The sequence below is a fragment of the Mixophyes fleayi genome, chromosome 7 (genome assembly GCF_038048845.1).
Source record: "Mixophyes fleayi isolate aMixFle1 chromosome 7, aMixFle1.hap1, whole genome shotgun sequence".
In the NCBI taxonomy this organism is placed as follows: Eukaryota; Metazoa; Chordata; class Amphibia; order Anura; family Limnodynastidae; genus Mixophyes; species Mixophyes fleayi.
The window spans coordinates 22,356,386-22,477,823 of record NC_134408.1 but is presented as its reverse complement, the minus strand read 5'-3'; the positions used below and the strand labels follow the sequence as shown (position 1 = coordinate 22,477,823).

Below are 121,438 nucleotides of genomic sequence, written 5' to 3'. Positions count from 1 at the left end.
GGCCCCACCAGAATAATTAGTACTCGGGCCCCAGTTTCTGATGGCAGCCCTGATGACGACAATGTTAGCCCTGGTAGTAATTGAGTCAAAGTATGTCCCCTCTAGTACCTCATTGAAAAACTTTGTCAGGTGTGAGCCGAGAGAGGGTGAAGCCGTCTGGGCCGGAGGCAGATGAAGTCTTCAAGGATTTATTGGCCGCCAGGACTTCAGTGTGATGTCCAAGTTCAGTGCAGACAGTTGCTTTGGGATAATTTTAGGGAGGGGGTGGAGGTGAAGTAATCTCAAATTCCTTTTTTATGCCCCTATGGTGCTCTGAAATTCTAGTGTGGAGATTCCTAATGGTCCTCCCAACATACTGTTTTGACCAGGTAGATTACCCCCCTTCGTATCGCAGGAGTTTGCTTTGTATTCCGCCCCAGTGACATTAGATCTAAAGGCCTTAATTGGTTTTGTGCTTCTCTGTTGGCTGATTTTGCATGCATGCACCTGTTACAGTAGTAGAATCCATTGGTGTTCTCATTTAACCAAGTACTTTTAGAGTCTGTATTCACCATAGGAATGATCCTCTTCACTAGTTGATTTCTGAGGTGGTCGGCTTTTCTGTATAGAAACAAAACCCAACCCAAACCAACAAAACTTTACCCAACAAACCTGGGTTTGTTGGGTAAAGTCTCTTAATTCTTCATCAACCAATAGGATGGCCCAGTGTTTTCTGATGCTTTCAAATATTCTCGAGTTGTGACTGTTTCTGACAAAGGAAGGATCTCCTGTTTTGGTGTGCTTTTTCTTTTTCAATAAAAAGAGCCTTTCTCTCAAATTCCTTGACTTTAATAAAACGCGTAGAAGAGGCCTTCATCATAGTCCTTTTCCAGAAATATTTCTTTAAGTGTGGTCGCTTGTTCATGGAATTGTTCCAGACTGGAACAGTTTCACTTTAGTTATGTGAACTGGCACTTAGGGATGTTTTTAAGCCATTTTCTCTGATGGTTGCTTGATGACGGAATGTACACGTTCCAGTCCACTTTTTTGAGAGTTCTATTTTCATCCTTGTCTGTGATGTAGATTTCGAGGTCTAAGAACTCCACTCTTTCAGGGCTAGTGTTGGCTGTGAACTTGATGTTCAAATCACTTGAGTTAATGTATTTTATGAACAAATCCAACTCCTCCTTGGCACTGGTCCATATGCATAGCACGTCATCTATGTACCAATGCCATATAAGGATCTTGTCTGAAGAGGGGTTATGGTTTCATGTAGTCCTCCCAGTGGGATATAAAGTTTTGCATAAATGGGCACGAACTTTTTACCCATCGCGGTCCCGCGAATCTGCATATAGTACCTACCGTTAGACCAAGGTGAAGTCTACCTGCTCTGTAAGGAGATTGAATTTATTTGGTCTTAACATGTTCACATCCTGCTTTGTGGTCTACAATTGTGTATAAATGAGGTAACATTACATGTCATGAGAATGTAGCCTGTTTTCCAAGAGACAGTGCTAAGGATTTTTAATGCATGGCCAGTGTCAGATAGCTCCTCTGTTGTACCACAATTGGCTGCCGTAAGTGATCTATATAACTAGACAGATGATTCCTAAGAAAAGTTACTTTGGAGTCTATACGTCTGCCCGGTGGGTTGACAAGTGACTTGTGGATTTTGGGTAGCTGGTAAATGACAGGGAGTTTTGGGTTCTTTATAAGTAAATAGTGTTGTTCGATTTTGTCAATTATCTCTCGTTGTGAGGCTTTTAAGAGGAGTTTTTCTAATTTTTTTTTTGGTATAACCTTGTGGGATCTCTAGGGAGGAGTTCTTAGGTGGTGGTATCACCTAGCTGTCTTTCAAGTTCAGCAAGGTAGTTTTATCAAGAATGGTTGTCCCTCTCCCTTTGTCAGCGGGCTGTATGATTAAATCATGATTTTTTTTTTGTAGTTCCTTGATGACTCGCTTTTCTACATGTGTGATCAAATTCTTTGCACACTTTTCAATGGACAGCTTATCAAAATCTTCCTCAACATGTTTTTGGAAGGTGTGGATGAAGGGGCCCTTTTGATGGCTTGGGTAGAAGGTGGATTTGTTCTTAACATCCGTGTTTGAACTTCTTAGCTTGTTTCTCATTATTATTGTCGTTAGGTGGTGGTGTTGAGTTCTTTTAAACAAATTTCTTTATGGTCAATTGCCTAATAAACTTATGGAGGTTTATGTATGCCTTCGAATTTATTCAGACTTTTTATCTAGGGAAAATTAGTTTCTCTCGGTCTGTGTGCATGTTAGGGGATTTAGACTGTAAGCTCCAATGGGGCAGGGACTGATGTGAGTGAGTTCTCTGTACAGCGCTGCAGAATTAATGGTGCTAAATAAATGATGATGATGATGATGACATCGGCGCTATTTTTTGGGGAAAATTTATTCTTTGTACTAATTGCATTACAATACAATACGGTTTTGTGCAAATCACTAAGTTTATCATTTCCTTTTTGTCAAGACCAGTTTGCACTTCTACGACCACCTGGATAAGTCACTGGCGTTTTCTAGTCCTTCCATATCTACCCCAATACACTCCACTCACCTTACACCCTGCGCCTTAGGAAATACAGCTTCTATATAATACCCACTTTAGCCAGCCTGGATTCCTCCTGTCGCCTGCCTGCACATACAGAGAGACATGCCTCCAGAGGAATACTCCATCTGGGCCAACACCAGAGGTGCAGCTTCCATCCTGCAGTTGGGAGCCGCCTATCTGAAGTCATGGTCAGCCCCCTGTCTGCACAGGAGTGGATGCAGGGGCCAGTAAGAAGGTGAGGTGGCTGAGGACTCTGACCCCAAGTTTTCCTCATGTCTGGAGGATTGCAACAAGAAACGGTAAGTAGAGGGTTTAGTGTGTGCCATAGACGTTCAGGACAGTGAGGACATGTTCTGTGGTGTCTTCGTCTTAAACTGCAAACCTGTTTCTTTCCCCTCGGGTGGAAGACCTCTGCTGTGAAGCATGGACCAATCCGGAGTGTAGATTTCTGGGCATTCTCTTGTTGCAGTCCTTTTATCCTCTCTCCTAGCACAGATATGGTGAAATGGGAGTCTCCACTTAGGGTACATGTTCCCTTACCACTGCAACCTAAAGGAATAGGAAGATTAAAGCTGACCTTAAGTCCTTTGGCTACGGAAGCCAAGCGGTCCTCAGAGTGTAGTTGTGACTTAAATCTGGTAGGGTAACTTCTCATTTGATTCTGGTGAAGTATATCCATGAGGCCTCAAAATATTTGGGGGACAGCACCACTGAAATTCTAGCTCCAGTAAGCCCTGCATCAACTTCAGCAGCCTTGGCACAATGTGCTCTCTGGCTTAGGCTTGGAAGGACACAAAGTGTAAAGGGACTCTGTCCTGGCCGTTCTCTGGGGATTTTTTATTTGTATCTGAACTGGATAACATTATTCCCATGGCCATGGGGGTAAAGAGGTCTGGAGACCTACAGGTATAAAGGAATGAAGGGACCAAGATTTTACTCCTTTTGTTACCTCAGGGAGAGCGAGAGATTAGACCTTTCGAGTAGAAACCTCCACTTCTTAGGGTGGTCAGCAGTCAGGAAAGCTGGCTTGGGCAGCTAAGCATCCAGCTCCCAATCCTTTAGCCAAACAGTTTGGTCGCCCTTTATGGGAGCCAGTCCGCTTCTCTTCCGAAACCAGTGGTCTGATTCCACCTCTGACACACGGGCGAGAGAACGCTTAAGTCGAGGATGCATCATCGATCTCCTAAAGTCCTCGTTCAGACTGTTATATCCAGGAAGGTTGATGGTGAAAAACAAAGCATTTTACTCTACTGGAAGCCATTCAGTCCTTGATCTGCTCAGGGGTAATTGTTCCAGTCCTGGAAGAGCAGATTGGATTTTTACTCAAATATCATGGTCTACAAGCCAGATGGATCCTTTCGACCCAAGTTTATTTAACCTGAAAACTCTAAACATTCCAGCTGCAGGTGGACAAGTTTGAAATGGAGTCATTAAGGTCTGTTAACAACAGCCTCAATCATGAAAAAGTTATAGTGTCCAGGGACATAAAGGGTGTGAACTTGCATGTTCCAATCTAGAAAGGACACCAGCACTTTTTTAAGATTTTCTGTTCAGTCTCATTATATTCAATTTTGGCCACTACCTTTAGGCCTGGGACAGCGCCGAGGGTGTTCAATAAGATTGTGGCAGTGATATAGCTGCCCTTCTGATATCCAGGAGATGACCGTCACGGTGGGCTCCTTGGCCTTGCTGCAGTCTTGTTATGGATAAGGCTCAGGACTTGGAGTCTTACGGTTGGATCATTAACTACAAGAAGTTCTACCAACCCGACACCATCCCAAAGGATGATCTTCCTGGGGCTTCTATTCAACACCCATCAACAAAAGGTGTTCTTGGCAAAATACAATTCTATTTTCCTGATGTTTTTACTTGGTTCTCGGAGATTCTTGTTCAATTTCTAATGGTTCTGTCCTTGGGGCTTTATTAGAAATAAGAAATAATTACTGACGGTCCCAGCAAAGGCTATGGATGTATAGAAGGGTGTAATATATATATTGTCAACTTTCTGAGCCACATTTAAAGCTCCAGTGCAGGCTTTGAATCCACTGAGGGACACGGAGTGTTAAAACAAGATTTTTTATAGGCTAAACCCTCCTCTCTATACTCTAATATAAAGCTCTAAACAAGGTTACTTCTACGTCCGAGACGTGGTTTATTCCCAAACGGTTGCTTATTTTTTACCCCAAAAATATTTATTTATACTTTGGTTTAGTTTCAGATGAGGCTATTCTGGGCATTATGTTGTTTGAGCATGCTTTAATTTCCCATTAACATCACAATGTTTTAAATTGTTCAAATTCTAGACATGAGAAAAACGCACAATCATTAAAGGATGCAGCCATTTTTATTTTGTGACTTTGTCTTACAAGTTGCTTTCTAGAGCGTTTTACAAACATAAGGCAATAGTGATGAATTGCGCCTGGGCGATCAGACCTCCCCGCAGAGTATCCCGTCATCTACAAACAGCGAAGAGCCAATCGTGAGCCAATCCGTTTAGCAGGAGGTAGTGCGGTCATTAGGTTAGAGTGAAATGATAGGCTACAATCTCCTGTACATTGGTTCAGCGCACAATATGGCTGCCTCTACCGCACATAGGCAACAGAACACTTTCATTTCAACATTTCTGTACGACATACAGCTGAAACTGTTACAGAGAAGAGATTGTACCTCTCAGGCAATAAATAATCTATCACATGTAACTGACCATACAAATAAAAGCAAAGCATACAGTTTCGTCTCCTGCACCCAGCATGACACAGGAATGGGTAAGTGCAATATTGTACATTGAACAGCTAATGCAGCCACAATTCAATGGCTTTTGTCTTTTACACGGTCTTATTTACTGCAAATTCATAAAACAAAACAAAAAATCATATTTGTAAACTTGAATAACTTTCCATTCCGTGGTAAGTAGAATGGACAGAGTCTCTACAGGAACAGACTTTAGACTGTTTACAGTTAATAATTTGAAGTATAAGCATTAAATTGCTGGGGGGGGGGGGGGGTTGTGTTAATTCTGCAAATCAAATTTTATAAACTTGTATCATCAAGTAACAAACAGCAAAACAAAATATTTGATTTAATTCCGGCTAAAGGATGGGATTTCCGTGTCAGATTTCGTTTAGCTACACATCTCTCCTAAGGTTTCCTTATCAAAAAAGAAATGCTATTTTGGATGGATGAGTAAGCAACCCGTGGCTTTCCTCTAAACGTGGCTGCCTGCTGCAGAGGGGTGAAAATAACATAATGGACATCTTCACTAATGGGGGTTCTTCAGTATAATTAAATTCCCGTACCTTTTCAATAATAGTAATTTGGTTGACCCTGGAACCACCGCCCTCCTCCACTCTATGTATGTAGCTGTGTGTCTTAATTCCTGGTTATATGAGACTACTATGGAAGGACCCAACTCAAGTACTATTGAGAATTAGTACAGGGGTTGGATTGGAAGTCACCTCTAAAAATAAACTGGGGGACTTCACAACCTTTCTGCACAGGTTTTCTTTGTGCTCAAAAGATATGTACTGCTAAATGTAGATTTTTGTGCACCGAAAATTAGAGTTATAATTAGGAGTATAACTGTTCTGTTCACCATCTCTGCAGCAGGCTAAATACTGGCGCTGCATCCACCTTACAAAAGTGCATGTTCATGGAAATAGCTAAAACAAAATGAAAAAAAATAAATTGTATTCTAGATGTCACTAATGCACTGGCTTTATAAGGAACGTAGAATTACTCTGATGTTTCATTCTCTTGCAGAAATCATTTTATAGACTTGGGCCAGCCCTCCATCCAGTTACACGAGCCACATGAAGTATATATACTATATTACTGGTCAACTGGTACAAATGATCTGCACTGAAAGAATTCAAAAGTAACTAAATGAGGAACAGCAAAAAACAAAACAAAAATAATAATCAATATATAAAATATATTAAATAAGCAGCTCAGATATGTATATATTTTTTTTGCATTATTTGTTTAAGCTTCAGCTTCCTCCTGTTTCTTGACAATTTCATAAATCTGCTAAGAAAATCTCGAGTGTATTTTTGCGTCATACATAACACAATAAAACCTGACGGCGGAGTACTCGGAGGGGCAATCCTTTTCTTATACAACGCCTACCACGGAGGTTATTTAGAAATGTACTATCCTAGCTTTACATCTCCCAGTTCTAAGTTAGGACAAAAGTGTCAGATCATCTGTACACCAGAAAAGGGGAAGAAAAGTTTGACACAATAGCGAACTACACTTTAAACCTTTCTGTCAACCCTGCAAATCAGAGTCAGATGAGATTAATTAAAATGGATGTAAACCCCCCAAAAATATTTGCATATATTGTAAGTGAAGGTGAAATGCATCAAATAACCCGTTCTACAATGTTAGAATAGCCTCGGTCTATTATGAAAATTTTCCAGACGTTGTTCACTGGCACACTACCATATAGCCATGAAAAAAATTGACGTGGATCAATAAACTCTGGGTCAACCCCTTCTTAATATAGCCTGCCCTGTATGTATATCAAATAGGGTGGATGGGTGTCCGATTAAAAAGCAAAGCTATTATAAAAGCTACAAAACCTGAGAAAACCGAGGCAAATAGGAGGTTTAGTTCTCAATTGTGTAAGTTCCTGTGGTAGGTTTAAAAAGGAACCATCTCCTGCAGTCAGTGTTGGCAGCCATTTTGTGAGCACCACCAATATTCAGAGCCCGCCATTTCACTAGGAGCCGGTGACATCACTAAAGCATTATGTCACTAGTTCCTGTGAGCATTGATCCCACCTACAAAATGGCTGCCTCCACTTTCTCTAAACGTTAGGTCCACTATCACAACAAGACTGCAGATAAGTGTTGTCCATGAGACAGGAGGAGCCGGTCCGGCTAATGCAGTACTTTGCCAGGCTGTGCCTTTAAGCCACTATGCAGATCCCCTATTCAGATATAATACATAGAAATATATACAAGAGCACAAAATACATCATTTAAATACCTCTAGAGATAATAGTGCTCCGTACCTTTATCTACATGATTGCATCACTGGTTACAAACGCTATGAAAATATAGCAAATATTACAAAAATATACATTTTTTTTTAACCTGCGATGGAGTCTCACAGGCTGACATTTTAGCCGAGCGGTGTAAAAATGAAAACCGTCTCCCACTCTGTTGAGAATTTGGCATAAAACTGATTTTTCATTCTTTCGAGTGGAAGACAAAAGGACATTCTTTCCAGCGGGAGGGAGCGTAATGTAAAAAGGAATTTAGTTATACAATGTTATCCCAATCAAGGCCTGTAAATTAGTAGAGAACGTTCAGAGACACGCCCCAATTTTTTTTTTTTTTTATATATAAGTACATAAACAAAATGTATCTCTTAATTTGCAATTGACCTTACCAGCCTCCAGTCATTAAAAACCAAACCCCAATAAGCCCTGTGCCTATCCATCCTCTGCAAGAATAGAGAAGGATTTATTATTCAAAAATAAAATCAATTATCTTATTTTGTACCAGGCGCTACAACCTATAGAAAACTATTGGGGCTAAGTACAAGTCTTACAGCTTATTATGTATAAGTGCTTTATTGAGGTATGGCCACAAATGCGTAGTGCATTTCTTCTATGGGTTATATACATCTTCTAACCTCTGGGTACTCCAAAAATAGATGTTTTATGTGCATAGAGGAGTCAATCGCTGAACAAGCACCTGCCTTAAATCACCTAGGAATATGGCCGACGTCACTCAGCTTAAGCCAGGGTATTGGTGTTAGAAGTGGGAGATTTCGGCTAATAAAGTACCTTAGTAAAACACTACACCTGTTCCCATTGAACGATTTTAGCTATATGTGGAAATGTATTTGTTAAAGTGCGTGGCGCTCCATGCAAACTGCTGAACCAAAAATAAAAACTAAATATGTATATGTGATTAAAAAAGGTATACATTCAGAACTAGAAGGGACATAGAAACACAATCTGTGATCCTTAGAAGGATACTATAAGGCACTACATGAACATAACCTCCATATTATTGTATTATTCTATCCTTCCTAATGCAGATTAAACCTTCCACTTTGGGGAAAAAAGAACAGCACTGAAGAACTGTAGCCCAAAGATGGACTTACTCGCCTTTCGGTGGTACTTAACATAGGTTGCGTTAAATGTCAACTAACACCTACAAACTGTAGAGACATCAACTTTGTGGTCTGAAGTAATAGTCATGAAAATAGAGCCTTATCAATTCATTAGGTATGAGTGACACAAAGTGCCTCATTCTGAAATAATGGTACTAGTTCTTAGTGAGTTGATAAGGTTGTATCCTCAATAATATAGCTTCAGACTATCCTAAACTTATGATGCACTCAGACAACTGGAAGTAGAGTTCCTTTTGGGTACAGCCACCAACATGCTGTGTTTTTCCCCAAAATTCTATCAGAAAGTACAGAGTGTTCCCATCCATTTATACCAAGACGTAAACTCCACCGTGGAGGTCACTACGCGTTTCACTACAATACTTCTGCAGAAGGTGCAATAGTTATGTTGGCCTTTTATGTTGCAGATTGCCTATGAGAGGGTTTGAGTTCCATACTTCTTCATACTTAAGAGGTTGAAGAGACGTCATGTAAACTCCGAAGTAGTGTTAAAGAAAACCATAGTACGAAGCAGCCATTCGAGAACCTCCCCAAACATTACGAGTTCGTCTGCACATCTGCTTCGACCTCAAAAAGTTTTTGTTGTCTAAGTGCATAGTGAGGGTATTCCTTGCCTCACGTTCCAAGATCATGTTCTTTAATCCTAGCCAAGTAGATTTATGTTCCCTTTGTTCCTGGGCAACACACAGAGGGTATTACATCTCTACAGTGCTAAGAGGAGTTTGAAGCTCTTGCAGCACCCTGAATAAGCTAGAGACCAACGAGGACTGTTGTAATATTCCAGGACTTGACCAGCATGTCCTTCAAAACACTCTTTTGGTCCCTTTTAAAAGCACCATCAATTCTTTGCAAGAAGCATCTCCAGAAGATGGCTGGACACCAATATACTTCTTCGGCCTTTCCCATTACTTCATTGGTATCCTTTTAAACACTATGAGCAGCTCCTTGTAACTCAGTGTTTCCCAGCTCCGAAATCGTAGTGATCATCAATAGAACTGGTTCTGAGACAGCCGGCTGTCTACAAATCAAAGTATGAGCCCCCAGGGCTCATTAAACAGTGACATAACTAGAGCCACCGGGGCACTAGAACACAGAGTCAATATAAGCCACCAGGGCTTACAAGTGTAAAGCTTTCAAACCGCTAGTACCTACAGAGACATAGGCCTAAAACTTAAGGAGCCACCAGGGCTCCAAAGCTTTAGAGCCAAGACAGAGACCAGAATGGACTGTGCTTGTTGCCGTAGCTTGGAAACACTGACAAAAAAAGGATCCGTTTCACGGCACGACTGACCAATGACTGGCAGACACCAAGAGAGTCATTCACGAGCCTACAATGGATCTCGGTTGATGGAAACAACATCTGGAATTATATTTAGAAATTTATATTAATACTTCTCAAGAGGTGCAAAAAAGCCTCCGGGAGAGGCCACCAATCTATTGGAGACAGTAAAGTGAGGACCCACTCCGACGCTGATTGCTAACTAACGCTGGGGTGAATTCTGTTGTGGGCCCGCATTGACTTCCTCTTTTTATTCTGCGCAGAGTAAGTTACATGCATTGGGATGAGCGCAGGCTCTTCTGCCACTACCTTATCCACAGTGATGACCTTGCTTGCTGAGGAGCTCTCTACTAATACCTGAGAAACCGTGGATGGTCGTGGAGTGAGCGAGGAGTTCTTGTCCACCCGGTGGTGAGCCCCAGACTTAGAACCTCTACTTTGTGCTGCTGTGGAGCTCTGGTGGAGCCCTTGAGTCACTTGGGATAGGGGCCTCATAGATGGAGAATTCCCATGCCGTTGTCTTCTCTTGGCTACTCTTGTTTGTATGACTTCTAGGCCGCGCTCTATTTGATACACCTCTTCTGTGGCGTGATTAACTATATCAAACTGTGACAGCAGGGTCTCCAAAACCGGCAGCAATCTCTGGATGTTCGCTTCGACTTCTGCTCTCTCCCTGGTGCTCCCAGCACTCAAGGTGTCCAACTGGCTGGAGATAGTGGAGAAGGATGAGGAAGAAGAGGTGTCAGAAGCTGCACTAGGAGTGGAGCCTCGAAGTGACTTAGAGTCACTAGAGGAACGTGAAGGAAGCGGCTCCATACCTTCAAATCGCACCTTGTGTCGGAACTAGAAGAAAGAAAATTAAGGGTGAGGAGATACAGACTAATAATTTGTTTCTTCTTTCTCTGTTCGTTTTTTCTATACACTGATCAACATACAACACATTTAATAGATATTGTGATTCACACAGCTCTAGAATTTAGTCTACTTCACTTGTTGTGATTACCTCCTTCACTTTGCTGACGCCTATCCATATCCGTAGCCTCCTGAGAAAGAGCTCGACCATCTCATAATCCTGGGGTTCAAATGCCGGTCGGAACATATCCAGCCGCACCTGATGGTAACTCTTTATCAACATGGCCGCAAAGAATCGCATGAGGATCCAAACCTCCAGAACCAGGTAGCTCATGAAGTAGAGGTGGTGGATATAAGAGGAGTATGGGAAAGGGGCCTTCAGACTAATAGTGCCACGAGACACAAAGAACAGAGATAAGATGCTGGAGCCAAAGCTGTGGAATCTCTCCCAGGATGAGGAAAAAAGCTGGAAGAAAAAAAAACAAAATAAAAACAGATTTCAGACTACTGGAACACAATGCATCGTGCTGTAAACACTGACACTCTTTAATCCTCCACAATTATTCCTATACTGAACAGAGCGACGACGAAAAAATAACTACATACTAGTAAAAAAAGACAGAGAGTAAATCCGAAGACAGGAGATCACCACTGTTGTAAATGACGTCACTTACAGCTGCGACTTGCAAAGTTCCGAATTTAAAGCGGCAACGCACGGAACCAGGTATTAGGTCGACAGTACCAGTTAGGGGTAGGGGTTAGGACTTAGGGTTAAGACCCCTACACGGTAATGTCAACCTAATACTTACCTGGTTCCGTGCGTTGACGCTTTAAATTCGGAACTTTGCAAGTCGCAGCTGTAAGTGACGTCATTTACAACAGTGGTGATCTCCTGTCTTCGGATTTACTCTCTGTCTTTTTTTACAAGTATGTAGTTATTTTTTCGTCGTCGCTCTGTTCAGTAATTGTGGAGGATTACAGTGTCTGTGTTTACAGCACCGATCACTCGTACTAAACCCATTAAAGGAGCATTCACAGGACCAATGTATTGATATACGTAAAAAAAATTTTTGGGGGAAAACTTACCAAAAAGCCCAGCTGAGCATACACCACCAGCAGCCCTAGCACTGCTCCCGCAGCAGCACACAGGTCCATTACACACATATTCAGCGTCTTCCCAAATACGGACCACTCTCTGATGAACCGGAGCTGCTGTGCGGCCTGCAGGGGACAGAATGGGTTAATAGGAAACACATTCTCTCTACATCTCTGAACACTTGAAGATGGATGAAGTTCATAAGAGTGGCGTTAGGTTATTCTCCTGCTATGCTAAATTCAGAAAGAAGTGGCTTTAACATACATTTGCAAATGTGTGCAACTAAGACTTTTGCATTTTTATCTACAGTACAAATGGCAGCTCCTTTGCTGCTTATAGCAGTGTGCTGGGGGATCTCTCTGTGGGTTTGTTCCTTTTAGGATAACCCCACCACTTTCAAACACCAATCTACTGCCCCCTACATCTCCGACCTCCTCACCATTCACACTCCAGCCAGATCCTTGCGCTCTGCTACTGACCGTCGCCTCTCTTCCACTCTCATTACCACTTCCCACTCCAGAATCCAAGACTTCTCCCGAGCTGCCCCCCTACACTGGAATGACCTCCCTCGCTCCATCCGTCTCGCTCCCAATCTGTGCTCCTTCAAACGAGCACTTGAAACTCACCTGTTCCTTAAAGCCTACCAATCATCCACCTAACCCCTCACCTACTCTGCTCGCTCTTCCCTCTCTCCCCTACCGCTCCCTCTTGTGTCTGTTTCGTCCACCCTCCCTTAGGATGTAAGCTCGTTTGAGCAGGGCACTTCTTCCCTCGTGTCTCCACACCTGTTCTTCTGCTCCGTCCATACTCCAATTGTCTGTCCCAGAGTTTCTGAAGCATTGGTACTTTGTGTTTACTGTTCTGTACTGTTTAACCCTGTATGGTTTACTGTCTGTACTATGTACGGCACTGCGGACACATTGTGGCACCTAACAAATAAATGATAATAATAATAATAATATAAGCCTATAAATTGATTGAGCAACTTCCACTTCTGTAAATTCAGAAAGAATAATCAAACAATAAAATATCCACAGTTCTGTGTCAGACGCACAATATTTAAGTGTTCTTGTTTAATGGCATATTCACAAATTAAGATTTATTTATTTTTCTTTTCTTTTTTTTTTTTAAATGTCAAAAACAACTTTGCTTTCATGAACTCTTCCTAAAGTCACTGGGAGTAAAAATGAACAGGTTATTAAACAACGTGAACTGTTCATGTATTTCGTACGATGGTGAAACTGCGCATTGGCAGCTGAAAGGAATAAGATCAGGTTTGATATGTTCTGAGCTAGTTTTTGTCATTCTCTGACGAGGAATCCAGAGAAGTGTTCAGCTCTTCAGCTACTTAACTTATGAGAGACCAGCGCAGTGTAAACAGAAAACGTGGGTGGTTCAAATTAATCACAAGGAGGGAGGCAAAGTGTTAGTGTGGAAATTGAGTCTGCTTACCCCCAATATCTGGGAATAAATTTTATACATACATTTATGCAAACCTTACAAAAGTTATAAGTCAGATAATCGTGTTTAGATAAGATTTATTTTTATTTTTTTTAACCTTCAATATTTTTCGGTATGCAGGGCAAGGGTGACCCGATTCATATGTCCCCGTGTCTCTGCAGTAATAGATATTGTAAGAGTGATACTGGTAGACGACATACTGACATGCCAGCAATAGATCACCATTATCGGTTATCGTTCAATGAAGAGACAACTCAATCGACTCTCCCGCGTTCGGGCATCCACCAGACTGGTTAAAATCCTGATATCCGCGGCAACACCAATGCAGGAATACTGATTTACGCATTGGGAACATAGGTTCTATGTGTAAGTGCGCACATAATGTACCTCTGTTCAAAAGGAGACCTGACCACCGCCACCTAAGAGGTGCAGAGGTGTTTGGGAGCAGGGAGGAGAGAATGGAGGTACACAATATGTCAGAGTAACGATTAATCTCATACACGCACCCGTATGCTCTGACTCGCTTCCTCCTCTGCCCCATCCAGACGAGCAGCCCAGATGCAAACGTGGAGGAAATGCACCTCTCTCCCCTATTTGCCTTGATACATAAACTCCATACTGTACACAGAACAGTATGCATATAGCAACTGGGTGCTTGGCCCTGAATTTGGTCCCGCACTCGGCTCTAGAACCGGAACCTCTCAACATTCCGGCTATTGTAGAACAATAGTCCGCGAACTGATGCAGTTTTATTGTGCCTCTTATAAATGGCAGCACAGGCTTGTCATTTATACACAGTAAGAAGCATATAAAGAAGTCGGTCACTGTGTGCAAGGCTGCTGGTTAGGGTCAGTGAGAAGATTCCTAGAAGGAGCAGGGATTGGGATAGAGGCCCTGTAACATATAATCCCAGCTCGCTTACCTTCACAGTCAGGAGGAAGAGCAGGGATGCAGACAGACTGTGGAAAGTGTTGCCCAAAAAGGCCACGTGGTGCAGGTTGATGAAGGTGGCTCTGTCATTCAGGTATGTGCTCCACAGCTGGTCGGCCAGGCTGCCTCGGCTGAGGTACACGACCACAGTGCAGACTGTCAGCACAGTCAGCAACCACTGGACATAGTTCCAGAAGTGGGTGAAGTACAGTCGGCCCTCTTTCCTTATAGCCAGGCACTCCGAGAGCACAAAATACACCACAAACATCATGAGAAAGACCTGGAGAGAGAGAGACGGAACACAGAAACATCAGACATTGTGCACTAGAGATAGATTATTATATTGCAGTCTGGGATTTACAGCGGACAAAGGTGCTGTAACCCGTAGCAACATGATTAACATTCCAAGACGAAAGCACAAGGTTATTCGTGACACAGCCTAACCCACAGGAAGTCTACACTCAGCACTTACCATCATGATGAGAAGGAGTTGGTTACCACTGCTCAGACGCAGTAAGGGAAAGGCCCTGATCTCAGCAGATGGGAGCGTTCTACCAGCCAGGGGGAATTCCAGCAGCAGCATAACGGAGGAGTACAGGTCCACCCCAGGGCTGTACAGAGAGAATTCTACAAACAGCGCCCTCGTCCTGTGGGGCACAGACAGGCTGATTAATGTACACACAATCACTGAATAGCTCATCAGATTATCATTATTATGGGAATCATAAGCGGACACGTCTGAGGCATTTTACAGCAACATTAGGGACACGGCATAAGGACAATAATCCTGTGTTTGCGTGGGTTTCCTCAGGGTGCTCCGGTTTCCTCCCACACTCCAAAAACAAACTGGTAGGTTAATTGGCAGCTATCAAAATTGACCTTAGCCTGTCTCTCTCTGTCTATCTGTCTGTCTGTGTTAGGGAATTTAGACTGTAAGCTCCAATGGGGCAGGGACTGATGTGAGTGAGTTCTCTGTGCAGCGCTGCGGAATCAGAGGCGCTATATAAATAAATGGTGATGGTGATGACGATGAAGTGCATGCACAGGACCCAGCATCTGATTCTCAATTCGGCTGAAGGAATTTTGACCAAATCTGGGTTTAGCAGAACTTGTCCATACGAATCCTGATTCCCCTGTGGTGATAGTGCGCTACACAAAGTTATCATTTCCAAACCTGAAATATAATAACATACTATACTTTACTCCTGCTTAACTTCAATGTGCAAAATCAGGTTTGGATTTGGTTCTGAATCCAACAGGATCTATGGTAAAACTAGTTGGTCAAACCTAAAAATTTGGCACAATGAAAAAGAAGAAGAAGACTTACAGGTTGTCGATCCAGTGATCTTGTTGGAGGTTTCCCAAGATGGACTCATTCTCCTCCAAACTGCCTCCCAGCTGCTGAATGTAGCCAGAGCTGTCGTAGAAGGACAGGGAGCCCCAGTACCACGCCCTGGAAACAAGCCATGAAAAGGAGCTTGGTGAGGAGTGACAGAGAAGCGACAGAGGAGTTACAGCCAAGGCAGCTACAGGAGGCTCGGGAGCTGTTAATCCCTTTTTCAGGAACAGTATCAGCATCCCAAAATCTATAAGCGACAGAGAAACAAGTAGTGCTGCCTACCCTGAATTATTAGGTGGGGAATACAACCAAGCCTGGGATGAAGTGAAGGGGCTGTTTAACCAACCAACTCCAAAATCTGCATCATCAAAGACCACAGACTGCTCCGGACAGTTTCCACGGATGGACAGTGAAGAGACGCTGCACACTGCTGGGAGAGACAACACAGGAGAATCATGGTCATTATCAGTAATGCATTACAGGTAATTGGGGTCAAAGAACAAATTATCAGTATAAATCTACCCCCGTGATTTTACTTTAAAACATGCTTAACCAGGTATCCGCACCTCTCTTTACCCGAACTTGTCGTAAACGAGCAGATCCCAACAAGCTGTTGTAGCTATCTCGCTGGTTATTATTCAAATAGGGCAGCAAGACTTCGGATGCCCAGGCCCAAAACTCCTGAGACCTGCGAAGACATAATCGGTATATATCATCCGTGCTCAGGACACTGTCAATTCCTTGTCACTTTACATATCACTTTAAAGTGCACCGTTCACACACACACACACACGGCAGAGGCAGCCATTTTGTGGACTAGAACAATATCCACAAAATGGCAGCCAATCCGTCCACTTTTAAGCGGTGATTTCACTGAGGCCTAGGGCAAGGCAGCCATTTTGTGAGCTTTGTACCCCAGTGATGTGAGGGATTCATAATGAAATTACAGGCTACAAGTGACAAACGTTTACTTTATCTGTAAAACACAAAGTTCTTGATGAATAAAGAATTATGTTCTCAATTTTATTTGGTCTTATTGATGTGTTAATTAAATTCAAGAAATAGGTCTTTCATCGAAAGCCTTAATAGGTGAATAGACAAAGCTCATTAAAATTCTAGGGTTGATTAATTATGTCTGGGCAGTACCTCTTGATCTGCAGGAATCTCTGGCTCCCCAGCTCTTGTCTGACTGAGCGCTGCAGCAAGCAGGCACTGGAGTTCACCGATGCGTCGCCATAGTTTGTCAGGAGAACTACCAGAAAGAAGAGCATGTACACCACAAGATTCTGTAGGAATACACGCAAAGATCACGTCAGCCGAACCAAGAAGGCAGACAGGGATCCACCAAAATCTAGGAATCTCCAAAATGTCTTCTAATCAGTAAAAGACTGATATACGATGGTTACAGAAATAGGAGGCATTTACCTTAAGCATCCTGTGCAGCAGTTTCACTTTGCGCGCCTCCTCTCTGGCCTGGAAAAGAGCAAATCCCTGTGGGGGTCGTACTTTGGTGATCCGCTCAGACACCTGTTCCACCAGTGGACATTCCACCAGAGTGTCCTCTTCCTCTGGGTGTAGACGCTTCACCACCAAAGCGAAGTACACGGCTTCTGCCAGGACCTGGTACGGACACAGAACGTACAAGGCATGTGAGACCAGAACTCGGGGATACCAGCTTGGCTCCTCTTCACCACAAGCAGATGTATTCTGCTAGATAGATGCTAACAGCGGACTGCAACATACCAGACCAAACCCACATCTTCTCAGACACCTCCTGTTACTTCCAACATCAAACAAAACGAATAATAAAAAAACTCTTAACAGTCCGATTCCCTTTTGGTACCTGACCCAAGAACACCTGCTTCCCCAGATAACGTCACTGAATCCCGAGCACTGCTTACTCAGCCTTACCGCCATTTCCCTTAACAGCATCAGAAGAAAAAAAAAGATCTATTCCGTGATCAGACTGCATATTGCTAGTAAATATCTAGGGCCATGAAGGAGAACAAAGCAAAAAAAAAAGGAGTAACTTTGCACCTTGGCAAAACCATGTTGCATTGGAGGGGAGGTAAATTTAAAATGTGATGGCAGATTTATATTGTGTCTTAGACCAAGTTTAAATTTCAGTGTCAAAATAAAGCTATCAAATATTTGTGTGCTACATGAAAAACAGTCAGTGTTTATCTTATGTGCAAAATAATAAACTAATTTTCACCCCTTGCATTGTAACATGGTTTGTCCACGAGCAAATGTACTCCATTTTTTTTTTCCTTACTCTCCTTAATGACTCAGGCCCCTAGTGTACAACTAGAGGACGTGGCCCACACTTTCTGAAGCCACGAAATAATTAACCACAGGGGTCACAGCTAAAAATGGCCTAGAACACATTAGGAATAGGGATATTAGAGTCCCACTTTTTTCAAATAACAACGAGTACTACAGTGAAGGTCAATAAATAATAATAAAGAGCTCTCTCCTCTGTGTGTAAATAATGCTCGGAAAACTTATGATTCGGTCATCGATGGACTTCAGTCACCTTTAGGGGCTCCAGCAGAAAGAATGAGCAGAGGAAGCTGAATATGCCGGAGATCAGCCACATAAGACCCACGCTGGAGGTGAAGCCCACCCCGATCCATACAGACACCGCAAAACAGCAGAGGAGCAGGAAGCAGCTGAGCACGTGAGCCACTCGGGTGCACCAAGATGGCAGCATCTGTCTGCGTCTCTGGAAGGCGTCGGTGATGACTGTCCAATCAGAGGAAGGAGACAACAGCGGTAAGTCTATACATGCCGACTACCGGCTCAATGTTATTAACAGAGATCTTTGTTAAATTACAGGGTACTTAGCAGCAAGCAGCCTTTACTGTCCACAAATTAGTTATACCGAATTGTCAATAAACAAAGAAAGGGAAGTAGAATAAAATGAGAGGTTCCAGGAAATAACACTGAACGAGGGGCCATTTACGACACAAAGACATAAGCATTTATACTGTACATATATTTATTTTATATCATGCCTTATTATATTGGATTTTTGTGTAGTTTAGGTAATTGAATTTGAATATTTAAAACACTAAAAAACTAAATAATAATAAAATACAGGCACACAAAAAGGCAAACTAGATGGGCCTTGTGGGGTTTGTTTTTTGTCGTCAAATTCTATGATTCTACGTATCAGGAAATCCTGTGATGTCCCAGGGCTTTAGACCCTACTAGACGTGCGGGAGACCAGGCCACCAATGCAAGGCATTATTAATAGATCAATGCACAATGGATCTACGGGTGCTGAAAAAGGGGAGATTCCTGTTGGATTCCTCCAGGTAAGTGAAATAATTAAATAAATGGAAAATCACAACCTTGCCCCAGGCCCTAGTCTTATTTGTGATTTGGGAGGGGGGAGGGACGTGGGGGGGTTGGGCGGGTGTTCTACTACTTGGAAAAAATTCATGAGGTGTTTTCCTATGTAATGCCCACAAAATGTAAATATAGTTGAACCCATAATACTAACAAATGAAATCCTCATCTCTTCTGGAAAAAAACAACAATATTACCTTTGCTTACACGAGACTTAAAAATAAAACAGTTATTCCAGGCAAAGCCAACACAGCACAAAATGTAACAACTGTTCTGGTCATTGAGGCACGAACTACCACCAGACGTAAAGGGGTTGATCTGTGGTACTTAGTCACCTGTCCTGGTTGACTTGACGGATCTGCTCACTTCCCTGACAGGTCCGGTTAGCGTCTGCCCTTTCTCATTCAATTTATCCAACATTATGGTTTCCGTTTTATCTCCAAAAGGGTTCGACCTGTTAAATTAGTCCACAAAATTAACCTTGCGCAAGAAAAAAAAAGCAAAATATTTTTTTCACAATGAAGATAAGCTTTTCAGACACCTGGGGGTAAATGTATTAATGTCCGGATTCTTCAACTCCGGCGTGTTCAGCGTCTTCGGCGATTAAATTTAAAGCGGCCGGAGTTGAAGAATCCGGACATTAATACATTTGCCCCAGGTGTTGTGCTTATCACACAATGGATTAGTGCTATACAGCAAAACAAAATGGATCATTATAGTTATATCAAAAACATTGTACATGGAGGACTAGTGACATCACTGTGCACTACACGTAGCAGCTAGGTACACTTTAATTACTAATATAGAAACTTCTTTCAGAGCCGTCTCTCAGAAGCCTGCCCTCTAAGCTCTATATAGCGCCTGTCATACAATTATCTTCCCCTTTGACAAAGTCTGGTGGACAGGAATGAAGTGTTTTTGTTTAGTGTAGTTTATAACACCGAATGGTGAACTATAGGTAAGGTTTATGTGAAGAGTATGTGCTGTCTCCTGACTGATCCCCGAATTAGAAATATAGGTAAGGTTTATGTGAAGAGTATGTGCTGTCTCCTGACTGATCTCTGAATTAGTGTAGGTGTGAACACCTTAGGATTTTTAATTTCATTGCAAAACCAAAAAACTTTCTGCCGTGAGCTGCGATAAACTCTGCTTTATCTGTACATGTCAGTAGAAATGGCAGCCGGACGTATCTAATATATGAACAGAGGAACAGACCACGCACAGATGATGTGTCATGCAGCATCTTCATCCAGCCTGTAGGTCCTACTTGTGTCTACTTACAAGTCTGACAGGAGATCTGTCTCCGTCTGGGAGATCCTCCTGAGGTCCAGGGGAAGAGACATGCTGCTGACTCCATCTGTACAAAAGATCAGGAATGATTACTTAAGATAAATTTCAATCATCGCAGCCTATTGACCATAAATAAATAGACAGACCACTTTAGCTCGGCATTACGTTGTTGAGCTGTACAAGCAGAGTACATAGCAGGAAATATGTCAAAGCCGTTTCTAGATACCATGGAATTAAATTATGCCATCACAGTAGTACTTTAATACAATCTAGAGCCAGAATAGTCTATTGGCTGCTTCTTTAAGACGGTTATACAGATATCATTTCCACCCTTGTGCCCTTACCTGATGCCAAGACTTGGCGGGGCAAGGACTGGGGGAGCCCTAGCACCACACTGTCGTCCTCGCTGGGGTGAGAGCTTGCATCTAAGCCGTGCCGGCTGGTCCGGTGCCTCTCCAGCTTTTGAATGGTGTTTCCCATTATGGAAGGGTCACTGAGGAGGTCAGGCCAACTAAGCACCCCCTCGTTGGCGTTCCACTGGATGAAGCTGCACAGAGACAGAATGGCACAATGTCTCAAGACGCTCTCTAACCTCAGTGATCAAACACTGATGCATCAACGATGTTATATTTATTTTTGAATGATTCGTTTTTTTAATCAACCAGTTTATTCAAATCACAGGTCAAACGCAGACAAATAAAACGGAACAGAGAGATTTGCAACCGCGGCATAAGCTTTACAGAGTATTACCCACGTGAGACAGAGAAATAAAAATATTCATATATAATGAAATTGTGTGTAACACTCCTGTCTCTACCACTCACCTCTTTGTGTCATCCACAGGTATTTCTGTTTTGGTTTGGTCCAAAAATGCCTGTAGAAAAAAACACAAACACTGTCACTGACTATTATAAGACTCTAATTGTCCATGCCTTAATGGCATTATAGCAAAGGCTGACACCACCGGCAAAAATATATTTTTAAAGAGCTTAGACCCAAGTGGTGACTTATATAGCAGAATAACTTGTCATGAATATTTGGCTAGATACACTCTGATAGAGTGTATCTAGTCTCTTCGTACTTCTCCTATTACATATTGTTTCCATTAGAAACCATTTGAATCACAGCAAACACACCCGTCCTTACAGGGGCGGATCCAGACTATTGCTATACCCCGGGCGATTTTAGGGGGGGGGGGGGGGATTTAGGCCCCGCCCCCTTTCTAATTTCTAAGGCTGCTTGCGGCTGCACAGTATGTGCAGGTCCGCTCGGCAGTGACAGTGTGCTGCCCCGCTGCTCTGATTGTGTTTAAAACACAATCAGAGCAGCCGGGCAGCACACTGTCACTGCTGAAAGGACCTGCACAGTGTGCAGCCGCCGGCAGGAAGCCCCTGCTAGGGGGGGCGATCGCCCCGATCGCCCTCCCTGGATCCGCCACTGCGTCCTTATCTATGTCATTCCTGCGCCAGCACGAAAATTTACTAATGCTCATTGTTTGAAACCAGCTATAAAGTACATTTAACAGGCGGCTTGTACAATGACTGATAATTATTTTACAACAACAACTTCCTCTTGAAGAATGATAATTCCTATGTATACAAAAGTGAATGTTACAAAATGCTTTTCATTTTCGATTACCTTGTATTTTCAGCTTTAAGAGAAGTGGTCTTAAAATATTTTAAGCAAACATAAATATCCTCAGTGATTTCAGGCCTCTACTTGGACAGCTATTACTTCCTCACCTCTCCATGGATTCCTGTGTATGTCATGAAAGAACTCTCCATCATCATAGTGTCCAAGTAATTGTCAATCTCCAAAGAGTGCTGGTCAAAGTACGTGAGGGAGGGTCTGACACAGGTCTGCGGGAAGAACAATAACACAGTTAGAGACTGCATTGTCATACCCATGAGAGAGACGGAGAGGTGAGACCACGTCCACTCAACCCCGTTGTATCACCTTGCTGCGAGCACGTCTGAACAGGAAGAGAATGAACAGGTAGACGGGATACACCAAGACACTGGTCACCAGTCCTACAGCCACCGAGTCCACGCTGAGAGGAACCACGTGCGACACCGCTCCACCCCTGGAGGAGAGGAAATGCTTATTGTGCTTATTGTACTTATTATTATTATTATTATTATTATTATTATTATTAACCACCACAAAGTTAGAGACCCTCTGGAGGTCCAGCAATTTAAAGTGTACCAGATACCCTGTGCACAGTGGAGGCAGCCATTTTGTGACCTGAACCTATATTCATAATAGTGTAGTCTATGAACTAGAGACATCACTGAGGCACCAATACAGCCTGCCTCGGTGATGTCACTAGCCAGCTGATAAGCTGCACTCTCATGAAGACAAGTTTCACACACAAAATGGCTGCCTCCACCGTGTGTCGGTAATGGGTATACTTTCAGAGATAAAAAAATAAGTAAGCTTCTCCAAAACATAGTTAACCCCTTCCAGGAAGTAGTGTGGGCCTAGGATTTGCCTGACTTTTTAATTTTTTTATATCATAAAATAAAAACAAAAGAACGAATAAAGCCATTTATGAGGTACAGAGAAGCGTAAACGCACTCACCCATAATTCCTATCTCCCACAACACCGTACCACACGGCATTGGCGCAGAGGAAGAGGAATATGAGAAGGGCACAGCAGGTGGCCCTCTGGACACGGGTGAAGCGGCTACGAGGGGGTCGGTCCCACATGGAGAGCCAGACATGTTTCTCAGAGATCCCTCTCTGAAGCTCTGCCATGAAGATACGGGAGAATCTCCTCAGCTCCGTTTCACCTTGAGGAGAAGAGGGAGAACAGGTCTATGTACCCAGAGACTAGGACACAGGAAGCCGGAAAGTTGAGAAATAAAGTCAATAAAACTCACTAGCAGCGAAGATTTCCTTCTCCACCCGACGGCCACTGTCCTCCTGCCCCACAGACAGCCAGTCATTGACCAGGAAGAAGTAACTCTTACCGCTCTGCAGGTCTCGGATGATGACGTGCTGGACGTACCAAGACGGGCTGAGACCTGACGCAAACAAGGACATAACATTTCAAGATCAGGAGAACTCAGTTCACTGCCATGTTTCAGATTACGTCTGTGTTAGATCTAAGCCATATAAATGAAAGTTTACACAGAACTCTACAGCAAAGTTATCGGGCAAAGTTTCCCTTTCTCAAAGCAAAGGAGCAATATATAATTTTTGGAACTCGATGCGGGAATTGAACCCAGCCAATCTCTCATTATATCTAGAAGACAAGGACACTTCCAGATAATCATCACAGGCCTCAATTAAAACATAGTTTCCACTTCTGCCAGCAGATGGCAGTGTTTGGTTACATGTTCTTTAGGCAGATCTCCGAATGCTCGTGGGGACCTGGGAACCTTGTTCTCCAGATCTCCAGAGCGAATTACAGGTTATATAATACATAGCATGTGTAGATTATAAACAACAAGTGAGTCAATAATAGATATATATTCCTGATTAAAGCTTGTTTTCACAATCGGCACGTTTATAATCCTCCAGCGGGTACACTTTCCAGTCCCTCTACCTTTGTTATCGTGCCACAGACGGATTTTCCACACGTTCCCCAAGCTCTTCTCGGTTGCAATCTGGAAGATGTCCACGCTATTTCTGTGGAACGTATTTTCACCATCTAGGTGCCTGTGGCCACTTTTATTGTCCACGCCATACAGACTGATCCCTACATGGGCTGTGGTACCTGATAACGGGGAGCGAGAACAGGACATCTAGAATAGTTTCCTCGTCATTAGCACAGTGAATAAAACATACCATTAGCCGAGGATACATCTCACACTCACCAGATCCGCGACCCCATCCTGTCTTCACCAGGACCTCATACTTAAAGAATGCGGCCTTCCCACAGAATGGAATAACTCCAGCCTTATTCACGTCCAGCAGGTCTAGTTTGTGGACGATAATGGTGGCCACAGAGTAGGTGGCGAAGCACACGGCGCAGGTTAGCAGCACAATGTAGTTAATACCAGGTGGAGGAGGCTGCAAAGATGGAAGGATAACGTTACTTTCTGCTAGAAACAGTGACCAGCATGTACTGAGCCAACCAGTATTATCACTGCCTGCTGACCACTTCTCTAGTAACCATCATATATTATCACTGCCTGCTGACCATTTCTCTAGTAACCATCATATATTATCACTGCCTGCTGACCATTTCTCTAGTAACCAGTGACTATCATATATTATCACTGCCTGCTGACCACTTCTCTAGTAACCATCATATATTATCACTGCCTGCTGACCACTTCTCTAGTAACCATCATATATTATCACTGCCTGCTGACCGCTTCTCTAGTAACCATCATATATGATCACTGCCTGCTGACCGCTTCTCTAGTAACCATCATATATTATCACTGCCTGCTGACCGCTTCTCTAGTAACCATCATATATTATCACTGCCTGCTGACCACTTCTCTAGTAACCAGTGACTATCATATATTATCACTGTCTGCTGACCGCTTCTCTAGTAACCATCATATATTATCACTGCCTGCTGACCACTTCTCTAGTAACCAGTGACTATCATATATTATCACTGCCTACTGACCACTTCTCTAGTAACCATCATATATTATCACTGCCTGCTGACCACTTCTCTAGTAACCATCATATATTATCACTGCCTGCTGACCGCTTCTCTAGTAACCATCATATATGATCACTGCCTGCTGACCGCTTCTCTAGTAACCATCATATATTATCACTGCCTGCTGACCGCTTCTCTAGTAACCATCATATATTATCACTGCCTGCTGACCACTTCTCTAGTAACCAGTGACTATCATATATTATCACTGTCTGCTGACCGCTTCTCTAGTAACCATCATATATTATCACTGCCTGCTGACCACTTCTCTAGTAACCAGTGACTATCATATATTATCACTGCCTACTGACCACTTCTCTAGTAACCATCATATATTATCACTGCCTGCTGACCACTTCTCTAGTAACCATCATATATTATCACTGCCTGCTGACCATTTCTCTAGTAACCAGTGACTATCATATATTATCACTGCCTGCTGACCACTTCTCTAGTAACCATCATATATTATCACTGCCTGCTGACCACTTCTCTAGTAACCAGTGACTATCATATATTATCACTGCCTGCTGACCACTTCTCTAGTAACCAGTGACTATCATATATTATCACTGCATGCTGACTACTTCTCTAGTAACCATCATATATTATCACTGCCTGCTGACCACTTCTCTAGTAACCAGTGACTATCATATATTATCACTGCATGCTGACCACTTCTCTAGTAACCATCATATATTATCACTGCCTGCTGACCACTTCTCTAGTAACCATCATATATTATCACTGCCTGCTGACCACTTCTCTAGTAACCAGTGACTATCATATATTATCACTGCCTGCTGACCACTTCTCTAGTAACCATCATATATTATCACTGCCTGCTGACCACTTCTCTAGTAACCAGTGACTATCATATATTATCACTGCCTGCTGACCACTTCTCTAGTAACCAGTGACTATCATATATTATCACTGCATGCTGACCACTTCTCTAGTAACCATCATATATTATCACTGCCTGCTGACCACTTCTCTAGTAACCATCATATATTATCACTGCCTACTGACCGCTTCTCTAGTAACCATCATATATTATTACTGCCTGCTGACCACTTCTCTAGTAACCAGTGACTATCATATATTATCACTGCATGCTGACCACTTCTCTAGTAACCATCATATATTATCACTGCCTGCTGACCACTTCTCTAGTAACCATCATATATTATCACTGCCTGCTGACCACTTCTCTAGTAACCATCATATATTATCACTGCCTACTGACCGCTTCTCTAGTAACCATCATATATTATTACTGCCTGCTGACCACTTCTCTAGTAACCAGTGACTATCATATATTATCACTGCATGCTGACCACTTCTCTAGTAACCATCATATATTATCACTGCCTGCTGACCACTTCTCTAGTAACCATCATATATTATCACTGCCTGCTGACCACTTCTCTAGTAACCAGTGACTATCATATATTATCACTGCCTGCTGACCACTTCTCTAGTAACCAGTGACTATCATATATTATCACTGCCTGCTGACCACTTCTCTAGTAACCAGTGACTATTATATATTATCACTGCCTACTGACCGCTTCTCTAGTAACCAGTGACTATCATATATTATCACTGCCTTCTGACCACTTCTCTAGTAACCAGTGACTATCATATATTATTACTGCCTGCTGACCACTTCTGTAGCAACCAGCATATATTATCACTGCCTGCTGACTACTTCTCTAGTAACCATCATATATTATCACTGCCTGCTGACCGCTTCTCTAGTAACCAGTGACCAGCATATATTATTACTATCTGCTGACCATTGCTCTAGTAACCAGCATATATTATTACTGCCTGCTGTCCATTTCTCTTGCAACTAGTAACCAGCATATATTATTACTGCCTGCTGACCACTTCTGTAGTAACCAGCATATATTATTACTGCCTGCTGTCCATTTCTCTTGCAACTAGTAACCAGCATATATTATTACTGCCTGCTGTCCATTTCTCTTGCAACTAGTGACCAGCATATATTATTACTGCCTGCTGACCACTTCTGTAGCAACCAGCATATATTATCACTGCCTGCTGACTACTTCTCTAGCAACCAAAGACTAGCATGTATTATTACTGCCTGCTGACCATTTCTCAGGCATCCAGCAACCAGCATATATTACTGCCTGCTGCCCATTTCTCTAGCATCCAGCGACCAGCATATATGATCACTGCCTGTTGACCATTTCTCTAGTAACCAGCATTTATTATTACTGCCTGCTGTCCATTTCTCTAGTAACCAATGACCAGCGTATATTATTACTGCCTGTTAACCATTTCTCTAGTAACCAGCATATATTACTGCCTGCTGTCCATTTCTCAAGCAACCAGTGACCAGCATGTATTACTGCATGCTGTCCATTTCTCAAGCAACCAGCGACCAGCCTACATGCTCACTGCCTGCCAGCAAACAAAATCCCACCCATCCGATTGGACATTCCATGACAGGTCTTACTTACAGGATGGATAAAGTTGACCGAGTGAGGCGGGACAAACAGACTGGCGCCAAATGCAGTGAGATGTTGGGTTAAACACACAGCCTTGTCTGGTCGGGTGTCCTCCAGGGGCACAACACCTTCTGTCTTCCACCTCATCTCATTACCATCGAAGTACTGGCACAGGGAGGTGTACAGTCCCACCGTCACATCCACAGCTGACCACTTGTAGTGGTTGGTGATGTTCAGGTAGTAGAGCCTGGTCAGGTTTCCATCCCTAGCAGAACAAGTACATTGGTTTTTATATAGACATCGCCACATTAACAAATAAACCATTCTGTAGTTTCCTATTAAATTACACCGATTTATGTATTATAGAACAGCAGGCAAAGTTACAGATTTATGACTACTTATCATTTAGGGGGATATTTTATAAAGTTGAAGGAATCTGAATCTGTATTTTTTTTAAAAAAAACTTTTTTATTCCTTTAAATGTAGTTACACTTTCCTACCATTGGGGGAAACTGCGACCATGGAGTATAGTAGTTGGGCTTGGAGCTAGGGCACTTTAATTCTTCCCTGTTCCAGAACAGGTTGTTGCTCTTCTGCTATGTTCCCTCATCTGGTAGCATTAGTATAGGAACAATATAGGCTGTAACGCTGTATTTATTTCCTGTTTTCTCGCTGTCATCAACTACAGATGTTTGCAGTCTAAGAAGAGTAGCTTTCAAGGAAGCTATCCAGGAGCGATCGTCCCTGTTTCCCAAATCTCTCTCTTGAGAAGGTTTTACTCCAAACTCTTTCTTGTCCTAAAACCGGATGGATCGTTTTGTCTGATCTTGAATCTCAAAACAATCAAACAGGTTTGGTTCCTGGGATTCAAGATGGAGTCCTTATGGTCAGTGACCGCAGTCAAGGGGAGATCCTTGCATTCCTACTCAACTACTGCAACCTTCTTCTTTCTGGCCTCCCCCACTCCCATCTCGCTCCTCTTCCATCTATACTTAATGCTGCAGCTAGTCTTATCTGGCTCCCCTCTCTTACACTGGCTCTCCTTCCTCTACAGAATCCTCTTCAAACTCATCCTCATGTACAATATCCCCTCCAACTTCACTGCGCCCTACATCTCTATACATACTCCCACCCGCCCCCTCTGGTTGGCCAATGACCATCGCCTGTCCTCACCTCTGGTAACCACATCTCAATCCCTTATCCGAGATTTCTCCCGTGCTCGCCCCACCACTGGAACAATCACCCTTGTTAGGGTCATTTGAGTCCAGATAAGAATTACACACAATTATGTTCATTGGCATAAAGTCCGTTTCATGCGCAGTTAAATTTCACGCAACACATGGCAGGCATAGGGACTTATGTCAGAAGTCCCTATATGTGCACAATAGATGCTTATAATCCATAAATCCATGAACGCTTTAATTAACCAAGTTTCTGTACAAGAAGCGAACCTCTAATACTGAAGTACTGTACCAAATTGTGGAAAAGTGCAATAAATGCAGACCAGGAATACAAAACAGACATCCCTCTAGCACAATGTATAGATAAAAGGCTACGATATTTGGAGTCACTAAGGTTTATGTTTGAAGTTCATTCAACAATTTCTTGAACAATTCATCCAGAATCGAACTTGCTAGAACACTTTTTAATTCTATTGTTCTATTTTTGCCTGAAATACCAACTGTACCAATGACTGCGCCAACTGAAATAACCATTTAGTTAATTAAGAATCGCTAGACATTACAGTGTGATGTACGTCATACTTGCTGACCTCCCAGAGGAGAGGTGAAGTGTGAGTAAAAAGGGGGGTGGGGCGCAGTGAATCTCATAATTTGGCCACTCCCCGCCATGTAATCACCCAATTGCATTATATCAGGAGGGGGTCCAAATAGCATCATGGAGGCCCCCCATCCAGCCCACTGCAATAGGAAGTAGGCAGAATGTGGGAGAATAGCCGGCTCTCCTGCGAGTCCGAGAGACCAACCCAGAATTCTGGAGTCTTCCGGAACTTTCAGGAGAGTTGGCAATCATGATACAGGCAATGGTTATATTACCATATTGATTGTCCAATTAAAGTTCAACCACAGTAGAAGTAACCATTTTGTTCATGAAAACTACGGCCTATCAGAGATACCTCTTGTTCCTTGTGAATTGGTTGGCTGAATTTGAAGGTTGGCCCAACCCACAAAATGGCTGCCCCTCCAATATGTGTCTCACAAATTGCCACAGTGATATCCATGAATCCCGTCTCATGAATCTGAATGTAGGCACAAAATGTCTACCGTCATCCCCGTGGGTCAGTGATAGCACTGGTTCCTAAGAAATTGATAGGCTGCATTCCCATGTGTATAGGTACAGCCAACAAAATGGCTGCCTCCCACTGTGTGTAGAAGATGGATGCACTTTAGTCAAAAGGTCAGATATGAACCTGAGCCCACCACATCTACCCCTTTCTCTGTTGTTCTCTTACGTGGGAGGGATGAAGAACGTGTACAACTTGTGGTCATCTCCTGAGAAAGCGTCTGCCTTGACCTGCTTCATGTCGCTGTAGTTGAACTCGTTGGGGTGACCGGTTTCATGTAGGTAAACAGAGATGTATGGATCCCGTTCGTCGCTTGTGTACCGGGCTGAACAGAAACAGGGACAATCCTTTTCACTAAGAAGGAGCTCAACAAACACATACACAACAACCACATATCTGCTGTCTCACAATTACAGGAGAAGACTTACACCAAGGCCGCACTAGTTTACAGAGTAAATGAAGAGGCTACAATTTGCAAAAATCATGCACGACCATTCTGCAAGCCGGTGATCTAGCCCATTAGCGCAGAGGGGATTTGTGCATGTAAATATTTAGAAATCTGCGAGCATGGATATTCGGAACTGTGGGTGCTCAATGATATGATAATAAAGAATGGTTTTTACTCCATTACAGTAGGGCGCCTTCAGTTTACAGTTGTGGCTGACAACAAAATTTAATGTAAGCTATATGTAACGGCAAGAGTTGCCCACAACTTATACTAAATGAATAAAGTCCAAATCCAATCCATAACATTTAGCATTTCATCTACAATTAGCCAGTAACAGTCATCCCAAATGGCAACAAAACTGGCTACAGCAGTAACAAAAGCAAAATGCAAATGCTGTACATACAATTAATTAAATGTAGCCTGTTTAAAAGAAAGCAATGTTGCTATTAGACAGTGATGATGAATCATGTGTATTTTTTAAATGATATAATATACTTCAAATAACTGATGTTTATATTAAATATATTTATTCATTTTGGCTTACATTCTCAGACATAATAGAAAGGTTAATACATAAACAGTGACCTTGTCTATTAAATTACTGACATGCTGTGCTTTAACATTTCAACTTTTTTGTCTGATCTCTTTCTACATTGTTTAAGAGCTTTGGGGGGGAGGCTACTGCTTTTTATAATAGAGCAGAGAAAAATTTAAACTTACATCTTTAACAAAGCTGCAGTGGAAAGCCAGGGTTAGAGCGAGCTATGCATTTTAACTGTATGTATGACAATTGAAACTATGGAAATTAGTCGTCATTTAAACTGATGGCTCTTATGTACAAGAAGCCGTCTTCTTATTTCTGTTCTTAAAATGAAATGCACAGAATAAAGTCACTCACTCACCATCCTGCACCTTATAAGTGAGCTGTATATGGAGGCCCGCGTTCTCGTTACTGCTCTCTGCTTTGACCATCACTTTCACCGAACGTAGGCTCTCGATGGAAGCCACACCCGCCGTGATGTTACCGACGCCGGTGCTGTTGGCGACACTGACCGTGATGGCCTTCTCGGAATCCAAGCTCTCAACGGGGATCTGGCTCCCATTACTAGTCTGGAACTCCATGGAAGCTACTTTGGTGGACACAGTGTAGTTGTTGATGAAGCCGAAGGGGTACGGATTGGAGTCTACTTGGAACATGACCTGAATGATGTCTGTTAGGTCTGGGAAAGTGCTGTTAAACCCTTGTGGGATGAAGAACTGGCAGCCTGTCCTATTACTGTAGCAGAGCAGGTTGAGAGGATCCGATCGCTTGCCCTGGGCCAGGATCTCTCCCCCCTGCAGGGTCAAGGGTTCCTCATTCAGCACCCTGGATTTCATCATAATCCGCATGAGGTCGGAGGAGAGGTTGTAAGCCTCGGAGGCCACGATTACAGTGTTGACGCCATCACACAGCTTCCCTCCTCTGTGAACAGAGGATTTGGTATTTACAAGGTAGATGACATCTCCTGTAATGGAAACGGGATTATAGCAATAATCTTTACAAAAGTAAATAAATAAATATCAACAGCATGACTTATCCAAAAACAAAAATGGCAATTCAAGAGGAACACAGAGGTGCTGGAAATGTGTAGCCTATTTTGACTTCCTCTTTATGAAGGGTTGAACATGTAATAAGAAGTCAGTCAAACATGGCTGATTCAGGTGGCCCCCTATAACTAGAAGACAAACCAACACAAATGAGCAAATCCTTCATAAGTGCACAGGGCAAATTTACATTCACATACTGAATGTGGAGGCATTAGCCCACATGGCTTTCTGTACTTCTTGAGTCCTGATTCTGAAAGCAAGATGTGAACTTGGTTCAAAGCACTGCCCACTTCTCCATTTATTCTAACATAAATATGTATATCTTACTTATTAGTGTATGGAGGGAAGCTAGAGAAGGGGTCGCAGAGGGAGAGGGAGAGCGAGAGAAGGGGTCGCGGAGGGGGAGGGAGAGGGAAAGCGAGAGAAGGGGTCGCGGATGGGGAGGGAGAGGGAAAGCGAGAGAAGGGGTCGCGGAGGGGGAGGGAGAGTGAGGGAAGGGGTCGCGGAGGGAGAGGGAGAGTGAGAGAAGGGGTCGCGGAGGGAGAGGGAGAGTGAGAGAAGGGGTCGCGGAGGGAGAGGGAGAGAAGGGATCGGTGAGGAAGAGGGAGAGAAGGGATCGGGGAGAGAAGAGGGAGAGAAGGGATCGGGGAGAGAAGAGGGAGAGAAGGGATCGGGGAGAGAAGAGGGAGAGAAGGGATCGGGGAGAGAAGAGGGAGAGAAGGGATCGGGGAGAGAAGAGGGAGAGAAGGGATCGGGGAGAGAAGGGGGAGAGAAGGGATCGGGGAGAGAAGGGATCGGGGAGAGAAGGGATCGGGGAGAGAAGGGATCGGGGAGGAAGAGGGAGAGAAGGGATCGGGGAGAGAAGAGGGAGAGAAGGGATCGGGGAGAGAAGAGGGAGAGAAGGGATCGGGGAGAGAAGAGGGAGAGAAGGGATCGGGGAGAGAAGAGGGAGAGAAGGGATCGGGGAGAGAAGAGGGAGAGAAGGGATCGGGGAGAGAAGAGGGAGAGAAGGGATCGGGGAGAGAAGAGGGAGAGAAGGGATCGGGGAGAGAAGAGGGAGAGAAGGGATCGGGGAGAGAAGGGATCGGGGAGAGAAGAGGGAGAGAAGGGATCGGGGAGAGAAGAGGGAGAGAAGGGATCGGGGAGAGAAGGGATCGGGGAGAGAAGGGATCGGGGAGAGAAGGGATCGGGGAGAGAAGGGATCGGGGAGAGAAGGGATCGGGGAGAGAAGGGATCGGGGAGAGAAGGGATCGGGGAGAGAAGGGATCGGGGAGAGAAGGGATCGGGGAGAGAAGGGATCGGGGAGAGAAGGGATCGGGGAGAGAAGGGATCGGGGAGAGAAGGGGGAAGAGAAGAGGGAGAGAAGGGATCGGGGAGAGAAGAGGGAGAGAAGGGATCGGGGAGAGAAGAGGGAGAGAAGGGATCGGGGAGAGAAGAGGGAGAGAAGGGATCGGGGAGAGAAGAGGGAGAGAAGGGATCGGGGAGGAAGAGGGAGAGAAGGGATCGGGGAGGAAGAGGGAGAGAAGGGATCGGGGAGGAAGAGGGAGAGAAGGGATCGGGGAGGAAGAGGGAGAGAAGGGATCGGGGAGAGAAGAGGGAGAGAAGGGATCGGGGAGAGAAGGGGGAGAGAAGAGGGAGAGAAGGGATCGGGGAGAGAAGGGGGAGAGAAGAGGGAGAGAAGGGATCGGGGAGAGAAGAGGGAGAGAAGGGATCGGGGAGAGAAGGGGGAAGAGAAGGGATCGGGGAGGAAGAGGGAGAGAAGGGATCGGGGAGGAAGAGGGAGAGAAGGGATCGGGAGGAAGAGGGAGAGAAGGGAGGAAGATCATAGGATGTAATAAGTACAATGCAAATATATGTCTATAGACTAGAGTATAAACTCAGCCAAGAGACAACTTTCTGAATATATAGTGACCAACATCTGTACAAATTTATCGAGCGCACATATGGTCTGGCCGAGCCTGATGTCAAATTCTGAATCATAGGTTGGCTTTAGTTCACACAATTAAATATCTGACAAATGATAGATCTTCCCTATATCTCTAGAAGCCCTTTACAATGTTGTCACTATAAATCCCCCCTCCCACCCTCCACAAGGAGAGAACTCATAATTCACCATGAACTCTTTCTTACCCAGCCTCGTGTTTAAGCCCAATGACATAATTAATGCTCTGTATATAATTCCTCCTGTGTAATTAGCACGGTTCAATAGCTGCAGCAGGAAAAGGTTTCTCTGGAATATTTATTGCTCTTCCAGTCTCATTTAAGCAAAAAAAAAATGTTCACTCACAAGCTTGATTAGACAAATGAAATTACATTTTATTTTATTTAAAAAATGACCAAACTTTATGGAGGAAAAAACACAACTTTGATCTACAACAGAAAAAATTATTTTATGTGCGATGCGTGATTATTTTTTCAACCAATAAACGAATATCTGCAGTTTCAGTGCTGTTGCTTAGCAACCTGGGCGCTAATTCTTAGAAATACCCAGTACGTTAAAATGGAGCAATTACAATGGTCGACTGACTATGTAAATTGATTCTAGCACAATCGGAAAAAATGGGGACAGTGGTTTGGAGATAAAAATTAGATATATGAAATTATGTGGCAATGAGACAACCAGTGTTTTAAAATATGTACTGTACTATTATTATAGTACATATAAGCAAAGATTCTATAAGGATACGTTTGCCAAGATCTAAGAAAACGATAATAAAAAACTTTTCGTATGTGGGTATTGGGTCATTGCGGCCAATACATGCCATCTCTCCTCCTGTTTCCACCACTTCTAACTCTGCTCTCCAGCTACTTAGCCCTCCTCCTCGAGGCTTCACTCCATGTCCACTCTCGCTCCCTCTTCCCCACTGGGGGTCTCCCTGTCTTCCGCGCCCTCCTTCTTGGGCCCTGTCATTTGCGGATCCTACCTCCCCCTTCCCCGCCCTCTCTAGCTGTGCATTGAGCTTACTGAGTTGCTGTGCTTACTGTTCTGTGCTGTCTCCCATTGTATTGTAATTTGTTTGTCTCTGTACAGCGCTGCGGACGCCTTGTGGCGCCTTATAAATAAAAATTAATAATAATAATAATAATAATAATGCTCCTCTATGACTACATGCGGATTTAAGACACCAGTGGGTAAGGTGCCTCAGTGTACCACTGTGGAAGAAAATATTCATGCACAATGGATCAGCAGTGGGTAGAGGAGACTTAAGGTGTCCATACATGCGGACATTAAGTCTTCTAAAACAGTATGTATGGAACCACTGGTTCCGGTCAACGTCTGAAGATCCAGACAGGAGATAACAGCAGTATGTCTGCAGTCATTATCCGACCGTACAAACTGTGCCTACTTCAGATTTCACCACAAATGTGTGTGGCCATTATGGACATAGATCTGGCAACTCGGCCATTGAGCAACAAGAAAAAAAGAAAGTTTATTAGGTGCACTATTGCTCTCTCTCTCTCTCTCTCTATATATATATATATATATATATATATATATATATATATATATATATATATATATATATATATATATATATATATATATATATACACACACACACACACACAAGTTAACCCGTGCATGATACTCATGCATTCTAGTCAAATCAAGCTACTTAAGGTGTTAAAAAGGTTGTCATGCATTTGGGCTATAGCCCAGGCCTCCTCAGGGGAAGAGCGTTACTTCCCGACGCAAGCGCCCTTTTTTAACGTGGTTTTGTCCACATGTCACCACCTCATCATTTTTCTCCATCACCTCATCCTTCATCTTCATCGCCACATCCTTCATCAAGCTACTTAAGGTGTTAAAAACGCCCCACTGTCACCCCCGGCAACCACTCCCAACTGTCACTTCTCCTTCAAGAAATATATAGGTCAGTGTATAACTCTGCCCAGCAGGTGGCGCTGCAGCTTGGTTTTTTTTTTTCACACACGCCACTAGGCATTTATATAGTAGAGATATATATATATATATATATGTATATATATATATATATATATATATATATATATATATATATATATAAAAAAAAAGAGAGAGATGAGTAAATAAATTAAAACTTAATTTTTATTCAGCTGTGAAGATCAGCGAAGTATAAAATTATATTCTCCATAAAACAACTGTGGGCTTTAAAATTAGCTGGATACGCCAAAAGCCCTGTATATAATGTGATTTGGGGATTATTCTGATACTCTAATAACCCTAATATGCAAACAATTGAGCCTGGGTTAGTAGATATGTAATTCACATCCCATACATGATTAATGCTATAGCCGCAAGAAAAAGGTAAATTACCCTAATAGAATATGTATTCCTACAGGATTTAATAGCTGGTATAAGATCAAATCGTGTCTTGCTATATACCTAGTAAGCTCTATCTAACTGTGAATCTATTGGAGCAATGAAGTATATATGAGAGGACCCCTATAATCAGACAGGCAGCAGGAGCATACGCACGTTTCGCTGTCTGTGCTTAATCGTGGCACTTGGCCCTTGAGACAAGAGGCAGAAGACGCCTTTATATGGGTTACCACTAACCCGAGACCTTGTGATGAGAACTCGGCTTGGTACAAGGGGTTGCACTTCAACCTGGCTTATAAGTAATGTAAAGGTCCGTACACAGGAAGCCTATCGGGACCGAAATGATCATGGATATATGCACAGGGCAAGTTTAATCACAAAATCAAAAGCGTTGGTAAAGTAATTGGGATAATTTGAGATACAACTGCTCTGGAGATTCAGTTGATGTTCAGTCCCATCCAATGAAGCTACAGCCATAAAGGCCAACATAAAAAAAAACAAAAATACACAATTTATAAGCAGTAAAAAGTTATTGCAGTTATTATTTCAATCCAGTATCAATACTAGCCCAGCAAGCACAGATATATCTGACGATATGGCTACACCTCCAGAACCACTTCATCAACCAGTAAAGTTCTACAAGAACGTCTCCTCTCCGTAAGGGCTCACCCATGATATTCAGGATATTGTCTGCGATGGTAGTTGGGGTCATCATCCCTTGCGTCGTTTCGTTCTGCAGAATGTTCATCATGGCCTCCAGTTTGTTGAGAGTTTTCCGCTGACAAAAGGTACAGGCCAATTCTTTGCTGGCCACCTTGAGACAGACGAGAAGATACGCTTCTGGTCATCATCAAAAAAACGAAACAAATACTACATAAAAACCAGACTACGTACATACAATGCTGACGAGGAAGGCGAGGTGTAGACTTTGAGACAGACAGTAAGGAGGGCCCTTCTAACATGGGTTACAATATTTTAATGTTGGAGAAAATGACAGTGTCAAAGTGTGGCAATATGTGCAGTAACACCACATTCCAATCACTCTATTTACACCACTCCCTTACAGCGTACCAGGATGTGTACCATGCTGTAAACATATATAGGTGGCGGCCATTTTGTCGGAGAACACACCCTACCGATCAATAGGAGTGAGACATGAGTCAGACCTTGGGCTATTCCGTTTTAGCTTTCACATACTGAAATGACAGGCTTCATTCTCCTGAATACTGATTCACCACACAAAACGGCTGCCTCCACTGTGCATAGGCAATGGGTACACTTTAATCCCAGCATGCCCTTTGCCATGCGGCTCTTGTTTCTTACCGTACACTGCGCAAGCACGGCTGTGATCTGTCGTATATCATCCACGGTGTTCACTTTCAGGGATATAAGGGCGTCTGTGATTTTCTGACGTACAATACCCAGGTTCAACTTGCTGGCCTCCTCGTGTGTGTTATTAACCTGTTCATACTGAGAGGAGACAGAGCGGTGTCAGCCAATGCCCAAAATCAAGTAAAATACTTAAATAAGACACTAAGGGGGAATTCAATTCCCCCCCAAAGTACAGCCACGCTAAAAGTATTACCGTTATTACGGTAATAGTGCGCGTAATTACTGTTATTACGGTAGTTCTAACTCCGACTTTTTGCTCGCAGCTCAGAGAAAGCCGGGTTAATATTACCGTAATAATGGTAATATCTGTAACGCGGCGGTACTTCGGGGGGCATTGAATTCCCCCCAAAGGACACTAATGAGCTCAAGTATGTTTAGTGAATCTTTGTACTCTAAATACTGTGCTTGAGTTTGTAACTATTTGTGTAAGCAAACATTATTTGTTAAATTTCAGTGAGCCGATCTTTTCTCAAGTGAGGTCTAACTGTGCACAGGGCTCAGCTACGAAACTATAACTGTAAAGCAGTGACAGCACCTAGATTACACTTCCGGGGCCACTTGGACAGTAATCTAACCTTCATAAAGGGCCACAGAGCTCAGTAATAATTTGGAACAATACATTTAATCAAAGAACAAGACACCTATCCAAAATAACATATCGTCCGGCATTTTAAACAAGAATTAGAAGCATAAGTAAGAAATTGGATAATAACGCAGGAAGGAGCTGGGGGCCGCAGGTGAAGGCTCGGAGGGCCACATGTTGCCCAACAAATGCTATAACATTTATTTTAATTAACCCAAGATGTTTTAAGTAAATTTCAATGGAGTGGCCAGAGACCTTTCTTTTGAATATCATGTTACCAATAAACGTGCTTTACACCATTCATGTTGCATTCCCAAAGACTGCTTGGCAAAACAAACCTATTTTATGTCCAAGAAGAATATAGTATTTAACGATTACATTTATCTGTTTGAAATAATAATGATAATAATACTACATGTGTTGATCGGCTTTTTCAGCTGGCTTTAATGACATGAACTAATGATGACAACCCAGGTAGCCATGGCAACTTCGGAATCTCAGAATCTGTCATCAGTTCCCTTTGTACAGTGAGAGGTGATACACATGGGATGCACACACCTGTCATCTTAAGGTTTTATTGGATCAATGAAGAGAGAGGAATACAGCAGATTGTTCACCTCATTGAGAACGGTGATGAGAGCCAAAGAATACTCTGCCACATGCTGGGGGTCCCCCTGCTTCAGCAAGCCCTGCAGGGCGGTGTCCGTGAGGTTCTGTAACCAATGTGCAAGGCTAGGGAAGCCGTTGTGGACGACGGGCATGGCAATAACCAGGGAGCTGTATACAAGGAAATATCACATGAAGAAACAGGTGCAGCGTTGCCCAAAATCAATATGTCATTATGGGGGACAGTCTGCAAAGTGGAGGAATCTGAAAGTGTTCTTGATCATTTTAACTTCATATTCTATTACACAAAAAATAGTAATAACATTGTAGAATACAGGCGAAAAAGGACTTCTGCCTGAAATCACCTGATAAAATATAACAAACACACTCTTGTGGCCATTTCACATATAGGGTGTGAAAACGTACCCAGCATAATTATTTTAAATAGGCAAAAAAATTTACTGGTAAGGCAAAAGTTTCCATTCCTCCTCTTTTACAAACTATCCCCACGTATGAATAGATGAAGAATGAATATCTACTTTCTTGATCCACTTACTGGTTTAATGCCACAGCCACTGCCCCCTGCTGGTCCTGCACCAGTATGGAAAGTTCCACCAAGGAGTTGGACCCGTGGTAGCCTACAGGCAGGAAGGTGCTGTGCTCTGCCCGGATGCCTTTGTAGACCCAGAAGTCATCGCAATGGCCAGGCCGGCATCGCTTAGCTCTCAGAATGAACACAAGGGACACCCCATCCTCGGTGTCCCTCCACCCTACAAAGAGAGACAAACTCTGCACATAGTGACCTTCAAAATGTACTGGGCACATGTACTGAAAGATCTACAATAATATTTCTCAGACATGGAGAGAGCCATGGCACTCCTCTCCATTGAACATGGGTGTTGTAGCATATGATGTTATGCTGTGTGGAGTTTGTATGTTCTCCCCATGTTTGCGTGGGTTTCCTCCGGGTGCTCCGGTTTCCTCCCACACTCCAAAAACATACTGGTAGGTTAATTGGCTGCTATCAAAATTGACCCTAGTCTCTCTCTCTGTCTGTCTGTCTGTGTGTGTGTTAGGGAATTTAGACTGTAAGCTCCAATGGGGCAGGGACTGATGTGAATGAGTTCTCTGTACAGCGCTGCGGAATCAGTGGCGCTATATAAATAAATGATGATGATGATGATGATATGATAAATCGATAAGGCTCATCAGATCTCCAGCTCTTTCAAACCCTCCATGATTCCTCCAGAGGCGAACGAGTACTACAACATTCTATTTCTATATACTTGAATATTTTATTTATATTATGGATGTAATCATACACATCAGGGAACATTCATGAAAACTGGTGCCCAGGATAGAGGTACTGTTACCCGTAGCAACCAGATCATTTATTTTTATGTAGGGATTCTACAAATGAAAGCAAACTTCTAATTGGTTGCTGTAGGTATTTGCAATTTTTTTCTTGCCTACTTGTTTTCTATTTTGTGACTGTGTTCTGTGTATCGTGTTTTGGGTTCATACGGCGCTGACCTGTACAATTAAAGTGGACTGGCGTGGTCAGAGCTTGTATGGTCCCATTGGGATGGATCGAACAGGATCCTCCGGAAGGTGGGCTGTTGGGAAGCAGATCTATGGAAGCGAACCCCTCTTCCTCCATGGTAGGGTCACTGACATGAAGAGTAAATGTGTACCCCTCTCCGTCTTTTAACACTCCCTGTCTGAGCACCAGGTTCATCTCGCGGTCTCCGGTGGTTGTGGTGCTGGCGTTGAGGACCAAGGTCTTGTTGCTGAAGCTCTGAGCTGTCCACCTCTGTCAAGAAAAGACTTTAACTAGAAACATAGACCAAATAACTTGATAGTATACAGAAACGTCATGATCCTTTAGATTCCACAGGAGTAAGAGAGCCTAAGCTGGTGACTAAAACTACAACAACAACAACAATAATGCCGCAATAAAAGAGCCAGGCCAAAGTGAAGTATTTCACATAAATAATAGGAATGACCCCCAACCCATTCAGTGAACAACAGGTTTCAAGCAAGACTCAGGTTACAAGAAACCAAAATTAAATCCATATTTTCTGTAAGTTTATGGTGCAGGACACAGAGTTAAAATTACAGATCAAAGTTTATTATTTAGACCTAAGCTGCTTAATTCCAATAAGTAAATCAAGGCTTGGGCTGAACAACAGAATCTTAATCTGAATCTTAAAACATGGAATTTAAGCACTTCAAATATTAATATATGATTTAGAATGAATATTGCACAATCCTACCCCCCCAATGTCTCGCAGTGTCCCCCAATGGTAGGAAAGAGAAAAGCTATATAAAGCTCTGGGTAAATGCCCTGTCATCGTTATAACAAGCAAGCGGTATGATGATCTCACCCCAGATCTGGCCTCATTGTGACAGTTCGTGCAGGATCCTTCCAGATAAATATAGGAGCTGGCACTCACTTCATACACGGATTGCGCTTTGCACGATACGCACTTCAGCGACACGATAGGCACACTACCCTTCTTTATTAACACCTGCAACAAAAAGAAGGGCGCGTTTCACCTATATAATAATGCTTAAGCAGAGATCAGTGCAGTAATCAGAAAATAAACCAGTGTTTCTATTCCTTGTAGAGTGATCATATATCATTTTTTATTACCATTGTACAGTCCCTGCAAATGTGAAACCTTTATACGATAAAAGATATTAGCATGTAATACAGAATAATGAGCCCCATGCACTGGTATGGGTTATATTACCTATTGGGGGTACTTGAAGAATAATATCGAGAATCAATGTCTCGTATCTTACTTGCAAACTCCCCTGTAGATTACTGTGTACAACTACTCCAACAACCTTTGTAAGTTACATACAGCCCTTTGCTTGTCCCCTTTACAGGGGAAGTTTGGCTTACAGGGACTAGCTGAAGGAGAATATGGAAAGTATCAGTGTATCATTAGTCACTGACCGTTTGATTGGTGGATTCTGCGTTCCTGCCAGGTTTGCTGACGGTCAGAAAAAACGTGTACTCCACATCCGCTTGCAGGTTCGACTTGTGAATGCACCATTCACCCAGATCTGAAGTGACCTTTGAACTGCAGGTAAAACTTTCAAGGTTCTAGAATGCAAACACAGACACACAGGGTTCCTTCATTATACATGCCACAAAGTTCTTTAAAGAAATTTTAAAATGCCACCACTGTACCGTTTTAAACTGACAACTACACACAGCGGATAAAGACATTTGGTGGGCTGGACCAACACGGTCACTAGTCCCTTGTGCTGCCTCACAAATTTCATCATTGATGTTACTCGTTCCCAGTGACATAACCAATCCAATGTGTGACACACAAATTTTTTTGCAGCGATGGCCCTGGTTTTTGGTGTATAGGCTGCATTATCAAGAATATTGGCTCACAAAAAGGCTGCCCTCATCTGGTAAAGGTTATGGGTACACTTAAAGCAAGAACTATTTTGAACTTCAAACACCTTTGTATCCTACTAAATCTCATACCATTGTATTGTGTGGTAACTACGAATGGTTATTATAGATTCCATTTGTTGCCATGAATGTGTTATAGCAAAAACCATTGGCATAGTAAGTTGGCACACACTTATGAAAAGCAATGCTCTCACCTTTGTAAATGCTGTGCAAGACCATTTATATATCAGGGCAGTCTGTCCATCTTCTTCTAGGTTTGGGTCATAAGACTTTTTTCCATCCAATATTAAATCACGACTGCTTGACCAAACCCGATACGATCCACCATCAATAATGGGCACCAATTTGCTCGGCATCATGGTAACATTGGCAAAACTGCTTCTGGACAGGGGTGTGTCCCCGAAGGACACCGAGAACACAAAGCAATAGTTTCCAATATCCAGAGCTAGCTTGGGTACCACCAGCTGGGGTCTGCTCATATCAACATTTTGAAGACGAACTTCGTCAGACTTATGGTAGTGGAGGCAGCTAGGAGCTCTGAATATTTCCCATAGGTGTTCTGTTTTATAGCTGATGCATTCACGCAGATCGATCCTAGCCTCAATATAATTCTTTTGGGATCTCCTCATGATGACTTGAGTAGGCAGCTCCAGCTGCACCTCTGGTTCCTCACACTCCAGAATCCGCGTGGTAACGGTCATGTCGGTGATCCAAAAGCTGATTAGGTTAGAGGCATTGACCTTCACCTGGAAGTCCCCTGGTGTTTGGTAAGTATGATTGGCAGCTGCTGTGTAAGTCACCAAGGCAGGAGTATTATCCCCGAACGTCCACTCAAACCTAACATCCAGAGGGCTTGGTTGTACAACAGCATTAAAAGTGACACTTCTATTGACAAATGCATTAGCAGGTTTCAAACTCACACCAACAATCAGTTCTTGAACTATTATAACTTTTGAGATGTTCAGACTGCCCAAAGCATTTGAGGCACTCAAGTGGATTTTCAGAATGCCCACAGTCATCGGGGTGTAGGTCACATTTCTGCCTGCCAAGCTAGTCGCAGCGTGACCCTGCAAATCAAACTGCCAGGTGTAGGCAACTAGCGAGCCATTGCTGACCTCCGCTCTGAAGCTCTTCTCGATCTTGGCTGGTATGGCGACCTCACAACAGTTTAGAATGTTTAAATTCTTTATAGCTTCAAGCACAGAGATCATCACGGTGTCCCGTTCTTCGCTCACCTGGTTATGCGCTACCACCGTTACAGGGTAGCCACCGATTTTTGTGAATTCATGCGTGTAACAGCTGCCGTTAAGTAAAATAGAGAAATCTCCATTTATCGTCAACTCATAGCTTACAGAAGTACCAGCCGACAAACTGACGTTGAAGGTGACAATCTGGCCGGGCTCCACCACCATCTCGCTTACCAGCAGCTTTAGACCAACTATTTTATCTTGCACAGTGATATTTTTATGGGCAATTTCCCAGCTCACGTCATTTGATGCATTGAGGCTAATTACGGAGAACCCAGATTTGTTAAAAAACGCAAAGGCCCTCTTTCCTTCAGCATCAGGAATATTCCAAGTCCAAGACACATTTGTGCCATGTTGGACATTACCAACAAGCTCCAGGTCAGTTCCTGTGGATACATAATCTCCTTTATGATGCGGACTTATAATGGACAATCCTTCAATTGGCTCTTGAACAAAGATGGTAATTGTTGAGTTGACTACGTCTAATGTGTTGTTGGCGACTACAAGCACCTCCTTGGGATTAGGGCTTTGGAAATGATAGAGAACAAAGGATTCAGTTGTAACTGTGATCCTGCTTTCCAGATACCAAGTGTACATAACCCCAGACCCACTGCTCAGACACATACTAATGTTGACCGTGGTGTTAACAGCAGCTGGGTTAGGATAGGCAAAGAGTTGAACTTGGCCAATGTTCTCCACAAACGTTACACTTATGCTGGTATTTGCATTTCCCAACATATTGACAGCTTTCAGGACGATGGTGTACGTTTCCGTCTGCAGACTGGTAAACCGATAGGTCTTCCCAGCACCACTCTCAACAACACTGTCATTCCTCATGATGAGCCAAGTGTACGAGATGTTGGTCCCATCCTTTACTGTGGCCTGTAGAGGTAGACTTCTGTTGGTCGGATAACAGCAATCATCGACCAAGTCCCCTGTCAGAATTTGAAGCCCTCCGATCATTTCCAAGACATAAATAATAATACTGTCCTGTAAGGAACCAAGTTCATTCTCAGCTGTCACTATGACATTAAACGTTCCAACAGAGCGGAAAGTGTATGAAATCGTGGAATTACAAAATATAGGTGAGCATCGATCACATAGTATCCAGGAGTATCGAACAGCCTCCCCAACCTGGAGGAAAGCGTAGAAGGTAACTGAGCCATTTAAAGCAACTATTGTCCTGGTGGCATTCATAGACAGCCCCTGTATCCTAGCCTTCACTGTGACATTCATATGAGTTCTGCTGCTACTTACGCCATTAAAGCTATTTAAGGTGATGGCAAAGCTTCCCGTGGAGTTATATACATGAGCGACTGACTGACCTTCGTCAGTGATGCCATCTCCAAAATCCCAATGATGCCCAACCTTTGTCCCGCTTCCCACAGCTGTATATAGGTACACCTGATCTAGTTCAAGAACAGCTGTCCCATTGTGTTCAATCTTGATTGTTCCAATTGGTTCTTGGATGTCTACAAAGGCTGTTCCATTGTGGAAGGAAACATTGTTGAACACAGACACCGTGACTTGATACACACCAGGAACTTTGTAAGTGAAACTGATTTCTGTTCCACCGGGATATTTAGAACCATTAGTCCCAAAATCCCATATGTATCGATACTGGTAATGAGGGAAGACAATCACTTGAAAGTAACTCTCGTTGCCCAGACTCACATTTTGCCGAGCTGGTAATAAGGTAACATTGACAATTTCTGGTTCTACGCAAATGTTGGTGTAGTAGTAAGCTTTGTTCACTTGGCTTGAGAGAATGAGGGAAAGAGGGAATATTCCACTTGTTGAAAAGTTATACGACACTGATGGGCCACCATAGATGGAGACACTTGAAGAACCATTGCCAACGGTCCAGTTGAAGATATAGTTTTCATAGTCTCCCGTAACATATGCAGTTAGGGTCACATTTGCATTTTCCAGGATACAAGTAGAGGGCTCTATTTTAAAAACTTGTAAGAGATACACGTGGACTTGAAGGGTCTGGGACAAGGAGTTCACCGGATTGCTCGCAGTGACATTGACGGTATAATTTCCATCTTTACAATATGTATAGTTTATCATAGGATCATTAACCTCTCGGATATAGCCATCACCCATGTTAAATCTCCAATCGATATCGTCCCCAGTTTCCACCGAGGCATTAACAAACGTCTGCAAACCTTTCTCAGTGGGTTCATCCGAAGACACAACCAAACCGGTAATCTCTTCATAGACACGAAAGGTCCTTATGGCCCATACTTCACTGATGTAGTTCAGGGCCAGAACACTGACATTATACGTCCCTTTGCTGTCGTAGGTGTAATTCATTGTTGGTTCACTGCTGTTTGGCTGGAAGGAACCGTCACCTAAGTCCCAAGAGTATAGGACACCAAACGGTGATGGTTCGGCTATTACTTGAAAAACCACCGGTCTTCCACTGACCAAGACTTCAGCATCAGTTCCAATAGTTAGGTTGGTCAAGTAGTTTTGAACTTGCAGTGGGATCATCTTCGACATGTTTTCATACTGGCTGAATACAACCAGCGTCATATTGTATGCCCCTGCAGAAAATACAATCATTATTGCAGAACATATAAATAATAACAAGCATTATAAGACTGCTTATATACATACAACGTCAAACTTTTTATATGGTTACTGACATAATCTACTACTGACGATTATCGTAATATGAACATTACTCTTCTATTATGTCAATATAAATGTTTGAGATTTACATGTGGCTGGTCCACTGTCTAAAACCAGCACTTCTACCATACGTTTTACTACCTAAGTCTTTTTTTTTTAAATTGTGAGCTCCACGGAGCAGGATCCTCTCGCCTTCTCTTTCGTTTTTAGTTACTGCATTGCTAATTGGGGTGTTTCAAATTGTTTCCTCTGATTGTACAGCTCTGCAGAATATATTGGTACTATAGAAATAAAGGATAGTGGTATTTTAACTCCTATTTTAATATATAAAAATATAAATAAAATAAAACAAAAAAACTTTATTCAGTAACTGTACACCACTGGCCAGATCAGGGGTGATATTGATGCTAGTCAGGCAAGCCTAAAATATATGTGGGGTGAACAATCCCTGAATGTGTACAAGTCTAACGAGAAGAAAACATTACTTAAAAAGAAGACGTTAGACAGTAAATAACTATCATATCTGAACAGGCGACTCAAGACATCCAAGGAAGGCGTTCATTTTGCCCTATGAATTCACTAGGAATTAGTAATCCATTGTTAGCGGCAAACAACAAAACAAGAACACCAGAGGCGTTCTGCGTGCGAAAATACTCTCTATGAATGTTAAATCCCGGGATCTAACCTGTCTCCTTGTAGGTGTGGGTGACATTACTTTCGATAAGCACCATATGGATGGATGGGTCAGGAACGGTGAACGACTGGTTATACGGAGGCCTAAAATGGGAATCTTGCTGGTTGCCATCGCCAAACGTCCATCTGAAAAATACGACAAAAGAGAAGTCTCATAACCAAGGAATTCTGCTGCCTACTGGCAAGAAAACGGGAGCGTCAAGTTTACCGAAATGTGGCTTCTACTGCAGCGTCAATAAGTATGTTTGCAGAGAGTTCCAGCAAAGCATTCTGGGTTACAACGCTTGGGGCGCCAGAGACTTGAAGACTACACATTGGGTTCATCTTTTCTACTTTGACGTTGTAGCTGACGGAGGCGTTGCTGACGTGGTTGGAGGCGGTCAGCTGCGGAGAACAATGTAAGTAGAAAGAAAATTGTCCCAGGGGGAAAAAAAACAATGTAAGAATAATAATTAATGTATAAAATATAAAAACAACAGACATGGAAAATAAATATATATAACATGAGAACTGCATACCGTCAGCTTGTAAACATCTACAGTTTGGTAGATTACATTGAAGACCGTGTTATAGTACGTAAAAAATGAACGCTCGTCCACAGTCCATTTAAATATCACATCGGATCCAGCTTCCACCGACGCTACGTTATTCTGCAAAAGTAATACATGTTATGCGCCACCTGAAGACATGTATGCATTTTACACGCCTGAAAACTGGATGCAAAAATAATGGCTGAAAAATACAATATATTGCTGTCTGTGGGGGGAACTGAATTCCCCCCGAAGTAACGCAGCATCAAACCTATTATCATTATGGCGGTAAATTTAACCCGGCTTTCTCAGCTGCGAGCTAAAAGCCGGCGTTGAAACTACCATAATAACAGTATTTAAGCGCACTATTACCGTAATAACAGTATTTAAGCGCACTATTACCGTAATAACAGTAAAAGTGTGCAGACCGCATTACTTTTTACAGTAACGCGGCCAATTGAATTCCCCCCCGTGGTGTAATTCTCATCTGGGTGCAGTCGTGGTGTACTGAAATAGATACAGTCCAGGTCAGTTAATAAAGAGGGTTGGGATCTTCACAAATTATGTGTTTTAACCCCTCCAGTGGGATCAATTATTACACGTTCTCCTTAAGCCGCGGTCACTGGGAATAACTTTTTAATTCATTTGCGAATTGTAGCTTTTTTTGTGAATAAATAGTGCTCTTCTGGCAGCATATTGCATACAAACGTTCCTTTATTTAATTTGTATATTACATAAAAAGAGTGAACAATGCTCTTTTTTATTTTTACGTAATTAATGGAGCCACACAAATCTATTGCTCAACCTATTCCACGACGTTGAGTATTTATCCTTTTTAGATATTATGCGCGCTAATAAAGTGTCATAATAAATGTTTTAAATAAATTCTGTGTGTTATTGGTTTTATTTTACTTTTTTCCTCCACTATTATTTTTTTAAACAAATTGTATTAATCTGCTTTACTCCTTTAGACAACACAAGTCATTTTCAATCCCTTACCAGCAATTACCCATGTACTAATATTGTTTCCTATTGGGTGATCTACACAGGTAATTTTCAATCGCTATGTAGTGTGAACACGGACATCATTTGTGCAATGCTGCCATTTAATAGCAGCGCATGAACCCTCAAACGCCATTAATCGCGGCCATTCACTAGAATAGTCTATGAGCGATATATATTCGATCAGTCCTGTTTGCGGGATTTTTCAGCACAGACAGTGCACCTGTGTCGTGACATTACACAGAGCAGCAGAGTAGCCCAGCGTCTTCTGTGCAATTACTCTCAGGAAATGTAATCAAATAGTCGAAAAATTGCCTGTGAAACACAGCCTTAAGGTGAGACATATATTTATTGTTTAACCTTTAAGCTATCGCTATTACATGTAAATAGAGAAAATTGTATGAGGAGAAAAAAAATGTAGATATAAAAATTAATGTATAACATATATAACAAAATACATAACTTGAGAGCTGCATATCGTGAGCTTGTAAACATATACAGCATGGTTGTCCAACCTGCGGCATGCGGCCCAGCATGCCTGTAAATGTGGCCCAGCAGGAGTTTTGGTTGTGGCAAGGGGGCAACACTGAAAAAAAAAAATCCTGCAAGAAAAAAAAAAGAAAATACTTACCTTGCGGTCACGTCAGCTGGCGCTCCGGCTCCCTCCCTGGTCTCCTCCTCCGTGTGGTGCTTGCAGTGAATGTCGGGGGGTGACATCATCACACCCGACATCCATTGCGTAGCGCAGCACAGGGGAGTCACCCGCGCGAACTATCAGCAGCAGTGAAAGATTATCCAGTATCTTATTGTTGTTACTCTGAATTTGGACTTTCTGCACCATGCAATTATGAACTAGCTGTGTTCTCTGTATGTATCTAATATAAATATTAAGAGATGATTGTATTTTTAATATTTTAAACCATTTTAAATGTGCAGTGCTGAGTAGGGTGAAAATATCACCCACTGTTACCCTCATCGGAGGCTGCTCCATCAGCCATTTTTCCTGCCACCCTATCTTTAAATCTCTGTAGATTTCTATTAGTCCTCCTGATGCTACCTATATCGGTGACCATTTCAAACTGGTCAATAAAAAAAATGATTCATGGGTGCAGAGAGAGGGGAAAAAAAAGTTTTTGGCATTTAATTCCCCGAACCCCACTAAAGGACAGATGCAGGTAAGCTCAATTGTAGCTGGTAATGGGACTACTGCTTTAATCATGATTCTGCAACAGGTTTCCTAACTCTTACTAACTTAATTTCCAAGTAAGTTTAATATGTTAACTATGTTTTCTATGGTTTTTTCGATGATCAGCTATCGTTAGGGTTAGTGCATTTTATGTGCGGCCCAAACCAACTCGTCGTCTTCCAATGTGGCCCAGGGAAGCTAAAAGGTTGGACACCCCTGATCTACAGTTTGGTAGATGAGGGGAAAAAACAGCTGACATTTATTCCTCTTGTGCAATTCTTTGGATTTACGTTCAATAATGATAGCTTAGATATTGAGCTTATGTTAGATTATGTGAACACGTGCTCTAACATCAGGGCACAGACTACAGATTCGCTCTGTAAGTTATTGGACCCAGGTTTTCTCCATCCTCTATGAAAAACTTGTTAACAGGGGAGGGCTGGCAAATTTTAGCCTGGGGGGTGGGGGGCCATGGAGGGAGGCAAGACCTGACTCGGCAGACTATTTTAGAAGGGAAAAAAAATACAGATTGCCCAGTGACCCATCCCAAGGTAGCCCACTATGGGACCGGCCGGGGGGCAAGTGCCCCCCTGCTCCCCAGCCTAACCTGCCCCTGCTTGTTAATGACCTCACAGAAGAGGGAGATAAAGGAGAAAGTGCTCTATGAAGGGCAGTACGGTGGCTCAGTGGTTAGCACTTCTGCTTTACAGCACTGGGGTCATGAGTTCAATTCCCAACCATGACCTTATCTGTGAGGAGTTTGTATGTTCTCCCCATGTTTGCGTGGGTTTCCTCCGGGTGCTCCAGTTTCCTCCCACACTCCAAAAACATACTAGTAGGTTAATTGGCTGCTAACAAATTGACCCTTCTTTGTGTGTGTGTGTGTGTGTGTGTGTGTGTGTTGGGGAATGTAGACTGTAAGCCCCAATGGGGCAGGGACTGATGTGAGTGAGTTCTCTGTACAGCGCTTCGGAATTAGTGGCGCTATATAAATAAATGATAATAATAATAATAATAATAATAATATGTTCAATGCAGTGCGGATCCTGATTCCTGATTGGACGGTGAGCTGTTGAGAGTGCCGCTAGATTACACCGAGATGTGAGAAGGAATGACGCATCAAGGGGTTAATGGGTCTTATTTATTTAAGCAGACCCTAATTAGGTTTGGTAATTAGCTAAATACACTCTTTAGTAGAGTTTATCAAACACAGTACATTCAAATTTCTATTCTGTCGTCTTGTAGACTCTTATTAAGTCGACCGTTTTCCAAACTGCTAGTAAAGACAGCTCATCAAAATGCAGAGGGAACGAGGCAGCAGCTGTACTAAACATACAGCGTTTCAAAGATTTTTTTTTAACATAAGAAAAGCGTTAGCCGACATCTATAGAGCAGGAATCCCATGGTAGAAAAATTACCCTTCTGTTTCTACTTGATTAACGTCCACAAACGGCAGGAAAAGTCTTTCAAATTTGCACAATACCTGCACTCACAGCACAGCCACCCCATGTAAACAGAAAGTCAACTCAAATATGCACATGTGGACTAAACGAGATGAGTAATTGTAAAGCGCTACGGAATATGTTGGCGCTATATAAATAAATGATGATGATGATGATGATGATGAGTAAATTAAAGGGGTAGATTAAAAGGATGTAAACAATCCTGTTTCTGGATAGCGAGTGATTACACATATGTTTTTCTTTATAGTTTGCACGTCTGCATGCCAGGCCCGACCCGTGAACAGAAAAGAGTCCTTAGGTTTATCAGAACAGGCACAGTCTAGATACCGCCTACTAGAGAGTGTAAAACAGACCATATGGGACCTATATCTCATTACATAGAAATAAGAGTGTGAATATCTATAATATAAAAGCCTAGCGGCGTGTGTTAGTCTGTGTGTGGAAAAAAAACCAACAAGCTGCAGCGCCACCTGCTGGGCACTGTTTTACACTGACCTACTAAATTTTTAGCATTATCTAATATTATAAAAGTAAAAGCCTAGCGGCGTGTGTTAGTGTGTGGAAAAAACTATTTTCTCAGAAAGGGCTCATCCAATTGACCTGAAATTTGGTATACTGACATTATTTGACAAAAAAATTAGAATAGTGAAGTCAGTTAACTTCCATCATTCCCCCCTTCCCCCCGTGGGAGGGGTAGTAAAGGCTAAATTTACGAGTTGAGGGGTCAAACTCATTTTCGTGAGGTAATTTTACCTCATGAACACACATTAAAAAGGGCACTTGCGTCGGGAAGTAACGCTCTTCCCCTGAGGAGGCCTGGGCTAGGCCCAAATGCATGACAAGAACCTTTTTAAGACCTTAAGTAGCTTGATTTGACTAGAATGCATGGGTATCATGCACGGGTTAACTTGTGTATGTGTATATATATATATATATATATATATATATATATATATATATATATATGAGACTACAGCTTAGTAAGACCAGTGCCGATTTATCTTATACTACTTTCGTTAACTGCAGTGTCAGGATGTGGATTCTAACAGGAGGGCACCACATGGAGGGACAAATCTGCAAAACCGGATATGAAGGGAGACAGGAAAATATTGCACAGGGGACTTGGCAGCAATTTACTGACTGCGGTTTTTGCATCATTTCCAATAAATAGCTACAGTATTTACAGTGGAAGTTTAGGTAATACTGCTTGCACCTGCAGCACTCCCCATTCCATCCTTTGTCTATAAATATGTTACTAGACTAAATACAGTAAATGGATTTGTAATCGTTAATTTTAGTCTGTACTGTATGTGATAGCTCTCCATCAATTTCCCTCGTGACTCTTCAATACTGTGAAGTTACATCACATTTCCAGTATTATGTACAGAAGATCTAATCACTATATAACAATTGTGTGGTAAAAACACATCTTACCACACGAGTGTTGACCAGCACTCTCTCCTGTGGGTACGGACTGATGCTCAGCCCTCTAATGGGTTCCTCCATTTTCACCGGAATGGTTATGTTCTGTGAGCTTACTGCATTCTCTGTGGTTATTACAAAATCCATCACTCCTTTACCGAGCCCTTTCAGATGGATTTCTGCATAGGAAACATCTCCATTTACCACGGCGCACTCCGTGGCCAGAGGAGATATTGCTGGAGGACACGTACGTTCAAAGGCCCAGCTTTGGTTGCTGCCTATCCAAGAAGCTGTGGCATTGGATCCAGAGAGGATTTTGAGGACCAGAACAGTATGATTGGAAGGAATGTAATAGATGGCCTCTTGCGGAGTTGGGTAGATAACACTTAAGCCCAAAATTGGTGACACCACAGAGAAGCTACAAGATAGAGTAGCTTCAAATATCTGGTTGCTTAGCTTTGCTGTGACTGTATACGTCCCAGGATGCCTCAGGCCAGAGTTTGGTTGACGGTTGAAGATGGGAGCAATTTCTTCAGTGGTGCCGATAACTCTCATGGGACACGATGTTCCATTGTCCCACTCTTCTTGGCAGGACCCGTTTTCAGCTGTGCTGTTGGCCCACACTCCTCCTAGGAGATGGCCAGGAATGCAGTTCAACCAACTCGGCTGGTGGAAAAAGCGGTAGGACCTTGAGGAATGACAATGTAGAAACTTCTTGTGGGGGGCATCATGTTGGACCACAATGAGGAAATCTGGGTGAACCCCAACTCTTACATCCTCAAAAGATGTCTACAAAAGAACAGCACATAATTGAATTTAGAATTATCATGAGGGACTCGACAATACTTCTAAGCGTAATGTACTATGACAACAACATGCTCTGAATCTTACAGCCAGGACCAAACTATTTCCTTCTAACCCTCCGTCGTTCCCCTTCTTGGTCTTTTTAGCTATACATTTCCAAAATGTACTTAACCCCATGTACATTATATCCTCATAGTCTGGGTAACTGGTTCAAAGGCTTCCCAGAACCGAACGAGGGCGCCAAATCTTACCAAATATTGTGTTGCGTTTCCTGGTGGGATGATAAAGAGATACTCCTTCAGTAGGGTGAAGTTCGGAAGGCTGCTATTGCACTGGGTTGGCGATAAAGGCTCGGAATCGGCAGACTCATTGAATGGGAAGCAGCCACTCTCCACCGGAGAACTGCTGTTTGTGTAATTAGAGGAGCCCAGCTCTCCTTCACACCCAGGAGGGCTGGTAGGAGTAGATGATGTGCTTTCAGGACAATCTGAAGAAATAAAACAGTATTTATTTTTAAGTAGTCGCAAAAAGCAAAAGCAAGAATATGAACAAAGTACATAAGACATATAATGGGTATGAGCCAGAGTGGATTAAGACGCGGTGGAGCCCTAGGTTTGGGACCGCGGTGGAGCCCTAGGTTTGGGACCGCGGTGGAGCCCTAGGTTTGGGACCGCGGTGGAGCCCTAGGTTTGGGACCGCGGTGGAGCCCTAGGTTTGGGACCGCAGTGGAGGCCTAGGTTTGGGACCGCGGTGGAGCCCTAGGTTTGGGACCGCGGTGGAGCCCTAGGTTTGGGGCCGCGGTGGAGCCCTAGGTTTGGGACCGCGGTGGAGGCCTAGGTTTGGGACCGCGGTGGAGCCCTAGGTTTGGGACCGCTCCCCCCTCCATTTTTCATATGGTTGCCTAACGGATAATCGGGCTCTGGTATGAGTTATTTTGGATGCTTAAAACAACTGACCAAGAAGTTATTTCTGACTTTTGACAAGATGAGAATATTTAGGATAACGTTCCCATCCTTTGGGAGGCAGGGTGACTTAATGAAGGCTGTGGGCTGACTCAACCTCCCCTCTTTCCCCACTATACAGACAACACCCAAATTATAGCCATATCCACATGACAAATTATAGCCATATCCCCGCAAAAGGTCTAGATTGTCCCTGAAAAACCTTTAAATTTCATATAATATTGGAAATTAAATTAAACATATCAAATTAAAAATATAGTTTAAATAGATTTCGTATTTTGAAAGTCCTTCAACGCTTCACCTTTCACTATCAGGAAACCACCCCTGTTATGTATCCCAGTACTATGAGACTCTATATACAACAATAGTTCCAGGACCCCTGCTATACTCACCCCCATCACAAAGTAATAATGGTTTCTCCCTTAAGCATTCTAAAAAATGAAAACAATTCAATTCCAGACAAAACAGAAAAACTATTTTTATGTATTTATCTGGTCTCCACGGCAACCACATATTTTGGTAGATTATCCAAAATCTCCAGTTACTTTGTTTTCAGATAAAGTTGCTCGTATTTAAAGTTTATCTCAAAAAAAAAAAAGAAGGTAGAAGTTTGTGAGCCAAAGCTTTTATCCTCTGCTCATCAAAAGCAGGTGCTCAACTGGGAGGACAAGACATATCAAACACGGGGAATAAATCTGTCAAAAAGAAGGAAACATTTAAAGGTGTTCAACATCACAGTGCGCGTGGGCTGCGAAAACAACGCCGCTGCCAAATAATGATCCAATCAAAATCAATCAATGGAAAATTTGGCCAGAAGATGACCCCAACTTGCCTCTCTGTGCCGTCATCTTCCAATCGCAGCAAATCAGGTTGAAAATTGAGCCAGAACTGAACCGGAAGCCAACAAAGGGATCTAATCCAATTTGGACACCTATGTGTATCGCTAAACTGACCGATAACCCTGTTGATGGACCTTGCAGCCTATGGCCTATAGATTGTACTGCCATTTTCGAAGAAGAAGAAAGAAAGAAAGAAGGAAAGAAAGAAGGAAAGAAAGAAAGAAGGAAAGAAAGAAGGAAAGAAAGAAGGAAAGAACAAATAAGAAAGAACAAATAAGAAAGAACAAAGAAGAAGAAACAAAGAAGAAGAAACAAAGAAGAAGAAACAAAGAAGAAGAAACAAAGAAGAAGAAACAAAGAAGAAGAAACAAAGAAGAAGAAACAAAGAAGAAGAAACAAAGAAGAAGAAACAAAGAAGAAGAAACAAAGAAGAAGAAACAAAGAAGAAGAAACAAAGAAGAAGAAACAAAGAAGAAGAAAGAACAAAGAAGAACAAAGAAGAAGAAAATAGAAAGAAGAAAGAATTAGAAAGAACAAAGAAGAAAGAAGGACAAAGAACAAAGAAGAAGAAAATAGAAAGAAGAAAGAATTAGAAAGAACAAATAAGAAAGAACAAAGAAGAAAAAACAAAGAAGAAGAAAGAACAAAGAAGAAGAAAGAACAAAGAAGAAGAAAGAACAAAGAAGAAGAAAGAACAAAGAAGAACAAAGAACAAAGAAGAACAAAGAACAAAGAAGAACAAAGAACAAAGAAGAACAAAGAACAAAGAAGAAGAAAATAGAAAGAAGAAGAAAGAATTAGAAAGAACAAATAAGAAAGAACAAAGAACAAAGAACAAAGAAGAAAGAAGAAGAAAGAACAAAGAAGAAGAAAGAACAAAGAAGAACAAAGAACAAAGAAGAAGAAAATAGAAAGAAGAAAGAAGAAAGAAGAAGAAAGAAGAGAAAGAAGAATTATTATTATTAATATATCAGCAAGTATTACAAGCTATAACTCTCTGATAAAAATGTGGGAAAGATCTGGGGCAGCAGGTGAAGGCTCAGAGGGCCGGATGTGGCCCTAGGGCCGCCTATTGACCATCACTGGTCTAATGTATACCTTCTTTTTCATTTGGAATGTTGGGACGTGGATGCGACGAGTATCTTTCATTTCCAGCCTTGCTCCCCTTTGCTCCCCATGACTGTCATAGGCCAATCAAGTTCCAGTATGAGAGGTGCGCAGATCATGTGACAAGCGGCTTAACAAGTGTCGCCCTCTGTAAATTTATTGACGGTTGGTATAAACTTTTACAGTAGACTTCTCAATTTCAGGGCAAAAAAAATACAAAAAACGCTAAACACAATGGAACACAACTTAAGCAAAATCGCTAATAGGTGTCAGACCAGTTAACATACTTTTACAAACTTTGAAAAAAAACACGCATGTTGATTGCATTTAAGAATTGGTGATATAAGCTCTTGATATACACAGAAGTATCACACCAATAAGATTTTAGATCGGGTAAGGTTGCGACACCTTTTACTTACAATCCAAAGCGCCCTTTTCCTATAGATGTTGCTACCACTTTCAGAAATTGTGATCTGGCATAACAAAACCTACAGCTAGCAGTCCGTAAACTGTTTACACTATTTCTGTACATAATAATTACTATAGAAGTTTACACACAGACTCTGTATTAATGGGAAGTGATGCCTGATTCGGATTCCTACCTTGCTCTCGGCTTTGTGTGAACACTTGGAACCTCATCTTGACCGGTTTCTCCAGCTCCACAGTGACAAATTCTAGAGCTGACAAGTACACTTCCTTTGTAAACCTGAAACCAGGGTAAATTAGCACCTAACACAAAATAAAAAAAGAGGTATAACAACTCATTATTGGGAAAAGATATGACACAAGACATATGTATATACTGATGTTTTTTCCACCAACATATTATGGGAATTTGTGTAATTAAATTGGATTGCCATTAAGGGGTCAGGAAGGACCCCCCCTCATTCCTTCCGTGAGGTTAAATTGGCAGGTTTTTGGGGGGTTTTGTTTGTAACTTCTTCTGGATCACCAAAGCCAGAATGTAGAAAAGGCTGAAGTGGGTGACCAATTATTTTTTCGAACCTCACTGAGTTCGGTTTATCTGCACTTACGGTTGATTGCTCTGACGTCCATTAAAATGCAGCTTAAACGCTTAACATTCTCTATGAAGATAAGGTGGTCTGCGACGGAACAAAGCACAATTTTCCTATGTTGATCTGTCTGTCGGCGTTTGCATTGAGAACTGACCGGCTTATCTCCAGGAAGAGCGATGTTGCCTATTTTCATGAGCATTTTAGCTGATTTTTGATGGCAAGGTTCACACACCCGACCACACCGTAGATCGCCAGTATATGGGCACAGACAAGACTCCCGTATGCAACACTAAGTGTGGACTTTTCTATAAATGAAGCTTTCCATCCAGGCTGTGTGAACAGGCTGCATCTATCTACATGGCCTACACATACCTCCACCTCTCCGTCGGGAGAGGACACGTTCTTGACTCTCGTCAAATTCTGCAGGGGCCAGTTTGTGTCAAAAACCAGAGATCCGATCACAAGGTATTCTGCGTTCAGCGAAATATCTGGAACAAACACAACACTGTTATCTACGACGATAAATCAGAAAGTTCTTGCAAGAAATAGTTCCAGAGAAGTCAGTAGGGTGATTTCTGGAACCAGCTGATAAAAGTATTGCATTAATCGGTTCAATGACTTCTGAAATCTAGAAAACTGCTCAAAGAGCCGAGAGTGGTGCCTACCTTGTGGCTTGTATTCACACACATAGCTGTGCTTCACACTGCACAAGTCGGTGTTACACACCCCGTTGGGTCCCATCCTCACACAGCGATCAGCCTGGGATGGTTCGGGCTGGCCCGGGAGCCAGTTCTGGCAACTATCCAGATCAAAACGCTTTCCCGCGGGGAGAGATTCCGCACTTCTGGTGTCATTGAAGCCTATCCACACCTCCAGGCCACTTTCAGAAACAAGGGGAAGACAGGATCAACTTCAAGCAGCAGAAATGTGCACGTTACACGGCATTAACTCCGAAGGGTGTTCTCAAAATGACTAAGATAATATTATACGAGCCAAACGTACCACCTTTAAGTCACCTGTTGTTGTTATATAATTTGACCACTAGGGGCACTGTTCCATTGGATATCATGGCTCATGTTTCTTCCACTAAGCAGTATGGCAGCTTCCACCAGTGTTAACATATGTAAATATTTGTATATTTAAAGGATTATTCTAACAAAAATGAGAGAATGTCAGTTACTTGGGCTCCACCCAGGCACATCCTAGGAGAGAACAGGGTAGTGACATTTCTACATTAACATACAGTTTGTGTGTGTACGTTAAGACACAAACACAATTTTTACATTTTGTTGGGGCAATTGCTGCATTTGAAGTAGAATGAAGTAGGATTAAACGGGTCAGTCTCCCAGACTCCCGGGAGAGCTGGCATTTCTCCCACATCCCACAATTCTGGTAACAAAATGACGCGATTCAAGGCATCCCGCCCCCTGCCGCCCTGTAGTCACGCCCATCTTCCGGACGTCGCCATACTGAAGTAGGCAAGTATGGTATAAATGTACTGGATAATAAACAGTGTGGGTCCGATTCATTAAGAAACACAAAATGATCACAATTTCCAGTCATGCATATACACAAATCTGTCTGAACGATAGTTTTCTGAAGGCGGAGATTTTTTTTTTAATCCTAATTGTTTACTCTGCCTTCTTTAAACAATTAAAAAAAAAAAAACTTACAGTAAAAAGTATTAAAAAAAATAATAAGACCAAAAAACTAAAGTAACATTACATTATGCAGCTGTGGGTAAGATTTAGAACCTTTTTAAAAGCCTTTTAAAAAGTTTAGGTGCAGACCTTATAAGCATCACAGTCTTTAACACAATTGGTTTTTCATGTTTTCCAAATAACACATCCTTGTCCTAAGTAATCCTTATATTCGTTTTTTAATTTTTAATTTTTTTTTATGTATTGCACATTACATTGAGCTACTATATATTGAGGATGGCAGGTAAAAGTAATTTACCATGTAAATAAAATGAATTGGTGCCTTTGCAGCTAATCTCACTCTGTGTTATAGTTTAATTCTACACATCTGGTTGTGCTAGTGAGAACCAGGAGAACAGCTCTCTGTGCAGTTGGCTGCGGGAATGTCCACAATTCCAGACTGCATATGTGTCTTCTCTCCCAGCATCCTCTGCTGCCAAGGACAGACTGGCTGAAGCGAGCTGCCGCTGGGGCCCCCGATAGGAGATGGGGGAGGATTGTACACAGCTGCTGTAGGTGTATATATTATAGTATGTATGTATGTATGTATGTATGTATATATATATATATATATATATATATATATATATATAGATGCAAGATGATAGTAAATAATCTGCAATAACATTAATTTGCTCAAGCACCCCCCAACCACAGCCAATTTCTAAATTTACTCAACCATGAAGGAATTACACCATTATTTTTTTGCCTACATTTAGTTGCCCTCCTGCAAATTTTGCTAAATCATTGATAGGCAGCACGATACATTTTGGGAGGTCATATGGTCCGGCCCAGTATCCTCCAAAGGGGCCTTAAAACAATGCATATGATGAAAGAAAGAGACACCTATCTGTAATAACATATCTGCTGGCATTTTATACAAATGTTACAATCTATAAGAAATGCATCTGACAAAAAAAAAGCAAGATGGACATATGTTGGCAAACCGATGGGGGGGGGGGGGTCCTAGTGCCAGGAAACCCCCCTCCAAACCTGGGGCACTGTATAATTGAGGTGGCTGGACCCTGCCCCCGCTTCACACAGCTCTGCTTGAAAAGGGAGAGCTGCATGCACCTAACAGTAGTGCACGCAGCATTGCCCATGTATATTATAGGGATAGGAAGAGTTGAAGAGCAGCCAAGCACTGTCTAATATTATAGCCACGCCCCCATGCATGCTGGCCATGCCCACTTGCGGCATTATGTGAAAACCCCCCTTTACAAATCCTGCGTTTGCCCCTGAGGGAGGGGGTGCGAGTAAAGTCTGGGAGGGCCGCATGTTCTCCTATCACTGCGCTAAATACATTGTTTTATATTTCGGACTAAATTTTGTGTGCCTGTCAGTCATGTATTTATTTATCAGGAATAGTTATTTATATACATTGGGAACAGCTTTAATTATCATTTATAAACCCCCCAAAAAATCTGTCAAAATGATAACCCCTGAAGACCTTTCCCTGAATGTCCAGGAGACTCCCAATCAGGGCAGGGATTTTCCCAAAGGGGAGGGCTCACATGACGTGACGACAATTAGCATAATCAAGCCCCGCCCTGCTCAGAGAACACCGATTCACCTTGCCCCGCCCACTCGATGACATGATTGGCATCATCAAATCACGCCCCCACTTACCCTGAGGAGTATAATTTAAGAGGCCTTGCCATCTATACTGTCATATTTCCATTTTTAGGCTCTGAAAGGCTCTCTGCCATATCCTTCAACAGGATACCGACAGGAAACCTGCATTCATAAAAGTGCATGCAAAAAAGCCCTCCCCATGACCAAACTTTCAAAGATCTTCAGTTCTAATAAGCTTCTGAGATGTTTACATTAATATTTATGAACATTATGCTTGTATTATGATCTAGAGCTTTACCTCAGTAATCTAAGCCTGGCAGTGCATGCTGGGACGAGTAACTTGGCTACAGACGACGAAGCACAGGATGTTTAAAACGGATTTGAAATATGTGACTAATTGACTTAAACTAGGTACTACTAACTAATTCTAATCTTATATGCTCCATTTAATAACTCGTTCTGACTTAATCTGATCATACTCAGGCACACTGAGATAATGGACGCCAGCCCTCAGCGCACACACACACACGACAGACATGTATCACTGCTTCTTGGCGTCACGGTACCTGGTGACTTGCGTCTCCAGAAACTTCTGCAGTTCATCACTGCTCACCACCGCCATGTCCCCGTTCCCAAGGTCCTGGCAGGTCTTCTGAGCCTCGAACCATGCCGCTTTCTTAGAGACCAGCTGGTAGCAATGGTTGTTATGGGGGTACACCACACATCCAACTGGGCAGGCAGGGGAGACTGCTGGGGGACACAGGGAGTTGATAGGTCAAAAACAAGACAATATTCAGGTCCAATTAAATTATATTTCAAACATAACACAATAGCAGTCCGCAAAAACGTTCCTGCGGTCTCCACATAATGGAGTCAATCGTTATTCAGGGTATCAACGCACTAGGAACCAGTGACGTTTCCGAGGCATGAGGAGGCCGCCTATGGTACATGCATGGCCCAATGGACGCCATGACTGAGGTTCTAAAATCTGAGGTGGGGGTGTGGGATCATGGGAAGGCATTTCAAACGGCCTTCATCACTGGGCTCTGTAAGATGCTCTCGCTCAAAGAACTATATGTCCCATCATGCCTTGCTTCACTGCCTGAAGGTTCACTGACCAGCTAGACAAGTGGTTCCCAACCTTTGTGGCGTTTATCACACAACTCATAGTTTCATGATGGGCCAATGTTAAAATAGGTTAATCAATAAAACCAAACTCATGAATTAATATCGTCAAGCTTTAAAACAAAAAAGTGATTTGTAGGTAATTTTTTTTCTATACTGCATAATCACCATTGCATGTATTAAATTAATTTTAAGATATTTCCCCTGTTAATCTTGAATTTTTGCAACGCATTCAGACATAAATGTGTCCTGACGCTGGTTGGGAATCACTGATTTAGAGTCTTCATGAAGGCACTGCCAAATTGTCTGACCTCAAGTGCTGGCAATTGATAGATGCCAAATGGCGGAATTCTGCAAACAGGTAAAACCAAGGAGAGGATCGTCCCATATTAGGATTTTAAATAAAAAGTAATGTTTGGGGAGAACTCTTCTTTAATAATCCTGTGCATTACTGACATTATACAGAAGATTGAATATGCTATTTTTCAGAGAATATACGTGTTGGTGAGGTTCACTATATCAGTTCACTGTGCTGTCTGTCCAACTGCTTTCCTGACAATTTCCATGTTTAAGAATTTGCTTTTCAGGTGACGTGTTTTCATTTTTATTTATTTGGGGGTGAGGGGGGTGCACTACTCTGAGGCAATGCAGAAGCTAAATCTTGCGGTCTCCTAGTTAACGGACATGCATTGTACCAACAGGTGCATTTACACACAGGGGCTTTGTCAGTAATGAAACAACAAGTCAGAAGTGAAATAATTGATATGCTTTGTTGTATTAAGAATCTTTGATATTTAATATATAGGGCTTGGTGAGTTTTCATCCATATCAATGATCTAATATGATGTACTGGGAGTACTTGCAGAAAGCAGTACAATGATGCTTTATCTCAGCCATCTTTGCCCTTACAGACACCTGAATTAGTGTCTGACGACTTTTACGCCACCATTACTGCATTTTTCCATATATACCGGTAATTAGTTTTTTTTTAATACTTCACTTTATTATTCTGTATGCATTATATATAGACCGCCACTAAACCATACAACAATAAATATTTTGATATCCTAATTTGCACAAATAGTCTCATATGAGGTTGCATTTAAAACTGCATGTCAAGGTTAGCAAGCAGCATCATTATGTAAGAGCTGATCATCTTTAAAGGAAAAAGCCACTTTGGCGCACTTTATTTTTTGAGGGTAAATGTTAGGGAATCCCCGAAGACAGAGAAAACTGCAGTAAAGTTAAATGCTACATACACTCTATAAATTTTACACTGGATGCAAGTTGTATTGATTACAGATTTCTGTGGGGGTATTCAAGTGACCGCGAGATTTTTTTTTCCCCGCCGCGTAAATATTTTTTTTAAAAAAAAAAAAATCACACGCATGTTTTTAACTGCTATACCGACCGTTTTTAGTTAACACCGCGTGAAAAGTCGTGCAATTAAATTCAAAAAGAGGGAACCCTGCCCCCACGCGTTAATCATTGTGTTTGTGAGTTTTTAGGGGAGTGAAGGATTGGCATACATTAGATTGCATTACACGACCATTCTAGTCGATAATATCTACATTACAGTACTTTCTTTAGCATATTTTTTTATTTAAACTATTTTTTACTACTGAATCATCTATACCAAGTCAAAACACATTAGTACATACATATTTGTACCAAAAACATGCATAAATATATTTAATTAGTAATTTTTATTTTATTAATTTTTTTATGTTTTTTTTTTTTTTTTTTTTTATTATTTTCTTCACAAGAAAATCAACTTTTACATGTTAGGCACTACTGATAAACATAGTTTATCTTTATTTATTTTTTCATTATTACATGATTTCAAATAGTTTTCTTAGGATTTTTATTTTTATCACACCCCAAAGAGGTGCGAGATAAAACAGCATATTGGCCTGTTTAACGCGCCACGTTAAAAAACAATTGAATAGCTTTTAACGCGGCTGACTCTCGCACACCCTATACCTTCAATAGACCTTCCACTGGAGCGCGATAGGACCGTTTCATGAAAAAAAAACGGAGCGTTAAAAATGGAATTGAATCGTGGGTAAAGTTAACCCGCTCGAAAATAATAAAAAAAAACAGCGTTAAAATTCATTTTAACGCGGTCTTAAAAAAAAAAAACTTCCAGTCAATTGAATACTCCCTGTTGGTCTAAAAAAGATCATCCAAGTGGACTTAACCTTTAACACATAAACGTTTAATGCAGAACGAATAGGTAACGGTACTTCGTCAGTTTGCTTTCTTGCAGCCTTAGCAATGATCACTGTCATGTTAACGGAGGTTTGAAATAAAAACAATAAAAAAAGAAGCCACAGAATAGCAGTACCCATTTCACATAAATCAGGATAAACAGTTTCACCTTGAAACGTGCTTTCATATTGAATGAGGGAAAATAAAAGTCAATTACACAATGAAACTTTTTCAAAGGCAGCAAATCTCAGATTAGTTTAATCTAGTTGCCTTTATGTAGGCAAAAGAAGGGCCACACCCAATTGTCTGACTGCCAAGACGAAGTCTCTTATAGAATATGATGGAATCGTTTGACCTGCCTAGAAATAGGGATTGGTACATGTCCCAGCTTACCTGCCTCACCACTCTCGAATGTCAAGGTATCCTGGACCTCCACCTCTGTTCCACCTCTTGTCATCACAAGGACATCCACACTTTCATTGGCCCTCAGCAAAGTCGGGCATATAATCTGCATATCTTCCGGTAGTCCCACCACTCTCAGCTCATCATGTACGAGGAGATCTCTACGGCCCATGCGTAGAGTCACCGACACGTTGTACAGCCCGGGCTGAGCGTAACGGTGTGTGACGTTAACCTCACTAGTGCTGAGGATCTGGTTCCCCAAGTCCCAGAGCAGAGGGGTAACCGGTACCGGAGCCCTGACCTGCAAATGCACAGCTTCCCCGAGTCCGTACGTTTCCCTGGAGTGGTGCAGAGAGGTAAACGACTGAGTGCCGGCGACATCCTGGATAACGGACAGGCCGCAGTCAGACAGGACTGACGAGGAATTGCAAACCTCCCGACATGGAACAGATATGTTGGGGATGACTGTGTCCCCGCACAGGCAGCCATGCTCAGAGTCTAGGGTCCAGTGGCTGTAGAGCTCAGCAAAGCAGTGTGCGCTGCAAGATTCATTACCGGGATGTGCCAAGGCGATGGGTGTGAAGCTCAACACGGGTTCCTCACCAGAAGACAGATTGCTCGGACAATGGATTAGGTCGCCACCTGCAACAGAGAGAAAGTTTAAAGTCACCGTCTAGAGATTCTAGAGATGGGGGAATCTCGTTACTGTAAAACCCCTGATCTCCGGACAACTGCTCCCCACAATAGCTAGATGGGAATGGAGGGGGGAAAAATGGTTTCTGGGTTGATGGTCTACACAAACAGTATTCAAAGGTCAACGTTGTTACGTTGTTTAGTATATTACACCAACATCCAACAGTGTCTGTCCCCCACGCTCCCCGAGACCAGTGGAAGGACTAACGCCACGACAGGGGGTGTGGCCTCACGGGACGATGCCAAAACTAGGGTGTAGTAGAATCACTCGGCACGCCTTCAAATATTGCCATGCAGGACTAGTGATACCTTGTCCCATAAACTAAAAAGTACTGAATTTCAATACTGTATCTTACCAAAATAAACTCCTACACATCCTGAAAAAAACCCAGAATATATAAGTTTTTCCGGTGAAACCGGTCATGAACAGCGATAGCCCGGAAGTACGGTGCCTCACAACAGCGCAATTCCTCCATGTCTAGAATTAGGTTTATAAATATCCCATGGACAATGGCAAGAAATGGTTGAGAAATTTTATTTTAAAGGCACACCGAAATATTTTTAGTAATCTAAGCTAGCGTCCTTTATATAATTGTGATAACCAACATAGTTAAGAAAATGTTTTCCTGTCCGCTTGATTAATTTGGAGAAACTGATAGGAAGCTTTACCGCTACTAGAGCCCTACGCAGCAGTCAGGCTTCACCTGTCCTGGAGATAATATAGAATAATATAAAGTAAAGATAACATTTACCAAACCCTCTAAAAAGGAAAAGTGGAGGTGTTGCCCATAGCAACCATTCAGATTCTAAATATAATTTTCTAGAGTGTACTAGATAAATACATAGAAGCTGATTGGTTGCTATGGGCAACACCTCCACTTTTGCTTTTTAGAAGGTTAGATACACCTACCCCTAAATGTTATCTCATAGCGTAATAAAAAACGATAAGACAGTGAGTCATCAAAGCTGAGAAGGAAAAGCTACTGAGATAGCTTTAGCTGTACAAATAGATTTATATTTATTTAAAAAAAACAAAAAAAACAAGAGGCGTGGCTAATGGATGGGGCGTGGCTATGGGTACATCAGGTTTCAATCAGGTACTGCCGATACCATAAGTACACTGAATCCTGCCCCAGAGAGACCACTCACAGAACTGCAGTCTATGCTCAGTACTCACCACAAGTGGACTTGGAGAAGGAGGCATTGAGTAGCCGCTGGCCAGATACCACAGCGGGACGGTCACAGAGGGTAGAATCCGCCTGCTCAATTCTAACCCCATTGTCAGCAGCCCAGTGAGGGAGCCAGGAGAGGCGGCAGTCACACAGCCAGGGGTTGTCGCTCAGGTTTCTGCAATGAGTCAGTTCACAATTAAGGGTCTGTAGAGTTTTATGTAGACCGCACAAACTAACACAGCAACTGGCCCATGTCAGGTAAACAGTGTAACAGTGTTTTTAAACTCATTCTAATACATTCTCCCCAATTATTGCCCCTTGTTCCAGGAAAATTCATTTTACAAATGCATTTTCCCCCTAAACTCTGGATATTAGGAATGTTTGGAGGATCGGGATACTGGTTATTCTCCTCCCTCTGGTTACAGCTGGGCAGGTATCATTTGGTAAACGGCAGAGGACGACCATGTGTGTGTGACAGGATGTGGGATATGTCTAGACCGGGAAAGTGGAAAGATTGTTCTCAGCAGAGTCAGGAGAGCAGCTGAAAGCTCCATAAACTGAGCGCGCATCTGGCTAAAAGTGCGCCACACCCAACTTACTTACTAGTAAACCTACTAGCAGGGCCCCGGTATAGAGAGGGGGTTCCTGCTGGAACAATTAGTAGCTCAAAAAGGACCCGAGACTGGATTGTTTTGTGTGTTCTTAGATTACAAGCAGCTTGTGGACATTATACAGCAATTAAATACAGGCTGCTTGTGTTTGTTAATGTATGAGTACATAACGTATGTTTTAGATAAGACACATTGGAATTTAGGGTTAGGGGTTCTTTAAATGGCCCAAGTATAATAAATATATAGATATATATACATACATAAATGAGCTACTAGAGGTTTATCACAGAAGTCTAACAAGAATGGCAGTGTGTGGGGTGACTTTTATTACAGTACAATGAAGATTTATTGCTATGAATAATACACATAGCTGCCGTATGGATAGAATACAGGAAGCACATAGGGGCGAGGAAATAAACACCACTGCCTGATTATATAAATGCTTTTAGTAAACCTTGCAGGAGGCCACGTACGAGCCGATCAATAACGAATAACTCTTTTCTTTCTCTCCACGCACTACTAACTTTTGAATCTTGTGGCCATACATGCCGAGATATCACATCTGGGGTAACTGGCCCAATATCACAGTGTCTATGGGTCTCAGGTGCACCACTGGGAGACAAGGTAATATCAAACGTGGCAAGAAAGGACGGCCCTGGAGAGATGAACATTAAAGGTGTCCACACACGCTGAGTTACGGCAGCCGACAGAGGGAAACCGGCCAGATAGCGCAGTGCGTGGGCCAATGTCAGAGGGCCGTCAATATGATTATTATCCGGCATGGCAGGAAATACGGTGAAACTTCCACCTGAACTCTACCGGGAAGGGGGGGGTTGTTCCTAATGCGGGTGAGTGGAGTTCTTATTTAAAGTCATCTGAAGGTAGAATGCCCCTTTAAGAGGCGGAGCTGAATAGAGATGGAAGGATAGGAGAACCATTGTTTCTCTACTTACAATTCCGTTAGATTCTGTAGTGGTTCAAATAGTCCTTTGTCCAGGGCTTCAATGCTGTTATTGCTAAGATCTCTGAAAGAAAAAGATATATATATATTTTCTAAGAACTTGTAATCCTGTCAGAGGCCCCATATAGTTTCAAGCCTCATTAGATATTGTAGAACATTATTTAAAGTAGACGTATCTCCTGTACACAGTGGAGGCGGCCATTTTGTGAGAAGACCCAGTGTAACACAACCTAATAACGTGCCTGGACCACTATGCACTGTGCAGAGGAGGTCACGTGACGCAGAAGTCGCCGCCTCCGTTCTGATAAGATCGGGAGCAGCCGGCTGAGGTACATCACCACAAGATAAAATCATAGTTAAACGTCATTATTTCTATTTCAAAATTATAATTAGGAAGAGAGAATAAATACTGACAGTATTGGGAAGACATTTATGAAAACTGGTGCAAAGGTCAAAGGTAGGGTTGCCCAAAGCAACCAATCAGAAGCGGTCACCTGATTTTGCATTTTAATTTTCTAATTTGCGCAAAATAACAGATCCTGTTTGGTTTCCATAGTCAATACCACCTTTAGTTATTGGGATTTTTGCACAGTCTTGAATTCCAAAAATTTGAAAAGCAGAACAAGGGGGTCACGCAGTGAAAACTGAGGGTGGAGAGCGATGGGGAAGATTAATTCAACATAAACAACAATCAATAGACTATGATGACAATCAGGAGTCTAGAGACGAATATGTTTTTGATCTGCGTTTAATATACAAGGCTGACCTCATCCGCTTGCAGCACAGGCTGATGACACCATTAATGCGGGCTGTATGGCTGAGGCGGCCAGGGTGGGATAGTGCTGTAAGCGTGCTGTCAGTGAGCGCTCCCCGGAGAGACTGTTGGACTATTGATAAAATTCAAGTTGTGTAAACTTTCCCACGGATGCAGCGATGGCGATGAGGTAATACTGGCCCTGAATCATCAAGAGTTTCAGATCCCAAAAATAGCTAAAAGACAACACCTACCCACTGCATTCCGCCTAGCCCCCTGGTGTACACCATGCATTAACCCCCGGAATGCCATAGTCACGACGGAGACAGTAGGATCAGATTCCAGCCTAGTCTTCTAGGCCAGTGGTGGGTAATTTAAATGGTTAGGAAAAGCTTGTATTGGGCCGTTCATAACTTATCATGGCTGTCCTTTTACACAGTTCTGGTCCATGGAGTATCCAATCCAACCTAGCTATTAGTATTTTCAGAGGATTATTATATCTCAATTAGATTCATAGGAGAGCTCTGCGAGGAGGTAAGGGAATGATGGGGAATGGAAATCAAACAATGGAACTGTACTAAAAAGATGAGCAGGATTACCAGCACCATCATAAAAACAAGGTAAAGTCCTACAACAGGAACAATGTTATATATTCATCCCTAAGACAGATACAAAAGATAAAATAAAAATATATATATATAGTTTAGGAGTCCCATAAATTAGAACACTTGTTTGAAATGCAATGAAACATCATCATTAACATTTATTTATATAGCGCCAGCAGATTCCGTAGCGCTTTAAGATATTATGGGTAATTCATACTGCCTACAGTCCCTTTGCCTGCTGATCAGCTTTGCGACCTGTTGTTCATTTCTTGTTAAGAATATCCTTCCATCTAATCACTTTACTGTTGTCTACAAATGTGATATATTATTGTTAAAAGTAATATTAAAACAGGAAAATTAGGTATTGTAGTAAACAATATTACAATAGGATTAGTTGATAGTACACAATCAGTTTGGGTTCAGACCCATAGATTAAGAATAACCCCCAGCCTCCAAACCTTCAAGCACTCCCAAAACTTCATCTCTTTAGACAACCTTACCAAATTCTTGAGCAACCTTCTTAACCTCCCTATTCTACCAGATTACCACCACACTACAGTACACACAAACATGCCTACTCTCCCAGAACGTCCAGGAGACTCCAGAGCAACCTCCCGGGCCACTTTAATAGTTAAGTGGCGCGGCTTAGTGCCGCGGCTTGCGCATAATCGTGGCCCCGCTCCCTGCTGTAATAGGTCAGGAAATGTGACAGCGGTTCAGGGGGCAGGGCCAAATGGTGTAACTCACAGAGCTCCGCCCCCCCACACCCTACTAATAGTGAGGCATGGAGGCAACCTATTAAGTCGTTAGGAACTTGTGATACTAATGAGGCGCGTCTCAGTGATCAGTTGCTAGGAACAGATTAGTCGCATCCTCCTAAACATTGCTTTAGCCCACAAAACGTCTGCTTCCACCACTGACGAGAAACAGATACGTCCCATATTCAAAGTGGCGAGGTCATTAGAAGTTCACATTTTCTGATTCATAACCACATATCTATCTCTTATGTAGTTATTTACCTTCTTATCTGTTCCTTCCTCCCCCGGGCCGGCCCTTCCCTAATACCAGCGGCATTCTAGGCAACAAGACGGACATGGGGGCAGACTCAGCAGATATTCTAGTGGCTTAAAAAGACAACAATGCCTTGCTAACTCTTTAGTTTTGACTCATTAATGACAATGTCACTACAATTTGTTTCTGTTTTTAGCATTATGCAAACGGTTCATTTATCTAACGTCTTCATATATAAAACATTGTGAATGAATGCACACCTAAAATGTTCAAGCCACTTCTAGAATTTGAAATTTCGCCCACTGGTAGCTTTTAAGACACAAAGGACAATAAAAATCAGAAACACCTTCAATGTCCAAGTCTATCGAGCATTCATTGTGTCACTGCAAGGAAGCACGTGTATTTCTAAACTTTAAGTATTCAGGTAAGCCTCAGCTAAATAATTCTGTTGGATGCTGCAGCCGTCTACACAAGCCATTTTGACACCAAAGAATTAAAGTCAACGAGTACCTGCTACGCTATTACCCTGGAGAGGAGAGGACATACTAGACAGTGGAACGAACGATGAAGGGTCGGCCAACTACCCTGTGGAATTTCTGAACTCCCTCAACCTTCCAGCAATGAACTCAGAAGATTAGAGCCTTCTATTATGTAGCTGATGAACCTCAACTCCCCACAACTATGCAGCGAACTGGTGTGAGCCCCCGCATCATAGAGGCCACCATATAAACGGGTCGTGCCAAGGGACAGTGTCTTCATACCAGAATGTAAATTTACTCATTTAAATTGATGAAGATGATTTCTTTGGAATACATTTGCAAAAAAAAAAACAGTTAAGCTGACAGTTTATGCATAAATCAAAATGCTAATAGTTTTTTGTTTCCGAGTCTTTATTATAGTAAAGCAATTTGACATTAATATACACTATATGGACAAAAGTATTTGGCCACACCCGTTAATTACTGAATTGACGTGTTTCAATCAGACCAGTTGCCAGAGGTGTATAAAATCCAGCACCTAGCTATGCAGTCTCCATTTACAAACATTTGTGTTTAGGAACAGCAGCAATTCGGCCACGGAGCGGAAGACCACGGAAAATCACAGAGCGGGGTCAAAGACTGCTAAGGTGTATGGTGCATTAAAGTCGCCAACGTTTTGCTGCTTCCATAGCTGAAGAGCTCTGAACTTCCACTGGCATTAATGTAAGCACAAAAACTGAGAGTCAGATGGAGTGGTGTAAAGCCCACCAACACTGGACTGTGGAGCAGTGGAAACGTGCTCTGTGGAGTGACGAATCACACTTCTCTATCTGGCAGTCAGATGGACGAGTCTGGGTTTGGCGGATGCTGGGAGAACGTTACCTGCCTGACTGCATTATGCCAACTGTGAAGTTTGGTGGAGGAGGGATAATGATATGGGGCTGTTTTTCAGGGTTTGGGCTAGGTCCCTTATCTCCAGTGAACGGCAATCTTAATGCTGCAGCATACCAAGTCATTTTGGACAATGCTATGCTTCCAACTTTGTGGCAACAGTTTGGGGAAGACCCATTTTTATTCCATCATGACTGTGCCCCAGTGCACAAAGCAAGGACTACAAAGACATGGTTTGATGAGTTCAGTGTGGAAGAACTTGACTGGCCCACACAGAGCCCTGACCTCAACCCCATAGAACACCTTTGGGATGAACTGGAACGCAGATTGCGAGCCAGACCTTCTCGTACAACATCAGTGCCTGACCTCATAAGTGCTCTACAGAATGAATGGGCACAAATTCCCACAGAAACACTCCAACATCTTGTGGAAGCCTTCCAAGCAGAGTGGAAGCTGTTATCGCTGTAAAAGAGGGACCAACTCCATATTAAAGTATATGTATTTGAATACAATGTCATTACAGTCCCTGATGGTGTAATGGTCAAGCGTCCGTATACTTTTGTCCACACAGTGTACATCAAAGTCTGTGTATTACAGAGCTGAATAATAGACATGGAATCTTTATACTTAATATAGCCAATACATTTCCGTTCATTCCTCTGCAGCAGGTCACCACTTTAGCAGGAAGGTGATTCTCTGACACAGAGTGACTGACAGCTTGGCAGACTTGCTTTACAGAAACGCACTGTGTGGATTGGTTGATTCATTCACATGGGGCGGGGAGAGCGAAATTACAGTAACTCAGTCTCATCTTTTTAACTAGTTTGAAATCCCATTGGGACACGGTCCTAAATAGGTGGGAGGAGCTTCAGCTCTCTGCCGTGGATGGGGACGGTAATACTGCACGGTATAACAGCCACTGTGACACTGAACAATGCATTTTACCTTCATCGTTCATATCAATAAATATCAGTCCTGGGGTTTAGTTGTCGTTTCAACTTATTAAAACATGACGATCTTCTTGCTGCATTAAGATGTTGCTAGCTAAGGGTTAATGGCTGATTCATGAAGTCTGCAGAAGTTTTGATTCGCCTTGAGCTGCGCAACTTGTGGGAACAGAAGGAGGGGAAAGAAAAAAAAAAGAGAGAGATTGAGAGAGAACACTTTGTTCCCAGAGCCGGGAAATAAGAAACATGAGGAAGGTGAAAGACTCAAGAGGGTCCCAGACAATGGTGACATGAATCATTAAGCCCCGCCCCCCACAGCTTATCTATTGCGGGGGTGAAAACCGGAAGGTTGCCCTGCTCTCCCGGGAGGTCTCCTGGACATTCCTGGAGAGTAGGCAACTATGCGTTAAAGAAAAGCAGCTAATGACTCTCTACAGACTGAAGTGTCTTTTACATTTCTGTCTCCATTACTGAAGTCATGTTGTCTTACCTGTCAGTCTTTGATTAAATCTTGGTCTCCATGAAAATGGCCACCTCCATAGCCATCAATACTTGGACATAGGACACAATTTCTGAGCTGTGTCATCATGCCACAGATGGCGAAGCCAACCACGTCTTGTACTGGCTCAGCATCAGGGAGAATGCCAGATTCTTCAGGGAGTGAGGGAGATCACCCCTATTTCAGGGAGCCTCCCTGACATTAAGAGAGATTTGACATGTATGCTTTTAGTTCAGTTTAAAAATCAAATGACAGAATACGATGAGCCACTGGAACGATAATCGTCCATTACTGCAGCGTACACACTAATGTGATATCAGGCCGAACAGTTGTTGTCGGCTGATTACAATTAGTGTGTAACCAGCCTAAGTCAGACAATGGACAATACTCATTACTGTGGAAAATGGTAGAATACTTGCTTGGCTTCATCATGTAAAACCTATGGGAGGAAAAAAAGGTTCAACAGACATGTCCCTTTAAAATAACCTTGGTCAATTCAGCTATTGTCAGGAAAAATCTCCCATGATGCTCAGCCAGTAGCACACAGAATATACAGCAGATAGAGGAGGAGAAGACAGAGGTACAGGAATGGCTAACGTGGAAGGATTGTGTATAAATACCAGACCTATTGATTAAAATGTCTAAACAATCAATAAAACAATAGTTTAGACTTAAAAGTTGAACATTAATTACATTCCTAATGTAAATAATTTACTTACAAATGTCACATACATATGGTGGAACGTTTAAATTAAGATCCATAAGGGACCGAAATGTTGTCTCTGCAGACTCCATAAATAAAAATCACTAGCAGATATCCTGGTAGTACTGTGTGGCTTTTTACATAGAGCGGAAGTTGCCATTTTGTGAGCCGGACCAATATTCCTGATAATGCAACCTATCAAGTCATGTGACAATGAGGTCACTAGATTCTAGTGATTTGATAGGCTGAAAATTACTCACACAATGGCAGCCTGCACTGTTTGCAGGACACGGATGCACTTTATTTTGCGCATGAAACTTAGGGAAAAGGACGTTTTGGTAAGCAGTCATGTACCCATGTGTATGCTCAAGGCTCAGCTAACCCGAAGAGACAATTATGAATCCAGCCATGGCGATGTCATCGCTCTTATTTTGCTTGAACAGAAGGCATGCAATCATTGAAAGGTATATATATCCCACTTTACGGCCTTGCTGTGGTAGACCCCTATGAAAACCTCTTGCCTTGAACAGTCACCCAATCTTCAATGCTTCTCAAGTAGTTAAAATAACAATTATTGAACTTGCCAAATATGTGACTAGAACTAAAATAAGAAATAAAAAAAAAAAAGAGCTGGTGGGAGGAAAATGTAATATTATTCAAGAGTGTTATGGTGATCTAAGATGGAAAGTGCCCAAGTATAATCAACATACCCTGCTCATAAATCACCATACAGCCTGCTGTGCGCACACAGTAACCCAGTGACTGAAGAGGCCTGTGCAGATTGGACTATTGATTATGTAATGTTTCACATTATTCTAACCTTTCAAAAGACATGCGGTAGGGCACTGTGGGAAGATAAATGCAAAATGTAACGTCTGAACAACTTCAATGTCAACGTCGGGCTGATTGGACAAATGGAGCATTTTGAAAGAAAGCCAAAACTCCACATATATATCTGACAAAACAGAAGCGAAATAAAGATTTAAGAAGTGTCAAGTTTCTGAAAGATGCTCACAAGTTGATTTATGGATTCTCAGCAACATAGACAGCAAAGGACAATAGATTGAAAGCAGTAAAATCACTACTTTAAAAATTAATTTATATTAAAAACAAAAAAAACAAAACAAAAACAAAACACAATAAATGTTAATTGTCATTAAAGAAAAAAACCACCCAAAATATCAAATTCAACATGGTACGAGTATGTAAAATGGACGTCACCCCCCATATGAAGACATGTTGGTGACTTTCAAATCTTTAGTAAGGGCTTTGCTAGTTAGCTGTGTGGTAAAAGCAAAAATGATTTTTTGTGTCATGCAACTTTGGTTTAGCACCATTTAGTGGACTGTGGCCTATAGAATAAGTGAGCTGACAGTGAAACCCTGGGGGAGGAAGAGGTGTTAGTGGCGTGTTCAGAGGATTTAATTATGCCCTCTGCCAAACCTGAGCTTTTAACGAAAAAACACAACGCTAGCTCCAAGAAGCCAATTAGTCTATGAGAACCTGCTCGAGTTGGGGCTAAGATAAAGACCATTGGTATACCCCTGACCATGCTAAGTAGTACATGGGAGAATATTAGGGACAAGTAGGGGGCTGTAGCTAAGTGTTATGCTACCGGGAGACTAGTGACAGCTATAGAGGCATTAAGTACATTTACAGGGAATGCTGGATCCAATAGTAGCCAAGTGCATTGTGCCGATTCTACCTGATTAAAGATTGGAGAATGTGAGGACGGGGCACCTGAACTTAAGGACTGAACTCGGTACCTATAAGCTCTTTGATACACCCATGTCTAGTGAGATGGACAGGGAACAAGTGACCTGATATACAAAGTGCAGGGGAACTGCTGAAGACCTCTTCTGCAAAACTTGTCAACCGCTTTTGAATATGTATTGAAACAACGAAGTGTGTGCAGGTGGACTGTCACTAAGTAGCGCGTTATAGCGAGAGACGGTCTGGCGCCCACTTACCAACATCTGTGCGATACATACCTCCCAAATGTACATATTTTGGGGGACCCGTTCCGGTTCGTACACCCGCCAGTGTAAAAGGGGATAGTTTTGTAATCACCTGTGCTACCCCAATCCTTAGCTATCGGCAGTGACAATACTGGAGTGTGAGCTGAAACAGGCCCAGTTTTAATAAATGCCAACCTCAAAATATTCCTTTGCTTAATTGTACCTAGCACAGGAGAAATATATATATATATATATAAAATCTACCTCCTTCCCTCGTCATATTTTCAATCCTTTCTTGACCTGGCCACCCACCCAATAAAGACATACCCTGCCCCCGCTCCACTAGGCCGCACATATTCCCTTCATCATCATTTATTTATATAGCGCCAACATATTCCGTAGCGCTTTACAATTGGGGACAAACATAGTAAACTAATAAACAAACTGGGTAAAACAGACAGAGGTGAGAAGACCCTGCTCACAAGCTTACAATCTATGCCATTAGGCCATGTCCCCAATCTACTGCACTTTGAGAAAATGAACCCATCTCAGTTATACTGACAGGAGAGCTGTGACTTGAAATGAAGGGATTCTGAGAAACAGAAGACAAACAATGGAACTGTACTCAACGTTGAGCTTGGCAATCAGCCTAACCAGCACATCACAGAAACCAGGCAAAAGTCCAACAAGAAATCACGTCCCATATAATATATAACCAATACAACATGATCTTTACTATTCAAATGAAATAGGACCCCAAACGAGGAGGTCTCTGGATATCGGACAATCAGGTGAACCCAAAAAAACAGATTCTGCTATCCTATCTGGGGTCCTGTCCCACACCCTGTCCCGACACTCCTGCTCGCCCACCTGCCCCCATTTACGTCCAACAGACATATAAAAAGGTAAACAAGTAAAAAAAGATAATTTCTGCAACACACGGCTCGTAGAACGTATACATTAGGAGAGGTTTACACACAGATGCACTTTGTGTTCTGAGCCTGAGTGATGTCATTGTCCAAATGGAACATGTCTGGTTAGTGTACAATACAGGTCTGTCCCAGGCTTCGGCACTCTGCGGTGATGCCACAGAGGTGGAGGATATAAACTCAGGTTATACCCCCGCCACGCTCTGCCCCCTCCCGTACAGTGCAGTATTCAGGGGCATTTGCTGTCAATTGGGTGAATATTTTACAAAACATATTGTTTTATAGACACTATCATTTTAACTATTACTTTTAATACACTGTTATTATTTAATACTATAACACACATTTTTGTCACATCAATATTTATATATTTACAGTCCTTTCTGACACTTACTGACCATTCTGTACTGTTTAGAATTTTAATGTTATCAGAAACTATTATAATAAAACATTAGAAAGGTAGAAGCACAGTGGGGCAGCATGGTAGCTCAGTGGTTAGCACTTCTGCCTTACAGCACTGGGGTCATGAGTTAAATTCTCAACCATGGCCTTAATTGTGAAGAGTTTGTATGTTTTCCCCAAGTTTGCGTGGGTTTCCTCTGGGTGCTCCGATTTCCTCCCACACTCCAAAAACATACTAGTAGGTTAATTGGCTGCTAACAAAATTGACCCTAGTTTGTCTGTCTCTGTCTCTCTGTTTGTCTGTCTGTGTGTTAGGGAATTTAGACTGTAAGCCCCAATGGATCAGGTACTGATGTGAGGGAGTACTAATACAGCGCTGCGAAATTAGTGGCGCTATATAAATAAATTGTGATGATGATGATAGAAGTCATCACTACGAGAGTTTCTCTCTGCTACCAGGATGTCTAACCAGCCAATAAATGCTAAACGACTGGTTTCAATGGGGTAATCATGATAATTGAGATTCATATCTATTTTAATTTGGTGTTTGAGTTTAAGGTGAACCACAATCACCCTCATCACAGCAGCCCCAATTACACATAATTAGGTGAAGTGGTGCTTCTCACAATCACTTAAACACTTCAAATAGAGCTCAACTGGTTTCCGATTGGTTCCTAATTAAATATATTGTGTTACCTGGGTGCTGCTATTTCTCTGGTATTGAGATGAAAGGATTAGATATACTCAAACACATCTTTAAAGGAAGATACAGACAATGTCGGCATTGTGTGTCCATTGCTTGAGGAAGAGGAATGCGTAGCAGGACGTATATTTGATTCCGATTTCTACCTAAAGTTCTAATTTGTGTCTCATCTACATAAATCGTAAGTGCTTAAGAATTAAACTTTAAATAAATAGTTAAATGTTTCTTTCCAGCTTTCCTATATCAACTAGATTACAAAGAGGCCAGGGGACTGCCTAAGTGCCCAGAGTCTTCCAAACGAGACATTACAAGTTCATGAATGTATTAGGTTAATATATAAATTTACCATGTGATCTATTGTGGGCTTTTTGCAAAATCTCTAGCACCTATCTTCAAGAGTGTAGCATTGGCAGCTCCAATACTAGTAAACATTGTTGCACTATGCACTTCCCTCTATGGTTTTAACACACTCTTTATTCACCGCACTGTCTTTGGAGAACGCTCTGTTGTCGTCTTCCTACATTACAAGGATAGAAGCTGGTCAGAGAGAAGCTCCACATTCTGCCTTCAAGATTATGGACCGTCAGAGAGGGTCTCCTCCACAATGACTTGCACACAGAACATACATTCAAAGTGCAAAAAGTGCCGGTACCCCAAACCAGGTTCAAGGCACGGAGCCCTGCAGTACTACTGCTTGATAGGACAGGGGACAACAAACCAAGCAAACAACAAGTTCAACTAGAGGCGTTCTAGCCCAATGTAAAATTTAAGTGTAAAAACAAAGCTGTCCAGTATTTGTGTGCAACATGCAAAAGCAGACAGTATTTACCCTGCTTGAAAACAAAATATGCATTTGCACCACCCTTGTATTGCAACATTGCGCCCAACTCTGGAAGAGGCCTTATATGGGAATGTGAATATATTCTGAGTTTCTAGAGGTCCTTAAAAACCTTCACGAGGGCTGCTCACTGGTCTCTGGATCGGCAGAACACGTATCCAGCGAGCGTCTGTCGGCTGTACAGAAATTGCTGCCGGATTTCTCTGCCACTTCCCCAGCAGCAGAGGCGTGCCAGTTGGTTGCAAAGGCGTAGATGGTGCTCGGAACATGTTCTGGCTCCTGTGAGGGGGATATTATTTTATCCATTCCTACCTCTGTTTATTCAGCTGGAATCGGACATTAACCCTGTCTCTGACGGAACACAAAATCGCTGAACAAGCCGCTGACGACGCATTTGGCAGAATCTAGCGGATCCTACCTGTCCGCTCCACCAATTGTCCCCATTACCCCAGAAAAAAAACACCAACGTTCAAAATGAGAAAAAAAAAAAAAAAGTGTTCCAGAAACGTCTTTTTCCAAGTTTGCCGAGGCTGCTGACCCACAGAATTAAACTAAACTTAAGCAATACAAATTAATTTGCATACAAAGTTCTGATACTTTTGCGTCTCATAGATGACATTGGTTTGCATTCTCATGAACTATGGATCAGTTCACAAAATACTTCCATTGTGTTATGCATATTGTCACATATTGTCTGCCTCATGGAAGTGCCTCAGCGGTTAAATTATAGACTTCACTCGGATTCAGCCTTCACCACATCAAAGCCACAGCTTGTCTGCAAGAGATGATCTTCATGTCTATTGTCTTTTACTGTTGTGCATCCCGCATAACACTTTCAGAACTAGTCACGTGACCTAGCCATGTGACATAAGTGGGCAGACCTTGCTTCTTAACAACAAGTGGACAGCACGTAAATAAACTGCAGTTTGGCTTTGGCACAGCTCACCTAAATTGAACAAATCCTGTGTCAGTGTACATCTATGTTTCATGCTTATGGAAGAAAATGCTCCGCAAAGCACGTTTTATATATTGACATCTGCTCCCATTACTAACTCAAAGTCCCACTGTGGTTTTTGAATGCACAATATTACTATCCTCTCTAAAGAGTTTCATTATTGTACTGTGTTGTGTGTGTAGAGAGAGGGGAATTACGAGTTAAAATGATTGCACAAGGCATCATCTAGAAATAGCCCCGTTGCTAACAGCAAACTAATTCAACATAAAAGTTGGTTTTTTTTGCTTGTCGTAGACGTGTGGTAATGAGAGGTACTAAAACGGAATCGGAATAGAAATTGGAAGTCCGCGAGACAGATGTTTTGTCACAATTCATGATCATTTAATAGCCCATTTACTGTGGGGGGGATTACAGAAGATCCTCTTCCATTCCCACTTGGGTCTTGGAGCTAATTTACCTCTCCCAGGACACATTTCACCCTAAGCTGTTCCTCTCATTACCATCTTGGACAAGTTCCACTCATCAAAAGTGGCTTGGAAAAAAAATAAAAAAATTAAATCCTTCTTTTTTTTTCCCCCCTTCTCTTTTGGTCTGAAACTAAGCAGATTGTGCCCGCGAATGACATAATACAAGCTGACATCACCCTTGGCTCCCGGCTGTACATCTGTTAACCCTTTCAGACATTAAAGAGCCTCACATTTTGCAAACCTGGACAGAGGTAAGAAAATCACAGAGCTTGGAAGCAGTAAGTGGCTCAGAAGTACACATACATCAAACAGGGTTGAGGAACAAACAGCATCCTGTGGAATCTTTCTTTACAGCAATAAACTCTTAAAGTGGACCTGTCAAATACACAGAGTGGAGGCAGCCATTGTCTGGGCTGTACCAATATTCATGTAAATGCAGTCTATCGATTCCCTAGGGACTAGTAACATGGCCGAGGTATGAAGCACCAAGTGCCTCGCACCTCAATGTCACTAGCTCCTTGTAGGTGACAATCTATCTATGCAACTGTGTGTGAATTGTTTCTGATAAGGTAAAGGAGATGGCTCACTGGTAGTATATAGGTTACATGTCTTAGTCTGTGTCTCTGTCTGTCTGTGTGTATGTTAGGGGATTTAGACTGTAAGCTCCAATGGGGCAGGGACTGATGTGAGCGAGTTCTCTGTACAGTACTGCGGAATTAGTGGCGCTATATAAATAAATGGTGATGATGACGACGATGTCTTAAAAGACCAATAACATATTTTATAGCTATGGCCTGTTCACTTTGTTAATGTAGCAGCACCATGAAGAGATGACGTTCGTACTGTAAGACGTTTACAAGTGACCTGCCCTACAGAGGGTTAGAAAGGAAACAAATCTACCCTCAGACAACTTGTGAGGCAGAACCCAATCAGCTGCAAAGTCGGCGGATGTCACATACAAAGCGCGGCACAGCCGCTGCGCAGAACCAGCTTTATGACCCGTCGTGTGCCTTTAGTGCACCTAACGTTCTGTCACGGCACATGGCGGCTTTTGCAGCCAAGAAGCAGAGTTCGCACGGGCAGAGGGAAGGAGTTTGGCTGAGCGATGGTCTACCTAACATGGAGTAGGCGCATCGGTGCACCAAGTGAAGAAACACGTTTTCATTCTGCGGAGCGAGATCGCTGAAATGAGATAAAAGGATTACTTAAAGCTGTAAAGGAGGCTGTACCGAGCAGTATTTCAGAAGACAAATTGCAAAATTGGGGATGGTGCTTAAGGGGTAGGAGGTTGGACTGTGAGGTCTGCGTTCACACAGCGCCTCTCTGGAGAATTTTCCGCTTTGAAACATGAGACTGCAATTGTTTTAGTCAGTAAACCTTGCTGTACATTAATATGTGGTTTTAAGATTACTTTCAGTATTACTTTCCTTTAAGGTTATGACAAACAACACACTTTTTGTTCACACTCAAACTATATATCACGGAATCACACAGGAACAATGGAATTCTACCGTCCGCCTGGTTTAGCTCCACCCACCACAAAGGCGCGGAGTCTGACGATTCAAATGTTTCCGCCAGGGACCCCCGCAAGGAGGTTTGGTCCCTGCTGCTTCACCAGGCAGATCGCAGTCGCACGGTGTTCCGTATTCTGCAAATTAGTCCAGTAAAGGGGCTAAAAGTGATTTTTATTTTCCATCTTGAGTTATGTGAACAGAATAGTATGTTATGGGGATAAGGGGAAGTAATAGGAGGGTTAGTAAGTTGAGGTAAGGAGAGAGTGAGTATTGGGGGGGACAGAGCCAGTTAAAAAGAGAGAGGACCGGGTGTCTTGACTTTGGGGTGGGGGGGATCCTTTGTTTTATATTCATGTTTAATTATATCAGTCCTTGTTTAGTTGTACATTGCAGAGAGGAAGGCTTTCAAACTGAGTGGTGGTCTTCAGCAAGATCCCTGGGCCTGTCTCTTCAGCACATATGGTCAAGGACAGGTTGCTCAGAGAACACAACGGGTATTTGACTTAGTCAGAAAAAGCAACAAATCTGGAAAGATGCAAACGTTAGCACCTAGATATGCTTACGTAAGGACTGGTGGGCTTCTTGGATCTGTGGTGTTAACGCTGGCCAAAATAGACAACACGGAATGGAAAATGTGGTGAAATGGAATAAAATAAACACTGAACAGAGTTGCCAGAATTTCCAGACCTCCAAAAAACGGAGTTTGGCTTCGCCGTTCAAACTTTCACAAAGATGGTTAAGGTGTTGTTGTCATGACGACAAAACGTTTAATGGTCCAATGAACAGCTGGGTACAGTCTCCAACAAGGACCTTCCAGGAAACATACAGCTTGTTTTCCTCTACAATAATTTCATGGGGTGGGGGTTAGATCGGACTGCTAGTCCTCCCCATTTTCAGCTGATACTATTTTTCTTTATATAAAAAAAATTTTTAAATGGGGGCGGTTGCCATTGCACGCTCCGCTTCAACAGGCCGAGGCGAAGCTCTGAGGTTTGTGCTAAGGAAAATGTTCCAAGCTCCCGAAATGTGGAGGAAAATTTGTGTCATGATATAGTTCCCTGGACTCTTAACTCTTGCAGAATTTTTTCAAAATACAATAAATAATACATTTTGCCACAACGGTTCCATTTAGTGAAGTGAAGGTAAAATAAATAAAAAAGGAGTTAAAAATAATAGGCCTCATTCATTAAGGAAAGTTAAGCGAAAGTAAGTAAGGCAAAACAAAGTTGCATTGGAGGGGGAGGTAAATTTAATACGTGATGGCAGATTTATAGTTGGGGTAGGGCATGTCCTAGATCAACTTTAAGTTTCAGTGTACAAATAAGCTATCAAGTATTTGTGTGCTACATGAAAAAAACATCCAGTATGTTCCTTATGTGCAAAATAATAAACTAATTTGCACCCCTTGCATTGTAACATGGTTTTGTCTAGAAAACTTGAGTAAGAAAACTTATTCAAATTTTTGCTTAACTTTTATTCATGAATCAGGCCCTATGGCACTTATAACATTTATAAAAGTAGAATAAATTAGCTGAATTCCAGAGACTGCAAACATCACAAGAAGAAGCCACAACAGGTATTACCTCCGCCGGGCCTTCCTTACCAGGTACGATCCACCATGGGGTCCTAAATTAGTACTCCCTCCACTGGGCCTTTTAAGGACACTCTGTTGACATTTTCTTGGTAGATTTTGTTTTTATATATATATATAGCCTATATATAAACACATTTTGGGGCAGACAGAAGAACTGTTCAAATCCATCTTGAGTCCTCCTTAGGGACACACATTCCACATTGGAATGTATTGTTATTATAGTATCAGTGAGATACAGTTGCCTCCGTTTTAGTAATAATCACAAGCCACGGGATTTATTTAGTGCTAGGGTGTTGCTTTGTCTATTCCCAGACAGATGTTTTTCCTACACCAAGGCAACCAAATATGGTCACACACAAAAGAACAAACGACAGATGAAAACATCCTACACCAGACCGTCCCATGTGGTTTCACAGTCTGTCAAGCTGGCAGTGGTCTATCATTTTCGTGTTGCACGTGGGGAACCAGCGTTCGATTCACAAGTTTAAGCCATGTGCCACTCTATAGCTGGGCATGCTGGGATTTGTAGTACGGAGCCGTAGTCTGCGTTACACAGTGTCACACTGGTATTTTCAGGGTGCTGGCTCCTACATTACCTCATTCTCGCTCCGATTTTATTTTTAGTCTCCGCTCCTCCCTGCTGTTCCCATGTGGTCATAACCAAGCAGAGATTCCTGTTCTAAGATTATATCTACAGCTTAAATGAGCAGTACTATTATTTCACTTCTCCATGGGTTGTGATTTTACTCTTAGAGGCCAAACTGTGCTTAATATCAATTTCCTGAGAAGTAACCATCAAGAGCAAGAATAAGGGCTCTGTAGGAATGGAACAGAATATGAGAATAAATGAGTGGAATGGATATATATATATATATATATATATATATATATATATATATATATATATATATATATATATATATATATATAATAAGGTTATTGGGCAGCATGGTGGCTCAGTGGTTAGCACTTCTGCCTCACAGCGCTGGGGTCATGAGTTCAATTCCCGACCATGGCCTTACGTGTGTGGAGTTTGTATGTTCTCCCCGTGTTTGCGTGGGTTTCCTCCGGGTGCTCCGGTTTCCTCCCACACTCCAAAAACATACTAATAGGTTAATTGGTTGTTATCAGAATTGACCCTAGTCTCTCTCTGTCTGTGTTAGGGAATTTAGACTGTAAGCTCCAATGGGGCAGGGACTGATGTGAGTGAGTTCTCTGTACAGCGCTGCAGAATTAGTGGCGGTATATAAATAAATGATGATGATACATTGATCGGTCATGTTAGGTGGGTAGGTTCTATCTATCTAATAATGTTAATTATTGACTAGGATGAAATTTGCCACAACAAATAGTAAAAACTTTGTCGGATGACAAGTGTTATATTTTTCTAAGGCATTTCAATTGATGAGTATTTACATGTTTAAATAAAACATAATTAATATAACAGATAAGAGACCTTCCATCTGTGTGTTTAACTTCTTGAGATACTTGTATTTGGCATCTGTTATGAAAGAGAATTGTGCTAACCACTGAGCCACCGTACTGTCCATGTATAGACTAAACTGACCCTTCGCCATGAACGACATTACTTTTTAGAATTCATCCTCCGACAGTTGGAGACCAATGGTATAATACACAGCTATGTCTTCCTTTTAAGTGCTCACTCCACCTATTCAAAAAATTATTTGGTGCTTACAGATAAACCATTAAACGTGTAATGTTCTTACGGTCCTCATTATTTGTAAGGTGTTAGAAGACCATTTTCTATGCAACTCTACTCAAGACGTTTACCCGGCTATTTCTTGGTACACACACAAAACTGTTCTACACGGTTACTTTACACAACTACTGAGCAACCCAACGGCCTCACGTATTTGTAGATTAAAAGAACGTTAAATGTAAAATTCAGAATACAATGATTAAGAATAAAAAACAAAAACATCTCCAAAGGTCACTCTAAAACACTGGAATGTTAGAGGAGTGCACTAAACTAATCATTACATTATCTTAGCGATTCCAGACAAAACGTCATGCAAAAAGGTAATTATGAGACAGACAAACTACTATCTGATAATCCTAGGGATGATTCAACATTTCTGGGATAACTTGGTACAAAAAAAATTAATTTTTGACGAATACTACTCCTCTTTATATAAACCTCAAGAATGACCCTCAAATATGTCCGCCAACATCAGAGCATATCATCATCATCACCATTTATTTATATAGCTGCCACTGATTCCGCAGCGCTGTACAGAGAACTCACTCACATCAGTCCCTGCCCCATTGGGGCTTACATTGTAAATTCCCTAACACACACACACAGACACACACACACAGACACACACACACAGACAGACTAGGGTCAATTTGTTAGCAGCCAATTAACCTACCAGTATGTTTTTGGAGTGTGGGAAAAAACTGGAGCACCCGGAGGAAACTCATGACCCCAGTGCTGTGAGGCAGAAGTGCTAACCACTGAGCCACCGTGCATAGACCTTCCATCTCTATTCAAGTAGAACAGGGAGTTTTTAAAACACTCCTTGGTCTAAAGCATTAACCACCCACGTCCTAAATGTCTTGGCATAGGAGAAGCCTCCTGTAGAAAATGGTTTCCTAAACTTGTAGTATAAAACATTCAGAGAGATTCTATCTGATAATTTCTCTCTTTATTTCTTCCCATAGGAAACGATAGGCGTTCGAATAATTAGGATCTAGAAAAGCTGCTGAAGTCTTTAAGCATTGTCCAAACCATAAAGTGTGTTTGACAAGCATCAGATAATACAAAACGTGGTCAACTTGCCCATTGACAGTTCAACCATAAAAAGTGGGTTCACATAGAACAACTACTCAATATGTCTTAGTCTGTGTGTAACAGATAAATGCTCTCTTATTTCATTTATGTGGAACAAACGGTTACATCACTCTCAAACCTAACAGACTTGAACTGCATTTAGCTTCAAGGTGTAATTGTCTCTTAACCTAGTTTCCTTCCCTTGTCTTCTCTATTTCCGCTTGTTTCAGGTTTGGAAAATATTACTCTTATCCTTACAATGATCCTTAACACGTTTGTTAGAGTTTGTCATAATCTGCTAATATTTTGTTTATGTACTGTGTTTGGTTATCGACGACATGGATTAAACAGATTATTTTATTCTTTGAAATGACTATTTTGATTAGATCCTCTCAGACAACAATAATTTATAACAAACTGTACATTAAACTAAAAGGAAACGTAATATTATTCTGCAGGACCGTTATGCTAAGGGTGCCAGTCTGGCATTTTAGAATCGCCAACTTTCCAAGTCTGTTGTCTGGTCAGAAAAATTACAGCAATCTAAAACGGACACTTCCCTACAACAGGTAAATGCAAGTAAACACAGTTTCGGCAGACCTTGACATAGTGATCTATTTATCACTATGAGGAACATTTTGTCTATACTGATTGGTCCGCTGGACAGACAGAAATTAAGTTGCATCGAGGGTCAGTCTAGTGACGTTGATCCAAAATCTCTTATTCCTGCCTCTATTACTACAATTATCTAAGGGGTAACCAATCTGGATTATTTCAATTGATATCTCAGTACAGTTTTTTTATTTAAATCCTGTTGTTTTCAGCCTTGTATGAGTTGCTGAGGTGACAAGAAGGCATGTATGAACCAATAAGTTAAAGTTATCTGAATGTCGAAAGCCCCTATAGGACTCATTCACACTCTGGGAAAATGGGTAAAACGCATGAAAACAAACACCTGCTGCAGAGGCTTTCAGTAATGCATTTGTAACATGTTGCGCCCTTACAAATACAATCTAGTAGGCCAGGCTGTAGTCTAACATTTTAAACACAGCGTTAACATGTTACGAACGTCATGTTGGAGGTGAAAACTGCCACTGACCATGGATAGGTACTAAGCGCACCCATCGCTTGCACAAAACGGAGGAAGCATTATTGTGAGCCGAATCCGTATTCATGAGAACGCAGCCTGTCACCAGTAATCAGCTAGGTCACGGATTCCTAGTGAATAAATAAACTGCATGCTCATTTACATGGATTTTGTGAAATAAACCAATATTCAGCGCATCAATTGGCTAGAAACAGAGATCACTAGTTCCGAATAACACGATAGGCTGGCGTCTACTAAATACCGTATCTCCCCACTGACTGCAGACGAAAGGTCCTCTTTAATCTCGTTAATTTAAGTTGTTTTTCATGCACATGGACCAGTGCTGCAAGTAAGGGGCACTGTTTCTGTAACAAATTATTTGCAGTAACATCATTCATGTAAAAAAAAAACAAAAAAAAAAAAACACAGATGTTCAGGAAGTCAAGCAATGACCTTATAGCTAATCTGGGACTTTTCCCAATTTCTAAGAAGGAGCACTTCAGTCAAATATAACAATGTGTGTCTTGAAAGTATACGCTGCAGATCTCTAGAGATTACAGATAAACTAATAATATACAAATTACCAGTATAAAAAATAAAATTTTTATTTTGCAATAGATAAAGTATACGATCAAGAACATCAGTTTAACAAAAGACATAAACTGTTTCGGCTTTCATATGATGCTAGACTCTCGTAGGATCTTCCGTTGCTTACATTAGTCTAGATTCTAGAGTCCGCAGTCTTTGTTCAACTATTAAGAAACACGCTGGAAGTTATAGCTCAATAAAATCCACAGCGCATACAGGTTAACTAAGCTTTCTGCAGAAGCACTTACTCAGTAGCGCTGAAGCTTTAGGAGAGAATATATCCCCCTTTCTCCCAACATTCGCTTCTGTTACTAATGGAAACTATGATCCAGCTGTGGTTTTCCTGCACCCCCCCCCCTTTCATAGTGTACCAGCAACAGCTCCAAAAAGGTTTGGGGAAAGGAGAGAGCGGGTGTCACGATAGTGTGTGGGCGGCATTCCCTTAACCCCTTCCTGCACATGGGGTTAAATGACTCTAGCAGAATTATTTCCATGGGAAGAAGGAGGACGCTGCTTGAAGCCAGGCTGTATAAAAAAAAAAAGGAGGAAATCCTCATTTATGAGGCCTGGCGAGGCATGGCTGCAGTTCAACAAAATGTTCAGACATAAAGTCGCCGGCATTTGCCTCTTAAAACCTGTGGCCGTGCCGTTTTCGAGCGCTAGCGGCGACACCTGGCATTGTGGGGTATAGTGCTTATATGTGGGTATGGCACACTCCTGTCTGTGCCAAGAAAAGTCCTTTCACTCCATCCCAGAGATATTTAAAACTTTTTCAGCCACTGAGGTTCTGTGTCATGTAACACACATTTGTGGAACAGAATGATGCACAGTTACCGGAGCTCAGAACTGTGCGCTGTTCCCCAGCAGAGACCTGACGCTGTATCTCTAATTAAATGCTGCTTTACTTCGGAGAGAGACGAGTGGCCACAAACGTGGCGGCAGGGTTTCAGGCTATAAGGAAGTTCCGAGACTGGGATCTACGGATCGCTGTGTATTCATTTATTTTTCTTAAGTGGACTTGCCAGTAACACACCAATCATGGGCATCACAGTTTATGGCCTAGAAGCTATGTCCAAACAGTGGTCTGGGTGGATTGGCGTGGCTCAGTCATTCCTTTTGGAATGCTGGGCAAAGAAACCTTCATCGCCTCTCCAAGTAGGACACAAGCCAATCAACTGCAGGCTAATTGAGATCTTTATTGGCTCACTAATGTTAAATCGCAGATATAAGCCGACCTCTCTTTCTCCTCCATAAATTCAAAACCGTCCTGGGGGTATATTTACTAAACGGTTTGAAAAAGTGGAGACGTTGCCTATAGCAACCAATCAGACTCTAGCTGTCATTTTGTAGAATGCACTAAATATATGAAAGCTAGAATCTGATTGGTTGCTATAGGCAACATCTCCAAACCAGCAGTTTAGTAAATCTAGCTACTAATATTCAATGGGGCGAGGATATATTAGCAATAATAAAGCGCTTCAGTAATTCAAAGTAAAATAATAAAAGCAATTGCTCTAATATTTAGAACACAAGCGGTCATTTACAAAAAAAATAAATAAATACATGTTGTATTTTGATAAAAGGGTTTCTTGAAACTGATGCAAGGACCCAGAGACCACAGATCTGTACTTGGGAACACAACATCCGTTCCACAGCTGAGCTAAGAACATCATCCATTGATCCTGGACTCGGAGCCCAGCCCCTGGGGCTGCAGATCTGGCTGTCCCAGAAGATCCTCAGCTGGAATAATGAGCAGGCTGGGATAGGCCTGGAGCAGCAAGCAGTAAACATCTGTGGATTCCAGACGCATTGGGTAAGGGATCTGATATTTTCCTTCACATGCGGCTTGGAAAGCTTAAAGCCTGCAGACCTAGGTGTATTAGCAAGAAAATAAAGCCGTGTTCTGTACCACCAAAGCATTACTTCACCGGATAGGCTCTAGAAGCAGCTACACCTGTTGTCTACACGGTCTAGCCTGGATGTAACTTTTTTTGGCCACCCTGTCTGTTTTCCCGTCGTGCCCCCTCCCCTCCATTTCCACACATTTTCCAGGTTGACCCAATAGACAGTCTAGAAATTCTCAAGGAACTAGTGAAGTTACCGAGACACAGTCATTCTGAACTTATAAATCTCTATGAACCAGTGGCATAACATTTTATTCTCCTGGTGCTTTGATAGACTTAATAAATTGATATGTTGATTCTTAAAGCTGCAATCCCACCTCTTTTCTATAAATAGCAGTTAAGCATGCATCTTTTCTTAGCTGTCCTTGTGTAAATCATTAACTCCTTTTCAAAATCTCTCTGGTTACCATGGTAGTCCGTGCCACTGTGCAGAAGTATAAATCAATAAGAGCAAGCTGCCTGAAGAAACAAACCAAGAACAATGGTAATTACCAAGATTCCTCTTATAGCCTGCAATGTTTCATTGTAAGATGTAGCTGGTATTTTTACTTACTATGAAAAGTAAAACCATACCATATACACTGAAAATAAAGCACCATTTATACTTCCTTTCCTGCCGGTAGGCCAGAGAGTCACTTGAGGCATTTAAAGGATATATACACATAAAACAAGGATACTCTGCACTCTCCAAACACATAATTAATGCTGAACTAACTACTATTCTATATTAAAAACAGGGAATGTTAGTTCTCCACATATTGCAATATATGTTAAGCTGATCATCTCACGCCAAAGTCTTCCCAATCTGGTCAGTCCTGACATGATCAAATGCTATGCTATTTCATCAAGCTGGAATTAATTAATGTAAAGAATGGGGTGCAAGAGAGATGGGACTTATATTGTATAAACAAACAAGACATAGATCATCTGCACTCTCCATGTACAGACTGGGGTGCAACCAAGAGGGGGTTGTAAACATTGTATAAGGGGAAACAAAAAAAATACTCTGCGCTCTCCAAACACATAACTAATGCTATATATATATATATATATATCAAAAAAACAAACAAAACAAGTTGTCACACCCACATTACACCTATCATCCATTGAAACCATACCCATATTTTGATGATAGTTTGGACCGAAAATAGTTAAGCCCCATCCACTGTGGAACTTGACCAGCCTGCAAAAAAATTAAATAATCAGGGCTGTTGGGTTACAAGAGTTCTCCTCTGCACGCTTGCTATGTGACACTTGCTCTCTGCCCGTGCTCCTGAGATCTCCAGCATGTCCGCAGGAAGCATCACACTGCAGTTGGCAGACACGCTTTATAGTAGCAAAACCGCACGGTCCAGCTTAATGGGATTTGATAGGATCCTGCCATGGGTCAATGCCAGCTCTGCCGATCTGTCCAGCAGTGGCCCCAGGGAATCCACGGACTGGAAATAGTGAGAGGTGTCAGGCTGAGAGGATGACTACACAACAATGCAACAGTGTGAGAACAAAACTATGTACACGAAAATGTACACATATACATGGCTTGCGTGAATATGACCATGTTCTCGGGTGCGCTAGCCCCAGACATGATAATGCACAGATTTGTCTACTTGCCCATCGTAAATAATTCTGTATTACAGAAATATAAACCATAGGCACGTTTGTGTTTGCAGGACATATAGAGGGATATTGCGGATAGAGAACCAGCAGTGTTATTAGTCTAACCACTAAATGTAATGATGAACAGTGGGTAGAATATGAACGGTGCAATTTTATCCAGGCTTTCCAGTATCAATCTGATAAACTGTGACAGAGTATATTGTCTAACTCCATCCATCACAAACTGCAAAATACACATTACATAACCTGGGGTCAATGACCTAAAAGTCACTGGAATTGGAAGAAAAAGATCAAACAGAAAACCATAGTAGTCCATGCAAGCTTTACTGAAGTCTTTGCGTTTGAATAGACCAACCATCAATAAATGTGTTACCTAGAAGACCGCAAAGCAGTCATTCAGGCATATACACTTTCTCTGCACTGTCGCTCTACTGCTTTCACGGTCAAGAGTGATGAAAGATAGAGAAACTCCTCTCAAGCAAATTTCCACAGGACTGTTCCTGCCCCAGCATTCACCCGATGTCAGACGTACTTGTGCTGGGCATCGTATAGACTGACACAGGAAGCTTTCTCCATAATTTGGGCATCTCCATTAAATGTCAGCTTTCAGCAAAGGGACAGACGGATAGAATGGACAAGTTTGGTTAAGAATAAGTAAAAAAAAAAAAAACATTTGATCTAATGTGCATTACTGTAGTCATGGTTTTGTATATATTATAAGTCCAACAAACTGTTTACATCCTTCTCAAACACAAATCATACTTGCTGAATACTGTTTACTAATATTTTTGCATGCCGTTTTCTCACATAGACATATCCAGTTCACCAATATATCTAAACAGCATTGATGAAAAAAAAGCGCAAGCAAATGTCTATCCACACTTAGGGGAACAGAATAGTTATAAACTTCTACACAAATTGGGGTGACATCGAGATTTTAACTGGATTATAGTCGTTATCCACACATTCCGAGCGATTATATTCTGCAGTCATATACTACATTGCAAGGATATTCCCTATTTCTTCCAGTTTCTTTTATATGTGTATCGGTAACTTTCAAAAATTAGGTTTTTTTTGTTTTTTTTTTACGTAGGTTATGTTTACAGAGTTTGGAAATATTGAAATTGACTCATCTGAATTAACAACCAAGCTAAAAGATTTCACCACTGCAATACTAATTATAGATAGAAAGAGAGAGAGAGAGAGAGAGAGCGAGATATCTCATCTTAAAATCTGATCGCTTTTAATTGATTGTAAGAAAATTAAAAAGTGTCTTGGCGACCACAGATTAAATGCAATCATATGCAAATCTCTTGATCGATGATGGAAGATTTTAATTTGAAGTGGTCAAAACTGAGGTTCTTCGAAGCGTGGGGAATCTAATCACACAAAAAAAAGTCTAAGGGGGGAATTCAATTGGCCGCGTAACTATATAAAGTAATCCGGCCTGCGCACTATTACTGATATTACGGTAATAGTGGGCATAATTACTGTTAATACAGTAATCTCTGCCCGCGGCGAAAACTGGGTTAAAATTACAATATTAACGGTAATAGGTTTTCTACAGCGGTTTTCTGGGGGGAATTGAATTCCCCCCTAAGACTCTTAAATAAAATGCTATTGTAACGTGAGCCATAATTTAAAATCTATCTAATTTTGGATAAAAAGCAATTGTTCCTTCTATAACATTTGTTAAAATCGACCATTTAGCACTCATGCCGGGTTGCCAAATCAGAAGGGGAGGCATTACACTGGCGGGTCACATGTCCGTCCAAATTTACCATCTGACCCCATCTACATCTTATTGATACCAACCAGATTCTGACTGGGATCAATTTCCTTTTTGGTTCGATATACACTGTGATTTGTGCTTAATTCGAACTATAACAGCCTGACAAAATCACACTTAAATTCCCTGGCTCAAACTTTTATGTCTCTCCTGTATCTTATTGTAATTGCCAGAACATCTCCAAATCACAATACCGAGAACCTAAGACCTCAAGGACACACAGAGAGACAAAGTGTAATGTGACCTGGTCCGTCACATGCCGAGAATCACAATATATCACAAATGATTAACTCTCCCCTCGTTACCTCACGTCAGGTCCTGTGGATTACTGTTTACCAATCTCCAGAGAGAATCCAGTCAGCAGAAACCAACACATTGGAAAATGGAGAATTGCACAAAAATAGTAGTACAAAAAGAGAAGTGAGCTTATAAATGTGTGTTAGAGATGTGTGTGAGTGATATATAAGCGCAATCTCATGACCATTAGTTAGGAATACAGAAAGATATCGTCAAAAGTGGCTGAACATTAAATTAACATTTTATTTATGTCAAATTACATTAAATAATGTTTATTGTTCACTTAGTTTCAAACATTATATCCATTTTTACATCACGGTCAAACATCAAATATCGCTATTCTCCTGTTATTTATTATTACATTCTGTAATTATATATATATATATATATATATATATATATATATATATATATATATATATATATATATATATTTATATATATATTATATATCTGCGTTTTTGTGTTTGTTTGTTTTTTTTATATGTTATCACAATAAAACCTTCACCGCCCTCATAGTTTTATTACAATTCTGCAAATTTAGATTTATTTGCATAAACAGCAAGTAGTTTATCCCATAATCTTATAGGGAGTTATATGGTTAACTTCTAAGAACAAAAGCAATGGACACAAGAAGGCACCGTCTATTCATGTGGATATTAACTAGAGTTAATATCCACAATAATGGACAGTTAATGGACTGCAAGTGGAATACAATTTGGAAACTACACTGGTTGAGACAACATAGATTAATAAGGAAGTCTAAACCCCTTGGATATATTCCATATATGTGCTGGGGAACGGACATTTAGGGAAATCCTTTATACTAACATAAGCAACCATTGACAGTTAATTAATGGTGTCTAAGTTTGCAATGATACTTGGAATGTGTGAATATACTGTAAATGTATAATAAAAAAATTACACCAATACATACATACATACAATTGTACACTTTATTAACATAATATAACTGCCGAACATGGGAAATATTTATTGATTTCATTATAGTTATATATGTGGCGAATAAATGACAAGAATTTATGTTAATCAATGTAACAAACTCTGTCACATTGTAACTGTTTAATGCTAAGGATCCCATTTACTGGCTTCACTTAGGGGTTGATCATTTTATACACCCCGTTCTCTTTACAGTCACACATTTCTATGTTTTAATATTTCACCGCTATAGACCAAGGATTAATAATATGCTCGGGGTTAAATAATATATGATTTTTAAAAATCTAATTAACAAAAGCTGTACAACTGTGTATTTAATTTTTTTGTACAGGATAGGAGTGCCTTCTTGTGTCCATGTCTTTTCTTCTTCTTAAAATGTACTAGAGGGAAGAGCACCCCTCACCTATACCAATAATGACAACCTAGGGATGAAGACAGTTTCCGTTAACTTCAGAGCATCTCCGAGACCTCGTTTGATCAGACGCACTTTCACAAAGTTTTGCAGCAAATACGGTTTATTACTCTATAAGGGCATAAAGAACGTGTTTACATTTCAGGATGCAAATTAACTGTCCAAATCATAGGTGTTAAAGTCATTATGACCTCAAGTCAGTAAAACTCCTATTTATGGAAGAGGGATGAGGACGGCAGAGCCCCCTTAGGTATCACAACTAAACAATCACCAACATTCTATAGCAAAAAACACTACATAGCAACCTAACACTCCGATTGGCTGCAGGTAGTTCTAGCCACGCCCATTTCATCTCCTGTTGGCTTGTGTGTCCCATTTTGAAGAATGGATGCAACTGGCAGCACGGTGGCGTAGTGGTTAGCACTTCTGCCTTACAGCACTGGGGTCATGAGTTAATTTCCCAAACATGGCTTTATCTGTGAAGAGTTTGTATGTTCTCCCCGTGTTTGCGTGGGTTTCCTCCGGGTGCTCCGGTTTCCTCCCACACTCCCAAAAAAAAAACATACTGGTAGGTTAATTGGCTGCTATCAAAATTGACCCTAGTCTCTCTATCTCTGTCTGTCTGTCTGTCTGTCTATATTAGGGAATTTAGACTGTAAGCCCCAATGGGGCAGGGACTGATGTGAGTGAGTTCTCTGTACAACGCTGCGGAATTAGTGGCGCTATATAAATAAATGATGATGATGATGAACTGGGGTTATTGAAAGCTATGGGTTAAAACAAAACCGAAATCGGGACAAAATAATCCCGACCCCTGTTCCACCCAAACCTCACCCACAATGCATTCTTTAATTTAAGCTCCACCCACATTTGTTAAGCAATGCACCCTTTACAGCCCACTGATTGGCTGTCCAGCCAAAATTGGAACGGTTGGGAGTTATACATATATAATGTTAACATATACAAACTTCTCCCACTGCCCATACTATATTTATTAATATTAAATATTGTGGGAGAAGAAAAATCACAATTTCAGGATTAAAATAACAATTAACATCGGCCAAAACAAAGAAGAGAGAAAAAAAAAATTCCACATTTCTCCAGACAACTGACAGCAGATGTGCAGCTATCCGCCAAGTTACACAGTAAATACACAGCGAGGTGCGCTGGGTCTCAGCAGGACCGCGTCCAGCACGGAGCAAGAAAAAGCTGCTGGCGGTGGCTGGCGCAGTGTGCACAGGCCCGTCCTGAGGCTCAGTGCACAACAGAGAGCCAGGGATCAGTACAAACACTCTAATAGTTCACAACATCTGGGAGGAGTATGAGAACCAATCAAACCTTCTACCGCTGAACTATCCTGACTTGGAACGTGGGCGCGAGATTCGCGGAGGGGTGTTCTGTGGTTAATGTACCATGAATCAGGAGCGCGTGACTCAGTGATAACTCCCACCGCCTCTCAGTACCGTCAGAATGTAATAAAATACAGATTTAAAAAAAGGTAGCCAAATCAGAATCACAACATTCACATAACTAATGTCTTATATAAAAATATACTTTACTTATTACTATTAATGAACTAAATGTGTAAATGTATTGAAATAGGCAAAAATATAGGTATTTAGTCAGCATTCAGATACATACAAAGACACACTCCCCTCCTTCTAATACACACACACTCACACACTACATCAGTGTTGGCTAACCTGTGACAGTCCAGGTGTTGTGAAACTACAAGTCCCAGCATACCCTTCCAGCAATAAGCTGCTATCTATTGGCAAAGCATGCTGGGACTTGTAGTTTCACAACACCTGGTGTGTCACAGGTTAGCCAACACCGCACTAGAGGATATACTACATTTGATTTGACATTACACTAACAGTTAACAGGAATGATACATACGCCTCATTCCGCTTCCCCTTTCTGCCACACCTTGATGCAAGAACATTTAGGAAGTTTTAAGCCAAAAATCTGTGCAACGAAGGCGATTCCAAAGCGGCCCCATCGCACTGCCAGACCCAAGCATTCCCCTGTGCTCTGCACTATATCCCACGCTCACCGCCTAATTCATCTATAATTACACTACCCTGGGCGTCCAGCGACAATATAAAACACATGACTACCCCTCACCTGCTACACTATTCTGCCCAAGCCCACAAAATGTTCTGAAAAGCCACCAGAAGTACAATATAAAGCCCTATTTTGTGTGAACAGCTGGGAAAGACATTTTCACGGGCTGTGCTTATATACTCTCCCTGTATTTGGGTGGCTTCCTCCGCTGCTTTCCTCCCAAGGTGCAACGACAGGTTAATTGGCTCCCGAATAAGTGTGGGATAAATGAAATTCAATGTATTCTATTGTACGACACTACAAAATATGTTGGTGCTATAAAAATAAAAAAGTATATTAATAATGACCTATAAAGCTACTTAAAGGATACATCCTCTCCACTGTTTTGAGTGGCGATCAAGGAATTAAAAGTATCAATGACAAAAGTCTTAATAATTAACAATTCCTACAGGAAAGATCACAGAATAACTAACTATGCCACAATAATAGTTGAATTGGAAAGGAAACAAATTAGCACTAGTTCACATTGCTGTTCAAATATACTCTGGTTTTATTACAATAATGAACATTGGTATGACATGATAAAAACGAGATTGTATTACATATATGTGTTTTCTCACATCTCGTCACATACCCCCCCCCCCTCCCTAAATCTTCTCTCCCCACCACCTCTTGATGTACAATGCTCATTTTTACCCATATTACCGTAAAAAGCAATGCTCGTTTTTGCTCGCACCTCTATGGGGAGCGAGCGAAAATGAGCGTTACTTTTGCAAAAAAAAAAAATATCTGCGAGTTCCGGAGATACCTTGCGCGGATATTATAAGAATTGAATCTACCCCTTTATATCTTGATATCAAATTTTTCATTGCATACAGAGCCACGTGGGCAGCATGGTGGCTTAGTGATTAGCACTTCTGCCTCACAGCACTGGGGTCATGAGTTCAATTCCCAACCATGGCCTTATCTGTGAGGAGTTTGTATGTTCTCCCCGTGTTTGCGTGGGTTTCCCCTGGGTGCTCCAGTTTCCTCCCACACTCCAAAAACATACTAGTAGGTTAATTGACTGCTATCAAAATTGACCCTAGTCTCTGTCTGTCTGTGTGTGTGTGTGTATGTTAGGGAATTTAGACTGTAAGCTCCAATGGGGCAGGGACTGATGTGAGCGAGTTCTGTGTACAGCGCTGCGGAATCAGTGGCGCTATATAAATAAATGGTGATGATGATGATAAAAAGGTAACTGGCCTCGGACTACAGTTTGTGCGCGTATCTGTGAGTGTGTGATAAGCGAATTAGATTGTAAGCTCCACTGAGACAGGTAGTGAAGTGAATAAACACACTGCGCAATGTGTTGGCTCTTTATAAGGTATACTAATAATACCCTAAAGAGTTTTAGGACTTATACTGTACTACTTAACATGCAATTACATTATTTTTGTTCTCTCAACCACTAAGCGCTACAGTTTAGTGTGAGAAAAATTTGGCATGGGCAACAGATAAGCCCCAAGGAGAGTAGGAGTTGTGTACTATTTCCATTCTGGATCCAATCCATTAACGAAAGCGTCTCTGCGCCGTTCTGCGTGTGAACATTCGACTGGAAGATGACGGTTAATTTGATTGTAATTAGCAGTTTTGGTTTGTAAGCCAAGAATCCTAGCACGGGGCAGAAATTGGTTGACTGAGAAATGAAGAAAAATGACAGTTAAGCAGAATTTGATATATCCCCTTACAATTCGTGTCTGTTCCATCCTCCCTCTTCCTATCGACACTCCCTAAATTACAAATTGACACATTCTGGGCGAAAGGTGAGAAATTCTACATAGGAAGCGGACAGGGATTTATAGGTCTCCCATAATGTGGCACTGCACAGACCTTAAAGTCAGACCACAAAGAAAAAAAATATATATATAAAATGTAAAGTTAAAGCTGCATTCCCAGGTATGGTGAAAAATCCCCCAACCCAGCACCCTCTACATCGGAACCCCAGGGGTTGCGTCCTCTGCCTCGCAGCCCCAGCAGGGGTGCGAGTCAAGTCAGGGATCCTCCATGGATTGTTTTGTTCTTCACAACGTTCCCTGACTAACAGAGAGGAAGTCACTTTTTTTTTTATTCCCCACCATTACGAAGAAGAATGCAAAAAGTTTAGGAGTCATTTATGAAAACTGTTCCAGATGTAATAGTGTTGAAAAGGTGCTGTAACCCATAGCAACCAATGAGAAGTCTCCTTTCATTTTCTGAACAGCAAGAGAAAAATTACCTCTGATTGGCCGATATGGGCAACACCTTGGAGTATACACAGTTACCTGTGGAACAGTTCTCACAGATGTCTCCTGGTGTTCTCACAGCTCCGCCAGCTGGTGGGAGCGGGTCTGCAGGACGGCAGGTGTTGATTGGACGGCTGCCGTCAGCATGATGGAGAACACAATGGTGGCTCAGCTGTATTCTGACTACCGCTAAGCACAGAGCATGAGAAATACCAACACAGCTACAGCTTATTATACGGTGAACTTGACGGACTTTTGTCTTTTCTTAGCCTAACACCACCTACTCGCATGTGTACCCCAATACAAAGCTAAATAGGTACAAAATAATCTACGCCCATGAACCACCCAAACTACGTCCTCAGGTCCCAGAGTGCAACCACATCCTCAGACGTCCATCCGGGGCCTGCACATGTACAGGGGGTGCCCTAGACGCTGCTCCTCCCCCATCAGAAGTGCGACTCCACTCACTTAAGTACCCTCTCCCCTGCTGGGGGCAGCATCCTATGTTCTTCAGACTGGCATAGCAGGTGGGTACAGTATCCGCTGCTCCTCAGACTGGCATAGCAGGTGGGTACAGTATCCGCTGCTCCTCAGACTGGCATAGCAGGTGGGTACAGTATCCGCTGCTCCTCAGACTGGCATAGCAGGTGGGTACAGTATCCGCTGCTCCTCAGACTGGCATAGCAGGTGGGTACAGTATCCTCTGCTCCTCAGACTGGCATAGCAGGTAGGTACAGTATCCGCTGCTCCTCAGACTGGCATAGCAGGTGGGTACAGTATCCGCTGCTGCTCAGACTGGCAGTGTGACGCTGGTCACTCCCAGCTTAACACTGGCATTGAGGAGTTGCCGCAAACAGCTTCACTCATTAGATGCTGCCAGCTGCTTCTCCTTCATGTCAGTGAATGTGGGGGCATTAAAGACATTGGATGTGTGACATTATCTCACTCCGTGATTTAGGTGCCCCTAACCATTGGTGCCCTCCCTAGGTTCACCTATTCGCGCCATCCTGAGTCCACTCCACTTTCTGTACTCAAATAGAATGTGAGGAGCCTTGTAGATAAGTTTGTATAGTCCTCCCAGGTTCTGTGCGTGATGCCACGTAAGGGGTAAGGGCATGATTACTGAGCTAATGCAGACAGACAAGTACAAGACATGAGATTTCCTTTGTAACTTTGTATTGAACATCCTCTAAAATATTCCTCCTATTTTAGTAATCAACACTATTATTTAAAAGGTAAAAAAAAAAAAAAAAAGTATTTTGTAAATAAACACAAAATAGTCCTGGGTGGACAAACACGAACCTCTGGGTTTTAACCTAGATTAAAAAAAAAAAAAAGGAACCCCTAAAATACAAATTCATATGTACACGAGGTGTGTATATGTGAATTAGCAGTAATATACAGAATAAATATTTATTAATAAATAATAATAATAATAATATTACAAAACGTTCTTGTATTTTAAACATCAATTACATTTTGCAAAGTCCATACAAACTACTCCCCACTAACGCATTAAAGCGATATAAATAATTTTGCAACTTCTTCCCAAAGACAATCACAATATTCCTTATTATTACCGTCCGTCGCTCTTACATAAGCATTGCCAAGTATTTTGTTACATAAGTTTGTGGCAAATTCAAACCGTATTGCGAGCATGTTATTCTTTGAAATTGGCCAAGTCCTTGCAAAACGGTTCCAAAATATCTCAGAATTTATAGCTCCAAACTCTTCGTTTCCCAATTCACGTGGCCAAAATACACGCGAAACGTCCTTTCTATCCAGAGCTGAGGGCCAGTTCACAGGCTAGCGCTTCCCATCTGGATGTCATGCAGTTTGCCCACATGAATAACAGATGAAAACCTGATTAGAAATAACACAAAACAACGGAAACAGAACAACTCCTACACAGAACAATGGCACAGTGGTCAGCATCGCTGACTTCCAGCGTCATGGGTTTAATTCTGACTAAATGAACCAATATATGTGTCTGTAGTATTTAGACAGATGCCCGTTGGCCTGGCTTTATATTATATATATATTTATATTGGGTTCCGTGCAGCTGTTGGAATGCTGCCGAGGGGGGAGAGTTGGGGTTCGTAGAAACATAGTTTTCATCTAACTCCTCAGTGGACAAACTTCTCACTGCTAACATGCTCCTGTTTTTAAACTGACTATGAAAGGCCTCAAGTGAGATAGAACTGTCACTTTTAAAAGGTCGGGCAATAAATATATATATATATATATATATATATATATATATATATATATATATATATATATCTATATATCTATCTCCGAGTTACTACCTGCATATCTGTAACATTGTAACATGTTGGTAATTGACAAAGAGGGGTAGATTAATTAAAACTTCTTAAAAAGGAAAAGTGGAGGTGTTGCCCATAGCAACCAGATTCTAGTTATTTTCTAGAATGCTCTAGATCCGTACTACCGGTAAACGTGGAGTGGTGGAAATAGCTTTTAGACTACCGAATTCAAAACACTGATGATGGCCAATGAATCAGTGGCGGGGGGAGAGGACTGCATCTAGCAAACAATGAGACATAGGGGTATATTTACTAAACTGCGGGTTTAAAAAAAGGGGAGATGTTGCCTATAGCAACCAATCAGAACCTAGCTGTCATTTGGTAGAATGTACTAAATAAATGATAACTAGACTCTGATTGGTTGCTAGAGGCAACACCTCCACTCTTTCAAACCCGCAGTTTAGTAAATATACCCCATAGTGCCTAATTTGCACATCTAGCTCAATTCTTTACAACAGAATTATAAAGTGTCACAGAGGGCACTAATTTATTCGGACCTCAGTTATGTCACTAGTCCCTAGTGAACTAATAGACTGAACACTGGTTCAGCCCACAAAATAGCTGCCAACACTGTGTGTAAGCAGATAGGTACACTATAAGAACGCCAGGGGGTAGATTTACTAAAAATCTTGTTTGGTAGCGGTTTTAAACTGCCACACAACGCCAGCGGTTTAATGCTCCAAACCGCTGTGTTTACTATAGGGCGATTTGAGGCTGGGATGTGAAATATCTGGCGATGTGTGGCGGATTGCAAACAGCTAAACCGCTGGCGGTTTAGCCAAAAGGTTTTTTTGTTTTATAATGCCTGCTTCTGATTAGGTAGATAGCTGAAACGCGCTGCTTGAGCCATCACGCCATTCAGAACATAAGAAGAGGCACTACTGACTTATGATTTATTAGATAATTATTTATTGATTTAGGGAACTTGCTTCCCTTAACGCCTTACACACGTTCTAGCGTGTGGACCTCAAGCCCGCGGCTATAGACAAGCGCCCCAGTGGAAAAGCTCTGCTCGCTGCTGGTACGGCTTTACAGCTCCAGCTGCGAGACCCTAAACTTGCTAACTGCTTGTATTCCTTCAACGCACATTTTCACATAGTTCACATTCCTCCACACTGTTTCCATGGCAAGAATTCAACTGGATAAAACGGTTAGGGGGTGTTTCACCATCAGTTTCATCAATTTAAAAAAAAAAAAAAAAGGTTTTAGGAAAAAAAAAATGTTAAAAAGTTTTTGGGGTTTTCAAAAAGGGAAATCAATGCACAAAACAGAAATATAGCCGTTTGCTGAGAACTATCTGAATACGATTGGCCGCACAGTCTAGCTTTATTTGCTTTGGCAGGGGTGACACAAGCTGTGGCATTTCAGCTGTCACTGAACGACAAGGGCTGCCAGCGTTGTTGGGCATTGCCTACTGGTACTCAGCAACACCTGGAAATCCAGAGACTGTTTAGTTTTGCCTTTCCTGCAGTGTCCTTTCCAGCCTTTACGCTCAAATAACGTCATATAAAAAGGCACAGTTGTAAGCAATTTAGAGGTTAATGTGTTGCTGTAGCCAACGATGGCAGAAAACATACACTGTGGGTGTGACACACATGGGAGGATGCGGAGAGACTGCTAGATGTGTCTCCCACCCTTAAAACGCCATTTGTCCTGCTTCCATTGTCCAAAATGTACAGTAATGGATTAAAATAAGTATATGGTACTCAGACAGTAAAAAAAATAAAATAAAATAAATAAAAATAATAAAATGATAACAGAACATACAGAAAGCAGGATGGCATAACTCCATAGTCACTAGGTTGGCATCTGAGAAGCAACGCACTCCTTGTGGCACAAGAGCCCCCGGTCCCTTGACAGGAAATTCCAGGAAGATGGCTAACATCACATAAAGCATCTCTGAAGTTTGGCCCAACCACTCTGTCATTACAAGTGTAGCGTCTGCTTTTCATCACTGCTTATGTTGTTGCCCTTCTATAGTATTTTGTATAAAGCAACATATTAATGAAGAGTGAGAAGACACCAGGGGATGCCATCACATCAAATGCCAGAGTCTGAAGCAGACCCTGTGCCCTAGAGAGATCACTGAAGTATACCCTGTGCCCTAGAGAGATCACTGAAGTATACCCTGTGCCCTAGAGAGATCACTGAAGTATACCCTGTGCCCTAGAGAGATCACAGAAGTATACCCTGTGCCCTAGAGAGATCACAGAAGTATACCCTGTGCCCTAGAAAGATCACAGAAGTATACCCTGTGCCCTAGAGAGATCACAGAAGTATACCCTGTGCCCTAGAGAGATCACAGAAGTATACCCTGTGCCCTAGAGAGATCACTAATCTATAGGGAGTAGATCTGTCTACCAGCATCTCACAGAAATGGTGAATGTACATAATCTGACTGTCAAGTGTTTCACCCATGTGGGTGGAGGTCAGATGTCATCCCTATAGAAGCATGTATACTGACTAGAGATATAAAACACATATATAATAAATAAAAATATTAATAATTATTATTAGCTACATACCAAAATTAGCAGTGATTTGTGCAGGAGGATTAAGGTCTAGGGCACAATAGTCTCAGAAAAGTTTACAAAGTAATTGCAAACAAGGAATAATAAGTTGTGGAGAACTTTGCAGCGCACAATAAAAGTTTGACAATCAGTCACCAGGAGTCCTGCACAGACAGCAGAGGGTAAAGTTAAAGGGGTCGGGTGTAAAGTTAAAGGGGTCGGGTGTAAAGTTAAAGGGGTCGGGTGTAAAGTTAAAGGGGTCGGGTGTAAAGCTGAGAGGGTCTACTCACAGGAGGGTGACATTGGCAGGGACAGTCTCCAGCACCAGCAGCCCCGCACCAGAGCAGTTCACCAGGCAGGAGTCGTTGTCACACGTGCAGTTGCCCGGGCAGGGCTGGCACCATCCCGAGTCTGCCCCCGATCCGAGCCCCAGCAGGAGCCCAGCGGCGAGGAGGAAGAGGGGGCAGAGCCGCAGTCCCAGTACAGGGGGGGAGGCGCCATCTTTTCTTAGGGCTTCAGCCTGGCCATTTCCAAAATGCATAGCTCACTCACATCGCATGGGATCCCCTGCTGCCCCCCACAGCCAGCGACACTGGAGGAGCCCACAATGCCCAGCCCAGCTCTCGGATCCCCCGGCTCTCAGCTGCAGGGAGCACTCATCATCTGAGCAAGCGGTCTCAGTGCGGGTCCTGGTATCTCTCTCTCTGTCCTGTAGGGGAGGGAGCTTGCAGTACCCAGCTTGGAGCACTGGGTGGCGCCGGAGAGAATGGATCATTTTTCCATCCAGGCAATTCCAGGCACGATCACTAGATGGCGCTAGGAATAAATCTCCTTTTGTTCCACTTAGACTACATAATAATTCATAACCTAAAAAGTTTGTGGTTATATTTGTAGCCCTATTTAACTTCTGATTCCTGCTAAGCCACAAGTAAAATATATTTAGGACATAAAAGGGTGATCTATTACCCATCAAGACAGGCTGTCATACTCTATATAGGATTGTTTTACACTGTAATAAAAACCTGATTCTGGTCCATTTTATTTATTAATTTTTTTCTAGCTATGGTCTCTCTGCTTAATTTCTTTTTTTACTATTTAATGTGGTTTAGTTTAATTTACTTCAGGTGTTTAAATAACTGTTGGAAAAAAATATTAAAATAAAAAAGACTTACAGACATAACAAAATAGTAATGGTCTAATGCAGTTTGTAGATAATGTATTGGGAGTAATATTACTTATGATGACAGCATTGAGACACGGGTAGAACAAGTATTATAGAGAAATATAAGGGATCGCAAACACATTTTGGATTTATATTTTAAAAGCGGTCTACTATACCCAATGCAGAGCGCAGCCCTGACTTCAACATACTATCAGCAGCAGCAGCTATCTATACTACAAGCAAAGTGAAAACAATTTTTTTTTTTTCTTTAGGCATATATTATAGGAAAAACACACACACACACACACACATTAATAAATTGCACAGACTTGGGTGCAGGTCAGTTTTGCACAGAATGCAGAGGGCTGAGTTTATAGTTGTACATAAAGATGCACCTTTTGCATATGAGTAAAGATGAATTTTTATATCTGTGTTTTGGGTTGCACGTACCTTTAGCTATGTGCATCCTGAAATAGAGCGTGCAGATACATCCAGAGCAAAGAAAAGGGTAATTTTTCACATATACAGTATATGCTTTACAAACTGCACAATAGTTACAGGTAATATAATACAGTATTATGTTATGCGCATGATGCATTAGCCTCCCCTCACTGTAGTACAGGATGTTATGCGCATGACACATTATCCCTGACTGTAGTACAGTATGTTATGTGTATGACACATTATCCCTGACTGTAGTACAGTATGTTATGTGTATGACACATTATCCCTGACTGTAGTACAGTATGTTATGTGTATGACACATTATCCCTGACTGTAGTACAGGATGTTATGTGTATGACACATTATCCCTGACTGTAGTACAGTATGTTATGTGTATGACACATTATCCCTGACTGTACTACAGTATGTTATGTGTATGACACATTATCCCTGACTGTCGTACAGTATGTTATGCGTATGACACATTATCCCTCTCTGTACTACAGTATGTTATGCGCATGACACATTATCCCTGACTGTAGTACAGTATGTTATGTGTATGACACATTATCCCTGACTGTCGTACAGTATGTTATGCGTATGACACATTATCCCTCTCTGTACTACAGTATGTTATGCGCATGACACATTATCCCTGACTGTCGTACAGTATGTTATGTGTATGACACATTATCCCTGACTGTAGTACAGTATGTTATGTGTATGACACATTATCCCTCTCTGTACTAAAGTATGTTATGCGCATGACACATTATCCCTGACTGTAGTACAGTATGTTATGTGTATGACACATTATCCCTGACTGTCGTACAGTATGTTATGTGTATGACGCATTATCCCTGACTGTAGTACAGTATGTTATGTTTATGACGCATTATCCCTGACTGCAGTACAGTATGTTATGCGTATGACGCATTATCCCTCTCTGTACTACAGTATGTTATACGCATGACACATTATCCCTGACTGTAGTACAGTATGTTATGTGTATGACACATTATCCCTCTCTGTACTACAGTATGTTATGCGCATGACACATTATCCCTGACTGTACTACAGTATGTTATGTGTATGACGCATTATCCCTCTCTGTACTACAGTATGTTATGCGCATGACACATTATCCCTGACTGTAGTACAGTATGTTATGTGTATGACACATTATCCCTGACTGTCGTACAGTATGTTATGTGTATGACGCATTATCCCTGACTGTAGTACAGTATGTTATGTTTATGACGCATTATCCCTGACTGCAGTACAGTATGTTATGTGTATGACGCATTATCCCTGACTGTAGTACAGTATGTTATGTTTATGACGCATTATCCCTGACTGCAGTACAGTATGTTATGCGTATGACGCATTATCCCTGACTGCACTACAGTATGTTATGCGTATGATGCATTATCCCTGACTGTAGTACAGTATGTTATGCGCATGACGCATTATCCCTGACTGTACTACAGTATGTTATGCGTATGACACATTATCCCTGACTGTAGTACAGTATGTTATGCGTATGACGCATTATCCCTGACTGTGGTACAGTATGTTATGCGTATGACACATTATCCCTGACTGTAGTACAGTATGTTATGCGTATGACGCATTATCCATGACTGTACTACAGTATGTTATGCGTATGACACATTATCCCTGACTGTAGTACAGTATGTTATGCGTATGACGCATTATCCCTGACTGTAGTACAGTATGTTATGCGTATGACGCATTATCCCTGACTGTAGTACAATATGTTATGTGTATGACGCATTATCCCTGACTGTATTACAGTATGTTATGTTTATGATGCATTATCCCCTACAGGCTTATCTGGGTATCTTTAATTGTGACCGTCACGATTAAAGCACTCTCTGGCAGGGCCATCTTTTCCATTGGGCACGATGGGCAGCTGCCCGGGGGCCCCATGGGCAAGGGGGCCCCATAGGCACGGCTCTTAATGAGAATAAATAATCCTGCAAAAGAAAAAACCTGCAAAAAAAACCTTCAAGGGTCACTGAGCAAGTACATCTATCTATCTCTATCTCTATATGTATATCTATATCTGTATCTGTATACATCTATATATCTATATCTAGGGGCCCCGGTGCACTGCTTTGCCCGGGGGCCCATAATGTTGTTAAGATGGCCCTGCTCTCTGGAGCAAAGCAGCTAAGTCCAAGCTCTCGGAACACGCCGCCAAACAGCAGGAGGTAAATTATGGTTAGAAAACACTTTATTCATAGTGGCTGTATATTTATTTATTATAGCGTTTCACTCTACTAAGCTTTGTCAAGGCAACTTAGTAGAGTAAAACGCGCTTCGGCGTTACACGCGCTGTTTCTCCTCTACCTCAACACTATATAACCAGGGGCGCACGCAGGATTGTCAGGGGGAGGTTTCCCCCTCCTGACCCGAAATAAACCCCAAAAACAACCCCAAGAGAGAGAGCTAGTTCGCCTGCGCATGCGCAGCAGCTCCGTTTTGGCAGCGCTGTCCTATACAGCAGCAGCGGCGCTGTCAAAGAAGCATCCGCGGCGGTGCTGTATACAAGGAAGGGAATCCTCATATACAGCTGGGAAATATTATCCTTGCTTTATAGCACTAATAGAAGTTTTGATTTTGGTGTCCTTTGAATATAAGGAACTCCATGGTTTAACTGATTGTTTAAGGAGAAGCATTCATATATCTGGCCATATAAATTTTAGACCTAGCATAGAGCCTTAGTTGGTATATATTACCTGTAGAGAACTTTTTATTATTCTCCAGTTGACTCAGCATCCAATATAGAATCCATACATTATTGGGGTAGAAACAGCGCGATCCGATAGCTTCACTATCTGTTTTAACAGTCATATATTTGTTGGTCAATTATGTCATACACTTGTTTTTAATATTTCACTTCTTTTGAATATGTTTTATTATAATTCCATTATCCTCTGAGTGCCCCTCAACACATAAGGTGTTTTTCAGTTTTTCTCTCAGATTCTGCAATTTTGTGTGGGTGCACCTACCCTCAAATGCTGAATAAATGTATGAAATAAAAGATTGATGGTTGATCATAGTATATTTTTTTGCATGTGTGTAGGATTATCCTGGTGCGTAAGGGTGGGTTCGTAATAAATTGTACTCTGAACGAGTATTCAGTACAGCCGGGAACTTAGACAGTGATCGCCGTAGAAGGTTACTTCCAAAAAATGTGGAGAAAATGATGTTTATAAAAATGAACTACATCTTCCACGAGGAAGGCCTTCACCATCCAAGACATCCAAGCACTGACTGTTCTCTAATGGCGGATTCAAGCAGCGATGAATTGATACAAAAACCATAATATTGACCCACGGCGCTATGAATCACAATATGAAAAATGGAAATCGGGTGCAGAAATATAGCAGAACCAATGATTATAAATACAATGACAACAGTAGGCACTCTAAAAATGACCAGAAGGGTTTAATATATATCAAAGGAAGGGAAATAGATAAATCCCTATATGGTAAAAATAGTCCATTATATGTGTGACAAAAAAGGGAAAAAAAAAAAACAGGGAAAGTATAATTCCAACAGCAAATAAAAAAGAAACCAAGAAAAAACAGTGATGATGTAAACTAGTGTAAATCACAGTTCCAGCGATGTAGATGGAAGGATAAAAATTACCTCTATACAGGACTCATAGATGTAGCAAAAATGGGTATCTAAGTAAGTAAGTCTGTAAAGCCCTCCAGGGCTAGAAATGAAGGCTCTCTCTCTCCGGAGACGGTGCACCGCCAACTGTAGCTGGATTCAGTGAGCTCACCTTCTCTTCCTGTATCCTGGAACGCAAGCCTGTGTTCCAAGTGCCACACTTCCGGTTTCGAGCAGCGGGGGTATGCAGCAACACTATGGAGTGTAAAAGCGAATAAAGATGTACTGTATCCTCTTCTTATAAAGAGCAATAAAAACAACTTACCAACGCGTTTCACCCCTCCATCGGGGGCTTCCTCAAGGAAAAAAAAGGATGCCCCCGATGGAGGGGTGAAACGCGTTGGGTACTCCACACAGATAAGGCCATGGTTGGGAATCGAACTCATGACCCCAGTGCTGTGAGGCAGAAATGCTAACCACTAGGCCACCGTGCTGCATATATATATATATATATATATATATATATATATATATATATATATATATATATATATATATATATATATAATATAAATATCTAGTGGCGTGTGTTAGTCTGTCTGTATATGTGTGGAAAAAATAAAACCAAGCTGCAGCGCCACCTGCTGGGCGGAGTTATACACTGACCTACTAAATTCTTAGTGTGTGTGGAAAAAAAAATTCAGAAAGGGCTGAAATTTGGTATACTAAGATGTTTTTAATTTGTTAATTTAATTTGTTAATTGTTAAAAGTGTTTATAAAGATTTTAAAAAAATATATATATATTTCTTGAAGGAGAAGTGACAGTTGGGAGTGGTTGGTGGTTGCCGGGGGTGACAGTTGGGAGTGGTTGGTGGTTGCCAGGGGTGACAGTGGGGAGTGGTTGGTGGTTGCCGGGGGTGACAGTGGGGAGTGGTTGGTGGTTGAGGTCTGGGCTATGGCCCAAATGCATGACAAGAACCTTTTTAACACCTTAAGTAGCTTGATTTGACTAGAATGCATGAGTATCATGCACAGGTTAACTTGTGTATATATATATATATATATTGTAACAAAGGGAGGCATTTTTCTGACAAGCGGCAGATAAAGTATACAAACAGAATAAAACTTGTTCACAGTTATGCACCTAGGTGGAGATTAAACCAGGTAAAATCATATGTGTAGTTTGGAGTGTGTTAACTTACATGATTTAAAAGCTGCTTCCTCTCAGCAAACAGACAGGGTGTGTTTTAGTCTAAACAGAGCCAGGGATGGGCGTTTCCTTTTAAAGGGAAGGTGGGTGTGTCACCTGTCCATCAAGCTAGGCCTGTGGGAGGAGTGTCAGGTATAAAACCCTGCTTGTTTCATTGTTCAGGGAGATCAACGCTGGGCTAGCTGGCTGATCTGGACAGAGAGCTGGACTATGTATAGTAAGCGTATAGGGTCTCCATAATTGCTGTGCAAGTATACGGTATCAAAATATTATTACCATCCTGACAATAAAGAACCATAAAAAGGAAGAAGTTGTTCGCGTGTGCTTCTGCAGTAGCGGGCTCTTGCCACAATATATATATTTATATATTAGCCCCATTGCTAACCAATGAAGTACCATCAGCTGGAGGGGTCAATACAGAATCAGCCAATCAGAAGCTGCTGAATAGCGCTGCTAACAGTCATCATCACATTCACCAGCCTCCAGCACCCACAAAAAATACATCCTAAAATGCCTCCATATACAATTGTGTTGCACTTATGTGAATATGGCCTTGCTGTACTCTGTGTAATATATCCAGTAGCTGTGTATTCAGCCTCACTGCCTGGTGAGGTATAGAGATGACATCAGTACAATGCATCATAATAGCCCCATGCAACAATGCAGCCCCCTGTATATAAAGGTCACCACTCCTGCTGCTGGGTTAGATATTGAACAGGAAAAATGGAGAGAGATATACAAAAAAAAAGTCGACTAAGGAGGATGTGGGAGACCCTAAGGGGTAAAAACACCGAGCCAGACCCAAAATATCTGTGCGTCAACGGCAGCCACACCTACAATGACAAGTATGAACCTTGGACACCCTGCAGGGGAAATAAATGGTGGCAGCTAGGAAGATACAGAACCCCAAAAACCAGCAAAAATAGGGCGGAACTGCAAGAAGATCCCCAGGAGATAGCGCTAGATAACAACAAGCAAAACCATCTGTCCCCTCCAGAAACTGCCTCCAAATACCAGCACCTTAGTAAGGAGGAATTGATCCAACTAATACTTGAACGAGAAGGAGGAGATGAAGAGCGGGCAGCCCATCTACGCCACCTGGAGAACCGCGTGCAGGAGCTGGAGGGATATCTGAACCAGCTCCTGCTACGCGTGATGACGACCGCTCCAGAACTGCTTGGGACATCTTTCTAAATAGAAGACCTCTCGTTTCCCTGACCTCTGCCTGGTCCCTACTTTGCCAAAATAAAGACATTGTACTTTAAATTTCTGTTGCCGCTTCCTGAATTTGCTAGGAATCATAAGATTTATGAATTAATGTCATTTATTAATTGATATGTCATTTGTAATTCAGAGTTGTTTGGTTGATATCATCAACATTATTTATTTATATAGCGCCAGCAAACTCCGTAGCGCTGTACAATTGGGAACAAACATTAATAAGACAATACTGGGTAATACATACAGACAGAGAGGTAAGAGAACCCTGCTCGTAAGCTTAAAATCTATGGGACAATGGGAGTTTGAAACACAAGGGCACGTGCTACATCATATTGCACATTGGACCAACTAGAATGCAAAGGTAAAAGTATTGAGTGGGCTGTGTGATCAGTCACACAGCAATGTTGGTCAGAGGGTTGTTGTCTTGTGTTAGCTGTGTAGAGGGTGATAATAGGGGAGATTAAGATGGTGGTAGAAGAATATTATAAGCTTGTCTGAAGAGGTGGGTTTTCAGAGAACGCTTGAAGGTTTGAAGACTAGAGGAAAGTCTTACTGTGCGAGGGAGGGAATTCCATAAAGTGGATGAGGCCTAAAAAAGTCCTGTAACCGGGAATGGGAGGATGTGATGAGAGTGGAAGAGAGACGCAGATCTTGTGCAGAACGAAGGGGTCGAGTTGGGAGATATTTTAAGACAAGTGAGGAGATGTATGTTGGTGCAGTTTTGTTAAACAAAGTAATATTATTTGCAGGAGGAGTTTATACATCCATTAATCATCTCCAACCTGAGGTGGGGTCCGCTCATCTTTAGTAATAAGTTAAAACAAAACACTTAAAGAAAGAGAGGCCTACCTGTAATAACATGTAAGCAGGCATTTTAAACAAGTGTTACAAGCCAAAATAAACTTCATCATTAAACAGGACGGAGCTGGGGACCCAAGGTGAAGGCTCTGAGGGCTGTGTGTTGCCCACCACTGCCGTTCCAGGTGAAACGTGTATGGAAATGCAGAAATTGATTTAGCTGAAATAACCAATGAATATTTCACATTCTAGGAAGCACAGGCTCTCTTACTAAACAGCAGTAAATCAGGTCTATGTCCCTCCTTCACCATACTATGTTACCCAACGGTGATACCGAAAGACAAAAGATATATAGATCTCAAAACCTGCAGGAAATATAGTACAGAGAATAATCTGTCAATACGCACCACAATATCGCTGTCAACAGTGTCGGACTGGGGCATGAAGGGCCCACCGGGGGACTGAAACGCTAGGAGTCCACCAAAGGGGTGTGGCCTGCCATCATAGAGGCAAGATCAGACACTAGAGGGGGAGTGGTCAGCCCATGAAGGACAGCTAGCACCATAGTATAGTACGTATATATAAAAAATGCAGTGTGTATATAAAGAGTGCACAGTCTTGACTTGACCCTCAGCTTGGGCGGAACAGTCACAAAAAAAATCGGGATTGTCCCACTAGACTCAGAACATTTGACAGACTGTCCTACCTCTTCTTGTCACTCACCACCTGTGGCTGCTGGTTTCTTTAGTTGCGGCTTGTCTGGATCCTGGAATGTTCCCTATTTGAAAAAAAAAAATGGGTACAATTAGAAAATTCCGACCAGCCCCGGCGTTAATTCAATAGGATCCACAATTAATACTTAGGCTTTCCTCCAGCCCCACATTAAAGTAATAGTATTCCCATTGAATAAATAAACCTATTTCCCTCCCTCCAGACAGTCCCAGCAATAAATAGCATTTAAGTATAATAAATATACCTATTTATCACAACCGTCACTGCCATTAAATAATTCATATTCATATTTAATAAATAGACCTCATGCTCCTCAAACTCAACCCTACATTTAAATAATAGCCCCCAAACCACCCCCATCTTAAATTAATAGTCCCCACTATAAAATTAAATTGCCCCACCATCACCCCACAAACAAAATAGCCCCCATTAGTTACCCACCACCTATCACACACATATTACATTGTCACAAGCCCGCTGTGCCATCACCCACACATTACTGTGCCCCTTCATCACCATCCTGTGCCCCCTTATGATCACACTGCACCCTCCATGCTGCTTCTGATCCCCTTCATCACCCTGTGTCATGCTGCTCTGGGCCCTCTCTCTCATGCCCTTATTGCCCCTCATCTCTCATGGCCTTAATGCCCCTAATCATCACTCATGCCCTTATTGTCCCTCAGCATCTCTCATGCCCTTATTGTCCCTTATCATCTCTCATGCCCTTATTGCCCCTCAGCATCTCTCATGCCCGTATTGCCCATCTCTCTCATGCCCTTAATGCCCCTCATCATCTCTCATGCCCTTATTGCTCCTCATCTCTCATGCCCTTATTGCCCCTCATCTCTCATGCCCTTAATGCCACTCATCATCTCTCATGCCCTTATTGACCCTCAGCATCTCTCATGCCCTTATTGCCCCTCAGCATCTCTCATGTTCTTATTGCCCATCTCATGCCCTTATTGCCCATCTCTCTCATGCCCTTATTGCTCCTCATCTCTCATGCCCTTATTGCCCCTCATCTCTCATGCCCTTAATGCCACTCATCATCTCTCATGCCCTTATTGACCCTCAGCATCTCTCATGCCCTTATTGCCCCTCAGCATCTCTCATGTTCTTATTGCCCATCTCATGCCCTTATTGCCCATCTCTCACATGCCCTTATTGCTCCTCATCTCTCATGCCCTTATTGCCCCTCATCTCTCATGCCCTTAATGCCACTCATCATCTCTCATGCGCTTATTGACCCTCAGCATCTCTCATGCCCTTATTGCCCATCTCATGCCCTTATTGCCCATCTCTCACATGCCCTTATTGCTCCTCATCTCTCATGCCCTTATTGCCCCTCATCTCTCATGCCCTTAATGCCACTCATCATCTCTCATGCGCTTATTGACCCTCAGCATCTCTCATGTTCTTATTGCCCATCTCATGCCCTTATTGCCCATCTCTCACATGCCCTTATTGCCCCTCATCTCTCATGCCCTTAATGCCCCTCAGCATCTCTCATGTTCTTATTGCCCATCTCTCTCATGTCCTTATTGCCCATCTCTCTTATTGCCCCTCATCTCTCATGCCCTTAATGCCCCTTATCATCTCTCATGCCCTTATTGCCCCTCAGCATTTCTCATGTCCTTATTGCCCATCTCTCTCATGTCCTAATTGCCCATCTCTCTCATGCCCTTATTGCCCCTCAGCATCTCTCATGTCCTTATTGCCCCTCATCTCTCATGTCCTTATTGCCCAACTCTCTCATGCCCTTATTGCCCCTCATCTCTCATGCCCTTATTGCCCCTCAACATTTCTCATGTCCTTATTGCCCATCTCTCTCATGTCCTAATTGCCCATCTCTCTCATGCCCTTATTGCCCCTCAGCATCTCTCATGTCCTTATTGCCCCTCATCATCTCTCATGTCCTTATTGCCCAACTCTCTCATGCCCTTATTGCCCCTCATCTCTCATGCCCTTATTGCCCCTCATCATCTCTCATGTCCTTATTGCCCATCTCTCTCATGTCCTTATTGCCCATCATCTCTCATGCCCTTAATGCCCCTCATCATCTCTCATGCCCTTATTGCCCCTCATCATCTCTCATGCCCTTATTCCCCATCTCTCTCATGCCCTTATTGCCCCTCAGCATCTCTCATGCCCTTATTGCCCCTCATCTTTTATGCCACATTTGTTTCTCTCCCCTCTCCTGCGCGCTTTACTAACCTGCTGCTCCTGCATTCTTCGTGTAGCTCCTCTGGGCGGCAGGACGTCCCCAACGTGGGCGGTTCTTCTTCCAAGATGAGTCATGTGACATGTCATGTGACATGACTCATCTGTACGGCGCATGTGCAGAGAGCCGCAGTCGCGTCTGGGATCTCTGCACTTCAATCACATATTCACCTGTTCGGAACAACTGATCAGGCGGGGGCGTGGCAAACCAGCGTCGGGGCGTGGCTAACCAGCGTCGGGGCCTACCGGTGCATCGCCCGGCTCACCAGCAGGCCAATCCGACGCTGGCTGTCAACATCAGGCAAATGGGCCAGAACATTATAGAGTGTGTTGCCTGAAAACGAGCATGTTAGACATGTTAGAAAGCATGGCGGGCAGGTGACCTCTATCTGTGCCCTGTCATCTTCCAAGCGCGGTGTTGGGTTCCAGTGGTTCTCCAATAGACTGGGCAGACCTTGTCCAATCTCCCCACCCACGTGCCATCCTGTTGATCTACATCAATTCTTTTGTTAAAACAATGCAAAATTTACATGTCAGAGGTATTAACGCTAAACTGAAATAAGTGGAATCAGGCGGGTAACTGGAGGAACAGTCACCTGTTTATATCATCTGCTTCCTGATGGCAAATCTTGGGCGTCTCCAATAAAGTGATCGTCTTTTAATATACAGTATGTATGACGAAATTGCACAATACACACACACTTTTAATTTGCTGAGAGTATAATCCAGAGATTAATGCCCTTTATTCTATTGTTACAATACAGAAAAGGAAAAGTGGAGGTGTTGCCCATAGCAACCAATCATATCCTAGCTATCACGTTCTAGAATGTCCTAGATAAAGGATAGCTAGAATCTGATTGGTTGCTATGGGTAACACCTCCACTTTTCCTTTTTAGAAGGTTTGATAAACCAAAAATAGTATTTAATTTTTCAGTCATGATTTTTTTTTTCAGGGTGTCACCTACTGGAAAAGGGTTGTGATCTCACCTATCAGAACGTAGTTTGCGTGGGTCAGGTGCATGGAAAATTAGGCGCGGCTAGTGGGCCTGGGTGAATCGGGGCCTGCCCAGTTTTGCCACAATTTTTAATTTATTATTATTATTATTATTAATTTTTATTTATAGGGCGCCACAAAGTATCCGTAGCGCCGTACAAGGACAAACAATGGCACAGTACAAGGTGAAACAGCACAGTACAAGTAACAGTAAGCACTATAACTCTGGGGGCTCAGGCACAGCATGAAAGAGAGGGAGGGAGGGGAAAAGTGAGTACAGGCAGGTAACTATGGCCCAAGAGGGTGGGCACGGATGACAGGTTGAGAGTCACTGAGGGGAGCGGAGAGAAGCGAGAGGAGACAGAGGGCAGAGGGACTGAGAGGAGGTGAGCTGAGTAGCTGGAGAGCGCAGTTAGAAGTGATGGAAATAGAAGGTAGGAGAGCCCTGCTCAAAGGAGCGAACAATCTAAAGGGAGGGGAAGACAGACAGACACATGGATGAGACGGAGAGACGGGAGGAAGGGGGAGAAGGGAAGAAGGGATGAGAAAGAGAGGTAGCCGACCGGTGGGAATTTAGAAATATTGGTAAGCATGCTAATCAATCATGTAATATCATCATCACCATTTATTTATATAACGCCCCTTATTCTGCAGCACTGTACAGAAAACTCACTCACATCAGTACCTGCCCATTGGGGCTTACAGTCTAAATTCCCTAATATACACACACACAGACTAGGGTCAGTTTGATAGCAGCCAATTAACCTACCAGTATGTTTTTTTGGAGTGTGGGAGGAAACCGGAGCACTCGGAGGAAACCCACGCAAACACAGGGAAAACACACAAACTCCTTACACATAGGGCCATGGTCGGGAATTTAACTCATGACCCCAGTGCTGTAAGGCACTAACCACTGAGCCACCGTGCTAATATGAAATCAAACAATAAGTGTACATCTCCTGTAGCCATCGGGTAGATGAATAAATAACCGAAATACAAACCTTAGTAAAATCACGTTGACTGTAGAGGCCTGGGCTGGTTAATGACTGATCTGCTATCAGATACTGTGTAACAAATCGGTCAGCCCTGTCCTCCTCATGTCATCATTAAGCAGCTGAGATATCTTTATTTAGAAAAGAGAAAAATACCAGTAGAACGATGGACTGGGAAAGAGGAGTAGCCCAGTGGCTACAGGAGATGTACATTTATTGTTTGATTTCATATTAGCACGGTGGCTCAGTGGTTAGTGCCTTACAGCACTGGGGTCATGAGTTGAATTCCCGACCATGGCCCTATGTGTAAGGAGTTTGTGTGTTTTCCCTGTGTTTGCGTGGGTTTCCTCCGAGTGCTCCGGTTTCCTCCCACACTCCAAAAAAACATACTGGTAGGTTAATTGGCTGCTATCAAACTGACTCAGTCTGTGTGTGTGTATATTAGGGAATTTAGACTGTAAGCCCCAATGGGGCAGGTACTGATGTGAATGAGTTTTCTGTACAGTGCTGCAGAATAAGGGGCGTTATATAAATAAATGGTGATGATGATATTACATGATTGATTAGCATGCTTACCAATATTTTTAAATTAAAAATTGTGGCAAAACTGGGCAGGCCCCGATTCACCCAGGCCCACTAGCCGCGCCTAATTTTCCATGCACCTGACCCACGCAAACTACGTCCTGATAGGTGAGATCACAACCCTTTTCCAGTAGGTTACACCCTGAAAAAAAAAATCATGACTGAAAAATTAAATACCATTTTTGGTTTATCAAACCTTCTAAAAAGGAAAAGTGGAGGTGTTACCCATAGCAACCAATCAGATTCTAGCTATCCTTTATCTAGGACATTTTAGAACGTGAAACGATTTCTGAGCTGTGTCATCATGCCACAGATGGCAAAGCCAACCACGTCTTGTACTGGCTCAGCATCAGGGAGAATGCCAGACTCTTCAGGGAGTGAGGGAGATCACCCCTATTTCAGGGAGTCTCCCTGACATTCAGGGAGAGTTGGCGAGTATGATCTAACCCAGTCACCCTGAGGACTCATCTGGGGAGCAGAGGGTTGAAATTTCAGGGGCTACCATAGACAGGCTGTTGACATAGTAATCAATACCAACACAGCAACTGTCGCCAACTGATTAACATAACATTTTTCTACATTATACGTACAGAAACAGTCTAGCGGACCTCTGCCTAGGATTCAGAGAAGGCTCCCAAGTGGCCCCCGATGACAGTGATAGATTGAAAGAATCCTGCCCAGATGGTCCCAGAAATAAAGGAGAAGAAATAAATCGCCTGATGTAGAATTGGACGCAAATTCCATAAAATCACAGATGTAAACTGGGCCTGAAAAAAAACCCAACGCATTTTGCATCGTATGCTGATTCTGATGAACCTAAACATGGGTCCAGGTCTGCATAGAACATATATGTGCCAGGCTCATGTTGTCATCATTATCACTGCACATGCTCACACGTCTGCTTCCAAGACACATTCCTGTGCCCTTACTGTACTTGGCATACACTGGCACATCCCTTCCCTTGCCCCGTCCGCCTCTCTAAATATACAGAGTCATAACCAACGTGCGTAGTTTATGCAAAAGAAGAAAAAAAAAAGTCTGCTGATGTCACCTCTACGTCAGGGCCATAGTGTGAAGAGACTTGTGTAGAATTATAGCAGGTTTTCCAAATATAATTCGGTGCTAAAAAACAAAACAAAACACACACACAAAAAAACAAACAAAAACAATACCATAGTGATCAGATAGTCTTCAGCTACCGTTTTATATGTTACGAACAGGAAACAATTGGAGCATAAAGAACATCTATTTTATTCTGTTGTCTTTGGTGAACCAGAAAGCGATTGATTGGTTGCAAAAAAAAAATATTAAGGTGAGTGCATGCTCACGAGGTTTCACTATTCACTATTCTATTTATGAAGCGGTGTACACTGTGAGTCTGGTTTTGGCTTTTTTTGAACACTACCTTTGACAAGAAGATTTGGACAACCTGCTAGAATTCTTGTACACAGTGATACACAGATCTTCTCTCCTGCAATAAGTGAGGAATTCCACTTATATACATTCAACAAATTATTATACACATACATACACTATGTTTTTTTTCTTTCGAGTCATGTTGTACACACTAATAAGCACATAGAAGTTTTTATTAATAAGAACATATGATTAAGGCTGCTAATATGCACTTTATTCGAGAGTGCATTTTATTTATTAACTAGGGATTGTTTTGTTGAATGATACACACTATGTATTTTTTTCTAATGTAGTTCTGGGTCCATCCTCCCCTACATAGAACTAGTTTAAAACTTGCAGATCAAATACAACATCCATAAATCAAAATATAATCTGAAGCCTTCACTCGCTCCTCAATGGATCACGGTCCCTAGATTCCATACATAGTTGTCTTGCAGCTAGATAGTGAAGACTTAAGCTTGGTACGCACTATGGAAAACTTCTCCCGATGCGATATCTTTAATGATTTTACCAACGACTGAAAGTCCCGACCAGCACGTCGATCATGAGAATACACTTACACGATTTTACACGATTTACCGTCAGATCTGTGCTCTTCATGTGTCATAACCTTCAGCTGAAAAGATGGTGACTCTGTAAACTCTATGGAGATCTGCCTACTCCGCTGGTCGCGAGTGCATACACACTGCAGGATTGGAACGACATTGTTCCATCGTTCACAGTTAATTTTAGTCAGTTTATAAAATCAAATGATGCCATGAGATTTTGTATAATAAAACATGATCGTGGGAGAAACACACTATATATATATATATAAATATCGGACCTAACAGTCATTTATCGCATGATTGGCATGATAATCAGGTGAAAAACCTGTAGTGTGTACCCAGCTTTACTCATCAGTACTACAATGCCCTACAAAACAACCAGAGTGTTTACCAGGGTCCTAAAACTGACTCCCACTAAGGAAAATTTACTGTAACTGTTAAATGTTGGAAATGCCGCAAAACATCCAAACACTTAGGGGTATATTTACTAAACTGTGGGTCTTGAAGTGGAGATGTTGCCTATAGCAACCAATCAGATTTTATCTGTCATTTTGTAGGATGTACTAAATAAGTGACAGCTAAAATCTGATTGGTTGCTATAGGCAACATCTCCACTTTTTTAAACCCAGAGTTTAGTAATTATACACCTTAATGTGAAGGAAAACAAAAGCATTTAATGTACCAGAATTCAGGTTCTAGGTCTCTCTAACATACATACCAGGGGCTAGATTTACTAAACTGCGGGTTTGAAAAAGTGGAGATGTTGCCTATAGCAACCAATCAGATTATAGTTATCATTTATTTTGTACATTCTACAAAATGACAGCTAGAATCTGATTGGTTGCTATAGGCAACATCTCCACCTTTTCAAACCCGCAGTTTAGTAAATATACCCCCAAGACTTTACCTGAAGCTCTGTTAAGCACCAACTCGCAGCTCTACAGAACCTGATGCTGTCTTGTGTAAGCCCTCTAGGGGGAGCTCTTACTACATAAGACCTCTTACTCCCTACCTTGGCTGGTAATGTAAATGCTTTTACTGTCAGTAGAACTGTTAAGTATGTAATTTTCATTTCATGCTGAATATATTTTAGGTGTTATAATTTGTATGGTTTTCCTATGGCGTACGCTGACACTTCATTTATGTAAGCTGATTGTACCCTTATGCACCTGTATCTGTTTTAATGAATACTTTAGAATGTGAGTATTTTAGATTTTCGGAAAGATTAACTTGTTGCTTTTACTGCTTGTGTAACTCATCTGTCAACTGTGAAAAACAAATTGCAATCATAACTAACGCTTACATGTTTTATAAAATGTTCTTTCATTTCAGCTCAAATCTTTTTTTTTTTTATATATCGCTACATAAAACCCACTGTTTAGTACATGCTGTATAGGTTTTTTCTAGCTCACTGTAGAGAAATGCATAATATTCATTCCTCTTATTTTACTCTTTACGGCTACAGTGGTATCCACTAAAAAAGTGTCAACAATGAAAAAGAATGCAATAGGCTGCATGATATATAGGTCATTTTCTCTACAGCAGAAGATGTCATAACTCTAGTCAAAATGACCTTTTTACAGACAAGCACCTCAATAGTTGTCGGATGACTTCCCATTGCTCTATTCTCAAAGTTCAGAGAAAAATCCCCCAGCACACTGCTGTGAGCCAGTAATAGAGCTGATATTTCTACTTCTACATAAAAATGCAGAATTCTCAGATACACCCATTTGCAAATGCATGATAAGCCACCCACCTCGTCAAGGCGCTTCTGCTAATAGGGTGGTCCTAACTCTAAACAATGAGAGCCCCTATATTGAGGCATACATTCATGTGTTTTTAAATTGAGAAATAACTTACTAAGAGGTACCCCAGGAGCCTCCAATAGAGGACCACTCCATCAGCTACTGAAACTAAACATGTCTCTCAAACAACAATACAGAAATGTTTTGTGATTTGTGACAGATTGTATTACAGTATGTAATAGAGATATTATTCATTATCTGCTGATCTTCTTGTAAGTACTGCACGGGATAAAATTTATTCAATGGGGAACTGAAGAATAGGAATTCAGCTTATGTTCACACCCTTTTTTTTTTAAGTTATAGGGGTATATTTACTAAATTGCGGGTTTGAAAAGGTGGAGATGTTGCCTATAGCAACCAATCACATCC

The 121,438-nt window shown here is 42.0% G+C and overlaps 1 protein-coding gene across 2 annotated transcripts; it reads right to left on the bottom strand.

Annotated features, from left to right (window-relative positions):
• Nucleotides 1-4,880: 4,880 nt before the first annotated feature.
• Nucleotides 4,881-104,000, bottom strand: PKD1 (polycystin 1, transient receptor potential channel interacting). Of its 2 annotated transcripts, none has more exons than XM_075179321.1 (45): nucleotides 103,587-104,000; nucleotides 67,424-67,495; nucleotides 65,865-66,034; nucleotides 63,986-64,636; nucleotides 60,823-61,006; nucleotides 57,647-57,861; nucleotides 57,354-57,469; nucleotides 56,568-56,694; nucleotides 53,309-53,544; nucleotides 52,266-53,042; nucleotides 47,169-47,300; nucleotides 46,859-47,034; nucleotides 46,643-46,776; nucleotides 42,265-45,869; nucleotides 41,597-41,746; nucleotides 41,019-41,162; nucleotides 40,165-40,444; nucleotides 39,188-39,401; nucleotides 38,643-38,802; nucleotides 37,374-37,520; nucleotides 36,720-36,864; nucleotides 31,063-31,665; nucleotides 29,881-30,037; nucleotides 27,423-27,675; nucleotides 24,122-24,317; nucleotides 23,851-24,021; nucleotides 23,183-23,326; nucleotides 22,882-23,092; nucleotides 22,257-22,383; nucleotides 22,043-22,159; nucleotides 21,125-21,174; nucleotides 20,645-20,847; nucleotides 20,292-20,367; nucleotides 19,346-19,464; nucleotides 18,193-18,401; nucleotides 17,082-17,276; nucleotides 16,803-16,942; nucleotides 16,223-16,344; nucleotides 15,939-16,086; nucleotides 15,645-15,770; nucleotides 14,790-14,964; nucleotides 14,310-14,597; nucleotides 11,917-12,051; nucleotides 10,982-11,296; nucleotides 4,881-10,821 (listed from the first exon to the last, which is right to left on the bottom strand). In XM_075179321.1, exons 1-45 carry the CDS (start codon nucleotides 103,835-103,837, stop codon nucleotides 10,177-10,179), a joined length of 13,011 nt encoding a protein of 4,336 aa, XP_075035422.1. In that variant the 5' UTR covers nucleotides 103,838-104,000; the 3' UTR covers nucleotides 4,881-10,176. The 2 variants fall into 2 exon arrangements, with proteins under 2 accessions (XP_075035422.1, XP_075035423.1); XM_075179322.1 differs by having other exon boundaries at nucleotides 15,939-16,083.
• Between the last annotated feature and the right edge of the window lie 17,438 nt (nucleotides 104,001-121,438).

Coding starts and splice junctions, on each gene's coding strand:
- PKD1 (XM_075179321.1), bottom strand. CDS start 103,837: ATGCATTTTGGAAATGGCCAGGCTGAAGCCCTAAGAAAAGATGGCGCC. Junction 46,777..46,858: donor GCAGTAGAAGCCACATTTCG/GTAAACTTGACG, acceptor CGTATTTTTCAG/ATGGACGTTTGGCGATGGCA. Junction 18,402..19,345: donor CGTCAAGTCAACCAGGACAG/GTGACTAAGTAC, acceptor CTGATTGGACAG/TCATCACCGACGCCTTCCAG.